This window comes from Pinus tabuliformis, chromosome 6 (assembly GCF_031772625.1).
Source record: "Pinus tabuliformis cultivar Carrire ecotype Pingquan chromosome 6, CPIR1, whole genome shotgun sequence".
NCBI classification, from domain to species: domain Eukaryota; kingdom Viridiplantae; phylum Streptophyta; class Pinopsida; order Pinales; family Pinaceae; genus Pinus; species Pinus tabuliformis.
In genome coordinates, this window is record NC_142292.1 from 107,808,913 (window position 1) to 107,953,091 (window position 144,179).

The 144,179-nt window shown below is 40.5% G+C and overlaps 1 protein-coding gene across 2 annotated transcripts; it reads right to left on the minus strand.

Moving 5' to 3' along the window:
• Positions 1-6,929: 6,929 nt before the first annotated feature.
• LOC149257534 (Eukaryotic translation initiation factor eIF2A family protein) lies at positions 6,930-121,327 on the minus strand. Of its 2 annotated transcripts, none has more exons than XM_089414407.1 (15): positions 121,138-121,327; positions 120,981-121,056; positions 120,587-120,862; positions 74,765-74,951; positions 74,097-74,331; positions 73,890-73,958; positions 73,656-73,757; positions 73,376-73,416; positions 17,620-17,753; positions 17,473-17,536; positions 8,099-8,207; positions 7,808-7,959; positions 7,661-7,686; positions 7,437-7,544; positions 6,930-7,220 (listed from the first exon to the last, which is right to left on the minus strand). In XM_089414407.1, exons 1-14 carry the CDS (start codon positions 121,169-121,171, stop codon positions 7,451-7,453), a joined length of 1,599 nt encoding a protein of 532 aa, XP_089270533.1. In that variant the 5' UTR covers positions 121,172-121,327; the 3' UTR covers positions 6,930-7,220; positions 7,437-7,450. The 2 variants fall into 2 exon arrangements, with proteins under 2 accessions (XP_089270533.1, XP_089270526.1); XM_089414400.1 differs by having other exon boundaries at positions 6,930-7,325; positions 121,138-121,326.
• Positions 121,328-144,179: the final 22,852 nt, after the last annotated feature.

A 144,179-nucleotide genomic window follows, 5' to 3' on the forward strand; every position in this document is an offset into this window, starting at 1 on the left:
TATTACAAACAAGGCATCTGCCTTTCCTTCCACCCTTAGACCTGGACTTCCCATTGAAGTGATCTTTAGGTAGGCCATCAAAAGCTTCCGCTGCGCCATTCTGATAATATTCTCTGCTTCGACTTCACTCTTGGTGAATTAGAAGAGGGATGAGGAACCCATTGATCCTTTTGTCCTTTCCCAACTGTCTTCGGTGATTGCTCTTTCACTCTTGCTTGGGCTTTGTCTTCACCTCAGCTCTGATACCATGTTAATTTTAGGTATGTTCTATGCTTAGAGCAATTTATTTCAATTTTCACAGTTAGCTCAATATCTTTTCCAGATTAGCAATCACATCAGCATTAAAGTAAATTGCAGATAGAACATAAACATAAATCGCAGAAGACAAGCCAAGACAAGAGGACACGAGATGTGGTGCTAGCCAGGGACAAACCCCAATGTGGGGAAACCCTTGATCAATTCTTCTTATATGTTCTTCAATAGTTCAGCAGAGAGAGAGAGAGATAGTACATTTACAACAGAAGTCAATACTTTGACTTGTCTAAATAAGAGCTTAGATCATCTCTAAGAAGATGATACATGAGATCAGTTGAAGACATGCTGCTTCAACTGATTCTCCAAGGTGACTCCTTCACCTATCATTGTGTTGCATCTCGTCATCATGCTGCACCATGCTGCTCCCATCATCACAATGTTGGACCTCATGACCATGCATCATACTGTTGCAACTTATGCTGCACCTTCCAATATTGTGACATCTTGCTAATGTTGTCACTGCTCATACTGTCGCACCATGGTTGCTTGTTGTCCCATTGTTTTGTTGTTGTCACTGTTGTACCATCACAACTTGTTATACCTTGTTGTCCCATGCATCTTAGCATTGCCATACCTTGCAATTGTCCCATGCATCTTAGCAGCACTATACCTTGCTAATGTCCCATGCATCTTAGTTGTTGTCCTATGCATCGTAGCAGCACTATACCTTCTTGTTGTCCCATGCATCTTAGCAGCACTATACCTTGTTGATGTCCCATGCATCTTAGTTGTTGTCCTATGCATCTTAGCAGCACTATACCTTGTTGTTGTCCCATGCATCTTAGCAGCACTACACCTTGTTGTTGTCCCATGCATCCTAGTTGTTGTCCCATCCATCTTAGCTATTGTCCCACCGTAATTACAACAGGGATTTGCGGCCTTCAATTTCAAGAAGAAGTTCACCCTAATCTGCACCAAATAGTCCAAATTCAATGCTGCTCTTTGGCCTTGTCACCTGCTCAAACTCGGACCCAAAACAGTGAAGAGAAACACCCTAAATCTTGCCCAGATTTGCCTCTAGGCCTGCGGCTTACCTCCTGTAGCAGCTCGGCCTTATTACAGATGTTTTCTTGCCCAAAATAGACCCTTCACATCAACGTCCTCCTTCTTCTTGAGCTGCCTTAGGATAGCTTTGTTAGGGTTGCCTTTAGGTCTTAGTGAGGGTTGCCTTTAGGTCTGCGTTAGGGCAGCCTTTAGGTCTGCGTTAGGGTAGGGACCAGCATATAGGTTTAGGGCTCCTTCTTGATAGCGTTTAGGGCTTTTCTTCATGACTGTGTCCTCTAGATTAGGGCAGCGTATTTCTTCTTCTTGATTGTGGCTAGGGCAACCTCTTTTCCTCCAACGTCTAGGGCTTCCACTCCTAGATTTCTCTTCCACTAAAACCCAAGACAAGTGGAGAGAAATCAAGATAGAAGTGTGTGTAGAAATGACTATCAAGTCACCTCTTTTTATACTAAATTGTGGAGCACATGAGGGGTTTATTTGGTTGTTGGCCGACCTTGACGAATTGTCTTATAACACAAATAAATTCATATCTCCATGAATACTTATCGGAATTGGATGATCTTTAGATCAATCCTACACCTCTCGATGAGAGGGATCCAAGAAAAATATCAGCTACCATTAATAAGATGACCCACATGGAGTTTGGCCATAGTTTCCAATTTTAACATGCTCTGATATCACTTGATGCAGATCCGCCTCTTTTAAGCTTTTGGATGACAAAACCATCGCAACCCTTCTATTCCCTATAGCGCTTCGTCAACTCTCAGGCGCCAAGGCAAACATATCTGTGAAACAATATATAGTTAAAGGAATGAAAGGTATTAATGTTAATTCCTCTACGAAACCATCCCCATGACTGTGGCTCAAATGCTTGCTCGTCTTGTTAATGGTGACTCCACTGTGTGCTTCACCTTGTCAACAAACACGTAATTCGCTATGCAAACCTGCTTCCATGTGCCCAGTGCAATACAAAGGTAAGTTAATAAAACCTCTAGGCTCAATAACCTTCAAGTTGGCCCACCTTCGTTTCTTGCCACGTGAGCCTCACTGCAATAGCCTGATGTAATATAAAGGTGAGAAAATAAACCCTTCGGGTTCACAAACTTCTGAGCTATCCCACCTTCGGCTCCTGCCACATAACACTGATCATCCAAACTCGGCTTGATGGAAAACATGTTTATAAAAGCCATCAGGGTGGAAGCCTCCAGGCAAGGCCCTCACTTAAAGTTTTAGCCACTCACAAACCAGCTACTGGGATAAAAAGCTTACCAAGAGTCGTCGAGGTAGAAACCTTCAGGTGAGCCCTCAATTAAAATTTTGGGCCGCTCACTTAAGGCCAACTCGCTGGGAATTTAAACTTAACAAATTGTCAAGGTATAAAGACTCGGGGTTGGTCCCACTGAACCGATTGTGTCTAATGACGACCTGTCAAGAGACGAATTTCCATTAGGGTGTTGTGCACTTGCTCTATTATGGTTTATATAGTTGAAGGCTCTTGGATCTTCTGTCTCCTCTACATGCTATGTCAACCTATGTTCGCCCCTCTAGCTTCATTTTCTCCTATCTTCCTTCAGTGCTTACGGATCTTCCATTAACTTGGCCTTCGTGCGCCTTGGCTCCTATAAGCCCTTCTTAATGCCTCCTTGTGGCCCTCCTGCAATTCTAATCTTATATATATTCTCTTGGCCCTGTCAATGCTTAAACCAAACATTACTCAATGTAGGATTGTGCATATGTTATAAAATATAATCAGAGAATAAGAGATTGCAAAAGCACTGGTTATCGGGCAAAAAAAAAACTCTCGCTCTTCACACCACACTGATGTAGGAGCAAAACCACCCCAAGTCAAAACTGAAATTCGTGAACCTTCCAAAACGTCAGCGTGGCATGAGAACCAGATCTGCTCATGAATTTGTTAATTGTTTATTAATGAAATTACTATTTTAAGAGATTGTGAATGATTTTAGGAATTTGTTTCGATATCCTAAGAGAAAAGAATGGATCTGAAATGATCCATTCGATGTATTGTATTCGTTATAAAATATAGTCTTCATGCATTTGTACGGGGGGCCAGACACCATGTAACATCAAGAGCAAGAGAGCGATCTGGCTCATGGAAGCGTGTTGTAATTTGAGCTTGAAACATTAATGAAATCTGTGTATTTTATGTACTCTGGATCATGCGTTGTTTGTGTGTGTTTTTAATAAGATTAAGGTTTAAATTCGTCTGAAATCTTGTGGTTGTGATCCTCTGAATTCTTCAATGCTAGTAATCTGTTAATGGCGTGGAGATGGTTTGAGATCTTGTTACAGAAAGTACAGCAGAAATTAAAACAAATTTCGTAGGCCCATAACCCACAGGCCGTGCGTGTGGAAGAAAGTTGCAGCTTTGCTGCGCATTAGAGAAGAAGGTGGTTTTTCCGTCATCAAGTGGTATCAGAGCAGAAGAAGATTCTGCGGAAGGAGGTGCAAATTTAAAGAGGTATGGTCTTTATATTTTTGTGCAGGTAGCAGCAGAGGAAGGTGAGAAGATTGCAATAGCCTAAGAGCAAGGAGTGCTCAAGAGAAGCTGAGAACAACTTCCAACTGCGGTTGGGTAGAAGTTGTTGAGGCAGCTCCACAGTTGCGATTGTGGGTAGAGTTGTCTTAGAGATAACAATTCCAGCAAAAGAAGTGTTGGGTAGAATTGTTAGTCAGCAAGAGGTTTGAGGAGAGAACCATAGAGCTTGCCAAAAGACCAAGTCCAGAGGAGAGTTTGGTGAGGTAAGTGGCAGCAGGGAGGACTTCTTGTTGCAAACGCTGATTGTAGCTCATAAGTTAAGCTGTTACAAAGGCCAGAAGCATATGACCAGGAGGTCATAAGATAATAAATAAAAAATAAAAAAATAAAAAATAAAAAATAAATAAAAATAAAAACCTCGAGAGTCTAATGCAGGAGCAAAACCACCCCAAGTCAAAACTGAAATTCGTGAACCTTCCAGAACGTCAGCGTGGCATGAGAACCAGATTTGCTCATGAATTTGTTAATTGTTTATTAATGAAATTACTATTTTAAGAGATTGTGAGTGATTTTAGGAATTTGTTACGAGATCCTAAGAGAAAAGAATGGATCTGAAATGATCCATTCGATGTATTGTATTCGTTATAAAATATAGTCTTCGTGCATTTGTAGGGGGGGCCAGACACCATGTAACATCAAGAGCGAGAGCAATCTGGCTCATGGAAGCGTGTTGTAATTCGAGCTCGAAACATTAATGAAATCTGTGTATTTTATGTACTCTGGATCATGTGTTGTTTGTGTGTGTTTTTAATAAGATTAAGGTTTAAATTCGTCTGAAATCCTGTGGTTGTGATCCTATGAATTCTTCAATGCTAGTAATTTGTTAATGGTGTGGAGATGGTTTGAGATCTTGTTACAGAAAGCGCAACAGAAATTAAAACATATTTCGTAGGCCCATAACCCGCAGGCCATGTGTGTGGAAGAAAATTGCAGCTTTGCTACGCATAAGAGAAGGCAGTTTTTCAGTCATCACACAGATTTTTTGTTAAAAAGAGGAATATAAAGATTACATTGCTAATCCGGTCCAGATCCATAATCATAGGACATGAAAGACCATTTTAGGGAAAATAATTAAAATCACAACAAACCATAACAATTTGCCTAATTTAATGAATTACATAACAAATCTAAAACAAATCTTAACTAGCAAACCACTAATTAAGAAACCAACTCCTTTAATAAAAGTTTTTGACCTCTCAGTGAATCAGACTTTTTACAAATGCCCTTGCATCAAAATGGTAATTTGAATTTTTTAATTTGCCTCCAAATTTATTAGGTCGGTTAGGCCCCTAAGAAGCACCCATTCGACCCCCACTTGAAGGTTATATAAAGGAGATCATTTCTCTTCATTTGGGCACATCAACTTGGTCTTATACATCTTTGATCTAGCTAAATTATGAGAGGGCCGAAATTTTAGGATGTTGGAATTTCAGGGACTTGGATTTTGCCATGGCACTTGACCATGATTTTGGTTACTAGTTTGGCTATTATTCTACTATTTGTTATTTATGATGTATTGCTGAATCTGGGAACTCTCTCTTTCTCATAAGAAAGAATTTTTTGAACTTTTTTTGGGTTTTCCCCTTGTGGGTTTTGCCCTCGCTGTGTGCCTAATTTTCTGTCTCTTGTCTCTTTGTTTCATGGTTACTTTACTGCTCTTTCATGTTTATTAGTTGATTTTTTTTCTTCTGTGTTACTTCCTAAATGATATTGAATTCAATGTCTTGTGAAACTAATGTTCAATTGATCATTGAAGTAGTTATCAACAAAAAGAAACCTTTGACAATAAACCCAACCATGAAAGCTTACACTGTTATATATTCTCTTCCAACAGCCAAGCTAAAGCACTAATGGAAAGGAAATGGCTAAGCTTGAGATATGAGTTCCACATTAAAAATGGAAAGGGATTCTACGTTGACTATTTATTTCTCAAATAGTAAAATCAAAGAAGAATCTTGACTCTTGGGACACATTAAATTAAATCAGATGAGGCACTAGGAAATTTGGGAAAAGTTTATTTTTATCATGTCCAAATGACCCTAACCAGATCATAGTATAGTTAGCTAACAGTATTGTTGCAAAGATGTCTTCTTAAACCACCAATCTATAGAGATGCATGATGAAAAAATCCACTTGTAGACACAATCTCCAGGTATGAATCCTAATCTCTGGCCACCTCTAATCTCAATGGTGTTGCCACAAATTGAGATCCAAGTTCCAAGCAACAAAGGGGGAGGTGTAATAAGCCTAGTAAGTCTAAACCAATGACATGAGGAGAAGGTGCAAGCTTTGAGTGACGTTGATCCAAGGCTTGAAGAGGGCAGGTTCCACAACAGAGTAGTGGCTAGGAAAAAGCCACATAAGCTCATTTCTTTTCCAACCTTTAAAGTTTAATTTCAAGTTTAAAGCAATAGAAGCTCATTTCTTTTTCAATCATCGAAGTTTAATTTCAAGTTTTGCAGTTAATAAGATAGATGGAGAATTTCTCCACATAGAACTCTCGATTTTGCTATGCAGTCATGTTATAAATGTTATTATCCTGCATATGTTCAATTTCAATCCCAAAAAAAAGCTAGATGGCATATGCAAAGTCTTAGAGGGAGCAGCTAACAGATTCAACATTGAAAATGTCACTTAAAAGTTGGTAAGGGGCCCTTTGTGCTCGGAGCTTCACCCTTAGGGTGAATATATATAAATAAATAAATAAATTCTTTTAAAAACAATTAAATCCCAATTCCAATTATAATCTCAAAATCAAGCAATTTGTATTGAGATGCTTAAAATCATATGCTAATTCAAAAACATTGATACTTTGTTCAAATTGGATGCCCAATTTTTTAATATCAAATATATATATATATGAGGGTTGCATGTCTCTCCATAAGATGTTCCAACGGTTGTGGGGAGCGGGTGTTGCTGTCATTATAAAGAACAGAAATAATGTTGCTATAATAGGACTACAACTCCAACCGAAACTTCTACATTAACACCCTTAGTTCTCCATATCAAGAACCCATTGCCTTGGATGTTTATCACGCCTGGCACTCTCTTAAGAGGAAAAATTGATTATTTTCATCAAATTTGGGTGAAACTCTTGCTGATAAGTATCACGTCCTCTACTCAAAACAGTAACAAAAACCCTTCAGCATCGATAAAAAAATCTTATAGAAAGGCTAGTATATCGATCTGCGTTTATAGCATGCCAATTCACGTTGCATTGATTTAATTGCCCTTTTAACTCCTCAATCATGCATTCAACACAATTCTGCAGTGACAGACCATCCACGCAAGTAACTTAAAAACGGCAACAAAATTTGACAACCCCAACGGTCTGAATAATCTGAAATACCAAACCAAAAAATACTTCAAATTTTAAAAACGCCCAGGAGATACTGCAGCATACAGATGAACCCATGGGTGCTGTTATGTCATTTGAGCTCCAACTCTGCAAAAATCGTGAAAATTATATTTTCCATTTCTAAGCACTTTTAATTGCATAAGCATATTAAGTAAGAAATAGCCACTGAATACAAGAGAGATAGAGAGCAATGCATACCAAAACAGAAAAAATCAACTAGTAGTCACTGAAGCTGCTTCTTGTGCCTTTTTCTCCCTCTGTTTCTCCCTTTTCTTCTTGTTTTTAAGTGCATTCTTACTTGTCTCTCTGCAAGATTACCACAACAAATTATATTAAACCCTTCAGAGAGAGAATATCATTAAAATTCATTTAAAGATAAAGAAAAGTTAAAAGGATTGCAGTTATGAGGTGAAAATACACACTGGGAAGAATTTGTCTCGCCAAAAATCTGCCATGCAAAAACATTGCAAGTGACTGTCAGCAACTAGATATAATTCTTAGATCAAAATTGTTTACCATATCATCAAAAACGTTATTGTTTTCAAGTCTATAAACACAACACAGTATACCTGAGCATTAACAGCCATAGCGCTTTTAGCATGTGGTGGCTGATATGATGCAGGTTTTGGTGCAGAGGCAGTTTTAGCATGGGGTGGTTGATATGCTGCAGGTTTTGGTGCAGCGACAGCAATCTTTGGAACTTGATTTGAGGTTTTGGAGGCTGAAAGCAAATCAAAAAACAGTCCGTGAATCTACCAAAATTTATAAAATAATTACCACTTTCCAAGTTTCCAAAGACTTTTCCTGTACGACTTTATTGCAAAATGATGTGACATTGTAATGTATTATGCATACAATACCTGCATTAGTTGTCCCATTAGTTGTCTCAATCCGCAGATTTTCCTTTACTTGCTCTACTAACTCTGGAAGATCTCCATATATAGTGGACTCTGCTGGGCGCCACTCTGCCTATACAGAACAAAAGTGTTGAAAATATTAGCGAGAAAATGGTTCCTTGATTTACGCCTTGATCATAGGAGCCAGAACAAGTTCCTTCTTGTGCATGACTCAAGTTCCTAAAAATTAGGATGAGTTCCTGTAGTTTAGGAATCAGTCCCTAAAAATTAGGACGAGTTAAGATGAAGTTAACTGATGTGTTAAAATTGAAAGTCGAGTTCTTGATTTTCTAGTGTGAGTTGATTGAGGAAAAACAGAAGTGATTGAGTTTCAAGTGGTTGACTTGAAATAGGACGAGTTGCATGAGCAGTTAACTCATGCTAACTCAATCAATCACAAAATCATTCCTTCATTAGAAAACTCACTAATTTTAACCATTTGAATTGCCTTTAAAAGGAAGAACAAAGGCACAAGTTTGATCATTGTTTTGGTGAGCACGAGTTGGTGAGACCAAGCAATAGGAAGCACAAGTTTGTGTGTGAAGCTTGTGAGAGGAAGAGTGTGCAAGAGAAACTTGTGCACAGGTTGGTAGAGGGCAGTAGAGATCAGCAGTCTTGCAAAGGTTTCAAGCTTAGATCAAGCAGGGAAGACAAGTGTATCTTTCAAATTGAAACAGTTGTATTTTATAAGAGATCAATTGCTCACTTTTTGCTATCAATAAAATTCTCATCAAGCAGAGGGGTTTTCCGGTTGGGTTCCCTAGACAATTCTATGTTTTTCAATTGTGTGATTGTGCTTCTTGTTCCTATTCCGCTGCATCTAGTAGATAAATTGTGTGTTTATGTGAGAAAAAGTTTTATTTCAGATTGTTCATATTAGCAGATCAGAATTTAGTGGAATTTCTACATGGTATCAGAGAATGGAACAAATTTAAGATCATCACAAGTGCCCTAGGAGCAACATTCTGGAGCAGCCAAAATCTTGACAAGTGGGCAGTCCTTGAAGTCCTCATGTACAGTGATCACTGAAGAATTAATGAGCTGTTAGGAGGCAGAGTTGTGGAACCCTAGTTCAGTGGGTTGCAGAAGGCCAAGCCATTGATAAGAGGGCAGATCCAGAAGACCCAATCAGCAGACTTCTTAATGGAGCTAGAGGCCTGCTAGTGGGGCAGATTAGTGAGCCAAAGTTTAGTGACACAAAAGGAGTTGTGATCATTGATAGTGGCAGATTGTGGCGCTGGAGATGGCAGATGCATGCTTTCTGAGGGAGCAAAAGTTGCAATGATCAACAGAAGAGGAGGCAAAGTACCTGCCAGATGTGTTTAAAGAACATTCTTCCACATGACCAGGAACAAGAAGAGTTTCAGCTCCCCTGAAGGAGAAGGACATGCAGTTTCAAATCGAGCTAAGAGATGATGGTCAGTATGCAACTAGAGGAGTTGGTACTGTTAGTTTTCAGAGGGAGCCAAGTAATCCTCTTCATCTCAAAGATGTTCTCTATGTTCTAGGATTGAGGCAGAATCTTTGTTTCGGTAGCTAACCTTGAGGACAAAGGATATGATGGCATCTTCAGCAGAGGTAACGGAGACATCCAGCACTTAGCTTTTGGATGTAAGAAGCAAATAGGTGTGAGTGTGAAGAATCTCTACAAGTTACAGGTAGAGACAGGTGCAGCTTTGAGCAGCAACGCAGGGAGTTCATAGAATAGAGATGTGGTGGTTGAGCAAGAGCAGGATAGAGCTCTCAAGATGTAGACTCAGCCAGTGTCTCAGTTTCAGTCTAAGCTAGCTAACAATTGAGTTGACCAGCAGGTTGATGATAATGAGGAAAATAGCCCAGGGCGAGAGGAGGCATCCACTTAGTCTGAGACTTCTAGTATAGGGACAGTTCGAGCCAAGTGGGCAGAGGATTTGGTTAAGGGAGATCATAAGAGAGTTGTTAAAATTGGCAACTAGGTCCAAACTCCATGTGGGTCATCTTATTAATGGCAGATGATATTTTTCTTGGATACCTCTCATCGAGAGGTGTAGGATTGATCTAAAGATCATCCGATTCCGATAAGTATTCATGGAGATATGAATTTATTTGTGTTTTGGGACAATTCGTCAAGGTCGGCCAGCAACCAAATAACCCCCTCTTGTGCTCAACTTAGTATAAAAGGAGGTGGCATGATAACCATTTAGACACACTCTTGAGATCTCTCCTCTCCACTCGCCTAGGTTTTGGTGGAAGGAGACATCACCAAGAATCTCCGCTGCTCTAATGCAAAGATGCTCTACGCTAAGGCTGTCATGGTAAAGAAGGCCTAAAACGCAAACATGAAGACGATGAGGATGCCCTAGCTAATACGCTGTCGAAAGAAGCCTAGCTGCAGTCATAAAGGAGATCTGACAGCAGGAAAGAGGCTCAAATACGCTACTCAAACCTGCCCTAATATGCTGCCTAAAGGATGCCCTAAACCGCAGTCAAATGAGGCTCCTTAGCCGCAGCAAAGAAGGGAGATCTACCCACTGTTTAGGGGAACTTCTACACGCAACAAGGCAGCCCTAATCCGCAGATCTAAGGAGCCCTATACGCAGCCAAGTGGAGGCCCTAATCCGCAGCAAAGAGGGAGCCCTATATGCAGCCAAGTGGAGGCCCTAATCTGCAGTTAGGAAAGGTCCTAATACGCTGTCCAAGAGAAAATCATACACAGTCCAGAAGGAGCCTTAATATGCTGTTAACGTAGGCCCTAATACGCTGCTGAAATAGCCCTTATCCACAGTCCTAAGGGAGCACTCATTCACTGTCAATAAAGTCCTAATTCAACAACAATCGCAACAATGTTTGCTGTAGGTGACTGAGTGTTAAAGGAAGCTGATATAGACATTAAGCCACAGTTATACAGTGAAGGAAAGTGTTGAAGTCTGCTCCTTTGTGTTGCTGCATTAATTTACTTCAGAGTTGCTATGTGCTAGGCCATAGGCCATAACATCATAGCAAGGGTTTCTTAATGTCTACATGGAGGGTTGTTAAATGCTACAGCTAGGCCGAGTTTGAAGAAAGGACGCAGGTCTGTGTGAGCAGTTTTAAGGTAAGGAAAAAAAGCTGATTTGGTTGGCTGTAGGTGACAGCTAGTGCAGCAGCATGATGATATAGTGCAGCAGCATGATGATATGGTGCAGCAGCATGATGTGTGCAGCATGATGATCTAGATGCAGCAGTTGGATGCAGCATGGAGTGAGAAGCAGCAGGATGATGAGGTATTGCAGCATGCATTTGGATACAGCTTAGTGCAATGAAGAGCTCAGCATGGTGCAGCATGAGGAGATGCAGTACAGTGATGGGTACAGCCATGATTAGCGAAGCATGATGAAATGCAGCATAGTGATGATGAGTGCAGCATGGTACAACACAGTGAAGTGCAGCATGATCACAAGATGCAGCACAATGATAGGTGGAGTCACCTTACATGTCTTCAACTGATCTCATGTATCATCATCCTAGGAGATGATCTATGCTTTGATCTAGATAAGTCAAAGTGATGACTTCTATTGTAAATGTACTATCTCTCTCTCTCTCTCTCTACTGAACTATTGAAGAACATATAAGAAGAATTGATCAAGGGTTTCCCCACATTGGGGTTTGTCCCTGGCTAGCGCCACATCTTGTGTCCTCTTGTCTTGGCTTGTCTTCTGCAATTTATGTTTATGTTCTATCTGTAGTTTACTTTAATGCTGATGTGATTGCTAATTTGGAAAAGGTATTGAGCTAACTATGAAAATTGAAATAAATTGCTCTAAGCATAGAACATACCTAAAATTAACATGGTATCGGAGCTGAGGTGAAGACAATGCCCAAGCAAGAGTGAAAGAGCAATCACCGAAGACAGTTGGGAAAGGACAAAAGGATCAATGGATTCCTCATCCCTCTTCAAATTCACCAAGGGTGAAATCGAAGCAGAGAATATTATCAGAATGGCACAGCGGAAGCTTCTGATAGCCTACCTAAAGATCACTTCAATGAGAAGTCTGGATCTAAGGGTGGAAGGAAAGGCAGATGCCTTGGTTATAATAAGTTCGGCCATTATGCGAAGGAGTGTCCAAATGGCAGGGACACATCACTTGATGATGATGACAATCATTCCAAGGACATCTTCAATGATCAGAGGAATGACAGTGCAGGTCATCAAGGTAATGGCTGACTCTTCAAGAAAGCAAGGAACCCCAGGTATGAAGAATCAAATGTTGTTTCTGATAAGATAAAGAAGTGATTGGCCCTCTCCTTCAGATTCTTTGGGAATCTGGCTTATTGATTGTAGTGCTTCAAGGCACTCCATCGAATAGAAGGGTGCTCTCTCTAATTTGGTAGAGATAGAAACAATCGTGGGATTATACTTGGAGCCGATGCCACCTATTCCGGAAAGGGTGTAGGGAATGTTACCCCTCAATTGAATGAGAGTAACTCGATTCACTTACAGAATCTCTTTTATGTACCTGATCGCAAGAAGAACCTGGTGTCCATTTTGGCAATGGAAGTCAAAGGTTTCAAGGTGGCATTCATCGATGGAAAGGTACGTGTTTTAAAAATAAAATTTTCTAAGATGATTTTGAGTTTAGGGTTGGCAATTTGTATCAAGTTGCAGGATGGTCCATTGGGGACCATATCAGCTGACACATTTGATCTATAGCACCGGAGGTCTACTTATGGGGCCCTACCCGATGTGAGTCAGATGATGACTGGGATGCCTGAATTCAAAAGGAGCATGAAGGTACATGTCTGAGATGTACCAAAGGAAAATCTCACAAGGGGGCCATTCCCTTCATGTAGTAGGTCCACAGGTTTGGAACAACCCGAGGAGGTTTGAGATTCATGATTGGGAATCTCATGTATACAGGTGGAAGAAAGCCCTTTATGACTTGAAGTAAAACACCCCAGGCCTAATATGAGAGGATTGATAGCTGTCTGATGAAGCTGAGATTCACTAAAAGTGAAGTCGATCCAAACCATTATTTGAAGGTTGTGGATGATAGACCTCTCATACCAGCACCTTCTGAGAAATGACCTATTTCTGACAGGTGCAAACCCTCTCACTTGCAGAAGTAAGAGGGAGTTGGATTCCAGATATGGAATGGTAAACTGCAAGCCCGTGACTACCTCAAGGATCTTAACATTCTAAAGTTATATGGTGGTGATGCCGAACCAAATTTGGGAAATGCCTCTGAGTTTCATAAAGTCATCGGCATTGATGTTCTTAGTGAACTTCCGTCCGTATATATGCTTTGCAGTTAGCATGGTGAGCTCATATTTGGTTGAGCTTCACTAGATTGGTGCCAAGAATCTTTTGAGATATCTTCAGGGCATAATCTCTCATGGATTGATATACAATGCCAGAAATATGAAGCTGCATGATTATTAGAATGTTGATTGGGCAGGTAGTGTGGAGGATCGCTAGAGCACTTCTTAGTGCTGGTTCTCTCTGATTCTGGTTCGATACCATGGATGAGCAAGAAGCAGAAGTCGGTTGCTATAAGCACTGCCGAGACCAAATACATAGCTACGAGTATGATTCGTGTGAAGCTGCGTGGTTGTGAAAGCTCTTCAGTGCGCTGTTTGTACACATGATGAATACCACTATGATTCTTTGTGACAACCAGGAATCCCATGTTTGATGATTGCTCCAACAGATAGACATTAGATACTACCTTATCTGGGGTATGATAAGTCGATGAGCGAGGAGGCTCCATCGCATTGAGACTGATGTACAGCTCGCAAACACTTTGTCAAAGCCCCGGGGAAAGGTCAAATCTGTGATTTTCCCGAACGACTTGGAGTCGTTGAGAGACCTTCGTATAAGGGTCCTGCTTGTGCATGCAATCAGCTTTGGGAGCTCTGGGGGGCTTGGGGTGCTTACTTGAGCAACATACGACCACAGGGCAACTCACCCTCCCCTGGTGGTGCGCTATGGAACAGGATGATTAGTTCTCCTGTGGGCCAGGATGATTAGTTCTCCTGTAGCAACTATGGAACAGGATGATTAGTTCTCCTGTGGGCTGGGATGATTAGTTCTCCCATGGCGACTGTGGGACAAGATGATTCGTTCTCCTGTGGATAGGATGATTAGTTCTCCTGTCGAGGCATCCTACCCATGTAGTCTGGGACTCATGGGAAGTACCTCTTATCTGATCAATGAGCAAGGAAATGGAGTTAGGGACCATAATAGTACTATCGATGGACGCATCGTTGTATCTACCGCACTCCCTATGCTAGGATGACCTCCATTGATCTGGGATCAGTATGAGTGGTTTGAGACACTCTCTTGTGACATTGATCTGGGATCGGTATGATTGGTTTGAGACACTCTCTTGTGATATTGATCTGGGATCAATAAAACTAACTTCAGGTCAGTAGAGAATGGTATGAGACATTCTTGATCAATTCTTCTTCTTCATGGTTCAGCAGAGCAGTGTAGGGCACTGATGGCAAAGATAGTACAGTCAGACATATGGATCAAGCTCAGCAGTGCAAGGCACTGATGGCAAAGCTAGTACAGTCAGACATATGGATCAGCGGATGGAGTTCTCCCTAGTTGAGAGGGAGTGTTAAAATTGGCAACTAGGGCCAAACTCCATGTGGGTCATCTTATTAATGGCAGCTGATATTTTTCTTGGATTCCTCTCATCGAGAGGTGTAGGATTGATTTAAAGATCATCCAATTCCGATAAGTATTCATGGAGATATGAATTTATTTGTGTTATGGGACAATTCGTCAAGGTCGGCCAGCAACCAAATAACCCCCTCTTGTGCTCAACGTTTTAGTATAAAAGGAGGTGGCATGATAGCCATTTAGACACACTCTTGAGATCTCTCCTCTCCACTCGTCTAGGTTTTGGTGGAAGGAGACATCACCAAGAATCTATGCTGCCCTAATGCAAAGATGCTCTATGCTAAGGCTGTCATGGTAAAGAAGGCCTAAAACGCAAACATGAAGACGATGAGGATGCCCTAGCTAATACGCTGTCCAGAGAAGCCTAGCTGCAGTGATGAAGGAGATCTGGCCGCAGGAAAGAGGCTCAAATACGCTACTCAAACCTGCCCTAATATGCTGCCTAAAGGATGCCCTAAACCGCAGTCAAATGAGGCTTCTTAGCCGCAGCAAAGAAGGGAGATCTACCCACTGTTTAGGGGAACTTCTACACGCAGCAAGGCAGCCCTAATCCGCAGATCTAAGGAGCCCTATATGCAGCCAAGTGGAGGCCCTAATCCGCAGCAAAGAGGGAGCCCTATATGCAGCCAAGTAGAGGCCCTAATCTGCAGTTAGTAACGGTCCCAATACGCTGTCCAAGAGAAAATCATACGTAAGCCAGAAGGAGCCTTAATATGCTGTTAATGTAGGCCCTAATACGTTGCCTGAAATAGCCCTTATCCGCAGTCCTAAGGGAGCACTCATTCACTGTCAATAAAGTCCTAATTCAACAACAATCGCAACAATGTTTGCTGTAGGTGACTAAGTGTTAAAGGAAGCTGATATAGACATTAAGCCACAGTTATACAGTGAAGGAAAGTGTTGAAGTCTGCTCCTTTGTGTTGCTGCGTTAATTTACTTCAGAGTTGCTATGTGCTAGGCCATAGGCCATAACATCATAGCAAGGGTTTCTTAATGACTGCGTGGAGGGTTGTTAAATGCTACAGCTAGGCCTAGTTTGAAGAAAGAAGGACGCAGGTCTGTGTGGGCAGTTTTAAGGTAAGGAAAAAAAGCTGATTTGGTTGGTTGTAGGTGACAGCTAGTGCAGCAGCATGATGTGTGCAGCATGATGATCTAGATGCAGCAGTTGGATGCAGCATGGAGTGAGAAGCAGCAGGATGATGAGGTATTGCAGCATGCATTTGGATGCAGCTTAGTGCAATGAAGAGCTCAGCATGGTGCAGCATGAGGAGATGCAGTACAGTGATGGGTACAGTCATGATTAGAGAAGCATGATGAAATGCAGCATAGTGATGATGAGTGCAGCATGGTACAACACGGTGAAGTGCAGCATGATAATGAGATGCAACACAATGATAGGTGGAGTCACCTTGGAGAATCAGTTGAAGCAACATGTCTTCAATTGATCTCATGTATCATCATCCTAGGAGATGATCTATGCTCTGATCTAGATAAGTCAAAGTGATGACTTCTATTGTAAATGTACTATCTCTCTCTCTCTCTACTGAACTATTGAAGAACATATAAGAAGAATTGATCAAGGGTTTCCCCACATTGGGGTTTGTCCCTGGCTAGCGCCACATCTTGTGTCCTCTTGTCTTGGCTTGTCTTCTGCAATTTATGTTTATGTTCTATCTGCAGTTTACTTTAATGTTGATGTGATTGCTAATCTGGAAAAGGTATTGAGCTAACTATGAAAATTGAAATAAATTCCTCTAAGCATAGAACATACCTAAAATTAATAGAGCAGGCCTTGCGTTTGCTCTAGTAACAATATGCGATTATACAAAATAGAGTTGGATGAGGTGCTAGAAGAGGTAAAAGGGGACAAAGTCATGTAGCCAACATTGAAGTTTTGAGGGTGATGCAACTATTGGAGGAGTGAATGACAACGATGGACACAGTTTTGTAGAGATAACCAAAAGCGGGAGATATAAGTGCGGATGAGGAAGAAAGTCGAATTCTTGATTTTCTAGTGAGTTGACTGAGGAAAAAAAGTGATTGAGTTTCAAGTGGTTGACTTGAAATAGGACGAGTTGCATGAGCAGTTAACTCATGCTAACTCAATCAATCACAAAATCATTCCCTTATTAGAAAACTCACTAATTTTAACAATTCGAATGACACAAGTTTGATCATTGTTTTGGTGAGCACGAGTTGGTGAGACCAAGCAATAGGAAGCACGAGTTTGTGCATGGAGCTTGTGAGAGGAAGAGTGTTCAAGAGAAGCTTGTGCACAGGTTGGTAGAGGGCAGCAGAGATCAGCAGTCTTGCAAAGGTTTCAACCTTAGATGAAGCAGGAAAGACAAGCGTGTCTTTCAGATTGAAACAGTGGTATTTTGTAAGAGATCAATTGCTCAGTTTTTGCTATCAATAAAATTCTCATCGAGCAGAGGGCTTTCCCAGTTGGGTTCACTAGACAATTCTGTGTTTTTGAATTGTGTGATTGTGCTTTTATTTATGTTCCTATTCCACTGCATCTAGTAGAGAAATTGTGTGTTTATGTGAGAAATTTTTTTATTTCAGATTGCTCATATCGGCAGATTAGAATTTAGTGGATTTTCTACAATAGACACCATTCTAAATCTGCATGCATATATATACATATTAGACTGAAAACTCTCTTGCAAACAATCTACAGTACCAAACAAACCTGATATAGTTTGTCAAACATCTTCTTGAAGTATAGTGATCCATTATAAGAAAATATCTTGATCCTGCAGTATGCAAATATTAGTACGCTTAATCATCAATATCTTCAGTTAAACTTTATAGGAAATTATAGAATGGGAAAGCATACCCATTGTCCACTTGCAACCGGGGAGCCGTTGTTGCTGTCATAAAATATCGTCCATCAGGCGACCATTCACTTGTGACTGACCATTCAGCCTTTGAACTTCCAAGCAACTTTTTAGCAGAACAATCCCAAAATGCCTGCAAAAATTCTCTAGCATACTCACTACAATATCACAAGATCAGGCATGTATTCCTAATACCTATAACAATTTAAAAGGAATCTTTGCAAGCTTCAATTCAAGAATCTTAGAGGCCCAGATAACATCTCCCACAATTTAATCTATGGGCAAGCAAATGTCAGCACCTGCGGCTAATTAAAGGAATATAAAGGATGGCACAAAGTGCAATACATATTTCAATCAAAATATATAATCCATAAGGCTCTAAATCACCTCTAGTGTACAAAAATAACTACATATTATTAAAATGAACCAAGTCTGATCTCAGCGTCATCTCTTCTAGGACAATCAATAAGACCAATGATAGTTTTGAGGAAAATTCTCAAGGAGCAAATTCTATGATCAAATCTAAGACTCTGGTCCATTAATTTGCCAGTTCTAAATGTACTAACAAAACAACAAATGTTTGATTACATGTACAACGAGGAAAAGCTATATCACAACAGCTAGTGGGTATGCTCCTAGTGAACCAAATAGTTTTATGACAATGACAATGACCTAAGCAAAAGGAAACCAGAGAATGTTTTGATTGTAGCGAACCCCATTGAAGCCTAAGCAAAAAAAGGACAAGAAGATAATCCAACTAATAAATAAAAATCCCTAAAGATTTGGTTTTACGTTTTAAAACAAAAACAAAAAAAAATGAAATTTCCTCAAACCATGCATCAAGAAAATTTTGAAGGATGGTACTTTATCTTTAAGTGGAGAAGCTTTGGCCTACCTTACTAGTCCTTGATTTGCAAACTATAAAATATTTGGCAATATTTTTGTAAAAATATTCAAATTTCTATGGATTTTATATAGTTTCTATAAATTACCCCCGATCGGGGTGTGCAGAGACCTTGGATCCAGACAGATTATGGTCAGGACAACCGGAAGGATTAAGGTTATGACAGACGGCATAATGAAGAAGGTAAGTGGGCGGCTCATTCGAGGACCCCACACAAAGGAAGGGGAAGAAGACAGGAAAAGGAGGCAAGTGGAGGATGCCTCGGGATTGAAAACGGGTAGGTGGGTGAACAGCCGGGAAAGAAAGGTGGCGAGAGAGCTGGGGGAATGCATGCAAAGTGCAAGAGGAGAACGAGAGACAGGCGCAGTGGGTGAAAGTCGAGAGGAGAGCAGGAGAAGGGGTGACTGTCGGCATCTGGACTCCGCCTGCAGCAACCTAGAACAAAACCGATATGTAAACCAAGCTCCCCTCAGTGTAGATTTGGCACCAATGACGCAAAATTGGAGGAGAGTCTGGCAAACAAGGAGAGTGGTGTCGAAAGTAATAGGAAAATGTTGGTCCTGTCTCAAGAAGATAATGTCTAGTTTCTTAATTGCTGAAAGAAATGAAAAAATACGTGAATTTGAGTTCAATTGTCTGTTGATAATGTCTGGACATGAATTGACTGTATTTTATGAAAGGCGAGGGGGAAAAAAAGGGATTTGTGAAGGGTTTGGAGGGCCGCTCGAACCTGGGGGAAAGAAACTGATATCTGTCATAGGGAAATTCTACAGCCCGGGATTGAGAGAAGGCTATGACTCCTCTGTCAGCCTTCGGGGGTCCAGTCGCCTCCAGAAACAGTGGGGGGTGAGGGGTGAATGGGAAATGGAAGACAGGCCTTGTTAGGCTAGTCTGGCTTCTAGGGGGATGCCTAAACCAACGGGGAAGAAAAGAGGTCTAGGGGAATAGGAAGGGGGAAATCCAGACCAGTGGGGCTTTGCATGGCCGAGGGGGAATCTATTCTCTATAACCCTGTGTAGTGATGGACTGCAAAGGAAGGCTAAGTCTAGAAAAGCCAAGAGGGGGCGGGTTGTGCATAGCAAGTCGAGAGGGTCCGCCCTGGTGGCGGATTTGGAGCCAAAACCCTGCTTTCCTGAAGTCAGAATTCCAATTCCTTGCCAACCAACTCACAAGAGCGGAGAGGGAACTTTGCGGGGACCCCAGGTGATGGGTATTGGGGGGGATTAGAGCTAAGGAGAGAAGCGATTACCTTGATGTTGCTGAGAATTGGGGGCAACTGGGTTGCCGAGAAGCAAACTGGAAGTTTCAATGCTATAAAGCAGAATAATAAGGAATGGCAGAATGTTATGAAAAAAATTAGGACTAGTTTTAATGAACGTACTTATGTTAACATTACAGGTAGTATTAACTCCTATACTCTTTAGTCTTTGGCGCTCCGTCATCAGGAACAGGTAAGAACGCGAGGGGTGGGGACTGAAGAAATTGTTGAAGGAAAAGATGGTGAAAGCAGAAGGGAAACAGGGAAGAAAAGGAGGTCAACAAGCAGGTAAGCAGGCAGAGAAGAAAATGAAGGGCCCGGAGGCGTCAGCGAGCAAAACACAGAGAAAAAGGGGAAGAAAAACAGGCGAGGAAAGCATGCAGAACTTAATGCATGCTTACCATGCAGGCACCCCAGCACAGGTAAAAGCCGTAATAGCAACGTGGGAAGCAGAGTTAAATGCCAACGTGGCAAACGAAGAACTCCCAATGGAAGACTGGGAGCCATTACTTAACGACCCAGGCCATACTAGAGGTCGTCAAACTCTGTTCAGGCAGACCATACAACAATACTAGGTCATGAAAAATCTATTGGCCAGGGCAATGATAACATACAGGGACAGAGAAGAACCAGAGAGAGACAGGCAGGAGGAACCAAGTTTAAAGGACATCCAGAAGGAAATCTAGGTGGTGCAGGTTCAGAAATATCACTAGAACCTTCGTTTTGGGAGAATGGAGAAGCAGATCCAAACCTTGCTGCAGAACAAAGTGCCTGGGTCAAGTGCCAAGGACCCAGCTCCTATTGAGTCATATGATGACTAAAGCAAAGAAACAAAAAGTTAATTTTTGTTATTATGTTGGATAGCATTTATTTTATAAGTCAAAGCATTAAGTATATAGTAGATACAGTTGCAAACTTAGCATGGATGATAAGGATCAAACTGTTTAAATTTTGGACAGCTTTTGATGTTGATCGGTGGCCAACAAACCTGGTTTCCTTCGGGCAGGTTGAGGCTACCAGACATATTTTGTTACCTGCCTATAGATAATTAATAGAAAAGGGAAGTACTACCAAGCTTACACAAAAGAAAATATAGTTTCTATGAATTGACAATTTCTAAGGTAAAATAATTTTATCCTATAAAATTTGGGCAAATCATTATTAGAAAAAATGGAAATTAGTGAATCATTTTTTGAGAAAAAACATCGAAAATTAGCCCATGGGTGAAATTTAGCCCCTAAAATTTTCCATGCTATGCATTGCAGTGCCAATGGGGATTGACTTGGCTAAACAGCTATGGACTTGGCTGAGTTGGAGCAGTTTGGTACTAAACTGGTTGAGTTGTACATTGAATCAGCCAGTGTGGTACCAACCCAGTCCCCAAACCAATTAGAAGGTTAGGTCAGGACTCAGTACAATTTGGGGTTGACTTGGTCAACTCAACTAAGTCAAACAATTTTGAAAACACTTCCTCAGACTAGACAGCTGAGAGGTCTCTTCCACATGCTGTATGTTGATGACAAGCTGAGTTGTGTGCTCAAGAAGGCTTGAAATACATTGAAGAACTAGTTGTTGAGAAATACGTTGAAGAACTAGTTGTTGAGATACCGGACAAATGGGGAATTTCAAAAAGGGATCATGCAATTATTAAGGCATTGAAGAAGAAAATGAGGCTTAAATAGCCTATGGGACTGACATTTTATGGCAGTTAGTAGGGCCCTGCTTATCTACAGTTCACTTACAGCAAATTGGATTTAATTTTTAGTGAGTCTCAATCCTGGACCCTAGGTTAATCTCATTTTCAAGTCATAGCTTTGCCACCAGAATATTGTATCAATATGTAGACTGTGGACTGTTCCAATATTAAAACATTTTTATAAGTTTGTATCGAGGATAAACTGTGATGAAAGTGCTTCTGGCAAGGATTCTTCACCTAGACTAGAGGTGGAAGGTGTATTAGCACCACCAACAGCAGTGATCGTCTTGTTTTAGCTTGCCAGCTCATGCTTGCACCAAATTTAGTAACTAATAAATACCACGTAGCAGACACATTGCAATCTTAATCGAATAGTTGCCTATGAGACCAGCTACATTCATGTCAGCCGAATTTTATTTTTGAAGTTTGGAAGAGATCTGGGAATTCCCTTTGGCATAGGATCTTATCTCACATATAGGCTGATACATGATGAAAATGTGAAAATGCTTACCCGGAAGACATTGTAGAAGAGTCTGCAGCCAAACAGAATAAATACAAATCTGCCAATTCAATGCCTGTAGATCAGGATATAAAGAAATAATTTCAACACTTCAAAAATCTAAATAAGCGTTGGTTTTCTGTGGAGATTTGGACAATTGAGAGCAAGAGTGAGGACCCAATCAGAATGCATGAAGAATCTGCAAGGAGACTTGAGATCAGCACCATCATGCCTTGAGGAGAGTATGTTGTGCAGGCCAGAAGTAATTTCTGCATAAGTTGTCTTCTGGGCGTAATATAGTATATGACCATGTTGACAAGGAGGATGCAGAGGTTCTGGACATGGTTCTGGTTTGAGTGAGCCAATCTGCACACATTCAATCAGCAGAAGGCATTGTACTGAAGGGTGAAACAGCAGACCAGAGGATATAATGGTGAGAGTTAGATGCAGTGCAATAGCATGCAGTGTTCCACAGGAAGACGTCCCCCAGGGTGGAGGGCGTGGTCCCCATTTTTCCCACACTTCAGCAATAGGAGAGCACCCCTGTTTGGGTGAACGCTGGGGAAACATTTCCCCAGCATGCAGGACATGTTTCCCCAAAAGGGGGGGCGTCTGCCAGTTTTCATGAAGCCAAAACCTAACAGGTACTCATCAATCCTAGAGTACCAAGCACATTATGACGTAGTTTTGGTGAAGCCTAAACCTAACGTGTACTCATCAATCCTAGAGTACCAAGCACAGGATGATTGCCTCAACCCATAAAGGATTTTCTTCAATCTCCACACATGGATCACATACCCATGCACCTCAAACCCTCTCAGTTAATTTATGTTAACTCGTTCCTCGATCAGGCCATTAAAGAATGCTTTCTTAACATCCATATGGTATAAATACCAACCAAAAAGATGCTAACGACATAATGGTCCTGATATAAGTATACCTAGTAACTAGAGCAAAGTTATCCTCACAGTCGGTTCCTGTTTTTGGGAGAGTACTCTAGCTATGAATTGATCCTTGTAGTTCTGATCCTACAGTCAGCTACATGCTTCACCTTGTGCAACCACCTCGAATCAACCACTAATTCCCCTTTAGTCCCAACACAATCTCCCAGACATCATTCTTCATGATGGAGTTGTAATCCTCCACCATGGCATCATGCCATACCTCCTCAGCTACTACCTCTTCATAATTGGAAGGATCTGCATCAATGATGGAAAACATCAAGGCAACATGATTGTGTAACTTTATGAAGATGGCTTACCCAAAAAAGAAGTCGTTGGAACACCAACTTGCTCTACTGCCTCCTGCAATGTCCATAGGTGCTGATTTTTGTGTAGCATCGGGAGGTATTCCGCATGCCAAGAGGCCTCCTAAGTCGACCTAGAAAAATAATGGAAATTAAAATAAAATAATTTATTTTTTTTGGGTTTCATGTAGGCACAAAAGGGACAAGTCAGCCCCACCATCAAAGGGTATGCCCATTGGGGTAAATGCACCCAATCAATTTGTATATATACAAATGATGTGACACTTCAATTGTCTCACTCACTCATCATCTCTCTAGTAGAAAAAGGATGAAATGTCTAAAGTTTAGACTTGGTTTTTCACACAGATTTCTAACATTTTATTGTAAACCTTGCTGAAGAAGAATTTCTCCTAGAAGAAGAGTTGTTGGGTCTTCTCCCAAGTTTGAGTTTCCCCGGGAAAATTTGTTGTCTCTATTGTGCATGGCTGTCTCTTTATGATCTTATTGTTTCTACTGTTTTCACTGCATTACTGTTGAGATTTTGTGTGTATATTTGTTTAATAATATATGTGGCACAAGATAAATTAATTGAAATTTGAAGATCATTAGAAGTAATTATCAGATCAGAAAATTGGTTTCCACTGTGTTTATTGTAGAAAAAATCAACATGGTATCAGAACCAAGTTTTGTTCAAGGAAGCCGAGGATCTATCCAGCAAGGAGAATCGAGTTTCTTCGGACTCTAAGCTGTGGCTGCATGGCCGCAGGACTGGCCGCAGCTGATGTAGAAGGACCGCAGGACTCAGCAGAGAGAATAAGGACTGGACCAAGCCCTGGTTCTGTGGCTGAAGAGATATTTCAACAGCAAGGGTTAAATGGAAGTCTGATAAGGCTGTTGTGAAGGAATGTAGTAGTGCACTAAGGAGAAAAGGGCTGTTCTAATTAATATCTGATCCAAGGTACTCATTTGCACACCATTAGCACCAGGAGCTATGTCCAGAATTCTGAGTTTTTTATCTCTGAAGTTTGAAGACCTATCCTGATGTGACCTTGTGAACCCTCCAGACTGTGGCCAAGTAACTCTGTGGGTGTTACCTTATTTGTTGTGTTATACCTTGGCCTTCTGCCCATAGACCAAGTCTCCTATGCAAAGTTTGACATGTGTATAAATTGTGGCCTGTGCAATTGCTATCTTCATCTCTTGTAGACTGAAACCCAGAGCATGCCTGAGATAAGTGAGAAGTGATAAGTTTCAGTGACAAGTTCAAGGGAATGTGGCAGGATAAGAATACTGACGGTTTGGACAGAGTTTTCATGTACCACAATAACATTGCATAAAATTTGCCAATAAGTGAGGGTGTATGATCTACAGTCCAGTAATTCAATGCATATAAATCTGGGCATAAAGGCCTGTGTATTTGCATAAATCAAGCAAGGTGGCGTATTCTCCGAGCTCTGGATCAGGTTCTGATGAGATTTTGTTAATGAGAGTATGATGATATGATCTACTTCCCATTCTGATACGTTGATAGGGATAGCATAGTATAAGGCTGTTTGGCGTCGTCTTTTCTGTGCTAACTCAATGGTAAAGTACACCTTGTGTGTGAGTTAAAAGGTGTTGTAGAGTGTCTATTCTTGTTGCAGAGCTGATTATAGGAAAAATTGTTGCCAGACCTATCACCGACCATTGAGTGACAGAGTATGCACAAGCCAGCATTTGAATTTCAACTATATTGATCTAATGTCTTTAATAGCTGGAGCCTTATATTATTTGCTACGGATATGTCAGGGATACAATTGTTGAATTGAGGCTTATGTGATCCATATCAAGTTTAAGAGAACTTCTTCGGCGTAAATCACAAGATAAATCATTTGTCGATGCGTTTCGAACCAACAAGTGTGGTTCATCGTCAGGACAAGTTGAAGAAACAGATCCAGCTTAATCTACAAATGACTGGATAGTGGGCAGAATCGCTGGCAAAGGTTGACTGGCATATACAGGGTCATGGAAGTTATCATGATTACATTCTGTTGGTTATGTGCGCTGTTATATCCAGTTACAATTCGAAAGCAGAACTATGACCATTTGTTGGATTGAGTGCCATTCTCCCTGTCAAAATATTAGATCAACATTGTGTAGCAGAACTGGTAATGCACGCTGGTTACAAGGCAAAAGACAGCCTGATACAATAATTGGAAGACATAGGGTTTAAATGCGAGTGAAAGATCCAAAGGATGAAGAAACCCTAGCCCTTACAAGTCATGCAAGAAGAAAGCTGCATGCATTAACAATTGATGTTGATGACAAGGATGAGCAATGCAGATGGATTTCAGTGTTTCTGCAAGGAGGCAAGAATCAAGAGGGAGTTGACAATTCCCTACAACACTCAGTAGTTTCCCTCTTAATCAAGAGATAAGTACTTCATATTTTTCTCCCTTGATTATTATTATTTTTATTCCTCAGTCAGCTTCTTATCTTTTGTATTTGCTTAGTTATAATTGTTTCTTCTCCTGAATGAGGTTTGCAAGTACATCGCAAAGGCTGCCGAGACTCTGGCAGCAAATGGCAGCGTCAAGAAAAACAAAGCAAGACTTGTGACAAGAGGGTTCTTCCAGTAAGAGGGAGCAGCAGTGGCAGGACTTGCTTACATGACAGAGGGAGCAGCCGTGGCAAGAGACTTTGCTTCCGTGACAGAGGGAGCAACCAAGACTACCACAGGAAGACCTACTTCAGAAGCCAGAAGGACATGGCTGGGCCACTTCATCTGAGACATGATACAGAGAGGAGCAAGAGAGCTCCAGTACATATCCACAAATGCACAGATTGTGGACATACTTCAGAGACAAGCTTAGTATGATAATGAATGTCTCCCTCACTAGAAGGTAATGATGAGGTCTTTGCAAGATTAGGCTAACAATCTCCTTAAGCCGTAAACAACTTTGGTTGGGTCATAAAGGACTTTGATCAAACAAGTGAACGGCCCAAGGCAATTACTGGGGCAATTTATAGGATACATTCACCTTTGAAGCTAGATGGACTTGGCTAGGCCGACCAGAAGTGAATGTCCCAGGGAAATTATAGGATTGGACAGATCTTCTCCTTAGAAGCCAGAAGGACTTGGCTAGGTCATAAAGGACTTTGACCAAAATGGTGAAATGTCCAAAAGCAATTTCTCTCCCAAGAAGCTAGAAAAACTTGGATGCCTAGGCTAGCTCATGACCAGAGGAGATTGATACAATTGCCTAAGGAGCCACCAAGAACATTGGCCAACCTAGGATGGAGTTTTCTATAGACATGCATCAACATGGCAACCTCATAAACTCTTCTTAAGGAAGGAGAAATTTCAGCTAAAGGAGAATCTGTTGCATCCAAAGAGAATACCTCCCTCGTTAAGAGGGAGTGTTGATTTTTATGTAGCATAGGTAGGTATTCACGCATGCCAAGTGACCTCCTAAGTCTGCCTAGAAAATTTATGGAAATTAAAATAAAATAAAATTTTTTTTTGGGGTTTCATGTAGGTTCAAAAGGGGCAAGTCAGCCCCACCATGAAAGGGTGTGTCCCTTGGGGTAAATGCACCCATTCGACTTGTATATGCACATGATGTGACACTTCATTTATCTCACTCATCATCTCTCTTATATAGAAGACACTTGTGGGAGAAGAAAAACGATCAAATGGCTAAAGCTTGGACTTGGTTTTTGGCACAGATTTTAGACATTTTATTGTAAACCATGCTAAAGAAAAACTTATCCTAGAAGAAGAATTGTTGGATTTTCTCCCAAGTTTGGGTTCTATTAAAATTGGCAACTAGGGCCAACTCCATGTGGATCATCTTATTTATGGTAGCTGATATTTTTCTTGGATACCTCTCATCGAGAGGTGTAGGATTGATCTAAAAATCATCTAATTCCGATAAGTATTCATGGAGTTATGAATTTATTTGTGTTATAAGACAATTCGTCAAGGTCGGCCAGCAACCAAATAAACCCCACATGTGCTCAACATTTTAGTATAAAAGGATATGACTTGAGAGTCATTTCTCACACACACTTCTATCTTGATTTCTCTCCACTTGTCTTGGGTTTTAGTGGAAGAGAAATCTAGGAGTGGAAGCCCTAGACATTGGAGGAAAAGAAGGCAGTCCTAACTATCAAAGAAGGCATCCCTAACGCTATCAAAGAAGGAGCCCTAACCTATATGTTGATCTCTACACAATCAAGAAATAGCCCTATACGCTGGTCCCTACAAAGACGCAGTCAAGGAGGACAATAGCATGCCCTAGCCACAACATTAGAAGGCTGCCCTAGACAGCGTGGAAGGGTTGTATGGACAGTGTATCTCTAAGGTAAGTTTAAGGGCTAAACGCAGTTAGTTTAAGGCCTGTTTCAAGGTGAAGGAGGGCCAAGTTCTCTTGCTGGAATAGCCGCAGTAATAGGATTGATTTGAGGGCAGTTTTAGTGACACGTTTATAGGGCCGTAGTGAGGGACTACTACAGCAGCAATTGGGAGATGAAGTATGGAAGGCCGAGAGACCTAGAAAGGACCTCCTAACCAGACCGCAGTCATCTCTAAGGACAGCAAGGCAAAACAGGGGTATTCTACCTATACGTTAGGCTTGTTAGTGTGCCCTAACCAGACTAGTACATGCACAAAACCCTAGGCAAAAATCAGCAGTAGCATGCAGCAAAATTGAGGGTTGTTTGTGGACTGATAGATAGATGCATGAGACAGCAAGGCGACTAGTACAGCAGTGCTAATAAATAGGACAGTTGGGCTACATGGTGCTGCTAACTAGTGCAGCAAAGTAAATAGGACAACTGGGCTACATGGTGCTGCCAAGATGCATGGGACAGCAAGGTACATAGTGTTGTATAGATACATGGCAGCAAAGGCACATGGGATAGCAACAAGCATGGTGCAGCATGGCAAGCATGGACAGCATGGATAGCAGTGGCAAGCATGGTGTTGTAAGCACGAGACATGATGTATGACAACATGGTTATGACACATGGGACAGCAATGCAGCATAAGGTGCAGCAATATGATGTGTACAGCATGGTCATGAGGTCCAGCATTGTGATGATGGGTGCAGCATGGTGCAACACGATGAGGTGCAGCATGATGACGACATGCAGCACAATGATAGGTGGAGTCACCTTGGAGAATCAGTTGAAGCAGCATGTCTTCAATTGATCTCATGTATCATCTTCTTAGAGATGATCTATGCTCTTATCTAGATAAGTCAAAGTGTTGACTTCTGTTGTAAATGTACTATCTCTCTCTCTCTCTCTGCTAAACTATTGAAGAAAATATAGAAGAATTGATCAAGGGTTTCCCCACATTGGGGTTTGTCCCTGGCTAGCGCCACATCTTGTGTCCTCTTGTCTTGGCTTGTCTTCTGCAATTTATGTTTATGTTCTATCTGCAATTTACTTTAATGCTGATGTGATTGCTAATCTAGAAAAGATATTGAGCTAACTGTGAAAATTGAAATAAATTGCTCTAAGCAAGGAACATACCTAAAATTATCATGGTATTGGAGCGGAGGTGAAGACAAAGCCCAAGCAAGAGTGAAAGAGCAATCACTGAAGACAGTTGGGTTAAGGACAAAAGGATCAATGGATTCCTCATCCCTCTTCAAATTCGCCAAGGGTGAAGTCGTAGCAGAGAACATTATCAGAATGGCACAGCAGAAGCTTTTGATGGCCCACCTAAACATCAATTCAATGGGAAGTCTGGATCTAAGGTTGGAAGGAAAGACAGATGCCTTGTTTGTAATAAGTTCGACCATTATGCGAAGGAGTGTCCGAATGGCAGGGACACATCTCTTGATGAAGATAACAATCATTCCAGGGACATCTTCAATGATCGAAGGAATGACAAGTAATGCAGGTCATCAAAGAAATGGCCGACTCTTCAAGAAATCAAGGAACCCTAGGTATGAAGAATCAAGCTAAGATAAAGAAGTGTTATCTTGTATTGGCCCTCTCCTTCAGATCCTTTGGGAATTTGGCTTATTGATTGTAGTGCTTTAAGGCACTCCATCGGATAGAAGGGTGCTCTCTCTAATTTGGTAGAGATGGAAACAATCGTGGGATTATACTTGGAGCCGATGCCACCTATCCCAGAAAGGGTGTAGGGAATGTTACCCCTCAATTGAATGAGGGTAACTCGATTCATTTACAGAATCTCTTTTATGTACCTGATCACAAGAAGAACCTAGTGTCCATTTCGGCAATGGAAGTCAAAGGTTACAGGGTGGCATTCATCGATGGAAAGGTACGTGTTTAAAAAATAAAAATTTTCTAAGATGCTTTTGAGTCAGGGTTGGCAATTTGTATCAAGTTGCAGGATGGTCCATTGAGGACCATGTCAGTTGACACATCTCATCTATAGCACCAGAGGTCTACTTATGGGGCCCTACCCGATGTGAGTCAGATGGTGACTCGGATGCCTGAATTCAAGAAGAGCATGAAGGTACATGTCTAAGATGTACCGAAGGAAAATCTTACAAGGGGACCATTCCCCTCATGTAGCAGGTCCACAGGTTCAACTCGAGGGGTTTGAGATTCATGATCGAGAATCGCATGTGTGCAGGTGGAAGAAAGCCCTCTATGGCTTGAAGCAAGACACCCCCGGCTTAGTATGAGAGGATTGATAGCTGTCTGATGAAGTTGAGATTCACTAGGAGTGAAGTCGATCCAAATCATTGCTCGAAGGTTATGGATGACAGACCTCTCATACCGGCACCTTCTGAGGACGACCTATTTCTGACAGGTGCAGACCCTCTCATTTGCAGAAGTAAGAGGGAGTTGGATTCCGGATTTGAAATGGTGAACAGCAAGCCCACGACTACCAAGATGGAGCTTAACTTTCAGAAGTTATGTGGTAGGGATACCCGACCTGATTTGGGAAATGCCTCGAGTTTCACAAACTCATACTAGCATTGATGTTCTTGGTGAACTTCCGTCCGGATATATGTTTTTGCATTTAGCATGGTGAGCTCATATATGGTTGAGCCTCACTAGATTGGTGCCAAGGATCTTCTGAGATATCTTCGGGGCACAATCTCTCATAGATTGAGATACACTGTAGGAAATATGAAGCTACATGATTATTCGAATACTGACTAGGCAGGCAGTGTGGAGGATCACAAGAGCACTTCTGAGTGCTGGTTCTCTTTGGGTTTTGTTCGATATCCTGGATGAGAAGTAAGCAGAAGTCGGTTGCCATAGGCACCGCTGAGACCGAATACAAAGCTACGAGTATGATCTCGTGTGAAGCTGCCTTGTTGTGGAAGCTCTTCAGCGAGCTGTTTGTACACATGATGGATACCACCGTGATCCTCTGTGTCAACCAAGGGAGGAATTGAATTGTTGAGGAATCCTGTATTCTATGATTGCTCCAGCATATAGACAGCAGATACTACCTTATCTGAGATATGGTACGTCGATGAGCGAGGAGGCTCTATCACATTGAGACTGATGTACAGGTCGCAGACATTCTGTCAAAGCCCCGAGAAAGGTCAAATTTGTGACTTTCCCGAACGACTTGGAGTCGTTGAGAGACCTTCTTATGAGGGTCCTGCATGATGCATGCATTGAGCTCTAGGAGCTCCGGGGGGCTTGGGGTACTTATTGGAGCAACAAGCGACCATAGGGCGACTCACCCTCCCCTAATAGTGCGCTATGTACAGGGTGAATGGCTCAACCTTCCTCTGCGATACCCTGTGGCGACTTAGGGACAGGATGAATGGTTCCCCTGTTGAGGCATCCTACCTCTGCGATACCCTGTGGCGACTTAGGGACAGGATGAATGGTTCCCCTGTCGAGGCATCCTACCCATGCAGTCTAGGACTCACGGGAAGTACCTCTCATCTGGCCAATGAGCATGGAAATGGGGTTAGGGACCATAGTAGTACTATCAATGGACGCATCGTTGTATCTACCATACTCCCTATGATAGGATGACCTCCATTGATCTGGGATCAATGAAACTAATCTAGGATCAGTATGAGTGGTTTGAGACACTCTCTTGTGATATTGATCTGGGATCAATAAAACTGACTTTAGGTCAATAGAAAATGGTATGAGACATTCTCGATCAATTATTTTTCTTCATGGTTCAACAAAACAAAGCAGAGCAGGGCAGTGCTAAGCAAAGCAGAGCAGATCACTGATGGCAGAGATAGTACAGTCGAACACATGGATCAGCGGATAGAATTCTCCCTAGTTGAGAGGGAGTGTTAAAATCAACTAGAGCCAAACTCCATGTGGGTCATCTTATTTATGGCAACTAATATTTTTCTTGGATCCCTCTCATCGAGAGGTGTAGGAATTGATCTAAAGATCATCTGATTCCGATAAGTATTCATGGAGTTATGAATTTATTTGTGTTATAAGACAATTCGTTAAGTTCGGCCAGCAACCAAATAAACCCCACATGTACTTAACATTTTAGTATAAAAGGAGATGACTTGAGAGTCATTTCTCACACGCACTTCTATCTTGATTTCTCTCCAATTTTCTTGGGTTTTAGTGGAAGAGAAATCTAGGAGTGGAAGCCCTAAACGTTGGAGGAAAACAGGCAGCCCTAACGCTATCAAATAAGGCAGCCCTAACGCTATCAAAGAAGGAGCCCTAACCTATACGTTGCTCTATGCGGTCAAGAAATAGCCCTATACGCTGGTCCCTACAAAGACGCAGTCAAGGAGGACAATAGCATGCCCTAGCCGCAGCATTAGAAGGCTGCCCTAAACAGCGTGGGAGGGTTGTATGGACAGCATATCTCTAAGGTAAGTTTAAAGGCTAAACACAGTTGGTTTAAGGCTTGTTTCAAGGTGAAGGAGGGCCGAGTTCTCTTGATGGAAGAGCCGTAGTCATAGGATTGATTTGAGGGCAGTTTTAGTGACACGTTGATAGGGCCGCAGTGAGGGACTACTACAGCAGCAATTGGGAGATGAAGTTTGGATGGTCGAGAGACCTAGAAAGGACCTCCTAACCAGGCCGCAGTCATCTCTAAGGACAGCGAGGCAAAACAGGGGTATTCTCCCTATACGTTAGGCTTGTTGGTGTGCCCTAACCAGACCGGTACATGCACAGAACCCTAGGCAGAAATCAGCAGTAGCATGCAACAGAATTGAGGGCTATTTGTGGACTGATAGATAGATGCATGGGACAGCAAGGTGACTAGTACAGCAGTGCTAATAAATAGGACAGCTGGGCTACATGGTGCTGCTAACTAGTGCAGCAAAGTAAATAGGACAGCTAGGCTACATGGTGCTGCTAACTAATGCAACAAAGTAAATAGGACAGTTGGGCTACATGGTGTTGCCAAGATGCATGGGACAACAAGGTACATAGTGTTGTATGGATACATGGGACAGTTGTGACATGACAGCAAAGGCACATGGGACAGCAGCAAGCATGGACAGCAGCAAGCATGGTGCAGCATGGCAAGCATGGACAGCATGGTGCAGCATGGCAAGCATGGACAGCATGGATAGCAGTGGAAAGCATGGTGTTATAAGCACATGAGACATGCTATATGACAACATGGTTGACACATGGGACAGCAGTGCAGCATAAGGTGCAGCAGTATGATGTGTACAGCATGGTCATGAGGTCCAGCATTGTGATGATGGGTGCAGCACGGTGAGGTGCAGCATGATGACGAGATGCAGCACAATGATAGGTGAAGGAGTCACCTTGGAGAATCAGTTGAAGCAGTATGTCTTCAACTGATCTCATGTATCATCTTCTTAGAGATGATCTATGCTGTTATCTAGATAAGTCAAAGTGTTGACTTTTGTTGTAAATGTACTATCTCTCTCTCTCTCTCTGCTGAACTATTGAAGAACATATAAGAAGAATTGATCAAGGGCTTCCCCACATTGCGGTTTGTCCCTAGCTAGCGCCACATCTTGTGTCCTCTTGTCTTGGCTTGTCTTCTGCGATTTATGTTTATGTTCTATCTGCAGTTTACTTTAATGCTGATGTGATTGCTAATCTGGAGAAGATATTGAGCTAACTGTGAAAATTGAAATAAATTGCTCTAAGCATAGAACATAACCTAAAATTAACAATTTCCCAAGGAAAATTTGTTGTCTCTATTGTACATGGTTGTCTCTTTATGATCTGATCTGTTTCTACTGTTTTTGCTGTATTATGTTGAGATTTTTTGTATAATTGCTTAATGATATATGTGGCACAAGATAAATTAATTGAATATCATTGGAAGTAATTATCAGATCAAAAAATTGATTTCTACTGTGTTTATTGTTGAAAAAATCAACAGTAGGCCACCTCAGCCTCGTGGTTGTGCTGGTTGGTAGAGCTATTCTCTATACTTGTACTATAACCTGTTGTTGAAGATGTAACTAGTGTTGGTCTTCATAATTGTAATGATGTCATGTAATCTTTGTACTTGTAAAAAGAAAGAAACGAAAATATTTAAATTTTATTTGTAAAAAGAAGAAAAATTATTTTTTTTATGAAATGGGTTTCTTGCCCATTGTAGGTCAAGCACCCATTGTGTGCTTTAGGATTTGTTGAGTCATGTCCAAGAGTCGAAGTCATAATGTAAAGTCCCTTGAAGGGTTTTTGTATCAAGAAAAGAAAAATATTTTTGTAAAAGATGAGTCTCAAAGCCACAAAAGGACAAGTCGCCCTAGAAGAGGCCTAATGTACCCCTCAAGACGCCTATAAAAGAAGGAGCTTGTCCTCATCAAAGACATACAATCACAATAAAGTTTCTGATATGATCTAAAGGGAAATGAGGAGAAAAATAGCCAGGAGGGCAGCAAAAAGAAGGACAAAGAATTCTGTTTTGGCATCCCTACAAGGTCTCACATGCAAGTTTGTTGGAGGAAACTAGGGTTTTCTCAAATCTGAAATTGCAAGAGAATTCATTGGGGCTTGGCTGGCTTGTCTTTTGGTGGTTGGTCTTGGGTCAAGGTCTTGGAAGTCTTCATTGAATTGATTCTATATGGAGTTTTTGGGTTTTCCCCTTGTGGGTTTTCCCCTGGCTTGGAGCCTATTTATGGTGTCTTCTTGTTTGCATTGTGATCTTATTGGCATTTGTCTTGATGATGAACAGAACATAATAATAATAATGCACTAATCTAATATCACAAGCAAGTGTCAAGGATAAAGAGAAATCAAGTTTATAAAACCCTAATCTATTTTGCCCTAGATTTCTCAACATTGTATCAAAGCTAGGGCTTCGATCTAAGAGCAGAAAGGAGATCATTTTGGCTTCACATCAAGATAAGAAGGACATCTACCCAGGAACAAACCTCTAAGAGCAAGGAAGACAAATTTCTGGGCACTTTCATTAGCCCTAGTCACTGATAAAACCGCATACCTACAAGAAAGAGTGAGGTCTATTCAAGAGCACAGAGGCTCTGTCCTAGAGGGTCAAAGGGCTAATCTTGTAGCCCAAGGAAGGCCGAGCTATCTGGAGAAGAGAGCGAAGGTGTAAGGCTTCTCTATAAGGTCTGAAATCATCATTTAAGAGTCATTTCTGTGCTACAACAGTAATCCAAATTTGTGAATATACCATCATATATATCAGTCCTCAAAGGAGCAAGTTGGTTGAAGATCTTACAAGTTCATTTTGCATCCACAATCACTTTGGAAAGGAGTTGATATCCTTCAAAAGTTCTGAGCATAAATATAAATTGGAAGCCCTAAAGCTGACCACTGTCACCTTCAGAAAGGAGCTGAAATTTTGAGCAAGGTTGAGTCCTCAAATTGATCTATCACACTCCTTCACATCGAGCAAGCAATTCGTTGATCTTACAATGGTATGTCAAGTCAAGTTTGGTGGTAAAGACCAACTGTTTTGAGCATATATATACACAGTCGGATCCTAAACAAAGAGACAGTAAGCCAACCTATGGAGCCTCCTCTCTTAACATTAAAAGGTACATATATATCTATGACATTTACAGTGGTATTTTGTGTTAAGAACTCATGAGCTTATACAAAAAGGATCCATTCATCTATTGACATTGAAAGTGAGCTTGGATAAAAGATCTAGGCCTAGGGTCTAGCTTGCAATAATCACCAATATCCTATCCTAAAGATCGTAATCAAAGCCAGTGAAGGATAAGTTTGCTTGATCACTTTTGTTGTCTCCTAAGAGACCCTAACCAAAGGGTCTATATCTCAGAACAAGTCTTACAGTCTATCTTATGAAGACAATTCATCATCCTCAAGAAGAGAATTTACAGGCATTTGAGATCATGTAAAGAAAGACATCAAGTATTTATCTCCGAAAAAGAACAGTCTCCTTGAAATCTTATATATATAATGGTAGGAAATTTCAAGATCTATCTTAAAGCCCTGTAGCATATCCTGAAGCAGCATCATTGAAAGAAGCAGTTTGAAGAAAGAGAGTCATCTCAAGAAAGGCAGAATTGTCATCTTTTGAAATGAAAAAGCTACAGGGATCTAGCAGTAAAAGTTATTGTGAAAGGAAAAGGAACTAGTTTACGTTGATAAGCTACAAGTCTCTAAAAGAAGCAGTAGTACCTACAGTAAAAGAAATTGCAGCATCTTTGACTTCGGCATCATGGACAAGGGTTGCAGTACCTTTTCAAGTCTTCATTCTTGAAGAACAGTTAGAAAAAGCAAGGCATCCAGTTGCAGACGTTGGAGCACTCTCTATGATCATGAAGGATAGAGGTATGTGATTGAGAGGTATGTATAGCATATTTATTTGTTAAGGGTCAATCATGAAATTTTTAAGGGTTAGTTGGTTGTATGGTTCTAAGATTTGTAGTTTTCATTGTTTTGAAAGTTGCTGATGTCTAGGATTGTAAATCCTAGATGATATATGGAAAGCTCTAAAACGTTAACCCTGGTTTGCTTGTTCCCTCATAGGAACCCTAACTTGGTCACTAGGGTTTATGAGCAGTCTAGGGCATATAATAAACCCTAGTATGGAGGGATGTGACGATTTCGTAAGCTAAGATTTAAAAAACCTAGCATTCCATCCTCTAGAATTCCATGAAAAACCCTAGCCTTAACTAATGGACATCATGATTTTATTATTACATATATTTTGTTTGGTTGTGTTTGTCAATAAGTATCGTCGGAGCATCATGAAGAAAGCAAAGGAAAATGACTTAGGAAAACCTATAGTTTGGTGAGCATGATAGAAGGAAGGAAATACAAGGACCCTAAGAATGGTAACTTGGTAATCAAGTTGGATCCTTGGGCACTCCGATATAAAGATTCATCTAAAGATTGGCCATGAGAATATGGATGCTTGGTAAAGAAAATTGTCTAGAAGAATCCATTATAAGAAAGCATGATGCATTGATAGCAGTCGTCTAGCACATGATAGTAAAGAAGTTCATGCAGCGAATAATTGGAGAGGGTCATTCAAGGATCCTCCATTAGATGAATTCATGGGAATATTTCTTCGCCTGATAGAAGGACAATGATGATATTACATACATTTTTCTACTCTCTTAGATTTGGGGCAAGCTTCCTAGAAGTTTGTTGATACAAGTTGCAGCACGATGAAGTCCCATCCTCAGGACATGGAGCAGTTTGAACAAAGCTAGTGACCGGTTGAAGTAAGAGGTATGAGTGTTTTTTTAATTCTTCTTTGATTTAGTTAACTTATGTTTTCCAGTATGCAGGAGGAGCAGGATATAGAAATATGCTTGTTTGCATTAGCATGTTTAAATTTGTTTGGGTTGAAGACATCAACATCAAGATGATATGAAAGACCTTCGACTTGAGAGGAAGCTACAAAATCCCTGACAAGATGACTTGATGTGAGGATGACCCTTCCTGATGATAAAATAAATATATTGATCAAGACAAGGGATGACATGTTGAAAAGAAGCTATTATAAATCTGATGACTCTAATGGTTCGAAAGAAGATGCTCTGCAGGAAGATTTAGCAACAGACAGATATGATATAAATTGAGTAAATGACTTTGGGAGTCGAAGTCCAAAGCATATATATATCACTGAAGAGGAAGGTAGCAGGTTGCAGATTGTTCAATGATCATGTCTTGGTAGATCACTTTCTCGATGCTTAGAGGGAGCCATGTTCAAGCTCCATAGTGACTGGTTTGTGAATATGCAACAGGTAAAATTTGATGACATGGAAAGTGATGGCTTGTCCCTATGAGAAATTGTGAAAGAAGATGGCTCCATATGTGCATAGAAGTTGATGATAAAGAAAAATGAGGCCTACAAGCAGTTGATAGTACCATGATCTGCACAGAAGAATAGACAATTGATATTGGAAGAAAGTCCTTGGTTGAGAGGGAGCTTGGATATATTCCTTTCATGTGTAAAGGAATGAGTAGATCCTCCCTGGTTAAGAGGGAGAGATAGACACATCATTCTTGTCTTCACATCATGAAGAAAGAATGGAGGATTGGGTAAGCATCTGAGACCAATATCGATACTCTTTGAGGATGAGGTAGGGCATCCAATAGGCAAGAGTAGTCGAAGAGGAGATTCCTTGAGGATGTGTAAATCCAAGAGGGGAATGGTCCTAAAAGGACATACCTTGTGAACATTCAGATGGGGTATGTGCCTTGAGAGACAATGATGAGGGTGTCTATAAATCATTGTCTTCTCAACATTGTGCTCCAATCTAGTGGAGAGATAGAGTTCTTAGCCAAGGCCTTGCTATATGACAATGTTGGTCGATTTGATGAGACGCACTAACATAAGTTGAAAAGATAGCTTATGAGATGGCTTACCAACCTGACTCTTCTTATGAGAATTATTCAATGGAAGTAGTGTCCTAGTACATTTGGTCAATTATGAATACCTCCTTAGTTAAGAGGGAATGTTGAAGATGTAACTAGTGTCGGTCTTCATAATTGTAATGATGTCATGTAACCTTTGTACTTGTAAAAAGAAATAAAAGAAAATATTTATTTGTAAAAAGAAGAAAAAAATTATGAAATGGGTTTCTTGCCCATTGTAGGTCAAACACCCATTGTGTGCTTTAGGATTTGTTGAGTCATGTCAAAGAGTCAAAGTCATATTGTAAAGTCCCTTGAAGGGCTCTTGTATCAAGAAAAGAAAAATATTTTCATAAAAGATGAGTATAGAAGCCACCAAAAGGACAAGTCGACCTAGAAGAGGCCTAATGTACCCCTCAAGACGCCTATAAAAGGAGCTCAACCTCATCAAAGACATGCAATCACAATAAAGTTTATGATCTAATCTAAACCAAGAAAGAGAAGCAAAATATCCAGGAGGGCAGCAAAAAGAAGGAAGGACAAAGAATTTTTTTTGGCATCTCTACAAGGTCTCACATGCGACATTATTGGAGGAAACTAGGGTTTCCTCAAATCTGAAATTGCAAGAGAATTAGTTGGGGTTTGGATGGCTTGTCTTTTGGTGGTTGTTCTTGGGTCAAGGTCTTGGAAGTCTTCATTGAATTGATTCTATAATGAGTTTATGGGTTTTCCCCTTGTGGGTTTTTCCCTGCTTGGAGCCTATTTCTGGTGTCTTCTTGTTTGCATTGTGATCTTCTTATTGGCATTTGTCTTGATGATAAACAAAACAACATAATAATAATAATGCACTAATCTAATATCACAATCAAGTGTCAAGGACAATGAGAAATCAAGTTTATAAAACCCTAATCTATTTTGCCCTAGATTTCTCAACACATGTTTGACCTAAATTTGAACTCCTTGAAACCTGTGAATCAACACTTGGTGCAACAAGTGTTGTCTCTTCAATAAATACTGGGGCTCCTGGGACCAGGAAGACTTTGCATCTTCATCTACCTTCAGATCTCAGCTAAGTACTATCTTCCTCTAAGAAAGAAAATAGATCTTGTAAACCTTATAGGATTCACTATAGCCAACTAGAATACCCTTCAAGCTGGAGGATTCAAGCTTTGTCCTCTTCTCCTCTAGATTATGAATGTAAGTCAGACTCTCAAACTCCCAAAAATGAGAAACATCTATTTTCGGCCCTTATTTCAACACCATGTGAGGACATCAATATGTGGACTGCAGTACAACATGCTTTTGCCCAAAGGAAAATGGGAAAATTTGAAAATATAAGTCATAAACCGTAGACTTGGTAGTCTCTGCTATAGGCTTGTTCTTTCTCCCAACAACCACTTGATCTTCCTACCTATCTAGTTCTCGACAAGAACTTTAAACTCTTGGAACATGTTAAAGGCCTTATTCTTGATCTACATAAGATATATATAGGTCTTTCTAAAAGAACAGTCAATGAAAATAACATAATAAAGATTACCCATCAACAAAGTTGATGGCATGGGTCCACAAACAACTAAATGAATCAAATTAAGAATTTGTCTTGATGTGTGCTCAATGCTTGGGAAAGTAGCCTTGGCATGCTTGCCATGTGCACATCTCTTAGACACTCCTCTCTTCTCCACCTTGAAGTTAGGGAATCCAACCATCATGTCCTTCAAAGGAGGTATGGAACAATAGTTCAAGTGACCAAATATTCTACATGAAAGCTTACATAGATTGTCACTACTAGTCAACATAGCTCTATACTCCACTAGATTTGCTAGCAATCTATAAAGGCCGCCTTCATTGACTCCTTTGGCCAACACTTGACCTAGATCAAGGTTCCAAATTTTTATTACCACTTCTTGATCATCAAACTCAAACCTAGAATTCAAATTTGTTAGACCAGAAAACGAAAGGAGATTTTTAGTCATACAATTCCTCATGTAGATCCAAAACTTCTTTGGCTAACACATAGAATGATATAGACCCCAAAATAACCATTGGATCCTTACCATCATCACCAAGCTTTGCCTATATGTCAATATTATGTTCTTCCAACTGGAAGAAGGCTGATCTATTTGGAGTCATGTCTCTTGCCATTGTCAGCATACTATCCAACACCTAAAACTATGTTTGTGAAAAGACATGACGGCATGGTAAAGGCCATATCAGGTCTAGCAATTAGTTCATCCACTCCAAAAGCTTCAACAATTCTTACAAATTGTTTTCGTTGATGCTTACCCTTCTCCTTCTTCTCAAGACACTGAGAAGAAAAACAAATATGCTTTGCTATAGTTGAATAATTTGATATGGCTCAATCCTATTTTTATTGGTTAAACTAACCTAAGTCCATTTTCTTCTTCTGCCATTTATTGGATCCTTTCTTTCCACCAAAACTGAAATATCCTCATAGCTAGTTAAGACATGTTGTAGTCTCATCTCATCTCTAACAAAAGCATCCCACAACTACTTGAAGTCAAGTAAATTCTCTTAACCATATATACTTTGGACAAAGTTGTGCCATAGTGGACAAAACTCATTCAATGAAATCAAGATTCAAAACTAGCTCATTATCCTCAACTATGTCTCCAACTAATACAATCCCATCTCTCAACTCTATTATTTTCATGAGATAGTTAGAAACTATACTTGTCTTGCTCATGTGGCTAGTGTTGAGCTTGTTCTTTATGATCATCTTCCTAGATACATTCACACTCTAGCACAAGGTTCTCAAGGCACAAATATATCATTAATGATCTTTTTCCTAGTGATATGAGGATTCAAGTGATCTTTCATTGAATCCAATACAATTCACTTCACTGCAATCATCTTATTTTTAGGATCTCTAGGCAGTACAACTAGCTTCTCCACAAGGTACCATAGATCTATCATTTCCAAGAAGTTTTGCAACCTCAATTTCTACAACACAAAGTTGGAGGCTTCCTCCAATATGTGTCTCTCTAGCATATTGGGAGTTGCCATTGTTGCAACTATTTCAAACACACTACACTTGGAAATCATTGGATCAGCAAGGACTTCTCACTACACAACCCTTCTTAGGTCCATATGCCAATCACTAGCAACAATTTTGCTTTGACTATTGAAGCCTAGACATAGTACACACTAAAACCCTCCAACATCTTCCTACTCTATATAGCTTGTCTCTCCATACATGATGTTAGAAACATGATCCCTGAGGGTTATGTAAATTTGGCACATTCACTTGAGGGGAAAACGAAAAGCCACAAGTGAACATGAAGAGTTATGAGAAGTCCAAGAGACCTCTTGGAATATGAAATAAAAGGTCAAAGAAATGTATTTATATGTATATTTTTTTAATGAATGTATCACATGCTTCATCTATCGCTGTCCAATTTTTGTGTCTTCTAACAATGACATTAAAGCCTTATAGTTCTTAGGGCCTAAATGTGCTCGATGCTCCAAAAACCTACATGGCCTCTCTAGTGTTATTCATGACTTTAATTTTTCTTAGGGCTATATTGTTCTTTGCTTTAGATAATTGCATTTCTTCATTTACATATTAAATTCACCCCACAACATCATAACATTATTCAGTTTTACCACATTATTCAACAACATATGCAATTATATAGAAAGAACAATATCATCATCAATGCAGCGGAACATAAAGGAACAATATAAGAAAAGCATTCACACATAGAGACACCAGGATTGGTCAGAGACTAGGGAAAAACCCACTACGGGGAAAACCCTTTCAAATTCTTCTTCTTATTAGATTGTCATTGAATGTTTCAACAAAGAGAGAGTACAATGATCCATATCTTCAACCACAAAACTATCGAACAAAATCAACTAAACAACATCCATGAGATGAACCCAACAATGCTAATAATCAAAACCCTGATTCAGAAGTTTGTTGTCAATTATCACTATCTACGGTCGACTACCAAATTCTACGGTCAACTGAAAAATCAAACCCTAGTTTCCAACCGCACGCAAAGAGGTTACGTGCATGTGGTTGAAACCCTCCAACTGCACTCATGAGCCTGCGTGCATGTGGTTGTGATCGAAAAAATCCTGTGTCATCCCTGCGGCTAGAAACCAAAACCCTAGATCTCACATGCGAGCTTCAGACCTTGCAATTTCGGACCTGTATGAACCAATCTCTGCAAACTACCTCAAACCTGTGCAAGCCAAACCAAAGAAAGAAGAATGATCATGATGATGTCCAAATAAGGGTTACTTTACTTGTATATATAGCCATCCGAGGGTGTCCAATTTCTCTTTTGGGCCAACTTGTCCTTTTGTGCACGTGGGGTTTTCTTCAAAAATACACTTTGTCCAAATTGAGTGCTTCAATAGTCAAAATTGGTCCTCTCGAAAAAAGAAAGCTAGTCCCATGGTTGGAATTTGTCACTGCGCTGCCAAAAATTAACACTCCCTCTCAAGTAGGGAGAAATTCCAATCCTGTCATCATATGATGTCCCATCTCAAGTATCTCGTCATCAAATGTTGTCACTGCTCATCTCTCAGTACCTTTTGATTGTCTATGCTCATATGTTGAAGTTTGAACACTCCCAAATCTAAAAGAAGAATTTGACATCAGAGGGGAGCTCAATCTACCACCCTCTATCCATCGGGGAGCCAGTTCTACAACCCAGAATCACTGCCAGCGAGAAGCCAATTATGCTACCCGAGAATCTCTGCGAGCAGGGAGCCAATGCTACGACCTAGGAAACTTTGCGAGCAGGTAGCCAACTCTACGACCCGGGAAACTTTGCCAACGGGGAGACAATGCTACGACCCGGGAAACTCTACCAGTGGGGAGCCAATGCTACGACCCAGGAAACTCTGCCAGCAAGGAAACAATGCTATGACCTAGGAAACTCTGCCAGTCGGGAACCAATGCTATGACCCGAGAAACTCTGCCAGCGAGGAGGCAATGCTACAACCCAGGTAACCACAAACAATAGGAGGGATGCCACTTACCTTATGAGGTAAGGATCGTTCCTATCCTACTGCCTGGCGATAATAGGAGGGATACCACTTACCATAAATGGTAAGGATCGCGCCTATCCTATTATCTGTTGATCTTCCCAACATGACCCTGAAGAGTCAAGTGGTAGAACACCTGCATCTCTAGCTTGAGCGAGATGCCACTTACCATAAATAGTAAGGATCGCACCTAACTCAAGCAACCAGCACCCATTGGCCAGATGGGTGGGAAAGACAGATGCCAACTAGGGTATACTCTACATAGACCAAGTAGTAAGGATTGTGCCTAACTTAAGTAGCCAGCACCCATTGGCCAGATGGGTGGGAAAGACAAATGCCAACTAGGGTATACTCTGCATAGACCAAGATAGGGGAGCAACATCTTCCACCCTATGGGTAACAGATAGGGGTGATACCCTATTGTCCAGAGATCCCTCAACCCTAGGAGCCCTACATCTCAATTCCTCACCCTGGGAGCTCAGACAAGGGGGAAGAGTCAGCTCAGTGTCCTCGATCAACCCAGACCCTTACTTCGGAGGGTCACATCCATCAATCCATGTTGCTCTTTGTAGATCAAAAACATATCAACATGCTCACATCCAGTACCAACTTAACCAACTCACTGAAGAGTTGCCTCAAACATCACCACGAGCAACAGTCCTCTGTTTTCCTATTCATGTAGGACATCAAAATCAAATATTATGTTAGATAAAATATATATCACAAAGGATACCTTATTCATTCACCCTCTCACAGAGGCAGCAACCACAAGACTAGTCTTGTCTCATACAGCAACATCATCTCGATATATGAAGATATTTTTGTCCCAGCTACATACGGGATTCTCTACCAATCAAATTCCACTCTTGTTATTGCAATATATCACTATCATATCCAAAACCTACTCAAACAACTCTCCAAAGAGCTTCCTTAACCAAACTGCCCCTCAACTAGCCATGCTAGCAACAATGTACTCAACCTCGGTCGCGATTAAAGCTATGGACTTCTATTTCCTGTTCATCCATGATATCATTGTAGATCCCAAGCAACACTTAGATGAGCTCTTTCTGTCAATTATGCTTTCCAGCCCAGTCATCGTCTTAATATCCATTTAGACTCACATCTCCGAAAGTATATCTTACAATCTTTCATCTCAAACTCAGAGGCCAACTCCCTCTTACAATCAATCATCAAAGTCCCACTACCTGTCAAGAATAGATCATCAATATATAAAATCAAAATCAAAGGCATACCTTGGACCAACTTAGAGGTTCAAATCGAAACTGCTTCCAGGTTTCACCATGTGACTGTCAATGCAAACATGCCAGGCTCGGGGAGCTTGCTTCAAACCATACAATGCTTTCTACTCATAGAACTCTCCATCATCTGCTCCATGTCTTGTACGTTTGTCATACTCCTAGTGCACTCATTTAGCATTTTGTGTCCTACAGGCTCAATCGCACCCATAAGCCTTCTTCCATGCGGTTGGGAGGCTTATAACCGCACCCTTAAACCTTTCTCCTAGCAGTTGGGGCTTGGACTAAGAGAAACCTTCTCTATCAAATCAAAACTTGCTAAAACTTCTTCAACGACATCTGATGGTTATTCATGACCAAAATTCTTCCTTCAACAGCCAAGTGTTTGCAAATAATTGGTGTTAAAATCTTATGAAGAGTTTCTCCCTCTACATGAGAAGCTTCTTCAATCATCATCATTCACGACATCAACCTATCTATCATAATATTTTCATGCTACAACAAAACTATTAGATCACAAACTATATCAAGTTCTTAGACATATATCATAACAAGTCATCATCATGTCATCAAAAATTCATCAAGGGTTAGTGTCATATAAGAATATCTTCATACTTCAAGGATCATAATCATAACATCAAGTCAGGGCATCTAATTCTACCACTTGTCAGATTTACTAAGCTTAACAAAACCTTACCAAGATCAACAAGAGTATCAATCTTATTGTCACACTTTCATCATGCTTATCACAAGCATTAACAAAAGTATCATGTTACCATATATCAAAATCAATGTATCTAGCTTTCTTTATGAGATCAAGAAATTCACCATGTCTAAAATGTAAGAGGCTTGCCAAATATCAAGTGTACCAATATATCACATGTACCAAAAATCAAACGTACTTTCATATGCATGCATGAGGTTGATATTCTTGTCATACTTCAGGGCTTACCTTGCCATCCAATATTGCAACGTACATGCCTTGTAGTATTTATATACCTTTGCAACTTGTAGCACTTATTTGTCATTGGCAGTTGTAGCACTTTGTCAACTTTCCACTAGCTCTTCTCTTCCTGCACTAGCTTTCTTTTCCTGCACCTAAGATGATCCTCAAGAAGGATCTTCTTTTCACATCTCATCTAGAGGTTAGAAGTATACATATACTCAAATATTCATGCAGGAAGTATGAGCAAAACAATAAATCTAATCAAGAATAGTATCACAAAGAATTAACATAAATTTGAAAGGTACTTATCTTTAACGAGAAGTGATCATCTCCCTCTTGAACTAGACTTCAAGAGTTAGTATTGTCCATAACAATGTTTCCTTCCATATTTCCATCGACTTCATCAACAACCAAGGCCATCAAACTTGACACAAGGCTAGAACATCTTCACACTAATCATGTTTCAAAACTGCAAAACTCAAGCCATCATCTTATCCCTGGGTTTCTTCCAAACCCTAACCTTATGTCATCCATCAAACCCTAATAACTAGATTTCCTAGGGTTTCCTTCATACCCGAGCATTATTTTAGGTCTCCTCCATCTTCTCTTGCTAACATCAGTGGTGTCTTCATAGGGGTGATCTCAATGACTTTTCTTCAGCCCAACTTTGGTACCATGTTAATTTTTGTTATGGCTATATTGTTCTTTGCTTTAGATAATTGCATTTCTTCATTTACATATGAAATTCACTCCACATCATCATAACATTATTCAGTTTTACCACATTATTTAACAACATATGCAATTATATAGAAAGAACAATATCATCATCAATGCAACATAACATAAAGGAACAATAGAAGAAAAGAATTCACACATAGAGACACCAAGATTGGTCGGAGACCAAGGCAAAACCCACTACAAAAAAAACCCTTTCAAATTCTTCTTCTTATTAGATTGTCATTGAATGTTTTAGCAAAGAGAGAGTACAATGATCCATATCTTCAACCACAAAACTATCCAGCAAAATCAACTAAACAACATCCATGAGATGAACCCAACAATGTTAATAATCAAAACCTTGATTCAAAAGCTTGTTGTCAATTATCACTGTCTGCGGTCAATTGTTGAATTCTGCAGTCAACTACGGTCAACTGAAAAATCAAACCCTAATTTCCAACTGCACGCAGAGTGTACATGTGTGCAGCCAAAACCATCCAACTGCACTCATGAGCTTGCGTGCCTGCGGTTGCGACCAAAAAATGCCTGTGTCATCCCTACGGCTGGAAACCAAAACCCTAGATCTCACATGCGAGCTTCAGACCTTGCAATTTTAGACCTGCATGAACCAATCTCTGCGAACTACCTCAGACCTGTGCAAGCCAAACCAAAGAAAGAAGAATGACCATGATGATGTCCAAATGAGGGTCACTTGACTTGTATGTATAGCCATTCGCGCGTGTCCAATTTCTCTTTTGTGTTGACCTGTCCTTTTTTGCACGTGGGATTTTCTTCAAAAATACACTTTATCCAAATTGATTGCTTCAATAGTCAAAATTGGTCCCTCTCGAAAAGAGGAAGCTAGTCACATGGTTGGAATTTGTCACTACGCTGCCAAAAATTAAGAATGACCTCTCTGCACTTGTTTATATGTCCATAGTTTCCCTTTCTCCAGCCAACTTCCTCCCTTAGGTTCACTGGCTCTTTTATGATGGAATATGGAAAAGCACCAATTTTAATTTTTTGTGCTAGCTCATTTCCTCTTCAATCGAAGTAGTCATTATCCCTTTATTCGAAGCCCTTTGAAAAATTCACAAAGGCTACTCCTCGATCTTGCTATGTCTTGAAGCAAATCTCTCGAGGGCTTTTTCTGTGTGGAGCGCACCCAAATTGCCTTTACTAATATGTTCTCTTCCCCCTCCTCATTTATTTAGGAAGAAGAATCGTTTCTAATACCAATTGTTAATTGAGATTCAATTTGTTGGATTTTATTCTACAAATGCTCAATGCGATTGACCATCTTGAAGGAGCACAATCTAAGTGTTAGATCAAGCTTGGAGATCCATGTAATACATCACCATAGTCCTTGGATATGCTTGTGAGTGAATCAATGTGACAATAATTCATTCTAGGAGGAATAAGCACTCACAATTGTTGTATTGTTGAAGAATAAGAGATATGTTGTTTCCTTATAACACCTGCAGTTTAAATATGGGAAAAAGAGAAATGACATACACGAAGCACTTCATCTGTAGAGAAGCAACACACTTTACAAAATCTTGAATCTTATGATCAATGAGGTCTCGTTGAATCACCTAAGTAGTGACTGTAATCAATGTTATTGGAACCGAACCAGTTCCAGCAAAACCGTCCAATCTAACCGGTTTGGAGGCAAACCGGTCCGAACTAGCCCTCCAAACCGGAAATGACCGGTTCGGTACGGAACCGGCCGATTTCAGTACCGAACCGGCAGGTTCAGGACCAATTTTGTGCAAAAAAAAAATTGCCTTTTTTTTTATTTTCTTATTTTTTTGTTAGTTGGCACACTTCTTACTCTCTCCTAGGCTAGCCTAATATTCAAGACTATGGCCCTCAGCCTAATAATCAAAATTATGGCCTTAGTTATGCTATGCAATTCATGGTAATGTTAAATTATTAAAGTAAAAGATGAAAATGAAAATTTAAAGAAAATGTCTTTTACTTAAATTTTTAACATTACCATGAAATGACTCAGGATGTTTGAGAGTGGTTCCAACCTCATTGGATTTCATATGGAGAAAGTAGAATTTTAGATTTCACTCAAAATCCAGCAAACTTGATAGTTTTTCAGGATTTCAAGATTCAGGGGATTGCAACGTTTCCATTGGATTTTGTCATGTACGAGGGTATGGAGCTAGTATTTAATAAAAAGCACCAACCCCTCCATGTACTTTGATGATAGTGGCATTGATTGTTGAACTCCTCTACCATGACTCTACAAAAAATGTACCCATCAATCAAACAAAATCTTGACATGACATGCTACGTTTTTTCTATCTTATTTTAATGCCTAAATGATTATATTGATGGCAAAGACCCCAATATATGCAATGATTTTGACGATATGTAGGCATTTGTTGTAGCACGATTTGTTGATGTATTTTCGGTTCAGAGATGGATTGCACTCGATGCTATTTTGGTTATGTGCACCCTTAAATGCTATGTAAATGAAAACTTTTGCATATTTGTATATAAATGGTTTGGATTCATATGGTGCACATGAATACATATGTTTTTCTTTAAAATATGAATATTTTATGTGTTTTTTGTAAACTGTTTTTTTTCCAGTTTTTTACCAGTTCCCGGTTCACAAGATGTTTCGGTTCGATCACCGGTTCAGTTCTGATAACATTGACTGTAATGCATGACTTGAGGTAGATGTTGCATTCGTACCTTCCATACCTTGGGAAGACAAGAAGATGGAAGATGAGATGAACCAAAGATACAATCACGATTCACGACAGCTAGGTTGCAAACAATTTGGAGGCTCAAAGGCATTTTCTTGTGAGTGAATGACAATTTGAAAGATTTTACAAATATAACTACAAAGCCAAGAACATCAACCTGTCCAAAAGGAAAATTCTACTGCATAAATAGGGGCATACAATTCTTCTAATATTCTTGTGAATTAATGTCTTGAGTGATTTAATGACATGTATTTGGACCCTGTAGATGAAATACACTATTGTGAGTGCTAAAAGTGTTATTGTTGGTAAGCGCTCAAGGATTCCTCCAACATCTTTTTCATTGGCGCAACATTCTTGACATACTTCTCTCCAACTAGAGACAAAGTGCAAGGCAAATGAAGATTTGGACTATTAATTCGTTGTGGGGAACTTCAATCAACACATCATTATGGTAGTGATGACATTGAATTTTACTTCGAAACTATATAACACAAACATGACTAATTACTGTGAAAATTTCTGAATCTTTACATATAGAAATCCTACTGCAATTATTGGTTTAACATCTCCTACTTGTTATTTCATTCAACGAGTTATTTAATTTATAAACAGTGATGAAAAACACTATTGTAGACTACACTGACATACAAATCCTAAACTGAAACAATAGATGAGACAAACACACAAGGGACACCGTTATTTTTGGACAACACGTCCCCGGAAAAACCCAATGCGGGAAAACCGGTGCAGCAGATAGAGGGTTTGTATTATTAAGCAAGCAGAATCTGAGTACAACAGGTTGCCTCTCACACCGGCTAACCTTACAAAGAAATCACGACAGCAAGAAATACATATGAGGGTTTACCTCGCTCCCCAAGTCACAGTTGATCCAATGAGTGATTTGACACCCTCCCGGCAAACACTGCGAAGTCCCTGCGCAATCACTACGTGGGCTAGCGTCTAGCCTCTGGAAGACTATGTCACCCCTTCTGCTGGATCGCTTTGCTGGAGGAAGATTGTTGTTCAACTCTCCTGGCTCAGAACCTCGCTTCTCCAGCAAAATCTCGGACTTCTGACAAATACTTTGCACTGGCACTGCAAGAGCCCCTCCTGGACTGCATGAGCCCCTCCTGGGTTGGGTAGGCCTTTGCGCTGCCTCTCTGATGCCACTGTTGCCTCTCTGCCACATACTCTTTGGCTCGGAAATCCTTTCCAATCCAAATCTTTGCTTCTGCCCTTCTCACTGCAACTCAGATCACTGGTTTGATTTTCTCAAAAAAACCACGCCCCAGAAAAATTGAACTGATTGATCAACTTGGTGTATCTCCATCTGACCCTCAAGCCTCCTCTTATACTTTTCCTGTTGATGAATCAACGACCGAGATTAAGTCCCTAATCAATGGCTAAAGATTAAATTAGACTTGATCTTCGTCACTTAGAAGCTTCTCACTAATATTTTTATTAATACCCATTAATATTTTTATTTTCCTAAGTTTAGACTTAGAAATCCCATTAAAAATATTAATTATTTTAATAAAATACAATCGAGGTGGAATTTCACCAAACGATTTCTCGGTCTTGGAGATCTCATTTGTTCTAGCCCCTCCACAAAATTTCGGAGCTAGAGCACATCCATTGCTACCCAAAATCAACAATTACTAGTGTTCAGTGAGGAAGGGGTTGTATGCAATAAAGCTCTTTATTATGGGTAATAAAAGATGGTTCTTGCCACCGAAAGCAATTCAACGAGTACAAGTTGAGAGCCCCGAGGGGATGCATAAATTACTATATACCGAGCTCCAACCAAGTTTACAATTGCTAGTGTTACAAAAGTTGTGCCTACTCTAGGTACTCAAACATTTTCCTTATTTCACTCAACAATTTGAGATGCAAGTTAGTATTTTAATGGCTCAAATTGATGAGTTATTAGAGTTACTAAACACTCTAATAGTTTTCACTGTTAACAACAGTCATAGTTGACAAAGCAATTATCATCGATGCTCGAACCTATTTACAAAATGCATAAAATAAGACCGAGTTTCTTCAACTCGAAACACGGCTCTAATGAGATGAATTAAAACAAAGGAATCAACATTTTGAAATAGTTCTTGTTCAAAACAATTCTCTACTTGAGATTGATTCCCATTAGCATCCAACACATGCTCAGATTGATGGTGCCACTTCAGGGTCATATTTAAATGAAGAATAACAAGTTCCTCTTGCACTTTTGAAGCCCATCACTGGACCTTGGAAAGAATTCATCAATAACAAGCACAAAACCAGTCTTGACTAAAAAGGAAGTGACCTTTCACATCCCAGACTACTCCAAACCAATCAAGTTTTAGAGTGTTATGTTTCTCTAGGAAAGTTCATCTTCACCTACTACACATCCACTTCATATTATCAAATGCCAACAATGCCACTGAGTTGGCCACATGAAAGATCAGTTTTTTGATCTTCACCCTTGTGAGCATTATGGGAAACACTCATCATTTAAACACATGTTCTACACAAGACTTCTACAATAGCAAAGATTCACCATGGATGGATCACTTCTTGGCAATTGTGTTCAACAAGCAAGAAGATATATCATACACACTACAGAGTTCATTCTCGAGTATTTACACATCTTAGAGGGGAGATATTTTCATCTTCTCAACTTGTATCTAACAAGGGGAATTGATAGTTAGTTAACAGTTTCGAAGTCATATCAAGCAAGCCAGAGCCACAACTAGAACCAGAGCCTATAGCCAGAGTCTAAAGCAAGAGTCATCCAGAGCCACAGTCAAAGCCCTAGCTAGAGACAAGCTCATGTTCCATGAGCGTGATTTGGTTTGTGATCCTCCCTAAACCACCATTCGATAGAAGACTTACTAATTTTGCTAGACAATAGTGTGTGGTCATCTTTAAACCATCATCAGAGAGGACTTCCATTTAGCAAAAGGCATCAACTTCTAACCAAATTCAAAATTGTTCTAGGAACTACTTTGAGCCAAGTTCTAGAGTTAGTGGTTAGCTTTAAACAACCATTGATAGAAGACTACCCTCTTGAGTTGGTGATCAGCCTTAAACCACCAACAATAGAAGGCTTTGGATTCTGCTACCCCATTTTGGTTTGTGGTCTTCCTTAAACCACCATATTTTTGTGTCGTCTAACACATGAAATATGGAAGATTTCAAAAACTGTGCTCTAAAGACCATATTAAGTTTTCTAAACCATGTTAAACAAATTTTGCACTAGAAAAATTCCTACAAAAAACTAAACAATGTAAAATTGAAAGCCACTCAAAACTCATTATGTGATTAATGCTAGAATCTATAAAAACAAACTATAAAAAATAGATAACAAAAACTCAATGGATGACTGTCAAAACCTATTACTACTTTTCATTACTTCTGGAAAATGAAAATCTACTTCAAGGGAAAGAAGAAACTTCTTGCTACTAAACTAAAAACTTCATAATTATATAAAACCATTCCATATGGACACATGCAAAACAATGCCTCATCCAGAGATGATTCAAAACATGTAATCATGCATCCTCCTAGAGCTCTAGCTTGAATGTTATTTATTAAACTAAGATAGGTTGCATGCACCTTACTTAATTGATGCATTCAAACCTAAATTAGATCAGCTAATGCATGCAAACTGTGTGCACCTTCACATGCAACCTATCTAAAATACACATGCACAAGCTAATTGTCTAATACATGCCCATGTAAACTGACTAACGCATACACATACAGATTGACTAACACATGCACATGCAAATAGATAACCACTCAATTATTAATGTACCTTGTTGCACCTCATACACTATAAGGTTCCAAGTTGTGATTTTCATCACATTGATGGATATTTGCAACTGGTATCTTGAAGCATTGGACCAATTTGGGGTGATACATGTTTGTGGAGCTCATTCTCTTCATGGCATCGGGTTTATTTGATGGAGGTCTTTGGGGGAGAGTCTCACTTCTCCTTGGTTGGATGATTGTGTTTGTTGGTTTCATGGTCTTGCCTTTGATCACTCCTTGGTTGCACATTTGATGGTTATGGAGCATGTTATCTCATTTGTTTATCTTGGATGTGCTACATCTTGTTCATGTATGAATGTTTTTGCCTTATTTATCTGTTAAGATTTTCTCCAAGAAAACCTAGGAGATAATTGCGAGTGATAAGCCTAAGGTTAGTATGAGTGATCAATACACAAAATTGTTGTCCTTGAAATGTACAAGCAACCAAGAACACAAGAAAGTTTTAAAATCAAATATTATGAGAAATTACATGTAACACTCCCTCTGACCCCCTTGGCTTTTCTTGGGTTGTGGGAGGTGTTACCTACTCCCCTGAACCCAACTTCCAAGATCTGTTATGAAGATGGGATTACCAAAAGCCTCACTTTTCAAACTCGATGAGTGGATTGACGCTAATCCCAACCACGGCCCCTTGTTCGTGTTGATTTGTGGTAGCATCGGATGTGCTCTAGCCACGAAAATTAGTGGAGAGGCTAAGGCACATAAGATCTCCAAGACCCATAAATAGTTTGGGGAAATTCCACCCGGTTGGAGAGATATTAAAATAATTAATATTTTTAATGGGGTTCCCAAGTCTAAAATTAAGAAAATTAAAATATTAATGGGTATTAACATAAAACAGGGTAAGAATGTTCTAAATGACATGGATCAAGCCAAATCTAATCTTAGCATTGATTAGGGACATAACTCGGTCGTTGAAGATTTAACAGGAAAATTATAAGAGGAGGCTTGAGGGTCAGTTGGAGACACACCAAATTGATCAGTCAGTTCGATTTTCTGGAGCGTGGTTTTGCTGAGAGAATCGAACTAGTGATCTGTTGCAGCGAGGGGCAATTTGGCACGAGGCCGAGAATACATAGCAGAGAGGCAAAGATAGTGCCAGAGAGACAACGCAGAGCCTGGAGAGGTTGACAAAAAGGCAGTTGGGTGCTACGCAGAGGCAGCTGGGAGCTGCACAGAGGCTGAAGAGGCCAACGTCGGTAACGCGGAGGGTCTGAGCGCTGACGCAAAGGCTTCAGTAGCTACACAGAGGCTAGCAGAGCTTACGCAAGGCCAAGAGGCACCGCCAAAAGAATTTTCGTGGACTGAGTGTTGGTGAGCCAGGAAGGGTGACGCAGTCCCTGCAGAGTGACGCAAAGCAGTGGAAGCTGCCATAGTTGTTGTGGGATCGTTCATCTGGTGATTGATCAGCCAGAATATCTATCTCCAAGGAGAGGTACTACTGCCAAGGGCATTCTCTGTTGGGTGAGCCATTTCTGGCACCCTAGTTGTATTCAGAAACTGCATAATAATAAAACCCTCATATCTGCTGCACCGGTTTTCTCGCATTGGGTTTTTCCAGGGACAATTGTCCAAAAATAACGTTGTCCCTTGTGTGTTTGTCTCAGTTATTTCAGTTGTTGATCTATAAATGAATTAAGGCTGCATTTGTGTTTATTTCAGTATTTTATATTTATAAATAACTTGTGAATGGAATAAACAAGTAGGAGAAATTAAACCAGATAATGCAGTAGGGATTTCTAACGTGTCAAACTTAGAAATTTCAACAGTTCGTTAAACATCAACCACGAGGAGGCCCCTCAATCGATCTCAACTGTCGATCTCGATTGTGTAGAGACTTTGCCCAATTAACTTGCATGGAGTTTAACACAAACTCCACACGCAAAAAGTTGATCCACTCTCCATGTACATGGGCCAATCAGAGTGATTTCGCCCCGTTTGGAGAGATTTCTAACTTGCCTTAAGAGTGGGCCAAAACCATCAAGATTTGTTGGAGAGTAGGGTCCACCCCAAGCCATGTCACCTCGACCACATCATCGCAAGCCACATCATCTTGCCATTGAGTTTCCTCTTTGTCCCAATATCAATTGCCAGGCCACAGTCTGAGCTTTAAGACCCAACGGCCAATGGCGACTTTTTGGTACTTAGGGTTCCACGTACCTCCCCTTCGCAAGTTTGGCCATTGGCCACCGAAGTTAGAAAAGGCTTGGCACAGACGAGACGAGACGTTAAATTTCTATGTCAACAAAAGGATCGTTTATCGGCCATCGACCTAACACAAGTTGCAAAACACCAACAGTCCTGTGTGAGGGCGGTCCTATCAACTAACAAAGAACCAGGACAAGGTTTCTCGTTCACTGCCATCCATCTATCGAACATTGCCTATCAGGTTCGCTTCACGAAGTTTAATTGCTTTCGATATCTCACATCCGATTCGACATCCCATTTGTCAGGATCTATGCTCTGCATGTGACAAAAAAGGGGAGTGTCAAATGTTGTAAAAAACTTTCGACCATATCGGATCAAGATTGTTTGTGTACAATTGGAATAAAAGGAAAAGTGTCGACAGTTGCGGGGGCCTAGTAGGCCCTTAGTGCCTTTTGGTTTAAGTCCCAGGTTATGGCCCGTAGTCATATGTCCTAATATCGCTAAGTCCTTGGCTAAGGGCTTGATGAATTTGGGGAGTACACATAGTTCATTGGTGATTGTGGTTGCATTAGAGAGTTGGGAAAGCGCTAATTTCGTTGTATAAAATTGAACACCAATCCATATTCTTGATTTAATATAGGAATTGTGGGATCCCCCCACCAGGAAACATAAAGGTATATTGAATATAGGATAATAGCAAGGAATTTGGACACCGTGCACGAGGAAAGTGGGATGCATCAACATCACTCTTGAACAGGATGAGCTATTATTCATGAATCAAGATTGTCAAATAAAGAAAAAGAGAGCATGAACACATAGTTTATTACTTCCATCATTAACATAGCATTAACCAATACATCCTAGGGCTTTATTTCCACTATAAATAGACAAGATAGCTACAATTCACAAGTATGGAAGAAATCTTCATAATTCAAGCATTCAACACAACTATAAACCTGTAAGGTAGCTTGTCAATCCCAAGTTTGATAGTGAAATTTAGGCAATCAATTATAAACATTTAAGGTATCCTGTAATCATGCATCTAATAGTGAACTACTTAGTTCAAGCATACACTCTATATCCATAAGCACACAGATAGCTAGTCATTTGTTAACATAACAATGAGTTTCAAGCATTCACTCATGAACATACAAGATTAAATATTAATCATAAGCACAACAAGGAATATAGTCTATAGTCTAACATGCATAAACAAGTATATTTATTTGTGTGTTAAGGTGGTTGGCAACTAAAGGAGGGACTTCCACTGTTCACCCAACCATGGCCAACTACACTACAAACCTTTCTTATAGTTTGATCACACTCGAGTTGGATCCAAAGTTTGAGGGGATGCTTGCTCGAGGGAAACTTCACACCAATTGCTTGGTAAATACTCAGAGATGGAGTCCACTGTCCAGGTGGTTTATCAACTACCCTCTGGTAGTAAGCACCACAATGACCCACTTACTCTCCCAAGTTCAAATACAGGGCTTCAGTCGGGGTCCAAATGGGGTATTTCTCAACCCAGGAGATTTCATCCATTGTCCAGGTGGTTTATCAGTTGTCTTTTCATTGCAAGCACCACAAGGGTCTGCAATCCATTGTCCAAGTGTCAACTCTCTAACAAGCACCACAGTGACTCAAATTACTTTTTCCAAATGGTTTATTACCTATACAACAAGCACCACAGTGATTTGATCATCCATAAGCCCCCACTGACCACTTCAGGCATACACACACAATCCAGCGGACTCAAACACAATATACAGGGAATAACACCCAAATTCACAGAGCATAGGGCTTAGCAATTATCTCCATAATTGTCCCAGCTTCCTTCTGTCTTGCTCCACAACTCCACACTACATCCATCTTGAATTCTCCAAAGAATAGTAGCCAACAAACCAAGAAGAAGTAGAAGGAGAACCCAATCAAGAAGAACCCCACTCACTTCTCTGTTGTGCGTACATATACTTTCCATTGTGTCCCTTCGTTTTCTGAAGGAGCGCAGTTTCTCTTGGCTTCTCTGCTCATTAGGGAAACGGGCATCGCCTTATGTTTCCACCACCCCAGTCCAATCACATATCTGACTGACAACAAGGCAACTCTTCCCTAATCGCATCATATACAAAATTTGTCAAGTTGTGGCTTCGATTGGCCTGCAACTAAATTCCAAATTTAATTCTGCCGACTTTAGTATCTAATTATGTTTGGTTCATGGCCTTTCAAGGCACTCAAGCTCACCACCCCCTCAAATCGTGGATTTGTGCATCCCTTCCTTCAACCCAATATCAAAATTTTATATTTTAAAAACATTTTCAAGTGTTCATAGAAATTTGTTAAGTTTAGGTATGTTCTATGCTTAGAGCAATTTAATTCAATTTTCATAGTTAGCTCAATATCTTTTCCAGATTAGCAATCACATCAGCATTAAAGTAAACTGCAGATAGAACATAAACATAAATCGCAGAAGACAAGCCAAGACAAGGGGACACAAGATGTGGCGCTAGCCAGGGACAGACCCCAATGTGGGGAAACCCTTGATCAATTCTTCTTATATGTTCTTCAATAGTTCAGCAGAGAGATAGAGAGAGAGATAGTACATTTACAACAGAAGTCAACACTTTGACAGATATGGGCATAGATCATCTCTAAGAAGATGATACATGAGATCAATTGAAGACAAGTTGCTTCCACTGATTCTCCAAGGTGACTCCTTCACCTATCATAGTGTTGCATCTCGTCATCATGCTGCACCTCACCGTGTTGCACCATGCTGCACTACTGTCCCAGTGTTTGGCACTGTTGTACCTTGTGCCACTACTGCACTATCATGTCACCCATGTGCTTGCTGCACCATTGCTGCTTTGTGTACTTGTTGCACCAAGTACTATACTGTTGTCCCAATGTACTTGCAGCACTATGCTTGCTGTTGTCCATGCTTCACCATGCTTGTTGTTGTCCATGCTTCACCATGCTTGCTATTGTCCATGCTTCACCATGCCTGCAGCTGTCCCATGTGTCATCATGCTTGCAGTTGTCCTATTTAGACATGTTGTACCTTGTTGTCCATGTATCGATCCCTGTTTTAAGAAACGGCCGTTTCGAAACCGAAACGGCCGGCTTGATCCGATTCACATGCAAGGATTGTGACCCGGCCTAGGAAACGGTCCGGTTGGCCGAGTCATGGGTGACTCGGCCAACCCGGCCGTTTCCGATATGACTCGGCCGAGTCACAAAGGAACGGCCCAGGCGCGTAAACAGCAAACAAATGTACCTTTTTTAATGTATTTTTTAAATGTTTTTTGTTTGGTTTGGACCCCAAACAGCTATATGAATATGCTAAATGATTTTTGGGGTCCATTTCCCCCTCCCAAACCCTATTTAACACACCCAAGTGCTCTCATTCACTCACAGCAGTCTTATGCATTTGAGTGAGAGTCTTCCTTGAGAGTTAGTGAGCAGTTCTTGAGCTTGTTTTGGAGCAGCAGTGAGGAGTCTTGGAGGAGCAATGTAGCTGGAGTGAGGAGCTTCTTGGGCAGCCATTTGGAGCAGCATTGAGGAGCTGATTCTTGGAGCAAGCTTGAGGAGGCAGTTTGTGCCTGGAGGTATTTTTTTCCACCTCTATAAATCTGTTTTTGCTTAGTAAATTTTAGGTGCATATCTAGAAAGCTTAGACAGTGTTTTTTGTCAAATAAATGAACATTGAATCAATGTTTTTGTTTTTTTTGTCATTTTCAGATTGTTTGCTTTCATTTCCTAGTCAAAAAATGGCACCTACAGCAAGAGGTCCTGCTTGGGCATATGTTGAAATGGTTGATAGTCAAATGCAATGCAAATTTTGCCATAGGAAAATTAAGGAAGGTCCTGGGGGCATTAATAGGCTGAAACAACACTTGGCAAGGATTAGAGGCCAAATTACCCCATGTACCTCACCAGAAATTGGGGAGATTAGAAAGAATTTGTTGGCCAGCGTTGAGAAATTTAAAGAAGATAAGGCTAGGCAAAAAGACATACAGGCTGAAATTGGGAGGAAGAGGGAGATACAAAAAATGATGGCTACCAACCCCCACTATGATTTTGAGGGTTCTTCCTCTATCCCTCAAACTGAGGCATCCAACCCTTTCCGATATGTTCCTCCCTCTTTTGGTTCTGTTCAAAATAAGGGAAAGGGTAGAATGAATTCGAAAAAGGGTGATGTGACTATCAAAAGTTATTTCACTCCCTCCTCTCCATCAGATGCACATGGTCCTGAAGTTAGTAAAACTCAAATGCAGCCCACTTTAGATGACCATTGGAAGAAAGAATTGAGGGACACTGCTTGTGATTACATAGCTAGATGGTGGTATGATGCTGATATCCCCTTTAATGCTGCTCGTTCACCATATTATGAGCCTATGTTTGATGCCATACATGCTGCTGGAAAAGGCTTCAAAGGCCCTACTATGCATGAGCTAAGGGGGTTTCGTTTGCAGAAAGAAATTCAATCCATTAATGAGTATTTGCAAGAGTTCAGGGACTCATGGGCAAGAACAGGGTGTACCATCATGTCAAATGGATGGATTGATCAAAGAAACCGTACCATCATAAACTTTCTTGTCTTCTGCCCACAGGGAACCATGTTTTTAAAATCAGTTGATGCATCTAATAAGATAAAAGATGGCCACTTGTTGTTTCAGCTATTGGATCAGGTTGTTGAGGAGGTGGGGGTGGCTAATGTTGTTCAAATCATCACAGATAATGCCTCTAACTATGTTCTTGCTGGTAAACTGTTAGAGGAAAAACACAAGACCATATTTTGGACCCCATGCGCTGCACATTGCATAGACCTCATGCTTGAGGATATTGGAAAATTAGATTGGGTCAAAAACACTATAGATCATGCCAAAAGCATAACAAAATTTATCTACAATCATACATTGGTTTTGAGCCTCATGAGGAAACACACTGGGGGCAAGGATATTATTAGGCCTGCCATCACTAGATTTGCTACACATTTTTTGACATTGCAAACTATGCTTTCCCAACATAGAAACTTGCAAAAGATGTTTTCCAATGATGAATGGAATCAAAGCAATTGGTCTAACAAACCAAAAGGCAAAGAATTGAAAAGGAAAGTCCATGAAGAAACTTTTTGGAGAAAGGCAGCAGAGATTGTGAAGCTTGCTGAGCCACTAGTTAAGGTGTTGCGGTTGGTGGATGGGGAAAGGTTGGCTATGGGCTTCATTTATGAGGCTATGGGTCAAGCAAAGGAGCAAATAAAGACGGTATACAAGGATAGAGTGGCAAAGTATGGGCCCATTTGGGCAATCATTGATGAAAGATGGAACAATCAACTCCATCGCCCTATACATGCAGCTGGGTATTTTTTGAACCCACGGTATCATTATAAAGCTAAGGAGTCAGGAGCTTTGAGGGGGGAGGTCAGAGATGGACTGGTTGATAGCATTGAACGCATGATCCCATTGGAGTCTGATCAGCTGGAGATACACCGACAGGCCAATATCTTCAGCAATGCAGCAGGTACCTTTGGGAAGAACCTAGCAAAGATTGCAAGAGAAGCAGATGAGCCAGGTAAACAAAAATTTCAATTTTCAAATTCTTAATAGTTTTACTTTTTTTTTAAAGTTTGTTAAATCGTTTATAATTTGAAAGTTAGATATAATTTGTAATTTTGTTGAGCTAACTCATTACACTCCTATGTTTTTTGCAGCACAATGGTGGGAGGCCTTTGGTGGCCATTGTCCTGAATTGCAAAGGTTTGCAATTCGTATTTTGAGTCAAACTTGCAGTGCATCTGGGTGTGAGTGCAATTGGGCTGTCTTTGAGAGGATTCACACAAAGAAGAGAAACCGTTTTGATCAAAAACGGTTAAATGATCTAGTTTTTGTCCAATACAACCTCCGGCTCAGACGAAACCATTTGCTGAACAAAAGACCTGATTCAGATCCCATTGTGTTGGAAGACATTGATCCAACATCAGATTGGATAGTGGAGAGTTGTCCAGCAGAGTTTGATCCTGATGAGGATCTTGATTTAGATTTAGATCTGGAGACATCAGTTGAACTTGAACATGTTGTTCAACTTCAGCCTATTCAGTTGAATGCAGATCCCAATCCACCAACCTCAGTCTCACATCCAGCAGGGACTCCAGTTCTAGGTGCTTCCTCTGCTCAGCCACGACAGAAGCGCAGCCGCATATCTACTCTATCTCAGCTTGCATCTGCTGCAGTTGCACAGCCTGCTAATGGTACCACTTCTACAGTTGCAGTTGGGGATGATGATGATGAGGAGGAGCCATGGGGCCCCCTGTCTGACTCTGATGATGATGATCCAGAGATTGATCGACGTGATCTTGGCTCCTCTGACAGTAGCTACTAGCCAGTGGCCCAGTAGTACTGTAGTACTAGTACTGGAGTCTGGTCACCGTCACAGTTTACTTTTGTTGTAGAGGCCATTTCTAGCCTCCTTGGTTATGTGTTTTTTGTTTTGAGTCTTCGATCATGTATGACAGTTGACTATGTATTGCCATTGGGTACCATTTTGATATAATGGATTGGTTCATGAGCCTACTTTGATCATATGTTGTCTTCCATCTATATTATAATGCTGTGTGTTTGGAAACATGAATGAAAATCTTTAAAATTATGTTTAAAATCTTTAAAATTATGTTTTTTTTATAAAAAAATAAATATTTAATGTATTTTTTACAACGACCGAGTCATTGAAATCGAGTCGGCCGAGTCATTACCGTTTCGGAGTCGGAGTTGGAGTCGATCCTCGGCGGAGTCGGAGTCGATCCTCGGCGGAGTCGGAGTCGGAGTCGGAGTCTTAAAACATTGGTATCGATCATGTACAGCTATATTGCTGTCCCACTGTAACACCTACAGCACACATTTCCATGTTGTCACCTACAACACACTTAGATTTCAGCTGCAGATCTTGGCTATGCTTGACGGCAGATTAGGACTTCCCTTTGATAACGTATAGGAGCTCCTCTTGACTGTAGATTAGGCCTCCTCTCCTAGTTGTGTATAGGTCTCCTCATTTGTTGTGGATCTAGCCTCTTTACTACGGATTTAGGCCTCCTTTCTGCGGCCAAACCTCTCCCTTAATGGCCACTAGAGCTCTCCTTCATCTGCAGCTAAGTCTCCATTTAGATCTGCAGCTAGGGCACATTTAACTCAATTGTAACCCTACCTTAGATTTGCGGCTAGGGCATACTTAAGGCCTCCTTATGACAACGGATTAGGGCAGCGTATACGGGCTCCTTTGGACAGTGTATGAGGGTAGGTTAGGGCAGCGAATGGGAGCCTCCTTACTGCTATTAGGGTATCCCTTTTGTTGTGTCTAAGGGTTGTCTCAACCCCTTCCAGAACAGCAAATAGATTAGGGCGTGATAGGACTACGTTAGGGTCTGTTGTTAGGCCTCCTTCATCGCTTGCTAGATCTCCCTTTCCTCCTGCGTCTAGGGCTTCTTCATTAGGGCAACGTAGAGCCTAGGGCACTCCCTCTAGATCTCCATTAGAGCAGCGTTATCCCTTAGGATCTCTCCTCCCACGAAAACCCAAAGACAAGTAGAGAGGAAGAGATCCCAAGTGAGTGTATCCAAATGACTTTCAAGGCACCTCTATTTATACTAAAATGTTGAGCACACGTGGGGTTTATTTGGTTACTGGACGACCTTGACAAATTGTCCCATAACAACTAGGGAGAACTCCATCTGCTAATCCATATGTCTGACTGTACTATCTCTACCATCAGTGCCCTGCACTGCTCTGCTCTGCTGAACCATGAAGAAGAAGAATTGATCGAGAATGTCTCATACCATTCTCTACTAACCCGAAGTTAGTCCCATATGAAAAGAGTGTGTCATATCACTCTTACTGACCCGAAGTCAGTTTTATTGATCCCAGATCAATATCACAAGAGAGTGTCTCAAACCACTCATACTAATCCCAGATCAGTTTCATTGATCCCAAATCAATGGAAGTCATCCTAGCATAGGGAGTACGGTAGATACAACGATGCGTCCATCAATAGTACTACTATGGTCCTTAACCCAATTTCCCTGCTCATTGATCAGATGAGAGGTACTTCCCATGAGTCCCAAACTGCATGGGTAGGATGCCTCAACAAGAGAACTAATCATCCTGTCCTTAAGTCGCCTCGGGGTATCACAGCGGAACGCTGAGCCATTCACCCTGAACACAACGCACCATTAGGGGAGGGTGAGTCACCCTATGGTCGTGTGTTGCTCCAGTAAGTACCCCAAGCCCCCCAGATCTCCCAGAGCTCAATGCATGCAACATGCAGGACCCTTATAAGAAGGTCTCTCAACAACTCCAAGTCATTCGGGAAAGTCACAAATTTGACCTTTTCCCGGGGCATTGACAAAATGTTTGTGACCCGTACATCAGTCTCAATGCGATGGAGCCTCCTCGCTCATCGACATACCATATCCCAGATAAGGTAGTATCTGATGTCTATCTGCTGGAGAAATCATCAAATACGGGATTCCTCAACAATCGAATCCCCCCTTGGTTGTCATAGAGGATCACGGTGGTATTCATCATGTGTACAAACAGCTCACTGAAGAGCTTCCACAACCAGGCAGCGTTATACGAGATCATACTTGTAGCTATGTATTCAGTCTCGGTGATGCTTATAGCAACCAACTTCTGCTTCCTACACATCCATGATATAGAAGCAAAACCCAAAGAGAACCAGCACTCAGAAGTGTCATAATGGTCCTCCACACTGCCTGCCCAGTGGGCATTTGAATAATCATGCAACTTCATATTTCCGACAATGTATTTCAATCCATGAGAGACTGTGCCCCGAAGATATCTCAGAAGATTCTTAGCACCAATCCAGTGAGGCTCAACCAAATATGGGCTCACCATGCTAACTACAAGACGTATATCCGGACGGAAGTTCACCAAGAACATCAATGCAAATGATTTTATGAAACTCAGAGGCATTTCCCAAATCTGGTCTGTCATCACCACCATATAACGTTTGAAAGTTAAGATCCTTGAGGTAGTCACTGGCTTGCAGTTTACCATTCCACATTCGTAATCCAACTCCCTCTTACTTCTGCAAGTGAGAGGGTCTGCACCTGTCAGAAATAGGTCGTCCTCAGAAGGTGTCGATATGAGAGGTCTATCATCCACAACCTTTAAAGAATGGTTTGGATCGGCTTCACTCTTAGTGAATCTCAGCGTCATCTGACAGCTATCAATCCTCTCATATGAAACCCAGGGTGTTTTGTTTCATGCCATAGAGGGCTTTCTTCCACCTGCACACATGAGATTCCCGATCATGAATCTCAAACCCCTCGAGTTGTTCCAAACCTATGGACCTGCTACATGAGGGGAATGGTCCGCTTGTAAGATTTTCCCTTCGGTACATCTCAGACATGTACCTTCATGCTCCTTTTGAATTTAGACATCCCTGTCATCATCTAACTCACAGACCTTCGGTGCTCTGTGTCAACTGACATGGTCCCCAATGAACTTCCTGAAACTTGATACAAATTGCCAACCCTGAACCCATGAGTAAAAGCATCTTTGAAAATTCTATTTTCAAACACGTACCTTTCCATCGATGAATGCCACCCTGAAACCTTTGACTTCCATTACCGAAATGGACACCAGGTTCTTCTTGCAATCAGGTACATAAAAGAGATTTTGTAAATGAATCGAGTTACCCACATTCAATTGAGGGGTAACATTCCCTACACCCTTTCCGAGATAGGTGGCATCGACTCCAAGTATAATCCCACGGTTGTTTCCATCTCTACCAAATTCGAGAGAGCACCCTTCTATCCAATGAGGTGCCTTGAAGCACTACAATCAATAAGCCAGATTCCCAAAGAATCTGAAGGAGAGGGCCAATACAAGATAATGCTTCTTTATCTTATCAAAAACAACATTTGATTCTTCATACCTGGGGTTCCTTGCTTTCTCTGAAGAGTCGGTCGTTTCCTTGATGACCTGCATTACCTGTCATTCCTCTGATCATTGAAGATGTCCCTGGAATGATTGTTATCATCATCAAGTGATGTGTCCCTGCCATTCGGACACTCCTTCGCATAATGGCCGAACAAGTCATCTGCCTTTCCTTCCACCCTTAGATCCGGACTTCCCAATGAAGTGATCTTTAGGTAGGCCATCATAAGCTTCCGTTGCGCCATTCTGATAATGTTCTCTGCTTCGATTTCACCCTTGGTGAATTTGAAGAGGGATGAGGAATCCATTGATCCTTTTGTCCTTTCCCAACTATCTTTGGTGATTGCTCTTTCACTCTTGCTTGGGCATTGTCTTCACCTCAGCTCCGATACCATGTTAAGTTTAGGTATGTTCTATGCTTAGAGCAATTTAATTCAATTTTCACAGTTAGCTCAATATCTTTTCTAGATTAGCAATCACATCAGCATTAAAGTAAACTGCAGATAGAACATAAACATAAATTGCAGAAGACAAGCCAAGAAAAGAGGACACAAGATGTGGCGCTAGCCAGGGACAAACCCCAATGTGGGGAAACCCTTGATCAATTCTTCTTATATGTTCTTCAATAGTTCAGCAGAGAGATAGAGAGAGAGAGATAGTACATTTATAACAGCAGTCAACACTTTGACTTGTCTAGATAAGAGCATAGATCATCTCTAAGAAGATAATACATGAGATCAGTTGAAGACGAGTTGCTTCAACTGATTCTCCAAGGTGACTCCTTCACCTATCATAGTGCTGCATCTCGTCATCATGTTGCACCTCTCTGTGTTGCACCATGTTGCACTATTGTCCCCGTGTTTGGCATTGTTGTACCTTGTGCCACTGCTGCACTATGTTGTCACCCATGTGCTTGCTGCACCATTGCTGCTTTGTGTACTTGTTGCACCAAGTACTATACTGTTGTCCCAATGTACTTGCAGCACTATGCTTGTTGTTGTCCATGCTTTACCATGTTGTTGTTGTCCATGCTTCACCATGCTTGTTGCTATCCATGCTTCACCATGCTTGCAGTTGTCCCATGTGTCATCATGCTTGCAGCTGTCCTATTTAGACATGTTGTACCTTGCTGTCCATGTATTGATCATGTACAGCTATATTGTTGTCCCACTGTAACACCTACAGCACACATTTCCATGTTGTCACCTACAGCACACTTAGATTTCAGCTACAGATCTTGGCTATGCTTGACGACAGATTAGGACTTCCCTTTGATAACGTATAGGAGCTCCTCTTGACTGTAGATTAGGCCTCCTCTCCTAGCTGTGTATAGGTCTCCTCATTTGTTGTGGATCTGGCCTCTCTTTACTGCGGATTTAGGCCTCCTTGTGTGGCCAGACCTCTCCCTTAATGGCTGCTAGAGCTCTCCTTCATCTACAGCTAAGTCTCCATTTAGATCTGCGGCTAGGGCATACTTAAGGCCTCCTTATGACAGTGGATTAGGGCAGTGTATACGGGCTACTTTGGACAACATATGAGGGTAGGTTAGGGCAGCGAATGGGAGCCTCCTTATTGTTGTTAGGGTATCCCTTTTGTTGCGTCTAAGCGTTGTCTCAAACCCTTCCAGAATAGCGTATAGATTAGGGCATGATAGGACTCTGTTAGGGTCTGTTGTTAGGCCTCCTTCACCGCTTGCTAGATCTCCCTTTCCTTCTTCATTAGGGCAACGTAGAGCCTAAGGCACTCCCCCTAGATTCTCCATTAAGGCAGCGTTATCCCTTAGGATCTCCCCTCCCACCAAAACCCAAAGACAAGTAGAGAGGAAGAGATCCCTAGTGAGTGTGTCCAAATGACTTTCAAGGCACCTCTATTTATACTAAAACGTTGACCACATGAGGGGTTTATTTGGTTGTTGGCCGACCTTAACGAATTGTTCCATAACACAAATAAATTCATATCTCCATGAATACTTATCGGAACCGAATGATCCTTAGAACAATCCTACACCTCTCAATGAGAGGGATCCAAGGAAAATATCAGCTGCCATTAATGAGATGATCCACATGTAGTTTGGCCCTAGTTGCCAGTTTTAACAAAATTCAACTCAAGTAGTCATGGCTTTCATGCTGGCATAAACAACATAAATAGTCATAATTAATTTTACAAAAATAGGGAGAGGTGGGGATGTTACATTTGACTTCACAACAACTAAACGATGAAAGAAGAAAGGAATATGGACATACCCTTTAAGTCATCACAATCAAAGTAAAGGCACTTAAGCAACCCACACCATTGAAACAAAAAAGCTAAACAACTTAGAACTTATCAACATCATTTCAAAGCCAGGAAATAACACATGGAAACATACCAACTAAAAAAATACCATAGAGTCATCTACTAACACATATGAGGTGATGTTGATCCATAAGAAGAGTTTTAGTTCCAAGTACATATGTTCATATATAGAGATCATGAAGTTTGTGTATATGGGGCAAGAGAAAATATACCACTACAAGATGAATCTGAAAGCACGGGTGTATGATGGAATGTAAGAAAGAACCAAGACTGGATATGACAAGTTGGAACAAAGACTTCATACATGCAACTTGTTACCCACAATTTTGTGGGTGATATCCCTAGGAGAAAAAATTTCTCCAAGATGATCCTCAGCCGGCAGCCACCAGCTAGCTCATTGTGCCATTTCTCCGCCACCTGAGCCAGCCATGTGGTCCCTCGTCCATCTGCCATGATCGTATGTTTGAAGGTGGGCCTCCCGAACCTAAAGGTATGCCTTGCCATTTGGTAATTGAGTATTGTAGTTTGCTTATCATGGACACTTCGGGGAATGGATTAATGGGGGAATTCGGCAGAAATAATGGGTTAGGTATGTGCCCTTCTCCCCTAGCCCCTTTTGGATATTAACCTTGCATTCTAGTCTCATGGGATCTCTTTTACTGACCATTTGGCTTTAGGGATGGTATTTCATGGGAAACCCCGATTTTGGTTGCGTGGTCCCGCTCCCTTATCCGCTTATATTACCCCCTTTCCACTCATTATTACCCCATTCATCATCTCTCCCACCCGGTCCACATTCCTCCACTGGATCCACATAGGGTTAGCTCGCCCCTTCCCCTTGCCCACACCTTGGGTCATGGCTTGGAATGACGCCCAAAGGTTGATGTAGCTAAAAAAGAAAGATAAAAGCATATTTGGCCACATTCAACAAGAAAATGTACCACAAAATGCAAAAGATGGTTAGGACAAACACATTTAGCACGTGGAAAAAAGCCAATACATGAGCTCTACCCCATCATCATGGCCATCACCCTAGTTCCTACAGGTTCTATGAACCTCCTTCATCATAAAGGAACCCATGATTGTCCCAACCCCTGGTGGGCAATGAACCGCCCTACCTTAAAAGGGGGTATTCACTGCTATATCTTATGCATCATGCTCTTACCCCTTGAGCCCCAAGCAGTTAATCAAAGAAAATCATAAAAAGACAAAAGGCATATAAAGAAGGGTGGAAAAATCAAGGTCGGGGCACCTCATGTACCACAATTACTCCCTCCTATACATTATAAACCCAAGGGTGGGCTTCCCTTTTATTAGCTACCCTTGTACCCCAGCATGTGGCCCAAGGTTGCCCCTTCTCATCCCCTGCTTCATTCACCTATATGTCACATGCCACCACCTTTTGAAGGATGTACCTTGAATATATTATCCCCTTTAGAAGTAGAAACCACCTAATAGGATTCTTGGTTAACACATTGAAGTTTAGGAGACATTGGCACATCCCGAAGCCCATTATGGAAGGGCATGCCATTATGAAGTCCCCACCTATGGTCCATGATTGGTAAGCTCATTTACTCGATTTCTCTAATGACTTGTTGTACTGGAAGGCTAGGGAATGCATTGGATCTTATGCAGGATTGCAGATGGTCTCCATCTTGGGTTTGGTCTCCCTATACGTGGTCCTAATCCTCCAGAGGGCTACATTGGCACATGTAGGGTGTGCGTTGAGAGCTATGGGCTTCCACAACGGTAAACAACACTCCATGGATCCCCGAGGATGGTCACAGATGCTCAAGATACTCCCATTGGACGAGGATGATGCACCTAGTTCACCTTTGCCCAGTGAGCCCCAGAGATGTACCATGCATTTAGCAGTTGACCCGGGACTTGTAGGATGATGTGGCATCCCCTACACAATCATCAGAGCCCTTGCAGACAATCTACAGGCATCCTCGACTCATTTGGAGACCCATGAGGTTATTATTGTGCCCCCACACCCATTGGGAGCACCACAGGTTTATTGTTTGGAGAACAAGGGGCCAACCCCTTGTCCATCACCTTTTGAGGGTCCTACTCTTCATTATGGCACCCATGGACCTCATTAGGCCTCTTAGAGGGCCCTACGACATGCATAGATTATTATTTGACCTCTTGAGAGGCTTATTCTTTCATTTATGAGCTAGTTTGGTGGGCTTGTCACCAAAAGTTAGATTATTAGAACATTATTTTACTTTTGGGGCTTATGTAGGCCAAGGCGGTTAATTCGAGCTCCAGATTAGTGTATATATACTAGTGAGATGAGTTCATTTGCTCATTATCACTTTGGATTGGATCTCTTCTCTCTCTTGAGAATTTCGCACTTTTTCTTGGAGCATGAATTGGAACTTTATGGATGAATTTTGATGTGCGGATTTGCTTTATCTTGTCTTGGAGCTTCTTTCTTGTCAAATTGTGGATGGTTGGGTATATTCTATTAAATGTAAGTACATGATTTTAATGTTATTCTTATTTTACTGTCATATACATTGGACTGGGATTTTCGCTATTTTCTAGGGCTAATTGTTGCATGCATTTATTGCTTTAAATTGTGGAATTTTGTCTCTATTATAGCATCTCTCAATGTATGGGCCATGTAATGTGAACGAAATCTCCTAGGGGTAATTCTATTAACGAATTGACCTTGATAAGCCATCACCTTTTGCACATCGAAGTATAAAAGCTGCAAGATTGCTTCTCTTTGACCTAGAAGGCTAGCGAAGTAGTCTTGAGGCCTCCTTGACCAAGAACCAAAGGTCCTCCCTCATATTCATCATATACTCCATTCTCCCAAGACTAAGGCACTGATTTACCAAGAGGTGTTCGCCTAAAATCATACCTTTTTCACCTTTTTCCTAGGTCTAGCCAAATTGGGTCACCTAGGGCATCATTTTCTCAGCAAACTATCCCTCCAAAAAGTTCGATCTCCTAGCCTCTCCTGCGTTGGTGTCTCCTCAAGACCTCCTCCAAATTTGAGGCCATTCCAACGATGGAGTTGTGAGAAAAGCCAAGCCCTAGCTCCGAGATCAAACTTTGCCCTAGCATCCCCAAGGCTAGTGCCTCATAGGATCAATTCAACACCTTTAAGTGAAAATTCTTTCTTTGATCCTTTCCCCACCTTGTTTAGGGTAAGAACATCATTGGTTGTCATACTCTTTCCTCCTACCCTAGACTGGGTCCACTTGGTCCCATGTGGTCCCATTCCTTTGAAAAGACAATTCTTCAAGAACCATCCGAGATACCAATTTCAATAAGGATTTTAGGGATTAGGAAACTCCTTCACAAGTCATATCCCATAAACCTAACCCTAAAATCCTCCCTTCCTTTCCCTATAAGACATTGTACCTTGCTTAGAAAGCAAGCAAGCTCTATCTTTCTAACTCTTCTGGAAAGGGGATTATTTGGATCACTCCACATCCTTTCATTAATTTATCCTTCATCAGTGACTCCATAATATATTGGGTCTCCTCCCATCGATGAAAGTCTATAAATAGAAGGGAGCCTTGGCTGAGGTGACAGTGGACTAAGTCTCCATCTGTTTCCCTTGGTCTAGCATTTTCCCTTTAGGGATCCCCTTTAGATCCCCTGCTAGTTTGAGCGGTAACACAACTAAGGTAGTTACCCTAAAGGGACAACCTCCATAATGCAAGTGATCAAAGCACTTATGCCAATCAACTTGCCACTATGATGCTCTAAAGTGTCATGCTTTGTACGATAAACAAGGAGTTTGTATAGGCCTTCTTCTCCCATAAATCTAGCCAAAAACTTCAAACAATCCTAGCTGCAATCTTTGATGGTGCATTGTTGATCATTGAACTCAACTACATGTTTCCTATCTATGATGGATAAACAAAAAGAAGGTTTTTCCTCAAACTAGGAACAAATAAAACTTTAGTCAAATCAAAAACGTCACCTATAGGCATTCAAAAAGAGATGGTTGCATCATCACCCAACTTTGCTTGCATGCCTCCCTCTTGCTCTTAAAACTTGTAGAATATCTTCTAGTTAAAGGTCATGTACCTAGACGCACCATTGTCCACATACTAGCGAACACCAAAGGTGTTATTGGTGGACAAACAACAAACCATAGCTCATATAATGTCCCTTATGTAACATCTTAAACACGTCACATGACACAAGTCCTTGGTGCCATGACTGAAAGAAAATGTCTCTTCTTCTTACCCCTCTCAAGTCGTCCTTTCTTTCCACCTTACTTCATCCTACCTATGCTTGCTACATCTTGCACTTAATCAACTTAGCTCCCATGGTTTCTCACATTGTTTCTTCCTAGACAAAATCATTCAAAGCTTTTGTAATGTGGGGGTGCATTCACATCCACACATACCTTGCACAAAGGTTTCTCATGCTAGTGAGAACCCATTAATGCAACATGCACTAGCTCTTCATCTTCGACCTTCATACCAGTAGCGAAGAGTTGGTCTCTCAGCTTGGTGATCTCCATCAAATAGCTAGATATAGTGCATGTATTGCTCATATGCATATGAGTGAGTTTGCTCTTCAGAAGCATCATCTAGGACATGTTGAAATTTTGACGAAAGGAGGTCAACACCTCATACATCTTTGTTGACTCCCCCACAATGTGAGGGATCAAATATTCCTTCACAACATCCACAGAAGGATTCTTTCCACCTTGGCTACTTTCTTCTCATGTTGTATCAGCTCCCTAGAGATCAGTGGGTACTTTGGCTTTCCCTTTGATTATGCTCCATAGTTTCATCTCCTCCACCATTTGCAATCTGAAATTATATGGACTAAAACTTTAAGCTGCCTATAGCTGATTACACTCTCTAAGCCCTGACACGGAAGCCATTACAGCTGCTCCTTAAGGCTTATAAACACAATTCATACAAAAGAAATTTCCCAGAAAACAAACAACCCTTCATAGGCACTAACAATGGCAGCAGCATCTCCCATACATGAGGCAGCTCCAATCACCAGAACTCAACTTTTCATAGGTCCTATTGCCTCTCTGAAGCACAAATCACTCCACTCTATAGAAATTTCTGGGCATCAGACCTGATGAAATCCTCCGATAGCAGCTCCCCCTCACAGGGAGCAGCCTTCTCCATATGCTGGTTGGAAGACTTCAACTGTACAGTTTTGATACCGTGTCAATATTTCATCTCATACGATCAGATCTGCACTCATCCTTCTACAAGTTAGATCAGACCAGCAAATGAAAGGACATAGTTTTACATAAAACAGAGATCAGGAAGGAAAATTAGATAGTCCCCCAGGTGTAGCTCAGTTGGCAATCGCCGTGAAAATGAAGTCTTGTGAGCAAGAGATCAAAGGTTCAATTCCCCTGGACATAACCCAGTCTACAGAGAGGACAGGTCGTATGCCCCAAAGGTTATAGTGGTAGTGGCCAGAATCGACCCCATGTTATGCCAATTCCTCTGGATATCAAAACAAAAAAGAAAGGAAAATTAGATAAACTACAGTGCTTCTCTTGAGAGCATAATGCAAAACACTAGCTACCACACTCAGGCAATCACACCAACACACTTGCTGATGTGCCCAGCCATCTCTTTTATAGAAGAGAAGAGGCAATTACGAAACTAGCCTAAACATAACCTGAAGTGGTGTACCCTCCTTGCAGATATAACTCCTATATTTAATGCTCCACTTATACAAATTATCTCTCTTCAATTAGTGTGCCCTCCTAACTGTCATAACCCAAAAGGAGGAACTCTACATGCTGTCCATAACCACCCAGGATTCATCAGATATAATACCCAAAGAAGATGCGCTGTTTGCTGTCATAAATGTTGAAAAAAGGCCTGACATGACAGCCTTTGAGACTGTAGCATGTTTGCTGTCATAACTACTAGTCACAGGCAAGAACTAACAGTCAAGGGAGCCCCCAGAATAGAGGAGTAACTCCTTAAGTGCACCACGCTTAAGTGTACAACTCTCAGATTAAATGTGCCTCACCTCCATGAATGATGTCATCATAAGCAACTTACCATGTTTGAGAATCTCTCAGAGTGCAAGTGCAGACTAACTTCAGACAAGCAATCCAGGACTCAACTTTATGAAGGTAAATGGGGAATCATCTTGGAGCAACCAGATAAACTAACATCAGGTTGGCTTTCACTCCATTTAAACAGCTACAAGGTTGCAACAGCAGCTTATAGTTCAAGCACAACAAGAAGCACATAACGTTGTTTCTAGAGTCTTATCTTGACTACCAGATCATATTTGGAGAATTTACTATAACGAGCAAGTAGCAAAGCATTGTAAAGGGGTTGTCAAGACCAACAAATAGTGGACTGTAGATATTGCACAATGCTGACAGTTGTATAAATTTTCAATATGTATCCCCAATTAAGCAATGTCGTTTTGCACACCCACTTACAAACAATGTAACAACAAACTCAGTCTAAACTGCAGAATCACAGATTACAAAATTAACTCTGCTAAAAGCATACTCTTACCTTATATATAAATCTAGAAAAATAATGGAATTAATAAATTATATGAACTTACCATTTCGCCAGGTAAATTACCAAAACCTGCTATGCATAAAACTATCAAAATAGAGTTAAGGCAACAGAAGCTAACATTCCATTTGGGAAATAAACAAAATCTTAACTGAACTAAAGAGTTGTTTTTTTTATTATTGCTACTGCCTGAATGAATCAGACAGCTACTCTAAAAAACCAGAAAGGTTACTAGATGCTGTTTGACAATATTTTAAAAAACTTTACACATTATACTATGACCTTAACAACCTGCGTGGGTTATTTGATAGCATTCTCAAGGATACGTTTTCCATGAGGGTTCCATCTGAGTGTATTGTAAGGGCCTGTTCCAAAATCAAAGAGAGGATTGCACTTTTTGTCGAACAACGTTGCTCTTGCAGGCATGACTGAAACATGTCAAGGACTGCAACATTGAGCATCAAAAATATTATTAATATAAGTCAAAACCAGAACAAACAAGAGTATCCATGAATTCAATGCCTAGTAAACCAAGTAACATGAATAGAAGTTTAGGATACATCCGTAAACCACTGCAAATTCAGTTCCTGAAGGAGACCACTTAACATCATGGACAGGTCCCTCCTTACCTGAAATGTCATTACAGGGAAAATATATATACTCTGTCAGATTTTCTTGTATCCGAGAGTCATTTACTTTGAAAGTTAGAAATAATTAAGCCAAAAGTTTGAAAGAACAAAACACTGATTGATATTGATAATCCATACGGAGAGGCACAAGCCCTTCGTGACTCCCATCAGTCGTCAAGTAATGTAATCTGGACTCCCCATAGTAACTTTGATTGCTTTTGTCAACATCAGACTGTGCAATAACCAACAATCCAGTCGATCCATGGTTCCAAATTAACTGGACATTGGAACACTGAAAAAAACTTCGTCGAGCTACAGGCTGGGCTGGGCCAACATCCTCTCGCTTAAATATCTGAATGCTGGCTGGTATTCCCTGAAATCCATGAAATACAAATATTTCACAATGTATTCTTAAAATGAAACTACATGAATTCTTCAAGGTGATGACAGCAATGTCAACATTGTCAATGAATCTCCAATTTGAAAAGCAGAAATATGTAACACATTCGCATGAATCAGACCTGGAATGTGCAATGGTAGCACCATTATCTTGAAGCATGAGATGCTACAGACGGAGGTTACCAAAAGGATAGAGTCTAGACAGAGGCTACCCAAAGTATAATTATCCATATTCTTTCCAATACCAGGATTTTAATAAGCCATCAAAAGAAGGAAACCCTTGCACTTTAAGAAGTACAATCAGGCGTTAACAATTATTAAAACATTTACTATGGCCATTGTCTAGGTATAAAGAAAGTACAAATCAAATCAAAAGCAAGCACTTTAAATAAAGAACAAATGCAAACCTTTGATTCAGGAATATATGCCGCAAAATATGTTGGAGGAGCTGTAGCAAGTTGCAAACCAGCTATTCCAGGAAGGCGGATCTTATTTACAATTCCTTTAGCAAAGTTTTCCGGATCAAAAACATGAATCTCATTGGTTGCCATTCGACAAGCAACTGCCTCATCTTCACTGAATTGGAATGAAGGCCTGGAAAACGGATATATAGATGATGAGCATACAACAATCAAGAAAACTAAGTAAAACTTGACAATTATCTTTTTCAAGAGAGTCAGTCACTCCATTTAGACCATAAGTGGTCAAGACAAACTTCAGAGATAAAAATACATTTCAAAACAAATGAGTCAGCTTTTCATCAATGTATCACATGGTTGTGTTTATTACAGCAATACCTCATATAAATAATGCATTTTTATAAAAAAAACTTTGCACCACCAAATATCACTTTCATACACAAACAAGGTGAATCCAACAACTAAATTCACTGACCATTGGTCTCGAACCCAACATGGCTTTCTACCTTACGCACTTCATGCAGCCCAGAGATGGACTTATTGTTCAACCTATATAAAGTTTATACATGCAAGCACTGGATGCATGTCCTCAATATTCCCTTTGGTCAGCTTAAAGTGGGTTTTCATCAATTCCTGGTCGAAAGCAATCACCATATTCTCCATCCAGATAGGATCAACTAACTTCGACACCTATAGGAGACAAACTGACAAAGTTGGGGGATCAACATCTTTAGATACCCCATTTACAACAAGATCGAAGGGAGGTTCTACTGCTCTTACCAAGATTCAAATGGGTACCTCTCTACTTTCTTTCAGTTCTCAGATCAGTGGTGTTTAGCTCCTTTTATGAGGGCAGTTCTAGGATTCCGATCATGGACCCTACATGGTCCTCCCAATCCAAACTCTTCCAAGACGATCACTTATTTCTTCCTTGTTGTTTGCACTTTGGCCTGCTCAATGCAACAAACAACAACCAAAGGTTCAAATGTCTTCAGCTAGCAAATCAGTGAATGCCCAAATCACTTCCCAGCACCACAAGACCGAGAGACATGTAGTACTAAGAAGCAGGTTTCAAAGTCAAAAACGTACTCACTCAATCCAGGGTACCAACCTCTGTGCTTTGTTGAGTAGGCAATCATCGATATAGTATTTCTTTACCTTGGCCTTGAGTGTTAGGAGTGGTGGGGCTGCTCGATCTAGCTGTCACCTCAAAATCCCTGCCAAGGTTACATAGCAAGAGTTCCTTGGCCTAGGTACTCTCCAGATGACCTTATCAGACAGTGCATAAGCCCATTTGAGTTAGGACTAGGATGAGGAGACTTTCCTCCCTTCTCTTTCAGTCTCAACCCTTAGTACTAGCACCATTTGACATCTTCTCTTCTTGTGATGGAGTTTTCACTTGTGTATCTGTTTTCAATTTATGTCCATGCAATATTTACTTCTCAAACTAGCTACTTGGCTTTTTATTGCTTTGTTTTTAGATCTTTTTATCTTTCATTTACTCATTGTTGTTAGCTTAGATTAAGGAGAAGCCACAGCACTCCAGCACTCTTACTATATATGAGATTAATGGTACTCGTTTAATCCCATTAACCTATTTTCGTAATCATTTATTGGACATTGATAAATTTATCTTGTCTTATCTAAATAAACCATAACCCATATAACATATGCAAAAGACAATGAAACTAGGCAATAATTGTTTAATCCTAAGTACTTGTTACCCTCTTTGCAAGTAATATTATATAAAACAACATTCATATCAAACATTGAAAACTAAGACAACCCTGGGAAGTACAAAGACAATATGAGTAGTTTTAAATTTTATAAAAAAACTCATGTTGTTTGAATATTTCCAATAGATTAAAATCGGGAACCTTTCCTTTATCCTTGGGAGTAGCTCAAAGGAGAGAAAATTCATATTGGTTTTGATTTTGAGTTGGCAAAGCTTAAAGCTCAAACATTACTCCATGCTTATTAGGCACTCGTATTTTTGTGATGCCTTAAAACATCTACACCAAAGACCACACCAGTCACTTACAAAATTTTCAATCATCAGGGTTAAGTTGCCTAAAAATCTTTTTATAGCAATCCTAGTAACCCAACACAATCTCCAAGTCACCTCTAGTAACTTGATGCACTCCCCAAATCAGCTCCCCCTAACATGGTTAAAAGGGAAAAGACTTTTAAATTCATTGTCATTTTAAGTTCTTGAACTTGTATATGTTTCTTATTGCAAAGCGTGTGTCTCCTAGAGAGGATGGCAACAAGCTCCAGGGGTCTTGGGCCTCCGCATTGGTAATGCCTCGGGAAAATATATTGATTGAGCCAAGCCACAAGAGGGTTTATTTGCCTGTACACGGATCCAGGTGGAAGTGGATATGGATAAGGGACTTCTAGCAGCCATAAATCCAAACTTGGGTAGCTGGTCTCATATCCAAGAGGTGGATTATGACCAGCTTCCATTTAAATGCAAGGTGTGTCATAAATATGGCCACTTTGTAAGACGCTGCGGAAAAAAGCAAGAGCAACAAAAACAAGTCAAGGAGGGGGGACCAATGATACAACCCAAATGAAAAAGAGCCCTAGCAAGGCAAACCAACAACCAGCCTTAGGCCACCTCATCAGAATGGCAACAAAGGGAAAGGGCTAGCTTCCCTAAAAAAAGTTGGCCCAGTAAATGAGAAGAGACTAACAAAATAAATGGGAAGAAACAAAGCAGTAACAATTATGAGGGGCTGAATATGGAGAATGAAGAAGGGGAAATCCCACAGAATAATCCCCCATCCCCATAGGGAATCAACCTTGTTACCCACTACTTGTGGATAGTATGCATAGGAGAAAATTTTATCCTAGATGGTCCTCAACCAGCAGCCAGCAACCCCTTGTAGCCACCAGATAGCTCGATGTGCCATTATCTCTGCCATCTGAACCAACCATGTGGTCCCTTGCCCATCTGCTATGAACATAAGTTTGAAGGTGGGCCTCCAAACCCCGAAGGTATACTTTTCATTAGTATAGTTGAGTAATTTTCCTTACTTATCATGGACACTTTTATGAATGGATTGGTGGGGGGATCGGACCCAAAGAGTGGGCTAGGTTTGTGCTCTTGTCTCCTCTGCCCGATTTAATGGTTAGCCTTGTATCCTAGTCCCGTGGGATATCTTTACTGGCCATTAGCTTCAAGGTTGGCACTATATGGGACATCCCGATTTTGGTTGTGTGGTCCCACTTCCCGACACCATATGCATCACTCCCCTCTGCTCATTTTAGCCCCATTCATCATTTTTCCCATCTGGGTCCACATAGGGTTAGCCTCTCCCTCCCCTTGTCCACACTTTAGGTCAGGCCTGGAACAATGCCCCGAAGGTTGATGCAACTAATGAAAAAAAGAGAAAGCATAATTTGGCCACTCTCAATAGGAAATGTACCACAAAATGCAAAAATGGTCGGGACATACAAATTTATCACGTGGGCAAAACCGGAACATGAGCTCTGCCCCGTATCTATGGCCATCACCCTGGTTCATATGGGCCCTAGATGAGCCCCCACCATCATTAAGGAACACATGGTTGTCCCAACTTTTGGTGGGCTATCAACTACCCCACCTTAAGGGGGTGTCCACTACTATATCCTACACATCATGCTCTCATCCCCTGGAGCCCCGAGCAATTATGAAGAAAAATCAATCAAAGGCAAAAGGTATATGAATAAGGGTGGAAAAACAAAGGTCGTGGTAACTCATGTACCACGATTTGCTCCCTCTTACATTCATATACCCAAGTGAGGGCTTCCCCCATCATAGCTACACTTGTACCATGACATGTGGCCTGGAGCATTCCCCTGATCCCCACTCTGTTCCATCACTATATCACTTGTCACCTATCACCTAATCGATGTACCATGGGCATGTCACCACCTTTAAAGGCTAAAACCACCTAATAGGGTCCTTGGTTAACCACCTTATTAAGCTTGGAGACACTTGTAGATGCCAAAGCCCGCTATGGAAGGGCATGCCACCATGAAGTGCCCAATTGATTCCATGATTTGTAAGCTCTTTAACTTGATTATTCTAATGATTTGTTATATTGGAGGGCAAGGGGACGCATTGGATCTTATGCAGGATTACTTGTGGGTCTCCATTTGGGGATTGGTCTCCCTATACGCGGTCCAAGCCCTCCAAAGGGCCACAGGGGCACTTGTAGGGTGAGCATTGAGAACCATGGGCCTCCACCATCGTAGAGAAGTACTTCATGGATCCCCAACACCACTCAGTGATTGCTCGTGTTACACCTTTTGGATGAGGATGATGCACTTGTTTCACCTTGCCCAAACGACTCCACACTTGCAGCACACACTTGGCAGATGTTCCAAGGTCCAGGTGAGGATGTGTTTCACTGCAGGGAGACAAAGGGAGGGCTTATGTCATCATCCTAGCCCTTATAGATGGTTTACAGGCATTATTGATCCACTTGGAGACCCATGAGGATGTCCTTGTGCCCCCACACCCACTTGGGAGCACCTCAGTCATTTGCTTGGAAAACAAGGGGCCAACCCCTTGTCCCCTATGATTCAAGTCCATTCCCTCACTATGACACACTTTGAACTTCATTAGGCCTTCTCAATGACCCAATGACTCGTTATATTGATTATTCTACCCTCTTGAGAGGCTTATTTTATGTTATTGAGCTATCTTGGTGGGCTTGTCACCAAGGCATGTTATTATTGCACATTATTTTATTATTTGGGGTTTAATTAGGCCTAATTAAGCAAATCGAACTCCTTAGAGATGATATAAATATATGAGAGGTGATTCATTTATCTCATCATCACTTGTTTGGGTTTAGTAGCTACTTGGAGAATTTTGCATTCCCTTTTGGAGGACGAGTTTGGTTTCATGGATGAATTTTGATGTTTGGATACTATTCTCTTGGTCTTGGAGCTTCATTCTTGTCATGATTTGATGATTGGATATACTCATTGTACATGTAAGTGATCTCTTTTTCATGTTTATTCTTGTATTTATCATATCACATGAATGTTGTTGGGATTTTCGCTATCTAGGTCTGAAATTTACTGCTATTTTATGCGAAATTGTGGAAATTTTGATCTTTTGAAGCATTGCATCATTGCATGTGTCATGTATGAATGGGTGAATGTTCCTAAAGGTTATTTTTGTTGAATATACCTTGATAAGTCATCAAACATTGCACATCGAAGTATAAAATCTTCTGGCATCTACTCTCATGCCTTAATTGCCATGTGAAGTTGTCTAGAGGTCTCCTTGATTGGGTTAATTTTCTCTAAATCATAAATTCACCTTGACTCCATCTCTCCCAAAGGCAAGGCACTGATCCAACCACTGGTGGTCACTTAAACGATTATTTTTCTCGCCTTCTCCTTCTCTTTCTAGGCCTAGCCCTAATAGGTCTCCTAGGGCATCAATCAAATTCCATTCTAGCCATCCAATCACCTCGATTTTTGGTCCACTACTGCATTGGGGTTTTGTCTAGAGGTCCTCCAAATTTGAAGCAAATCCGATGATGGAATCCCGAGATATAGCAAGCCCTAACTGCAAGACCAATTCTTGCCCTAGATTGACTTGGGTTAGTGTCCTCATTGCATCCAAATCTCAAAATAAAATTAGTCCTTTGATCATATTCCCTACCCTAATTAGGTCAAGCCCCTCCTTGGTTGATCAACTCCATACCCTTGACCTATTTTTGGATCCACTTGGTTCTGTGTGGTCCCGCATCTTTATAACTCCAATTTCACAAGGATTACATAGAAGCCTTTCATCAACAATGATCTTTTGGTCTAGGAAGCCCTTTGTTAAGACATATCCTCCAAACCTAGACCCAAGAATCCTCTTAGCCCTTCCTAGAGAGCCTATCACCTTGCTTTCAAAGCAAGCAAGTTATCTAATTGAGCCTCTCTTGTGAATAGGCCTTGGGAATCACTTCTTATCCTTTCATAGATTCATCCTTCCTTGTGATTCCTCTTATACCGGGTCTCCTCCTATCGATGAAAGTTCGTAAAGAGCAAGGAGCCCTAGCTGAGGTTACAGTGGGCTATCACTCCATTGTTTCCCTTGACCTAGTAGTTGCTCTATAGGAAACCCTCCTAGGGACCCTGCTAGTTTGAGCGATAACATTTTGGCATCGTTGTTGGGGACAGAGACATGTGTCTTGTTCCCCACATGACATTATCGACATATTATTCCTGGCAACTCCATTGGAAGAACGAAGCCCTAGTTCTTCATTGAACTTCAAAGTTAATGCTTGTAGGGTGAAGCAAGCATCTATCAAGGCATTAAAATTCACCTTGGCGACTCTACATTTATTGGTATGCAAAAATATGAAAAATGGACTTCTATCAAAAGCATGGTATCCCTCCATCTCCCTATGATCACCTTGATCCTAAAGAAGTTCTAGAGCTTCCAGAAATAAAGGGATGGATTAGGGGTTGGATGCCTAGGTTCAAAGGGAGTCTCGATCAAGATGCCCATGTCCACATTGATAACTTCTTTTGGGTACTAGCCCCATTAAGGATTGAGAATGATGACACAATCATGAGGTTATTTGCTTTATCACTTGAAGGTCAAGTTAAAGATTGGTATGCTAGCCTCCCTCCTGAAAGTATCACTGATTATGATAGTTTTGAAGATATCTTTTTAAGAAGATGGGGTGGCATCCCAAGTGATGAATGTACTCTTCATGACCCAAAGGAAGCTCCTTTGCTAGAACAAAAAGAAGAACCCCTTGTGCATCATCAACATGAGCCAGGTAATGGGGCAAGTGATCTTGAAAGGGATCTTGGTGAAAATGTCAATGAGGATTATGCCTTCAAGGGTGAGGATACGAGCGTCCCTCTAATTCCTGGGGAGAATCCTCCTCTCATTACATATGACAAAGCCCCAGAGGAAGAGTCTCACTTGTCTGGCAATCAGGATAACCAAGCAAGTGAAGAAGTTCTGGAAGGTTCTGATTTGGGAATTGATATGAATGAAGGCCCCTTTGAAGACCACAAGAATGAGCATAATGAAGAAGGGACTCTCATTCAAGGGAGGGCTCTTGAAGATAGGAATATTGTAGCTCCCTTAAAAAATGATATTTCTAGCTTCTTATGCATTAAAAAGGGAAAATGGGATGTCAAATATCATTTCGGCACTAGCCCTATTTATGATACTGACACAGAAAATGAGGTTGAAATTGATCCTCCTTTTCTCTCGGACATCACTCGTGATGATATGTCTACCCTCACCATCGAAAGAGGAGATCATTGTTTTCCCACACATGAAGAAGCTTTGTTGGAAAGAGTAGGCTCTATTTATGACTCTGATGATGACCACGACGAAGGCCCTACTTTCCCCTGCCTTCTCTAGGATCTGAATAACATAGCTACATTATCCACAAGCTCTTGCCTTGCCCACTCTCACATCATCACCACCACTAACCATCCCTTTCCCCCTCCTGGATATGATGTTGGAGGAAGAACCACCCACTAGATGCATCCCTCCTTCCCCCTCATACCCTCAAGGTTATGAATACAATCACTCTATTCAGCGACCAATCTATTGTCCCATTTTGTGTTCCGAGCCCCCTTTTCCTCCCCGTCACAACTTTGTGGCATCCATGAAGAATAACACTATGAAAAATGGTTGTGATAGGGAGTTTTTGAGTATGATCATCCATTCTTCCATCCTGTGCTTAGAAGAGAAGCTTCGCACTTCTAGATTGACTTATTTTTCTTCTAGGACTCCTTTTTACATTGAATGGGTATCATATTTTCCCACTCCCCACCCGCATCATCCTCCATGTGATTGTATCCACATTGGTTTTGGGATCTGCCCCATGAGTAATCATATAGGCAAGCATATTTATATTCATCTGATGATATGTTAGTTGCACTAGCTTTATGATTACACTTAGTATTTGTTTGAGATAATATGCATGTTAGGGTAGGATGCATTGCATATTGTTTTCCGCATTAGAACTAAAATCATATGATATTATCATGATAGATTAGCTGCATTTAGACTAAAATTGCATGGAAAAATATTTTACTTTCTTGTTGATTTTATGGCCTAATACTAAGCATGGGTGATCATAAGACACCACAAAAACATGTTGCCCCATGTGCTTGGTCTTTGATATGTGCAGGTAACAGGTCTATGGTACCAAGAGATTGTTGGTGTTCTCATGACCTCCCGGTCAAGTAGCTTTGCGCACCTTTCTGAGAGCTCATGTCCTAGTTGGAGCTAGATGTTACCCACTACCTATGGGTAGTATTCATAGGAGAAGATTTTCTCCTAGATGGTCCTCAGCCAGCAACCCCTTGCAGTCACCTGATAGCTCGATGTGCCATTATCTCCGCCACCTGAGCCAGCCATGTGGTCCCTCGCCCATCTGCTATGATCGTATCTTTGAAGGTGGCCCTCCCAACCCTGAAGGTATGACTTTTCATTGGTATAGTTGAGTAATTTTCCTTACTTATCATGGACACTTTTGGGCATGGATTGGTGCGGGGATTCAACAGAAAGAGTGGGCTAGGTCTGTGCTCTTATCTCCTCTGCTGGATTTGATGGTTAACCTTGTATCCTAGTCCCATGGGATCTCTTTTACTAGCCATTAGCTTCAGGGTTGGCACTACATGGGAAATCCCGATTTTGGTTGCATGGTTCCCCTCCCTGACACCATATGCATCACCCCCCTCCGCTCATTTTAGCCCCATTCATCATTTTCCAAAATTTGGGTCCACATAGGGTTAGCCTCCCCCTCCTCTTGTCCACACTTTGGGTTGGGCCTGGAATGATGCCCCAAAGGTTGATGCAGTTAAAGAAAAAAAGAAAAAGCATAATTTGGCCTCTCAACAAGGAAATGTACCACAAAATGCAAAAGATGGCTAGGACATACAAATTTAGCACATGGTCAAAAGTCGAACATGAGCTTTGCCCCTTATCTATGGCCTGTGTCACGAGGTTCGTCGAATTCGAACTTTGGGGTTCAAATTTGGCGAACCTCGGCGAAAAAATAAAAAATATAAAATAAATAAATAAATAAACTATTTCGGTTTGTCCAGGTTCGCTTTTGCTTAATCGCAATATGGCATTGTACATCAAGGTTATGGCCGACCATATATCCGTTTAGTCTATAGACATCACATTTTGGTCGTCTTTTTCTTGGCCTCCATTTGCATATGGTGTATACACATTGGCAAATAAAATTCCCTTCATTAGCGTATGTGTGTTATGTCGGTAAAATAGACTTTGTTTGCTTGTCGAGTTACCAAACGATCCACTGACATGATCCACTAACATTATGGTATGTGTGTTGCCACTTCAGTGGTTGAATGATTCGGCGGTCAAATTTGTCATTTTCATCTACAAATAAATCCGCCCAAATCAGCAGTATTATTCTAATTTTATTTATTTAAAGTAACTTTCAATCTCTACTGGACTAAAGTCACGATATAATATTATTACATTTTAATCAATATAAAGGTTATAGATTATTACATTTTAATTAATATAAAAGCAAGTACGTAGAGTTCCTTTGGGTTGGAAATTACTCCTTGAACCAGTTTCGTCCACTCTTAAATATATCAATGTATTTTGTTTATTTTCGCTCCAGTCTAATCCGTTCCATCAACATTATCAAATTCACTTAACTTTAGCATTCACATTCACTACTTGTAGATAAGATATGTGGGTATTTATTCCCTTGTTGTATGGATTTGTATTTATGCAAATAAAAAATTCTGATTTACGTTGTTAATTGACTTAAGTGGGTTGAAAAAAACAACTCAAAAGTTGTTTCCTTCATCTCCTATAGTGAATTTTGTGAAGTGAGTATAGGTATAATATTTATTATCTAACTTATTTATATTATAATATAAATTTAAGAAATTATTTAATAAGTAAATATGCATTTTAACATATATAAATTTGTGATATAATTAAAGTTAAATTATATATATATATATATATATATATGTCAATTGACTATAGTCGAATTTAGTGTCGAACCTCATTCCAACTTCATCGAAAAATTTGAATTCGAATCAAATTTAATCGTTGTCGAACTCGAACTCGAATCCGAGCCATGTGACATTGTATATGGCCATCACCCTGGTACATATGGGCCTAGATGAGCCCCCTCCATCATTAAGGACCCCATGGTTGTCCCAACCCTTGGTGGGCAATGCTCTGCCCCACCTTAAGGGGGTGTCCATTGTTATATCCTACATGTCATGCTCTCATCTTCTGGAGCCTCAAGCAGTTATGAAGAAAAATCAATCGAAGGAAAAAGCAATACGATTTTCTCCCTCCTACACTCATATACCCAAGTGTGGGCATCCCCCATCATAGCTACCCTTGTACCATGACATGTGGCCTAGAGCATTCCCCTGATCCCCACTCTGTTCCATCACTATATCACTCGCCACCTATCACCTTATCAATGTACCATGGACATGTCACCCCTTTAAAGGCTGAAACCACCTAATAGGGTCTTTGGTTAACCCCCTTATTAAGCTTGGAGACACTTGTAGATGCCAAAGCCCGTTATGGAAGGGCATGCCACCATGAAGTGCCCCATTGATTCCATGAATTGTAAGCTTTTTTACTTAATTATTCTAATGATTGGTTGTATTGGAGGGCAAGGGGACGCATTAGATCTTATGCAAGATTACTTGTGGGTCTCCATTTGGGAATTGGTCTCCCTGTACGGGGCCCAAGCCCTCCAGAGGGCCACAGGGGCACTTGTACGATGAGCATTGAGAGCCATGGGCCTCCACTATAGCAGAGAAGTACTTCATGGATCCCCAACACCACTCAGTGATTGCTCGTGTTCCACCTTTTGCATGAGGATGATGCACTTGGTTCACCTTGCCCAGTGGGCTCCACACTTGCACCACACACTTGGCAGATATTCCAGGGTCCATATGAGGATGCTTCTCACTACAGGGAGATGAAGGGAGCGCTTATGTCATCATCTCAGCCCTTACAGATGATTTACCGGCATTATCGATCCACTCGGAGACCCATGAGGATGTCCTTCTGCCCCCACCCCCACTTGGGAGCACCTCAATGATTTGCTTAGAAAACAAGGGGTCAATCCCTTGTCCACTATGATTGGAGTCCATTCTCTCACCATGGTACACTTTGGACTTCTTTAGGCCTTCTCAATGGCCCAACGACTCATTATATTGATTATTCTGCCTTTATTTTATGTTATTTAGCTATCTTGGTGGGCTTGTCACCACGGGATGTTATCATTGCACATTATTTTATTATTTGGGGTTTAATTAGGCATAGTTAGGCAAATCGAACTCCTTAGAGATGATATAAATATATGAGGGGTGATTCATTTCTCTCATCATCACTTGTTTGGGTTTAGTAGCTACCTAGAGAATTTCGCATTCACTTTTGGAGGACGAGTTTGGTTTCATGGATGAATTTTGATGTTTGGGTACTATTCTCTTGGTCTTGGAGCTTCATTCTTGTCATTATTTGATGATTGGATATACTCATTGTACATGTAAGTGACCTCTTTGTCATATTTATTCATGTATTTATCATATCACATGAATGTTGTTGGGATTTTTGCTATCTAGGTCTGAATACACTGTTATTCTATGCGAAATTGTGGAAATTTTGATCTTTTGATGCGTTGCAAACATTGCATGTGTCATGTATGAATGGGTGAATGTTCCTAAAGGTTATTTTTGTTGAATATACCTTGATAAGTCATCAAACATTGCACATCGAAGTATAAAATCTTATGGCAGTTGTTCTCATGCCCTAATTGCCATTCGAAGTTGTCTAGAGATCTCCTTGATTGGGTTAATTTTCTCTGAATCATAAATTCACCTTGACTCCATCTCTCCCAAAGGTAAGGCACTGATCCAACCACTGGTGATCACTCAAACGATTATTTTTCTCGCCTTCTCCTTCCCTCTCTAGGCCTAGCCCTAATAGGTCTCCCAGGGCATCAATTGAATTCCATTCTAGCCATCCAATCACCTTGATTTTTGGTCCCCTACTGCGCTGGGGTTTTGTCTAGAGGTCCTCCAAGTTTGAAGCAAATCCGACAGTGGAAACCCGAGATATAGCAAGCCCTAACTGCAAGACCAATTCTTGCCCTAGATTGACTTGGGTTAGTGTCCTCATTAGGATCATTGCATCCAAATCTCAAAAGAAAATTAGTCCTTTGATCCTATTCCCTACCCTAATTAGGTCAAGCCCCTCATTGGTTGATTAACTCCATACCCTTGACCTAGTTTCAGGTCCACTTGGCTCTGTGTGGTCCCGCATCTTTATAACTCCAATTTCACAAGGATTACATAAAAGCCTTTCATCCACAAGGATCCTTTGGTTTAGGAAGCCCTTTGTTAAGGCATATCCTCCAAACCTAGACTCAAGAATCTTCTTAGCCTTTGCTAGAGAGCCTATCACCTTGCTTTTGAAGCAAGCAAGCTATCTAATTGAGCCTCTCTTGTGAATAGGCCTTGGGAATCACTTCCTATCCTTTCATAGATTCATCCTTCCTTGTGATTCCTCTTATACCAGGTCTCCTCCCATCAGTGAAAGTCCGTAAAGGGCAAGAAGCTTTAGCTGAGGTGACAGTGGGCTATCGCTCCATTGTTGCCTTGACCTAGTAGTTGCTCTATAGGATCCCCTCCTAGGACCCCTGCTAGTTTCAGCGGTAACAAACCCTAAATTGGCAACAAAGCCATTCGCGGAGTAGATTGATGAGAACATGTTGCCCCTGGAGGATGACCCAATCCCTGAGCAACCTGAGAAAGAGTCTTCCTCAGGTGATGAAGAGTTCCTCTCTCCCAGAAATATTTAGATGGGGCCAGCATTTGCTAGCTCTATGTTACAAAGTAATTTGTCACTCCCTGTTCCTAATCCCGGAGAACCCTAGTAGTGACTACTGTGTTATACTTTCACCATGAAACCTATGCTCTTGCATCCCTTGAAGTTTGAAGAAAGTAGTCCCCAGTATGGTCGCCAATTTGTGGTATAGGTAAATTCTCGATGCGGACAAAGACAATCCCTCTAGCCCGAGAGAGCGGGTCTAGCCACAAACAAACAATCTAATGTAAACTTCCTTAGATTAGAATCGAATAAGAGGGCCTACCTCTTAGAACGCTAATCCGCTTGATGGTGATCTCGCTTCTTTGCTCCAGCTTCCTTTCGTTTCTTTCCTTCAAATACCTGAAACAAACACACAAGAGACAACAACAAACGTGATAGCATACAATCGCATTCAATCTACTTAAAAAGTCAAGGAGTCTTAAGCCATCAAATGTAATATGACACTCAATGTAGGAAATAAACCATTAGTTGTATTAATATAAACTTCAGAAGGAAATACAACCAAAGCCTTGACGTTGCAGGTCTCCTCCGACGTATCCGAGTTCCAACACCACTACTAGCATCTCATGGTTAGCCTCAACAATGGAAGTTTAAGGCTTCTTCCCTTTAGTTCCAAACCAAACACACTACACACCTATTCTCCCTTCACAAACATAAACTAGAAGGCTAAAGCTATTGATATCTTGCTGGTTATTCAAGCTCGAAAAAAGACTAGTTCAGCTTGGAAAAGGAGGAGTTTATATAGCTTTGATAGAGGTGAGATGGATCCTCTTATGATGGGAGAGGGATTATCTCTTTGGTTTGTTCCATCTTAATAGGGGAAAGGAGCCCAAACAGACTCTCTCGGCTCTATCTAGCCCAACCATTTACCAGACTTCTGTTCACGAAGCTTCTAGACCTAGAAGCTTCGACTCCATTTTTAAAAACTTGCCAAAAGAGGGTCGGCGCGAGTGATGAAGGGCTCACTTGCGTCGTTCGGCACTAGGCCTGGTTTCAAACTCTGCAAATCGGCGCAGGGAAGGAACTGAGCACTAGCGCCAGTCTTGAAAACTGGGATTGAAGGAATATTCTTGGGAAATGATGCAAGAGGGAAATGTTTTGCACATGAAGAGGGATGTAAAGGCATGCTCTTCATGATGGGAAAGCATATAGGGTTCACTGTAGAGGTCCTCCAGGATCGAGGAACGGGGAGTACAGGGACAATGACAAAATGTTGTGTAACAGATGCCCCCTAAAGCGTAAAGGCCGAACTAGAGTGGGGTGAAATGCTTTACAAGTAGATGCATGGAACCGGAGACTGTCGTCGGAAAACTTGCAAGCAAGCATAGATACATATACATCATTGAAATCTCTAATAAATGATACATGAATCGTGGTATGGATGCAGCCATCCAAAGAAAGATCATGTAAATGGATCCAAGGTATGGGCGCAACCATCCAGTAAGGAGGATCATATCAAACCCAAGGTATGGTCGCAACCATCCAATAATGAGAAGGATCACATATAACAACTCATGGTATGGTCACAACCATCCATCTAAAAGAGACATGTATATCAGCATGATCATGTCACATCGCCTTGCAACCTGGACTTTAGTAATCTGAGCCCAGGGTCTTGCGCTCCAACACGACCCGATCAAAGTACAAATTATAACATGTGAATAGATGTGTCGAAGTCGAACATGCTAGAAAGTTGCTTGATTACCGATCAATGATGTGAACCGTTAACAAGTGCGAGAGAAACCACCAATAATGACAATGGCTCTCAAGGTACCAGCAGCACAATCCACAGAATGTGAATAAAGAACTGAAGTCGAACACCCGTGAAATCACCCAATCGAAAGCCAATGATGTGAACTTGTCGTCGAGTGCGAAGAACTTGCCATTAGGGCATGCAAGCTCTAAGGTACTGGAAGGGAGTCTCTCGGCCAACTTCCCGGATAATGAGCTGAAGTCGACAAGAAGTGACCTTGTCGAAGGAGGGCCATGATGTATCCCACATCATCGACGCGAGACAAAGGGATGTAATGATTATGGATGATACAGAGAATCAGGAATGAGTGTAACTGCAGAAGGATAACTCTTGAACATATTGGCGACACGACTCCAAAGTTTGGCAGCTTTTGGATCCATAAGATCGGAGGTCATGATGACGTGGCAGATATCAAATGGAAAGGCAAAATGAGCGGCCCAACCCAGGAAGGTCAACGATGAAGTGAGGATATCCCAACCCGACACAAAGCAGAAAGTGTCATGTTTCAAGAGTGAGCTGCCGACACAACTAATAGAATTTTCCATTTTTCCCCCACCATTTCTGATAGGTACCCCAATTATTTTTTATCGCAAGCTTGAAAGGGATAGCATGTGCTTGCACTGTAAGTCCATCCTTCGGATGAATCCGACCTAGTAAGATTAATGAGCCCTAAGAATGAGAAGCTCATGCCCATCATGGTGACGAATCCGATGTCGTTTAATGTTTTAACGAATCCGACAAAGGTGTAACTCGGTATCTTTTTCATGTTTAGAGAGTTTGAAAAAAGATACAGAAAAGAAAACTCCAAAAGGTCTATTTTCGTACATTTGTGTCTTTTGAGCCCGAAAAAGGTAGAAAACAATACTTGAGAGAAGCGATTGACCATGTCAGTCAAGGAGTACCTTTTTCGTAAATAGTTTATCCCAGCCCGAAAAAGGGGTAAACGTATACTGGGTAAACGACGTTTCGCAGCCTTTAACGAGTTCAAAACGACAAGAGCTCGGCAATCTTTTCGTGTTTTAAGAGTCGGAAAAGAGCTAAAAGCAGACCCCTCATTTTTATTCTCTTTAACGAGTCAAAAGGGAAAAATAATTGGCGATCTTTTATTTTAAGTTTTTTACGAGTCTGGAAAAGAGCTTAAATACGACTCCAGCACCATCATCAGCAATCCATCACCTGTTGCTACACAAGAAGCAAACGCATTATCCGATTTCTAAGGCAAAAAATAGGTGAAAATGCTTTTAAAACCCTAAAATATCACGAAAAGTTAATAAAAAGGGAAAAAGTAAATCATTTTTTACCATTTACCTTTCTACCTCATTTGGAACAATTTTTATCCATTTGTGCCCTAGATCTTCAAGAGTGGATTGTGGCAGATCCAGGAGGCCGATCGACGAACCATCAGTTGCAGATAAGAGCTGAGACCCTAAGCTTTGTTTTCATACCTGTTTTTCCTATTTTTAACCATTTTCCATATTTTTTAAGGGACTTTTAGCAAAAAAAAATCGCCTTTGATCGACGCGAGATCCAGGCTTGGGATCACGCCGATCAAGGGTTAATAACACAACACTTGCGCCATCGGCGCTACTGTTTTTAAAACAGTCGTGCCAGCGCAGAGAGTGTAAAAATTCTGATTTTTGCCCAATTTTTTTGCTTTAAATCCACAATTTCTTGGTCAAGGATTGATGTTGACTTGAATGCATGGTGTTTGCAGGCAAAATACAGTGAAAAATGGTTGATTGGAAAGAACGCAAGCACGAAGCAATTGATTCATTGGCATTGGCAGATCCAAACTGTCTAGATGCTCTGAGGAACTGCGAGCTCCTCAAATTCTTCCTTACCAGGCCTTTGGGCTCAACCTGAGCTGTTACAATACTTGATCAGTCTATGGGACGTTGGACGAGAAGTCTTTGTGATCTGTGACCAAGAGTTGGAGCTAGAGACATCAGACATATACTTCATCACTGGACTGTCTCGAAGAGGGGAACCAGTCAATTTGGATGGGGCAAGTGTGAACATGTTGCTTGCAGAGCACTGCCCAGAAGCGCTGAAATCAAAGAGCGGCAAGGTTGATATCATGACTGTTAACGACCTTGTACTGAAAGTGCTGCTCTTGACCATAAACAGAGTTGTTGGGGCTCAAGCATTGCATGATTCCAACAAGTCTAAGTTCCAGTATGCCATAGACTGCACAGCACCCACTGTCTTCAACTGGGCGGAAGCCATGAAAGTGAACATGAAGCGCCAGTTATCCAAAGCCAAGGCAGGAAACCTGAGGCAGTTCGGATATGGTTCTGTTCTGGTGACCTTCTTTTTGGAACGGATCCCACTATTTCACTATCAGCTGGCAGAGGTAAACCCCCCATTGCCACGAGATCCACGGATGGTCCGATGGAGTGAACTGATGCCCAGAACCGGCGAGGGTCAGCATATGTCATACAAACCCGCCTTCTTTGCGTGGTTGAGACGTCAACTCATTGTGGTAGAGAATTGGCCATATAGCGGTACTGACTTCCGCGGCGATCCTAACATGCCACTCCCAGAGGGAGAAGATTTTGATGATGGAGGTAAGCAAAACAATTTTGATTTTTTGATTTTTTTATTGTTTTTGAAATATATGTATTCGTGACATTTCGATTCTGTAATTGCAGATGTGGGACACGAGCAACCAACCGAGATGTCCCCGATCGCTAAACGTGTTGCTCGACGATTTGATATCACTCATCGGGAAGGAGTCGATAATGAGGAGGAGATTGCGCGGAATCTCGATAACCTGACCAGAGGCATCCCAGAGTATGCCTGGATGGATGACATCCCACGCCAGTATCAGCGGCACACAATGGGAGTGTCAGATCGGATCCGCCAATTACTGACTCGCGTAGTACGAGCAGTGACGTGCTATCATGAGCACCATGTCGAGTAGTCCATAGTTTTAGCATTTACAATTTTGAGGCCTACGAGCCACGGATGTACTTGGAACACATATATTATTTTTTGGGTTTTGATGTATGACACTCAAACATTTATCGACATATATATATATATATATATATGTTATATTTTCTGCTTACTATGATACAATGTTTTGTTTTTCACATATTTCGCAAATGTCTATCTAACACATAATTAGCTAATGCATCTGTTAATGTATTCATATGCCTAGGAATATGATGATATGTGATATAATCAAAATTTCTTTCCAAGAGACGAATACGCAAATACATTCTCAATATCTGAGGGTTTCTGACAGAATATTGCCCATTGAGTTGAAGAACAACAAGTTGTGAATCAAGGTTAACAACCATTTCTCAAATATCAAAAGCAATGGCCTCTGACAAAAGTTCGATAACTGTGCTATACTCGGCAATGTTATTAGTTGTTTGACCCAAACAAATACCTTGAAGATCAATCAACTCACCATGAGGGTCATAAATGGCCCATGTCGCGAATGATAGATTCTGAGTACTACAGCAAGCACCATCAGCGAAACCGATATGAGGATTCACAGACATCTGCAAAGCAGGTGAAGACATGATAAGCAGGAAAGTTGCTTGAAAAACACACCAAACCACACTGCACAGAAATGAATAACACGCTTATGTAATCAAGTGATTTTCTAGCATGTTCAACTTCAGCACGTCTATTCACATGTTAGAATTTGTACTTTGATCGGGTCGTGTTGGAGTGCAAGACCCTGGGCTTAGATCACAAAAGTCCAGGTTGCGAGGAGTGATGAGTCATTCATGATTATATACATGATTCTTTAGACGAATGGCTGCGACCATGCCGTGGGTATCATTTTGATCCTGCTCAGTCGAATGGCTGCGACCATACTGTGGGTCTTTTCATTTTGATCCTCTCTATGTGGATGGTTGCGCCCATGCCGTGGATCTATTTCATATGATCCCTTCAGTCGGATGGTTGCGTCCATGCCGAGGATCCATGCACATGATCCTTTTCTTGATGGATAGCTGCACCTATACCATGGATTCATGTATTGTTATATGCCTCTCATGTTTATCAAGCATGACTATCAGATTTCAGATATGTACATGTATGTTTGAGTTGCAGGTCTTCCAATGCTGGTATTCCAAGTCCTCGCTCCGTCTTAAAGCATTTCAGCCATCGCTCTCAGCTCTGACTTCATGCTTTAGGGGGCATTTGTTACACAGTAATTTGTCACTCCCCGTTCCTGATCCTGGAGAACCCTAGTAGTGACTATTGTGTTATACTTTCACCATGAAACCTATGCTCTTGCATCCCTTGAAGTTTGAAGAAAGTAGTCCCCACTCCCTTCAGAACATTTCCAGAGAATCCTTCTTAAAACCCAGTTTTTAAGATCAGCGCTCTTTCCCAGTGTCTCACCTGCGCCGATTTGCAGAGTTTAACATTGTGACCTGTGTCGATTGACGCTACCGTTAGCCCAATATCCGCGTTGGTCTACTTCTGGAAAGTTTTTATAAAAGGAAACGGAGTTTCATGTCTAGAAACTTCTAGTGGCGATGTGTTGGATGTTCATTTGGTTGGATAAGGGCCGAGAACTCCATATAAGGTTCTTTCCCCCTTAAAAGTGGACCTTCCCAAGGAGATAAGACCTTCTTCCCCCTTCAATGGATCTCATTCTTATCCTCCTCTCCCTATATAAACCACTTCCTCTTACCCTTTTTGGTTACAATATACAAAACCAGCTGCAAAATTCTGAAATCTTTAGCTTTTGATAGAAGAAGATTAATCTTAGATGACAAAAGACTAGTCTTTGGTAGCTAAAGCATGAGGAGAGAGAGTTAGAGCTTGGAAGCCATTTCATGTCAAGCTAGAGGAAAAGAGTGTTGAAAAGGCGTGTAGCAGGACTTGGATACCGCAAAGGAGATCTCCAACGTCAAGGCTTCGGTTGTATTTCTCTTTGAATTTTATTTTAATACAACTAATGGTTTATTTCCTATATCGGGTGTAATATTACATTTGATAGCTTAGAACTCCTTGACCTTTTAAGTAGATTGAATTCGATTTTATGCTATCACATTTGTTTTCGTTTCTTGCATGTTTGTTTCAAGTATTCGAACGAAAGGAGCGAAAAGAAGCTGGAGCAAGGAAGTAAGATCACCATCAAGCGGATTAGCGTTATAAGAGGTAGGCCCTCTTATTCAATTCTAATTTAAGGAAATTTACATTAGATTGTCTTGTTTGTGGCTAGAACCACTCTCTTGGGCTAGAAGGATTGTCTTTGTCCACAGAGAGAATGTACCTACACCACACTCTGCTAATGACAAATTAGAGGCAGAAAATAAAAAAGAGCAAAATCAACTTCACAGGAAGGCTAGAAGGAAGACTAACCGAGATATCCGAATAAAGAAGGAAGAAAAAGACAAAGAAATGGGCACCCAATCGATTTTGGACCCAAAACTCAAAGGGTATAGGAACACCAAGAAAGGAGGAAACACAACCCATTCACAAGGGGCTACTCACACCAGTAGTAAATAATGAAGGTTATCTCCTAGAATTGCAAGGGATTAGGGTCGGAAAAAAGAATGGTAGAAGTGAAATCATTATTAAAGAAGGAAAATCCCTTAGTCCTTCTGCTTCAGATGATTAAAATGGGGGATCAAGAGATCCTTCAACAACAACATAAAATATGGCATGGTAGCGAGATCCTCTTGATGAGCTCTCGTGGGGCCTTTGGTGGATTTTGCACATTATGGGCTCAATCTTCACTCAAATTGTTGAACCAATGATCATCCACTCATTAACTGGCAACAAAATTCCTACATATCCCTTCAAATCAGGTATGTTCTATTGTTAATCTATACATGTCGGTCCATTTCTGAGAAAAATCAAAGTGTTGGGCTTATTTATTGGATCTTGGAGACTCCCCTTTTAGTTCAAAGTGTATTTTTGGAGGGGATTTTAACACTACTCTGCATCAATGGGAGAAGAAAGGTGGATCTTTAGTAAGAGATCAATTTCAAGAAACTATGGAAGACTTCATGCAAAGCCTAAACTTGTTGGATGTTAAACCAACCTCCAACAAGTTTACTTGGAATAACAAGAGGTCTAGCCCAGGCCATATAGCCGCCAAACTGGAATGATTTCTAATTGTTGATTCCTTTCTGACAAAAAATATCATGGTATCCTTACGCATTCTCCCCTTGGAATAGTTCCAACCACCGCCCCATTGAACTGGAAATTTCAAAAGATGAGGATTATGGCCCTATTCAATTTCGCTATAATCCACTTTGACATCGAAAAGGTTTTAGCAACCTAGTAAAACAAGTTTGGAAAGTATGGGTCCTAGGCAATCTAATTTCAATCTAGGAGAAGATGATAAAGCGTCTCAAGGAAGCCTTGAAGCAGTGGTCCCACAAGCAGAGGATGGACATGCAATCTGCTATACAAGCACATCAAATGAGAATGGAGTCCCTTCAGTCCAAAATAGAGGAAGGTCCTATCACTTATGAGATGCTAACTAAGGAAAATGAAGAATTTGGAGCCTTTCATAAGGCTTTGAAAGAAGAGGAAGAAGAATGGAGATTAAAATCCAAGAGTCTATGGCTCCAGGCAGGAGATATGAATTCAAAGTTTTTTCATAATCAAGCAAGGAACAGGATATGGAAAAATAACATCAAGGAATTAGTGATCAAAGGTAATAAAGTTTCGGGGTTTCAGCAAATCAAAGAGGAAGCAGTATGTCACTATGTTGAGTTGTACAGCATTACTAGTCCCACCAACCTTGAGGCAGAACAATATATGCTAGAACATGTCCCTGAAATTCTTTCTCATGCAGACAATTTAATGCTTGTGAAGGAAATTTTAGAGGAAGAAATCCAAAAGGTGGTGTTCTCATTTAATCTAGATAAAGCTCCTGGATTGGACGAGTTTTCCACTCACTTTTATCATCAATTTTGGGAGGTAATAAAATATGATTTTTGTAGAATGATTGACTACTCATTTAAACACAATTGCATGAGTGGAGGAATCAATACTTCTTTCCTAGCATTGGTCCCAAAGGAAGCAAATCCATCTTATTTTGCTAGGTTTAGACCAATCTCATTGTGTAATGTTTCTTATAAAGTCATTTCAAAGATTTTGGCCTCAAGATTGAAATTTCTTCTCCCAAAATTAATCTCTGAGAACCAGGGTGGATTTGTGCATAAAAGACAAATATTTGATAATATTATCCTAGTCTAGGAAGCAATTCATTCTAGTCAAGAAAGAGGAGACCAAGGCATGATCATCAAGCTTGATATGGCTAATGCCTTTGACAAGGTTAAACATGATTATTTATTCAAGGTTATGTCAAAATTTGGCTTTGATGAAAGGTTTATACATTGGGTTTCCCTTTGCATTAAATCGCCTTGGATATTACCATTAGTAAATGGAAGGGCAGCAGGGATTCTTTTGTGCTTCTCATGGCCTCCATCAAGGTTTCCCTTTGTCCCCCTTTTTATATATCATAATGGCTAACTCTCTTAGTAAAAGGTTGGAGTTTGAAAGAAGTTGTGAGCGTCTACCTAGTCTTAGGTTTGTTCGTGGAATAAAGAATATAAATCACTCTCAATTTGTTGATGATACCCTCCTTTTAGGAGGGGCTTCTACAATAATTGCACGAAGATTTAAATTGGTCCTTGATAATTTTTTGGATGCCTCTGGAGGTCTAACAAACTCAGGCAAATCGCAGATTTACTTCTGGAATGCCTCCTCTCGCAAGCAAAGACAAATAGGAAGTATTACAGGCTTCCACCCTGTGGAATATTGGAAAGAATTTATATATTTAAGGATTCCTGTTTATTTGAAATCACCTTCCTTGCAAGCATGGGACAAAGTCATCACTTAAATAAAAATGAAATTTTCTGCCTGAGGAGCCCACTGGCTCAATTTAGTTGGACACATTATGTTGATGAAAGCAGTTTTTTCTGCTCTCCCTTTGTAGCAATTCACTGCCCTCTTTGCCTCACAAAGAGTTCTCTCTGTGACATGTAAGGAAATTTGCAAGTTTCTTTAGGACGGAGGGCGTTCTAGCACAAAAAAAAAATCATTTGATAAAATGGGCAACAATCAAGTATCCAAAAACCCGTGGGGGCCTTGGCATTAGAGACCCTATGCTTATGAACAAAGAAATAGGAGCAAAGTTAGTAAGGAGGTTTATCACTCAGGAAGATGATTGGTGGAAGGCAGTGTTTAAGGAAGAACAGAACGAGTTCGGTGCTTACAGTTAATTCAAGCCCCCAAAGAAGGCTCTACGGTTTAGAAACTACTCACTTTCGCCACCCATCTTATCAGCTCAGATGTCTTTTGGAAACTTGGTAATGGAAGAGATATTAATTTATGGAGTGACAAAATAATGGATAAGCAACCCTTGAACGTAATTATGAGTTGCTACCTCTAAGAGAATTCTTTTATGCTCAAGGCAAATCCACACTAGCAGACAGTATAGGCTAGAACCTCAGAGGAGTCCCTGCAAACTTGCAGCATTTGGCTTGACAGTCTGGTTGGTTGTGCTCCTTGGTGTCTAGAGGAGGCAGATCAGCTCAGATGGAAGCATTCTTCATACTTGGTGAAGGAAGGTTATGCATCCTTGCTCTTCCTTCAACAAGCTTGTTAAAATTGGCAACTAGGGCCAAATTCCACTATTGGACAGCTCATTTGATGGAGATAATTATTGCATTGAATTCCTCTTTTCGAGAGGACCAAAATTGCCCTGAAGATCATCAAATTTAGACAAGCAAAAATGTGTGTTTGAATCTATGCCCACACATGTGCAAATTGTCAAGGTCAGCCATATCATCATGTAGGCTCAGGAAGCCCAATGGACGTGTCACTTCACCCTCAACGACTCGTATAAATATAAGTGACCTCTCACCTCATTTGGCATCATCATCACTCACACATTCTTCTCTCTCCTTCTCTCATTGGTTTGGACAGCTATTGGGCATACCATTTTCTCTCACACGTGTGGCAAGGAGGACGAATTTCAAACAGAATTACAAGGCCAAAAATTTCAGATTTTCCTGCAGTTTGACCAGCGTTGACTTTGACTTTCCAGGCAGATTTTGACTTTGATCTTTTGGGAGGATCTCTGTCTCAGCAGGCCACATTTATTGGCACAAAAACCGAGGTTTTTTGTTGACTTTGACTGTGTTGACTTCAGACCTGCAACTAGGGTTTCTGCAACAGATTTGACTTTGACTTTGACCGAGTTTAAGGAGGAATTTTGGGACTGTTTTCAAGGCATCTTGACCAGCTGATTAGGCCGCATTTGACCAAGGTTGACCGAGCTCTTTTGTGGATTGTTTGCTGCTGCACCATTGATTGGTTAGGGTTGATTTGACTACTGTTGACTGAGAACAGCATTGCAGATTTTGACAGGGTTGTTTTGGACATCTATTGCAAGTCAATTTTGACTTTTGTACTCTCGCTTTCTCTGTTGAACATTTGATCTAAGGATTTTCCCCATCTTGGGGTTTTTCTTGGCTTGTCTTCTGCATTTTCATTGTCCATGTTCTAACTTCTATCTACAGTTACTGTCAATATAATTAATGGTTAATGTGATTGCTATTGGAATCTGAACTAGAAATTGTCATTGGGCTACTAAAAGGACATTGAAGTAATTGTGACAAGCATAGAACATACCATTGTTAACTAAAATTAACATGGTATCAGAACCCAGGGGAAGACAAAGCACAAGCAAAAGTAAGAAAAGCAATCACAAAGAGGTTGGACAAAGACAAGCCTCAATAGCTTCTACATCTTACTTCAAGTTTGAGGATAAGCTCATTGACAAATCTTACTGGCATGCATGGAAGATGACTTTGGACTTGACTTTGAAAGAACATGATGCAATGGACTATGTGCAGGGAAAAGTGGTGGAGCCTTCTTCAAATGCATTAGTTGCTGCAAAGACGAAGTATAAGAAAGGTCAGGTCAAAGCTAAGAAAATTATCAAAGACTCCATTCAAAAGCATTTGGTTGCTTATATTTATGATTTAGGAACATCTAAGGAGATGTATGATAAGTTGGTTGGGATGTTCAAAGTAAACAATGCAAATCAAATCCTCTTTCTCAAGGACAAGTTGATGGACATAAAGATGAATAGAGGGGAGTCTATCCAATCCTACTTCATAAGAATAACACAAATCAAGAATGACCTACTATCCATTGGAGAAGTTATTGCTGATAGGGAGCTCACTCCCATTACACTTGGACGTCTTTCAAGAGCATGGGATGTGTTTAACACCACCATTTTCAACAATGACAGGATTCCTAGTTTCGATGAATTATTGGCTAGATGCACTCAAGAGGAGACGAGGATGATGGAGAGAAACAAGCCTTCCAATGGAAATGAACCCATTGCCTTCTCCGCTCATGCAAAAAGGAAGAATAATGATGGTCCAAGGAGACAAGGTCAAGGATCAAACAAGGGATTCAAATAAGGGAGAAAAGGAAGGTGCTACAATTGCAACAAGTTCGGCCACTATGCTAGAGAGTCTCCTCACAAGGAGAATCATCCAAGGGATGATGACGACAGCAACAACAACAATAATCTCAAAGGTAATGGCAATCAAAGGAACAATAAGTTCAACAACAAAGGAAAGAGGAATGCTTCCGTTACTCGAAATGGAAATGGTCGACCTCCCAAAAGGACGAGAAATACCAGGATGATGAAAGTAATGTTGTAGAAAAACAAAATGAGTTTTATCTTAGTTCCGTTCTATCTACTGTCTCTCCTTCGGATACTTTGGATCATTGGTTGATTGATAGTGGAGCCTCAAGGCACTTCACTGGGTACAAAGAGGCCCTCTCAAATTTGGTTGAAAAGAATGCTAATTCGGAGATCGTATTTGGAGATAATGCCACCTACCCCATGAAAGGGATAGGCACTGTCATTCTTCACCTAAATCAAGGACAAACCATTCATCTACAAGAAGTATTATATGTACCTAATTTGAAGAAGAACCTGGTGTCCATTTCTACGATGGAAAATAAAGTCTTCAAGGTAGCATTCATTGATGGAAAGGTACGTATTTGGCATAGAACCCCTAAAGATACATTTACTCTCAGATTTAGGGTTGATGGTCTCTATCAAGTTGGTGGATGTCCTTTGGGAGCTTTGGCAAGTGATACTTCACTTCAATCTGAGCTATGGCACCAGAGATTTGCCCACTTACATTACAAAGCCTTATCTAGGGTAAGGAAGAATGTCACAGGTATGCCCGAGTTCAACATGAATCATGAAAGTGTTTGTCAGGGATGTGCAGTTGGAAAACTTACAAAGGGACCATTCCATTCTAGTGAAAGCTAAACATCAGATATTCTTCAGTTGGTCCATTCTGACCTATCTGGTATGTTGCCCGTAACATCGTTGGGAGGATACTTATATTATGCAATCTTCGTGGATGACTTATCATGCAAAACATGGATCTATTTCTTAAAGAAAAAGGATGAAGTGCTCAAATGATTTCGTTCTTTCAAAGCCTGAGGACTGACAATGGAACCGAATATGAATCAAATGAATTCAACGACTTTTGCAAAGACGTTGTCATTAAGAGGGTGACAACCGTTCCATACACTCCTGACCAAAATGGAGTTGCTGAAAGGAAGAATCGAACAATCATGGAAGCCACCCGCGCCATGCTCCATGATCAAGGTCTACCGAAGTTCTTATGGGGAGAAGCTGTCAACATTGCCATGTATGTTCAAAATAGGAGACCGTATCAAGTATTGGATTTCAAGACACCCGAGGAGATCTTCATTGGTAAGAAACCTGATGTTTCTCATTTTAGAATATTTGGTTGTCCCATGTATTCTCATGTGCCTAAAGACAAAAGGAACAAGTTGGAGGCATCCGAGAAGAAAGGTATATTTGTTGGCTACAGTGAAAATTCAAAGGCATATAGAATCTATGTGTCTAGTCAAAGAGATGTGGAAGTAAGCCAGAGATCTCCCTATCCAAAGGAAGGATGATGATGCTGCAAAAAAACAAGATGAACCTCCAAAGAATGAGCCTATGCCCGATGTTGAAGGCTCGATGGATCCCATTGATCCACCTCCTGGTGATCCCTCTACCTCAAGGAAAAGACCTTTGTGGCTCAAAGATACTCTCGAAGATGCTGGAAAACATACTGCTCCAAGAGAGACATTCCATGAAAGTAAGAAGTTGAACAGGTATCAAGGGTATTCTTGGCTACCATGAATACTATCGTTCAAGTTTAACCATGCAAGTTCAAAGGAGTTGTGAAACACAAAGTATGGAAGGATGCAATGAATGAGGAATATGAATCTATCATGAAGAATGATGTCTGGGACATGGTGCCTAGACCCACGGACAAGACTGTGGTCACTTCTAACCGGCTTTACGAAATTAAACATGGAGCTTATGGGAGTGTTGAAAAATATAAGGCCAAGTTCATTGCTCAAGGCTTCTCTCAAAAGGAAGGAGTGGACTATGATAAGATATTTGCATCGGTTTCCCGAAATATCACTATCCAATCTATTATCGTTCATGATGCCACTCAAGGATGGAGCCTACATCAAATGGACATTAAGACTACTTTCTTACATGGCTCACTTAAGGAGAAAGTCTACTTGGAGCAACCTCAAGGGTTAGAAGTTCAAGATCGAAGGACACATGTATCCAGGTTGAAGAAAGCCCTTTATGGGTTGAAGCAAGCCCCTAGGGCTTAGTATGAGAAGATTGTCAATTATCTTATGAAGCTGGGATTTACAAGGAGCTATGTTGATCCAACCCTATACTTCAAGGTTGAAAAGGACATGCCTCTCATTTTGGTCCTTTATGTTGATGAGCTCTTTCTGACTCATTTATCAATGCAAGAGGGAGTTGACTTCCGAGTTCGAGATGAAGGACCTAGGACTGATGCACTACTTCCTAGGCCAGGAGGTGTGGCAAATGCCAGCTTACAGGTGAGATTTTCCTTTCTCAAGGAAAAGACATTGTGAAGCTACTAGAGAGATGTGGGATGGTGGACTGCAAGTCTGTGTCTACTCCAATGGAACTCAACTTCAAGAAGTTATGTGGAAATGCTGATGGGCCCGAATTGGCAAACCCTTCTGAGTATCGACAACTTGTGGGGGCCCTGAAGTTCTTTGTAAACTCTCGTTCGAACATATGCTTCGTTGTGAATACGTTGAGCCAATTTATGGTTGAGCCTCATCACATACATTGGATTGCTGCTAAGAACCTCTTGAGATATCTCCGTGGCACAATCAAATATGGACTGAGATACACTGTCGGGAATTTGAGGCTACATGGATATATTGATGCTGACTAAGCTCGCAGTGTGGTGGATCGAAAGAGCACGTCAAGATGTTGCTTCTCATTGGGGTTTGCTTCGATTTCTTGGATGAGCAGGAAGCAAAAATTGGTTGCTCTAAGCACCACCGAGGCCGAATACATTGCAAGCTAGTATGGCCTGTTGTGAAGCTATTTGGTTGAGGAAGCTCTTTAATGAGCTATTTGAGCACGTGCTGGATACCACCGTGATCTTCTACAACAGAGTGGGATTCACCTTTCAGAGAATCCCTTATTCCACGACTACTGCAAGCACATTGATATCAGGTACCACTTTATTTGGGATATGGTACAATGGGAGCAATAAGGCTCTAACACATCGGGACTGATGAGCAAGTTGCAAACATCCTCACGAAGCCCTTGGGGAAGGTCAAATTCTTAGCCTTTTGAGAGAGACTTGGAGTCATGGAAGAACCCTCCCATGAGGGTCCCACTTGAGTTAGACACTGAGCTCTGGGAGCTCCTAGGGGCTTGGGGTACTTCTTGGAGCTACGAGTGACCATAGGGTGAGTGGTTCACCTTCCCCTATAAGGTGAGTGGTTCACCTTCCCCTTTCATACCCCATGATGGTTGACATGTGTGTAGGGTGAGTGGTTCACCTTCCCCTACGATTAATGAGACATGTGTGTAGGGTGAGTGGTTCACCTTCCCCTACAATTGATGATATGCATAAGATGAGTGGTTCACCTTCTCCTCTGGCATATGAACAGGATGAGTAATTCACCTTCTCCTGCGGATGCCCCAGCATACATCCTACCCATGTAGTCCGAGACTCATGGGAAGTACCTCTCATCTGGCCAATGAGTTGGGAAAAGTGGATAGGGACCATAGCACTACAGATGGACGCATCATGTACTGCCATACTCCCTATGTCTAGGATGCATGGTGTTCAACAACTTGATCATTCAAGATCAAATCTGATTGGGGTTCTACCCTTGGATTGACTTTTGTCAGTGGCGAGTGGCAAGGTCTTGTGACTCACTCTCGATCAATTCTTCTTCATTATTACATCATTGTTCAGCAAAGTTGAGATGAGATACAGTGATGGTACATGACAACGGGATGGAATGATGATTGATGATTACAGATGGATTGGCAGGTGGAATTCTCCCTAGTTGAGAGGGAGTGTTAAAATTGGCAACTAGAGCCAAATTCCACTATTAGACAACTCATTTGATGGAGATAATTATTGCATTGAATTCCTCTTTCTCTTTTCAAGAGGACCAAAATAGACTTAAAGATCATCAAATTTGGACAAGCAGAAATGTGTTTTTGAATTTATGCCCACACATTTGCAAATTGTCAAGGTCGGCCACATCGTCATGTAGGCTCAAGAAGCCCAATGGATGTGTCACTTCACCTTCAACGACTTGTATAAAATTGGCAACTAGGGCCAAATTCCACTATTAAACAACTCATTTGATGGAGATAATTATTGCATTGAATTCCTCTTTTCGAGAGGACCAAAATAGACCTAAAGATCATCAAATTTGGACAAGCAGAAATGTGTTTTTGAATTTATGCCCACACATTTGCAAATTGTCAAGGTCGGCCACATCATCACGTAGGCTCAAGAAGCCCAATGGATGTGTCACTTAACCCTCAACGACTTGTATAAATATAAGTGACCTCTCACCTCATTTGGCATCATCATCACTCACACATTCTTCTCTCTCCTTCTCTCATTGGTTTGTACAACTATTGGGCATACCTTTTTCTCTCACACGTGTGGCAAGGAGGATGAATTTCAAACATAATTACAAGGCCGAAAATTTCAGATTTTCCTGCAATTTGACTAGCATTGACTTTGACTTTCCAGGGAAATTTTGACTTCAATCTTTTGGCAGGATCTCTATCTCAGCAAAACGCATTTATTGGCACAAAAACCGAGGCTTTCTATTGACTTTCACTATGTTGACTTCATACCTGCAACTAGGGTTTCTGAACAGATTTAACTTTGACTTTCACTGAGTTTAAGGAGGAATTTTGGGACTATTTTCAAGGCATTGCTATCAGCGGATCAAGCCTCATTTGATCAAGGTTGACCGAGCTCTTTTGTGGATTGTTTGTTGTTGCACCATTGACTGGTTAGGGCTGATTTGACTGTTGTTGACTGAGAACAGCATTGCAAATTTTGACAGGGTTGTTTTGGACATCTATTGGCAAGTCAATTTTGACTTTTGTACTCTCTCTTTCTCTGTTGAACATTTGATATAATAATAATAAGAAGAATTGATCAAAGGATTTTCCCCATCTTGGGGTTTTTCCTTGGCATCTGCCAAATCTGGTGTTCTCTTGTCTTGGCTTGTCTTCTGCATTTTTATTGTTCATGTTCTATCTATAGTTACTTTCAATGTAATTAATGGTTAATGTGATTGCTATTGGAATCTGAACTGGAAATTGTCATTGGGCTGCTAAAAGGACATTGAAGTAATTGTGATAAGCATAGAACATACCATTGTTAACTAAAATTAACGAAGCTCCCCCAGATCGAGTACTTGGACTAAGATATGGAGAGCCAATGCCAATCTAAAGGTAAATTCCTTTTGTTGACTCCTTGTACATAAAAAAAATTGACTGTTAAGAATTTGAGAAAGAGGGGCATTCAATGTCCTTCGCAATGTCTGCTTTGCAAGCAGCAAGAGGAATCTATCCAACATATTTTTTTAGAGTGTTCATATACAAAAGCGATCCGATTAGATGTGTTTGCTCTTCTTTCAAACTATTTAAAATGGCCAACTTCCCTTTAGGTGTATTTTACATCATGATCAAAAAAAAATTGCCAAGAGTGTCTGTTGTGAATAATATATATATATATATCTATATATATATATATATATATATATATATATAATTCACCTGACACGAGGATTCAGGATTCGTAGGATACGGGGATTCGAGTGTCGGATTCGAACATGTTGACCCCCCGGAACAGGACACGTAGGATTCGTTATATATTATTTTATTAAAAAATATATATATATTTAAAAATATATATATATTTAAAAATATATATATAGATATAGATATATTAAAAAATAGATATTTCTTACACAAATTCTAATTAATGATACAAATTCATTGATTTCAAACATAGATCTTCATCTATAGCATGCATAGTACATACAAAATTCAAATACATGTCAGTGGTCACATAAATCATGATTCATAAATGAAAGACAACTTACAACTACAAGATAGTAAGATAAAGACACTAACAGTTGTAGTTTTCTCACTAAGTCATCATTAACGCTGATCTCATCATTTAATTCACTGTTATATACTTGGCAATAAACTGCAACAGTCTGATCTCTTGTTGACAGTGGACTAACATTGGTATATCTTAAAGTCTGGTGCATTCATTAGTCCTTCATTGGTTTTCTCATGCATTATTGTGACATGTTGAAAATATATTGGACAGCAGATTGCATTGATTCTTGAAGATAGCCTTGTTGGATTACTATTTGTCCCTCTCTCATTTCTTCACTAGTTGAATTGCACATTTCTTCTCTCTTGCATTTCATTACATGATTAGCTTATCCTATTGATTGTGCTTAAGAAATCTTGAAGACTTCTCTTGTTCTACTTGATAATCTGGTAAGTAAAAGAGAAATCCTAATAAAGCACACATAGGCAACAGGGAAGTATTGCTATCACCGTTTTATTATTTGAATCCTGATTGACAAATGGTATTTGGTTAAATTAGATACAAGCACTTTTCACATTTGCAGTTTCATTAAAGCAGATCCTAATTGTGATCTCCTCTTGCACTTCTCTCTTAATAGCTTGTTGTATCTCATCCATCCTTGTCATCTCTCATTGATTTGTGAGCTTTTATAATTCACTTGTAGGTTGCATTTGTCTTATACTTATCACTTATTCTTGTCTTATAATATCTGTTTAAAGTGATGATTCGTAACCAGATTCGTTATATAGGGGCCACGTGTCCGAATCTTGCGAATCAGACACGATTCGTTGGGCATTCGAATCCTAGAAGGGGACACGATGTCTCCCCTTCTGGGATTCGAACGAATCCCGTTAGGACACGACGTGTCCCCTTCTGGGATTCGAATGCCCAACGAAGCAGGATTCAGACACGTGGCCCCTATATAGTACGAATCCCGTTAGGACACAACGTGTCCCCTTCTGGGATTCGAATGCCCAACGAATCGTGTCCGATTCGCAGGATTCGGACACGTGGCCCCTATATAACGAATCTAGTTACTTAGTATATATATTAAATAATAAATAATTAATTAATTAAATTAAGTTGCCCATTAATTTTGAAAGGGCACTTATGTCAAAAGACATGTTCTTTAATCCTTGTGGCTAGTCAACTCTTATAAAGGAAAACCGCCGAAGGACTTGTAAACCATCATCTGAATATTGAATAATAATATATAATATTATATACATAAATGTATCTACAACTGCTAATTACCAATGAGCAAGGTTTATTTGCTCCAGTGGTATCAAAGCAAGCTTTCTTCGTGCATGTGCATCATCGTGTTACTGTTCACCCTCCGCTGTATCATTCATGGTTTCGTACTTCATCATCGTTCTCGCCCACCCGTTGTCATTGTTCCATTGTCCAGTCATACCATGTCTTCGTCCGATCGAACCCTATCCATCCAAACCACGTCTGTCGTGCTCCTTCCCTGTCGTTGGTTCCCAACAACATTGAGTTGATTCAACCACATTCTCATTCCACTATCACACGTACTCTGCCCACCCCCACTCCACGTTGTTGTCGGTCCGCTGCACCCTGCGTAAAGCACTCAGTCAACTGTTGCGTAAGTCCACGTCCGCTGCTCCCTGTCGCCGACCAAACCCTGACGCATCCGACTAGTTCCAATCACACTCCGCATCCATTCTAAGCATGTGTGTGTCGCGCTCCCTAGCCTCTGTTCCATCGCTCTCCAGGTCACATACCACTTAACTCTTCCAACAGTCGACATTCCACTTTGGTCCAACCATCTCAATCCGCGTTATTTCTGCACACCAAGAGTCAAACGTCACTCACCCATTCATTCGTTTCGTCGATCCATTATACTAACTGTATAATAATTATAAATTATAATTAATACAATTATAATTAATTTAATTATAATTGTTATATAATAACTATAATTATTCAATACATACAACATTTAGAATGGAGTTACTGGAAAAAGATGGCACTCCTCTTTGAAGCACCTCAGGGTTTAGGTTAGCAAACAGTGTTTTGCATTGTTGCGGTTGTCATTCCTCTCACCATCTACGTGTAGTGTGGAGCTCTCACCGTGACGGCTTACGAGTTGCTGCCTTCCCCCATCACCGGCTGTTACCCTCGTCCCCGATTTTGTATGCACATTGTCGGAATGGAGATCGATGTTGTCGATTATTCCGCCGACCCAAATCCCTACGATCCGATTTGGACGCTCCCTCATGTTGTGCCGAATGTGTCAGGTTCTGGACCACAATGCACGCCTTCCTCCGTGGACTGGACCGCCCTCTGTCAGTGCGACTCTCGGATCATCCGTGCCCTACCCGTCGGTCTCTTCTCTCTCCGCTACATCTCCAGTGCTAGACTGCCCTCCGCTCTCTCCTATTACGGTCAATCTCCTAGTTTCCTGCATCGCTCTCTCCCCATCTTTCGATTCCATTACACCTGAGGAAAACCTACATCCCTCATCGTCTGGCCTTCCCTCCTCATTAGGGGTTTCACAATCTGGGAATTCCTCCCTCCATCACACTATTCAGACAGCAACCCTAACCCTACTTACTTTCCGGGGAGGTTTCCTATTCCCTCTAGCAGCTTTCACATTCCAGCCATTAACCCTCGGAACTACTCTCTTTCTCCGCAAGCAGATTCACGAGGCAATCGGGACCCCTTCCTGGGACCATCCGACGACACCCGGGACAAGTAAGGCCAAGAAGACCAAGTGTGTCGAGGCTACGAGCAAAGACCTCTCTCTCAGTTTTGGGGAAGGTGTCACTATGGGTGAAGTGGTGGACACAGCGAACCGAGTATTGGTGGGTCATGTGAGGAGCATAACAGATTCAGCTGAGCGGCTTCGCTTCTGGGCCTTAGAGATATGGGGCAATTTACTCAAGGAACTACCAATGATCACCATATTGGCGCAAGGTTGGTTTGCCCTCAGTTTTCACCAGGAAGAATACACAGAATGGATACTCTCCCGCTATTGGCATATCGAAATGGCCCCTGTGCTTCTCAAGCGTTGGAGCCCCCTCTTCAATCCAAAACGGGAGCAAATGGGTGTTGACCGATTTGGGTCCGCCTACATGGGTTGCCTTTGCATTTTTGGTCGGAGGATATATTTATTCGTATTGGCAATGCACTGGGCACCTATTTGGATCAAGATAAGTCCTACTCATCATCTGGCAACAAATCATTGGCTCGCATTCTGGTTCACCTTGATACCAGGGAAGGCCTAGAAGAAAAGATTACTCTGCACTGGAAGCATTTCACCCGCAAACAAATCTTAGATTATGAAGGGGTCTCCTTCAGATGCAAAAGGTGTCACAAGGTCGAACACCTGTATAAGGAATGCCCCTTGGTTTCTTTGGTGACTTCATCATCTGCTAAAGGTACAGAGCATCCACATCCTGAGGCATCCCTGGTGGGTGAACAGCCTTCTCGCGCTACCAATTCGATGGCTATGGATGGGGACACTACTCTGCCTACTAGTACTACCTCTCCACGGCCTCCATCTCCACCCATGACGAGATCTCGGACTGCTGCGGTGGCTACTCTCTCCACGAGTACTATTCCTCCTCTTTGCTCCTCTGTTTCTTTATCATGCACGGCAAATACATGTTGCATATGCATCCATTGCTTGCATGACCACGATCCCCCTTACATGTCCTCTAGACCTACCTGACTCTATTTTCTCCACTACCCCTCCCTCAGTTACTAGTGTAGCCTCCATATCATCCCCAGAGCCCTCCACTTCATCTCGACTTTCTCATCCTTATAACCTCTGATCCCGGGTATCCATCCCTCCTGAGCCTTCTGGTATTGGTCTCTTCCCCCCACCGAAAGTGACCAAAATCCCTCGGGGGCGCCCATCCATAATTTCAAGAGCTATTCTTCTTACTGGGGCAGATGTGGCCCTGGGCAGACAAGCCACCATTGATAGGGTTCTTAGAGCAAAGAACACCCTTTCCCGAGATCATCCATGAAGTGGTTGTCCTTCAATTGCAGAGGGTTGGCTAGCCCTGCTAAAAAACTAGCCCTTAAGAGGCTCCTGCAGTCAGAGTCGTCCGATATTTTTTTTACAAGAAACCCTCGGGAAGGCCGAGCAGGTTGCCCAGACCGTACACTCAATGAAGCCTAGCTGGTGATTTCATGCCCTAGATGTCAATGGACGATCTGGGGGTATCGCTCTGGGCATTAATTCTCAATCCATCAAACCTATCTTTGTCTGGGGGGGAGTTGGTTTCTTGGGTATGGATATATACTCCTCGGAGATGGGCAGGAACTTTCGAATCATCAATGTCTACGCACCATATCACAACAGGGTTGATTTCTGGAACCACTTCATGCATCTATCCCTGATGAATTCCAATAATATTATCATGGGTGGAGACCTTAATTTCTCAATTGGCCATGAGGAATCGTGGGGACATTATGCACAAATGGATCCCCTATCTGATTATTTGGAAAATCTCCTGGAACAACATCATATGATTGATATTCCCATGAACAAAAAGCAACCAACATGGCATAATAGAAGAACTGGTGATGCTGCCCTGGGTCGGAGGTTGGATCGCTTTCTCATCAAGGAGGACTTGCTTGGCACCCTATCTAATTATCGCCAATGGGTAGGATCTGGGGGTATCTCTGATCACCCCCCCATCTATCTGCAATTAGTTGGACCTTTCCAAAAACCCAGAGCACCACTCAAATTCAACTCCACCTAGTTGCAGGACCCTGAATATCACAAACTGGTCATTGAATTTTGGAGAGATCACCCTCCTTCCCAGGGGCGGACTTTGGCAGAAGGTTTTTGTCGAAACCTCATTGAACTTAAAAGTCTCTCCATACGATGGGCAAAATCTAAATGTAACAGAGATAATCTGACACTCTATTCTATTGAGTACTAGCTTGCTGACCTTTTGGATGAACAGGGTCAAGGGTTCATCTCAATAGAAGCTAAAGCTACCCTCACCGAGCTGGAGGCCCAGTGGTCCAAGATTCTACAAGAACGAGAGGAGACATGGAGGCTTAGAAGCAGAGCCATCTGGCTGAAGGCAGGGGATGAAAATACTAAATTCTTCCACAATTATGCCAAAGGGAGGCGGGCTAGTAATACTATATGGAAGATGCCTACTGAACATGGACAGTATGCTCATACATTCCACCAGCTGGCTCATTTGGGAAGTTCACATTTTCAACAGCTCTTCAAGGCTCCACCTGGGACTTCATTTGCAGAAATCATTCATATTGTTGGACTCTTCCCTCGGTTTGTAGATCCAGACATATCTGAAGACCTTAACAAACCTATATCTATGGGGGAATTGGAATGTACACTTAAATGGTTCAAGAAGGATAAAAGTCCTGGTCCTGATGGTTGGACTGTAGAATTCTATCTCGCCCTTTTTAAGACATTAGGCATGGACCTCCTCAAGGTGGTTGAGGAATGCAGAATTACGGGGCGCATGTATGAGGCTATCAACTCCACCTTCATTGCCCTCATCCCAAAGGTGGACTCTCCCTAATCCTTCAATGATTTTCGGCCCATATCCCTTTGCAATTGTTTATATAAGATTATAGCCAAAATCATTGCCAACCATATCAAGCCTATTCTCTCGGCCAACATCTCATCTGAGCAGTTTGCATTCCTTCACAATCGACAAATCCATGAGGCCATTGGTACTGCTCAAGAAGCTCTCCACTCCATCAAATTGAAGCACCTCAAAGGAGCTATTCTCAAAATCGACCTTTCAAAGGCATTTGATCGAGTCAGCTGGCTCTATCTAAGAATGCTTCTTACTCATCTCGGATTCCCTATCTCATTCATTCAATGGATCATGTGTTACATTTCCTCTGTCTCTTTTAGTGTACTTATTAATGGATCTGCCTCCAACTTCTTCCATGCTGAGAGGGGCCTCAGACAAGGCTGCCCACTCTCCCCTTTACTTTTTCTGCTTGTCATGGAAGGCCTAAGCAGGATGATCTTGCATGAAAGAAGAGAAGGGGGACTACAGGGGCTTAAGATCACAGATCAGTGTACTATATCCCATCTTCCATTCGTTGATGATGTGTTTATCTTCCTCAGCGATGGCATCCAAGACTTCACTACTTTCTATGACATCATGCTACTGTTTAGTGTTGCCACTGGGATGGAAATCAACAGGCCAAAGTCAACCATCACTTTCTCGGCATGCACTCCACAGGAAACCAGATATGCTTATCAGAAGTTCCCCTTTCAAAGTCACCAATTGGATGATGGACTTAAATACCTGGGGTTCCACATAAAATCCCATGGGTACAAAATAGCTGACTGGATCTGGCTGGTGACTAAGGTGGAAAAAAGGTTGCTAAATTGGAATCACCGATTCTTATCCAGAGCAGGGAGGTTGGTGCTTATCAAATCGGTATTGGAAGCCACTTCGGTTTACTGGATGTCCTTAGCATGGATTCCACAAGGTATACTTTCGAGAATCCAAAAGATATGCTGCAAATTCCTATGGAATGGACACAAGGAGGGGAAGCCATTCGCATGGGTGAGATGGAGTCGTATTGCACTGCCCAAGAAATGGGGAGGATGGGGCCTCAAAGATCTTCCAACCTTTGCACATGCATTGGCTGCCAAATTAGGTTGGCTTCTCCTAAAATCCAGAAGTTTGTGGACTGAAGTGATAATCAATAAATACATATGGTTGCTAAACCTAATGGATTGGATCCGCCTTCCAGCTTGGAACAAACAGGGTATCTCAGTTATCTGGAGGGTTGTACTACAAACCCTCCCCACCATTAGGAATGGACTCACCTGGCGAATTAAAGTTGGAACATCAGTTCGCATTGGCTCAGATCCATGGACAGGTTGTGGCAATTTATATCGTCTCCCACTAGACCTTATTGATTTCCTAAATGACAGGGGCATAACTTCGATTGCACATATAGTGGATCAGGAAAGCACTACCATTTTCATGCAGGCTTGGAAATCAGCAGACACACTTGGTATTCCTGATCAGTGGATTCAAGATTGGGAGGGTTACATAAATGCTTTATTTGAATCACACGTCCACATATCTAATGACGAAGATGATCTCATCTGGGCACCTGCAGCACACAGTGTATACTCTCCCAAGGTAGGATACCCCATCATACATGCTGTGCACAAGCCACATGTTCTAGAGGGGTGGTGGAGAGTCTTTGGAAACTTAAGGTGCCCCCACGAACCCGTCTCTTTATGTGGAATGTCATCATGAATAAAACTCCTACAAGCATCAACTTGATGAAGAGATCTCACTTTGGTCCAACCTGGTGTGTCATCTGTCAACAGGACGAGGAATCGAATGATCATCTTTTCCTGTTCTGCACAACATTACGACACATTTGGGAGCAAGTCCTCTCCTCCCTGGCTATCACACAGCATTGGGATGGGCACAATATCAAGGAGGCATGGAACAATTGGTGGGCAGCTTCCTCCAACATGAAGATCCGTAACCTCCCACTGATTATATGCTGGCACACTTGGTTAAGTCGGAACAACATCATATTCAATAACTTGCAAATTCGGTGGCCATTAGTTATTACTCGAATCATCAATAATTTTAATGAGCTGCCTGATGATGATCAACCCCCACCTGCTCACTCTATAACTCCTGAAGCTATCAACCATAACCACCCCTGGGCTTACTTTGATGGATCTGCCCAAGACCAGGGATGTGGGGGGGGAGTATATTACTTCACCTATCAGACAGTCATTCTTTCCGAATTCGCATGGGGTTGGGTGCTGGCACAAACAACTTCGCAAAACTCATTTCGCTCCGACATTTATTATATTTTGCCTTGGCACAAGACTGTAGACAAATTCAGATCTTTGGGGACTCTAAAATCATCATTAATTGGTTCAATTGCACATCTGCATGTCATGTGCATTCTCTCATAAACATTTTGGATGATGCCTTGCAATTAAAATCTCATTTTGAACAGATTTCTTGTCTCCATATTTACAGGGAGTGCAACCAGATTGCAGATCAGCTTTCCAAGGAGGCAACGAACCAACCCAGAGGTCAATGGTTGATACAAGAACAGAGGGAGGCAGAGTTTTTTCAGTATTATCACAGGCCCTACATCGACTAGATACAACAAAGGGTCGATAGGCCCTAATTTTACAGTTTTTGGAGCAGAATTATATCAGTAAACTTTGCAATATAAATTTTTGTATTTTTGTATAAATATTTACAGAACCTGAAGGTATACCCTTAGTGGGTAATTATGTACAGAACTATATATTTTGATGGCTATGGCCACACATACAGCATATGCCACTGGCATTTACAACATGTAATTTTCCATTATTAATAGAAAATTATGATTTTTTCCCGAGGAAAAAACTATAATTATTCCAAAAAAAATATTATTATTATTATTATTATTATTATATATATAAATAAAATAAAATAAAAAATTGGGTCAACTAAGAAAAACAAAAACAAAATGAGGAGCAGCAATGACGATACAAATTCACGAAAATTTCAGGAGGAACTCAATAGAATGTGCCAGCACCTTGACAATGTCGAAAAGAAGCAAGATGAATTTGAAAAGGGCCAAGATAGGATAATTAGTACTTAAGATCAAATGGCAAATAATATCAAAAAAAAGAGAACATGATGAGTCAGTTAATGGGAGGAGTCAATCCATCTTTTAATCCCCTAATCACTCAAGAATCGCCACAAAGTCCCAAGACCCCAGAAGGCGAAGTTTTCACTAGTCATGAATTTTCGTCGATGCACGAAGTCCCACAAATACTGCATATACAGTTCCGAGGAAGTCAGTACTATACAAAGTTTCCCAAAAGAGACTACCAAAAAATTAAAAGGGAATTACCTAAGTACGATGGTAAGGACCATAGAAGCACCATTGTGTGGGTAAATAAAATGGATGCCATTTTCAGGGCAAACCCACCAATAGGAGAACAAGAGAAGGTCATGACCACATCCAACAACCTGGAAGTTGAAGCATATGATTGGTTCCTATGGTGTTCCAACAGATGTGAGGCTCGTTCGTTCAATTGGAAAAAATTGTGGAAGCCCTACTCAAAAGGTTCCATGACGAAGAAGAAGACGATGTTTATGAAAAATTCGTTCACCTCAAACAAAAAGGATTTGTAAGCGAATACACCCACAAGTGGGAAGTATTAGCTATAAGACAAAGGGGGTTCTCCGACGAAGAACTACTAAAAATGTATAGATGTGGGCTTAAAGAGTATATTCGAGAAGAATTAAAACTATATAAACCTAAATCCATTGAAGAAGCTAAACATGCAGCAATAATTATTGAACGAAAGTATAAATTCCATAAAACACCATATGTCAATAATGAAAAATCAAGCAACTACTCAAAAGGAAAGTCAAGTAAGTCTTCTTCAAAAAACACTGGTAAGTACATTCCACCACCGATGTGCAAAGGAGGAAAACAACAGTCAAATTTCGAAAGAAAAAAAGATGGCAAATGTTGGACATGTGGAGATAAATATTCTCCAGGACACAGATGCACTACGCAAAAACTTTAAATCTACGAAGCAAAGCAAGAAGAGGAATCTTCCGATAGTAAATCCGACAAAGAAACCAACGAATGAAACAAAACTCCTAATCTAGATCCTGAAGAAGAAAATATGCCAAGAATTTCTCTGGAAGTTATCACAGGGATAGCTCAACCACAAACATTAAAGCTTAAAGGACATATTAAGAAGCAGAACGTTATTGTGTTAATAAATTCAGGAAGTACACACAATTTTATAGATGTCAATGTCGCAAAAAGGCTAAACATTTTTGCCTATCCTATAGCAGATTTAAAAGTTATGGTGGCAGATGGGAAAATAATAGATGGAGTAGGAAAGTGTCAAAGTTGAAATGGAACTAAACGACTACGAAATGGAATCCATTTTTTATACAGTTCCCTTAGGAGGTGTAAATGCTGTGTTAGGAGTACGGTGGTTACAAATGCTAGGGACGTATTCTGCAAACCACCAAAAACAATTCATTAAGTTCAAAATGGATGGAAGAAAGTATAAGTTGTTCGGATTCCAAGCCCCTCCTACCCAGATCATTTCTACTTAGCAAATGAAAAAATTGATTCGCAAGGGAGCTTCGATATTCGTCACACAATGCCAACAATTAGAGTTATTATCGATGGAAGGGATTCACCAACAGTCTGAAGTTACATCCTTAATCCAAAAATATGACAAAGTATTTCAAGAATTGCCGATGAAATTACCTCCTGAAAGGAAAATTGAACATATCATTGAAGTCAAACCAGATTCGAAAATCGAACATATCATTGAAGTCAAACCAGATTCGACACCGGTAAATGTAAAACCATATCGCTACCTCCATCATCATAAAACAGAAATAGAAAGGCTGACCTATTAAAGTGTGGAGTCATTACAAAAAGCAAAAGTCCATATGCTGCACCAGTAGTTTTAGTCAGGAAGACGAATGGATCCTTCCGGTTATGTATAGATTATCGAGGATTAAACAAAATTGTTATTAAACACAAATTTCCCATTCCATTTATTGATGAGTTGCTAGACGAACTCCATGGTGCAACATATTTTTCAAAATTAGATTTGAGGTCAGGCTACTATCAAATTCGAGTAAGATTAGAAGACATCGAGAAGACTGCGTTCAGAACTCATGAAGGGCACTACGAGTTTAAGGTAATGCCATTTGGTTTAACAAATGCACCAGCCACCTTCTAGGCAACCATGAATGAACTCTTCCACCCATACTTGCGAAAATTCGTATTGGTCTTCTTTGACGATATCCTCATCTACAGCAAAACGTGGAAGGAGCACCTCAAGCATCTAGAAGAAGTACTTTTCGTATTGGAGAAGAATCAATTTTATGCAAAGTTATCAAAATGTACCTTTGGGCAAAAGGAAGTTGAATACCTGGGACACATCATATCCAAAGAAGGAGTCAAAGTGGATCCCAGCAAAATTAAAGCGATTAAAGAATGGCCAAAACCCAAGAACATATCAAAACTGAGAGGATTTCTAGGTTTAACTGGATATTACAGAAGGTTCATAAAGAACTATGCACATTTGATTGTGCCACTGACAAACTTGTTAAAAAAGAACACCTTCCAATGGAATAACCAGGCAGACGAATGCTTCAAGAATCTAAAAAAAGTAATGTCAACCACACTAGTACTGGCAACACCAGATTTCTCAAAACCATTCGTAGTTGAATGTGATGCTTCAGGATTTGGAATTGGCAGTATTAATGCAAGACAACCATCCTATAGCCTTCGAAAGTAGGAAGCTTAACAAACAGGAAAGCTTGAAGTTGACTTACCAAAAGGAGATGCTTGCCATCATACATGCATTAACTAAATGGCAACAATACCTGCTCGGAAGTAAGTTTTCAATTCGAACCGATCACAATAGTCTTCAATTCCTACTTCAACAAAAAGCGTTATCAACAAAACAACAAAAATGGATGGAGAAACTTTCGGCATTCGACCTGGAAATACTGCACAAAAGGGGAAAGGAAAATGGTGTAGCTGATGCACTCTCACGAAAAAATGATGACAAGACAACATGTGCCGCCTTGGTAGTTATTCATGACTGGTTAAACGAAATACGCGCTGAGTATGCCAAGGATTTGGATTGTGGTTCTATGATTGAAAATATCAGTCAATATGCCAACTTTGAATAGAAAAATGACATATTATGGTACAAAAGTAGAATTTATCTAACTCCATCATCCAAATTTAGAATGAAAATTCTAAAAGAATATCACAATTCTCCTGCAAATGGGCATGTTGGATTCTTCAAAACCTACTACAACGTTCAGCAATCGTTCTACTAGAAAGGTATGAGTAAGGAAATCCAAAAGTATGTTGTTGAATGTGATGTTTGTTAGAGAAATAAGAGTGAAAATATTCCAACTCCTGGTTTACTACACCCATTACATATTCCATATCAAAAATGGGAGGAAATCTCGATGGATTTCATTGAAGGACTACCTATGTCTGATGGTAAGGGCAAGATATTTGTCGTAGTAGATAGACTCACCAAATATGCCCACTTCACGGCAATCAGAAAAACTGACAACTAAGCAAATTGCGGAAGTGTTTTGTAAAAACATTTACAAACTACATGGTTTTCCCAAGGTTATTGTCAGTGATAGAGACGCAAAATTTAAAGGCAATTTTTGGAAAGATTTATGCCACCAAGCAAGAATATCTCTCAACATGAGTTCGGCTTATCACCCCTAGACAGATGGTCAAACTGAAGTTGTAAATAAATGTTTGGAAACATATCTCCGTTGTTTCGTCACCGACAAACAAAACAAATGGTCTCAGTGGCTACACCTAGCAGAATGGTGGTACAATACCACCTATCATACTTCAACTAAAATGACTCCCTTCCAAGCCCTATATGGCTATGAACCACCCAAGTGGAAGGATTTTGCGCTACACAATTCTAAGGTTCAAGCAGTAAAGAACCACTTAGAAGAAAACCAAAGAATTATTAACTTATTAAAAGAAATTTTAACAATGGCATGCAATATAATGAAGCAACAAGCCGACCAACACCGCACAGAAAGAGAATTCGAAGAAGGAGATTGGGTTTTCGTCAGAATTCAACCCTATAAGCAGTTATCATTAAAACAACAAGGGAAAAATAAGTTATCTCCTAAGTATTATGGACCATACCAAATAATCAAAAAAATAAGTAGCGTGGCTTATGGATTGAAGTTACTAGACAATTGTCGAATCCATAACACATTTCATGTATCAAGTCTCAAAAAAGTACTGGGTCAAAATCAAACAGCTCAAACAGAGATACCTGAGACTGTCGAAGGAAGGATCATATTAGAACCTGAAGGCATACTCGCTACCAGAGAGAAAGTACTATGATCCAAGACTATTAAAGAATACCTTATCAAATGGAAGAGACTACCAGAAGAAAATTCATCATGGGAGACAAAACTTTTTCACCAACACCCAAAATTGCCTATGCTTTGAGGACAAAGCATTTTAAGGGAGAGGCAATGTTATGAATAAAATATTCATAATTATATATATATATATATATATATATATATATATATTAAATAAATATTAATAATTGTTAAATTAATTAAATTAAGTTGCCCATTAATTATGAAAGGGCACTTATGTCAAAAGACATGTTCTTTAATCCTTGTGGCTAGTCAACTCCTATAAATGAGAACTACCCAAGGACTTGTAAACCATCATTTGAATATTGAATAATAATATATAATGTTATATACATAAATGTATCTACAACTGCAAATTACTAATGAGCAAGGTTTATTTGCTCCAGTGTCTCTCAAAAATCCTTTATTTTAAATTATTGGGATGCACTTCTAAAATTCATTTGTTGGAAGGTATGGATAGCCAAAAACAATTCAATTTTCGATTAATTTAGAGAATTTTCCACACTCTACAACCATGAAAGTTGTTGTTATGTGCTATGAGATTAGGGTTTTTAATTTTTCTAATGACTCCTCTCAGTAGGGATTAGACACACTTGAAAGGTGATGGTGTTTGAAATTTGCTAATTTAGACAGATCGCCTCTAGCTGTGGAATGGACTAAAAGAAGTTCTCAGGCATTTTGGAAGCTAATATTAATAGAGGCAGAATTGCGATCTTTGGAAGTAGCAGCGAGAAGGACTAATCCTCAATTTTGATGGGGCTTCAAAAAGGAATCCAAGGGTGGCAGGAGGGGGAGGGGTGCTTTATGGCCCTAAGGAAGTTAAAGTTGCAGAGTATTCATGGGGCTTAGGATGCATGACAAACAACCAAGCTTAAGCTTATGCCCTCTACTAGGGGATTTAGTTAGCCAAAGAAAATTAGGTAGCTTCTCTCACTATTTTGGGAGACTCCCTCCTTATTTAGCATTTGGTGAAGGGCTCCTCTCCAAGGGACAAAACATTAGAAAGTCTTATGAAAAGAATTAAAAAAGCAGTGGAAGGGTTCTCTTCAATAGCATATTTCCATGTTCTCCATGATCTCAATAAAGATGTGGACTTATGTGCTAATGAAGGGTGTAAATTAAGATTGAGAGATTTAAAAATCAATGGCCAAATTAGGCCCTCTCCTATTCCTTAGAACTAAATGGATTGGCATTGCACAATTATGAAGGATTGCATTATCAATCAGTAATAGTATGGCATGTAAATTTTGTTTTTTGGTGGGTCAGTTTTGTAAGGTTTATACCTACAAACCCCCATTTTTTGTTGTCTAATTTGGAGTTCCTCTGGACAAATTTGTAGTTTTGGCAGATAGGATGTCTCATAAAGAAATTTTGAAGATATAGCTATGTACTACAGTACTACCTGATGTATTTGTTGCAAACCAGGCACAAACTTGCATATAAATACAAAATTCTCATTCTGGTTTAAAACAAAAGAGGGAAAAGGATCTTAATTCATTCATGTATGCCGTGTGCCGTGAAGAAAGGGCATGCCCAAACTATATCTTTAAGTTTGAACAGTGCACCCTACTCGGTAATGAACTCAAAAACTAAAACTTGCAGTAAATATAGAAAAAAAGAAAAGCACTTAAATACTGTAACAGCAAAAGGAAATCAATGCATATATAGATAAATATTTGACAAGTACACAAATTGGTCATCGAACACAATTTAGTAGCATACCAATTGGTTTTAGATATATTTTTCTGCGATAATTGATGGACAGCAACTCCAGATTGAACATCCCATAGTACTAAATTCTTGTCTTGGCCACCAGATGACCGCCGATAGGTCTGCAAAAATCGACCTCGTGGAGAAAAAACTGCAGCGATGACACCAGGAACATCAACGGTTTGAATTTTAGTAGCTCCGTCACAGTCATAAATGTCCACATTATTCTCTGTGATCATCAAAAGGTTCCGTCCATCATCGCTGAACTTTGCAGACGCACATGACGCCCTAAAATTATAATATGATTCAAATTCAAATAATCAGTAAACGCACACACATAATCAACAATTCAATGAATCTGAAAGTAAATTTCTTTAACATTTTTTACATAATAATGGAATCATACTTATCAAGTTTTACGACTGGGTTCTCATCTTGAAAAGGCGGACCGACCAATAATGACAACCCTTCCGGGCCTCGAACTGCAAATCAAAAAACTCTGGAAATTACTAAAACTTGAGCAAAAATTTAATGACATAGGAGAACGAAATTTTAAAGCGTACCTATATAGTTCAGCGGAGGCGAGGAAGGATCCATTTGTGGGGCACTCTAAACGAAATCAAACCCTAGGCTTGTCTTGTCTGTAAATTGATTCACTGTTGATCGATCATTCGTCTCCAGTGGAATTCGCTTCCGTTAAAACACAGCGAAGAAAGTGGATAAAATAGCATAGAGCCCTTTTAATCTCTTTAGTGGAATTCGCTTCCCTTTAAAAAAAAAAAAACTCTTTCGTGGCCTTTGGTAGATACCATGAACATGCTTTAGGCATCTTAGCGATATTTTATACTTGTACTGTTTTTGAATTTTTCTCAATAAACTTGAGTTTTTCAAGTATGTTTTGGCATTTGAGGTTGGGGTCATTATTTTGTTTCGGTTGTAAGATTTGGTGAGGCTGTACATATTACAACCAAATTATAAGTTCATATATAATTTTACATTAAGTACCTATTTAATTATGTATATGCGTTGGGTGGAGGTATTTGTTTGAGATTTTTTTTAACTAGATTGAGGGATTAGTTTGTGTATTGGAGGGAAGAATGATTTATCTACAGTGGGATGTTATCACTAGGATTGTGCAAAGCTTAGTCGAGCTTGGACGCCCCTTGGAATAGTTTAATCCTCCAAAAGTGACTTTCATCATCAATTCCTCCCTATGAGGTTTGAAACCTGGTGGATACTAAACCCCACTCAAACCAACTGGTCTACACCTCATGGGTGAAGTACTCACTCAAGTTTTTTGAACCTTTTGGGTTGTTCACCTTGGAGGGGATGTACTTCCACATTTATTATTGGGCATCTTTTTAGCATCTCATTTATAATTTTAGGAGTGTAAGATGAGAGCAAGTTCAAGATATAGTCACTGTAGCACCAACATTGATGATCCTTGCAGTAGCCTTCCTCAGTCTCAATTTTCCTATGTCTTAATCATATTAAGTCTCTAATTTTGCATGGCCACCAAAGATTCATTAGTAAGTGTCAAAGCATTCTCATAAATTTACTCTTAACAAGCATTATTCACTTAGGCAAAGTAACTATAAGTGAGGGGTCAAATACGCACCTTAGCTCAATAATTTCCTCTAGGGACCCTACCATCTACCTCATTTCATCAACTACACTAGTGTTACTGTGTTCATCTGCTAATTAACATAAATTACTTATTATTTGTTATTTGTCTATTCTAAATGAACCCAAAAGCCAATCTTTAATTATAAACAACATTGTATAACCCCCCATAATACACCTTTTTTTCAAACAATATATATAACTTTATTAAAAAATTAAAGAATTTCCCAATGACCTCTTGCGTGCAGGCTTAGCGCTTTTCTCTCTTCAAACAATGTGATGATTGATGGTAAATCAGCTTGGAGGGCATGGTCGTGGCTTGGTCTTGGATTTGTTTACTAGGTTTGAGAGGGGCGCGGCCTACCCATGGTTGCTCATAGCATGTGCACTGGCGAAAGGTAGAAAATCCCTAAAAGGAGGGAGATCTCTTATTGTTGCTATAGTGTTTGAAAAGTCCACAACGTTTTGTTCAAGAGAGTGGTTTGTAGTGGTGGTGGATTTAGTTATGGTGGATTTTGTGGTGGTAATAGACTTGGTCATGGTGGAGCTTGTGGTGGTAGCTAACTTGATCATAGTGTAGAGCTTTACAACCATGGATGCCCCCTTTGGTTATGTACCATGGTCGCCATTTCATTTTTTGGGGATAGGGAACTCACTCTCACTCCAAAGAGTTGAACTATGACTCGTATGATGAGAAAGTTGGTGTTTTTTACAAGCAAGAGCTTAATAAACAATTTCATTTTTGTATAATGGCTTGTTTTCTTTTTTTCAAGGGTGTTTACTCTGTGTGTGTGTGTGTGTGTACTCCAAAGAGTTGAACTATGACTCGTATGATAAGAAAGTTGGTGTTTTACAAGCAAGAGCTTAATAAACAATTTCATTTTTGTATAATGGCTTGTTTTCTTTTTTTCAAGGGTATTTATTGTGTGTGTGTGTGTGAAATTTTTCAGTTATTTACATATACATAGAAAGCCCCTTTTTTGTGTTAAAGGAACGAAAGACCGTTTTGTTCTTCTCTCATTGATTTTAAAGTGTATAATAGTGTATAATAACACACACACACAAACCCATAGGCAAAGGTTATGTTCCTTTCAAAGTAGTTTTGAGGCTAGTCCAAGAGTTTAGTGTATCACAAATTTAAGTATTTGTTGATTCGCTCTCGGCTGTTCTATGATGCACAAGGAAAGAACATTGAGGAATTTCCTTTTACTAAGAAGGAGATCCCCATGCAACACTCGAGCCTTTTTCTTCAATCTTATCTAGTATAATTCATTCTTCTCCCTCTCTATCTCCTTTAAAGGAACAAGTTTGGGATTCATCAATTTAGGCTCCTTTTCGAGATTCAAAGTTTACCTCCTTTTTCAGCAACAACAAGATTGACTTGTCTCCTCTTGTTATAACTAATCTAATCTCCTTAAGCACTGATGATCCTACCTCTCCTTCTTCGATGATTCTGGTGAACCCTTCTTCTTCCTTCGAATGAAGGTTTCCCTCCCTCTAAATCTTGGAAGGAACATAACCTTCTCGCATTCTCTTTCACGGGAAATAAAATAATCTCTAGATACTTATTACAAAACCTCTATCATATAAATCTAAGTCAAAGGAGGACATTTTTATTGAAGGTGGTCTCAGGCTAGATAAACAACCCAGAGGTGGCGAGGGGTGCTTAAGGAGGAAATATTTTCTTTCCATAGCCCAATAACAAGGCGAGAAAGATATTAACTTTGAAAGATAGGCCACAATAGATAGGGCCCTTAGAAAGGGAAATCTCTTGAGAGGGTGACGCCATGATCATCTTGTCATTTAATGCTCATGTGGTTGGGGTGCCCCTAAATTGTTGGTCTTCAAAAGGCTTGTTAGAGTCTATTTTCCCAATATCATTCTCCTCTAAGAAATAATGTGCGTATGTTCCAAGGAAATTGAAATTTTATGCTCATGGCTTAAGGATTGATCATTTTAGTACCTTGTACACAAAGGGCTAGTCATGGGGTCTCCTCACAGTGCAAAGATCAAGACTAGAGGAAATCTCATTATTCACTCTGAGTTTCGATATTCAAGTTGACACTTCGATCAAGGAATTAGATATTGTACTTGGAGTCTATGGACCTTATTCTAAACAAAGGAAATTTGGGATACTTTGCCCCCATCTGAGGCTTTTGTGGGCACTTACATCCTAATTAGAGGAAATCTTAGTTTTATGCTCTCTCTTAGACAGGTATAAGGAAATCACCCTTGTTGTGTCCCTCTGGGAGATTTCTTCTCCCATTTGATTGAATACCACCACTTGGTTTACCTAGAACCAACAAATTTCATCCCAACCTAGTGTGATGGTCGAAGAGGAGAAGATGGAATTTTGAAAAGACTCAATAGATTTTTGGCCTTAGATTCCTTCTTGGAAGGAAGATGGTTGATAAAATCCTAGGTGGGCTCTGGAGGTATATCAGATTACATATCAACTCTTTGTAAGATCAATAAAGAAGATAAAAAACTAACATTCCCTCTAAAATTCAACCATGTGTGGTTGTTAGAGGAGGATTACAATAAGTTGATCATCTCGAAATGGCATCATTTGTAGAATGATGCACAATCTTCCTACATGTAGCAGCTTGTTAATAATATTGCTCTGGTAAAAAAAGACCAAAATTTGAGCTAAGGCTTACAAAATAAAGTTCCTAGAAGATCTCCTAAAAACCAAGGCTAAAATTAAGTGAATATATGAATGAAATTCCTTTAAACTATTCTCATGTGAGGAGATATGAGGCCTTACATCCCTTGAATATCATCAATAAGATTTATTAAAAAAAGATGAAATTGCCTTGAGACTCAAGAGTCAAGCCATTTAGGTCAAAGAAGGAGATAAAATTACAAAATGTTTCCATAATTTTGTCATTCCTCACGAGAACCTCAATAGAATTTGGGAACTCACAAATTCTTTAAAGTGAATTGGTAAATTCTGTCTATGGCGAGTAGACATTGGGGTTCCCTTTTTCTATGATCTCTTCAAAGCACCAACAAGTTTCCTAATGATGAAATCATATAAGTTCTAAGTTTGGTGCCTAGCGTGATCTCATAAGAAATAAGTACTTCTTTGGAGGAATCTTTTTTAAAGAGGAGTTCTTTTAAACTCTTTCTTCTCTTGAGAAAGGGAAGAACCCAATTCTCCACATATTAACAATTAAATTTTATTTGGGTTTCTACAATCACATCAACAAAAACATTATAAAAGTTGTGTAGGATTCTAAACATTTAGGTAAAATGTCGGGGGCTTTGAACACCACTTCTTGGTCTTGATTCAAAAAAAGCATAACGTAGTCTCCCTATATGAGTTTTTCCCTTTCTCATGTTGTAATGTTATCGATAAGTTAGTTACTAAGATCTTGGATAATAGGTTGAAGCCTATTCTAAGTAAAGTTATTTCTGAAGAGCAGTTCAGGTTCCTTAATAATCGATAGATGCATGATGTCATTTCCATTGTGGAAGAGGCCCTTCACTCCTTAATGATGCTCAATTCCCCAACATTAGTCTTAAAGTTGGGCCTATCTAAAGCCTACGATATACTTAACTGTTTTTTTCCTCTTATTGCTCCTTATACAAATGAGAAAGCATTTGATGATGATAAACTAAATTATGGGATGTGTTCAATCAATATCCTTTATTGATGCTCCTTCCAAGATCTTTTAGGCATCTAAAGGTCTCGGGGAAGGATGTCCATTGTACCCTTTTATTTTTCGTTTGGTTAATATTGAAGGTCTTAGTGTTCTTTTGAATGATTCAAGTGTAACCACCCCCTACCACATTTACCCAAATTCACAAGCTTGTTAGGGTAAACATGAGACGAGTGTCACTATGACTAGAACAAACCTCCTAGTCCCAGTTAAGGAAGTGAGGTCAACAAACTGACATCCTACGGGGACTACAGATCACCCAAGAGTTGAAGAAACAGCCAGGTGGTCAATCCCTAAGTTAGAACCCTATTTCACTAACCTAGACCTATAAATTCACCCTTGACACTGCCTGCATGCAGTTGCGAGCCTCCAACTGCACGCACAAGCCTTGCTCCATGTGGTTATGACCCTAGATCTCCAGTTATGTGCTTGTGGTCTCGGGATCTGAGCCACTTTTCTAGGCTAGTCTCTAGACCACTGCCCAGAAATTCCTATAACTTTCTAGAATCATATTTCTCATAATGACAATGTTAATCATTCAGACTTGAAGCCAAAACTCGACCTATACTGCCTATGACACACTACAAATTTCGACAAACACATGGAAAACATGTAAGCTACAAGTCATAAAAGCATATCTAATCTTAAGAGTCCGAGATTCATCTGAAAATCACCAAGAAGGCTCTATGCACTTTCCACATAGTTGCAACAACACTTATTACTCCATGCATCCATCAAACATTCATATATTCATCAAAACATGTCAAGAGTCATAGATAATATACATCATATAACCAACATAGAAATCATGGCAACTCAACAATAAAATCACCAACATAATCACTACAAGTATACATGAATCATAGTAGAAGAATAACTCTTATTAATATATGAAAATTGTAGGAATTTACAGGGTAAGTTCCTCAGACAGAACACCAAAGGACACCGCTCACAAACAGAGCGCAGATCAATACACCAGTACTTTTGACGTGGTTAAAACCCTCAAAGAGGGAAACAGTCCACGGCCTGAGCCAACGCGGCCACTTCAGGCAATTTATTAATAAAAAAATGAAAATTTACATAAGCTTCTCTCATGAACGGTTAACCTACAAATGATCATCCATGCTCTTTAAATAGAGATCATGGACCAATCGGGTGTTAAGCCACGGATCAAGTGTCGGTAATACCGAGGAGAGAATGAATCGTCAGATCACTACATATCGTGACCATCGGATTGTAAGTTACAAAATGTACATAGTAAAGAAACACACTTTACCTAACTCTATACTAGACCAAGTTATACTTAACTATTTCCTATGTGTCAAAATATCCTAACATCCCCCCTTAAGAACAACTTGGGATAGGATTGAAGGATTTACAAATATGACACAATAGGAGAAGGAAGGAGGCACTAGAGCCTATCCCCCCTTAGTGACAACTTCATGAACTCCAACCATAAATCGAAGTTTAGTGAACTTCACCTCTGTGAGAGCCTTTGTGAAGATGTCTGCAACTTGATCATCTGTTGAACAATATTGCACTTCAAGAACATGGTCGTGAATGAGCTTTCTGATGAAGTGCATGTGCAGTTCAATGTGTTTGCTGCGCTGATGTTGGACTGGATCTTTGCATAGCTGAATGGCACTTTGATTATCACACCAAAGTGTAGTCGGATGCTGTTGTTGAAAGCCAAACTCTCACAAGATCTTACGAAGCCACAAGGCTTCCTTACTAGCTTCTACGGCACCACGATACTCTGCTTCTGCTGAAGAAAGAGAAATGGCACCTTGTTTCTTGCAAGCCCATGTAATAGGTCCTGAACCAAGAGTGAACACATAACCTGCAGTAGACTTCCGATCATCAGGGTCACCAGCCCAATCGGAATCAATGAAACCAACCAATAGAGGAGCTGCTTCGGCATTGTAAAGAATCCCAAACTGAACTGTACCTCGAACATAACGAAGTATTCTTTTAGTTGCTTTCCAATGACTTTCACGTGGGTTTTGCATAAACCGAGCAACAAGGCCAATAGCAAAGGAAAGGTCAGGACGAGTATGGGTTAGATACAAAAGTTTTCCTACAAGTTGACGGTATAAGGTAGCATCAACTTCAGGAGAAGTACAAGTGACTGAAAGCTTGACTCCAGACTGAAAGGGAGAAGGGGCTGGCTTATATTCTTCCATGTGAAAATGGCGTAGAATATCACAGGCATACTTGGACTGGGAAAGGGAAATACCTTCCTTGGATTGCAAGACTTGAAGACCAAGAAAATAAGTCTGTCATTTCAAACTTCCTTTTAAGGCTAACCTTCACATGGTTTATAAGGTTGGGATCACTACCAGTCAAGATAAGATCATCAACATAACGAACAAGAATGATAAGAGACTTGCCCACTTTCTTGGTGTAGACAGTATTGTCAGAATGACACCTAGAAAAGCCATTTTCTAAAAGAAAGTTATCCATTTTGGCATACCAAGCTCGAGGAGCTTGCTTGAGACCATAAAGGGATTTCTTAAGCCGACATACAAGGCTGGAGTCTGTTTGTATAAAGCCAATAGGTTGTTCCATATAGATTTCTTCATGCAAGTCCCCATGCAAGAAGGCGGATTTAAAATCCATCTGATGGACTTCCCATTTGAAAGAGGCGGCAAGGGAAAGAACAAGGCGGATAGAGTTCATTTTGGCAACAGGGGAGAAGGTTTCAGTATAGTCAATGCCTTCAACTTGTGAAAAACCCTTAGCAACAAGACGAGCTTTATGTTTATCAACTTTCCCATCTGGTCCATACTTGGTTCTATAAACCCATTTGCATCTAACAAGTTTTCGTCCCTTTGGTAGAGGAACAAGATCCCATGTATCATTTGCCAATAATGAATGATATTCTTCATTCATAGCTGCTTCCCAATCTGGATGGCCTGAAGCTTCTGCAAAGGTGTCAGGATCATAATTCACTGAAGCTTGAGCCAGTAAAGAAGAGGCTCTATCAAACTGAGAACATGTACGTCGCTGGTCTGTAGGATCACCGGCAAGATCACCTGCTGCATCCCGAGTAGCACAGACCCATTTTGGAAGCTGAGGAGCTGAAGGAGGATCCTGAGAAGGTGGGGGAGGATTGTCATCCTCGCTTTCATCATCTGAAGAAGAAATATTTTCAAAAGTAGAAGAGATAGGAAGAGGTGGCACATCCACCGAACTAGGCTCGTAGGTCGATATATTTTCAGCAAACTTTACATCTCTTCTAATGATAACATTCTTGGACTTAAGTGGAATAAGTCTATATCCTTTGACATCTTCAAAATATCCAACAAAAATGCATTTTTCACTCTTAGGTTCTAAAGCTTTATTTTTCTCATCTAGAATATGGGCCCATGCTTCACTTCCAAAAACACGAAAGTGACTTACATCTCGTTTAATTGAGCTCCATGCTTCTTCTAGAGTGATATTCTTAAAACCTTAGTAGGAGTGCGATTTATTATGTAATTTGCATAGTTAATTGCTTCTGCCCAATAATTAAGACTAAGTCCTTTAGATTGAAGCATACAATTAGCCATTTCCTTTAAGTTGTGATTCTTCCTTTCAACTACACCATTTTGTTGTGGAGTATATCGAACAGTATGTTGCACTTGAATTCCATGCTCAGTGCAAAAGTTGATGAAGTTGTTTTTAACATATTCTCCGCCATTATCAGATCTTAGCTTAAGAATTTGATGTCCAGATTGTTTTTCAACAAAGGCCTTAAAGGCCAAGAACATGTTAAATACTTCACTCTTGAGTTTTAAGAAGTATACCCAAGTGCGTCTGGAGAAATCATCAATGAAAGTTAAGAAATACTTGTAGCCAGAGAAGGAAACAACTGGAAGTGGACCACATAAATCACTATGCACAAGCTGTAAAGGGGCTGAGGCGTGCCAAGAGGCACATTTTTCAAAACTATCCCGATGATGTTTTCCGAGTACACATCCGGAACAAACACCATCTCTGCAAGATACCATTGGAACACCTGTCACCATATTTCCTTTACATAGATTCTGAAGAGAGCGATAGTTTAAGTGACCAAATCGCTCATGCCAAAGTTTGATCACTTCATCATTATGAGCAACAAATACTGAGGGAAGATTCGATGACCCAAAGTTGTGAAACTTATACAACCTTGTAGAATCATCAGCAATGCCAGTAGCTAAAATCTGTCTAGGATCTCTTAGGTCCTTAATTACAACATCGTGAGGTGAAAATTCAATGATTTTACCTTCACCTGAATGGGTTATCTGATATACAAATAGAATATTGCAGGATAAGGTTGGAACACATAATACATCATTAAACTGACCATTGTCTATATGAACAGTTCCAGTCCCTACAACACTAAGAGATCTATCATCACCGACATATATATTTTTGGTGTTACAATCATTTAAAGAAGAAAACATGGCTTTGTTTTTGGCCATGTGATAAGAAGCTCCAGAATCAATGAGCCACTCATGAGAATGAGAAGAAGAAGATACATTTAGTGCATAGCCAGACCGAGATGCTTGACAACCACATGCAGAAAGTGTCATTCCTGAAGATGAAGTTGAAGTTGAAGAGTGCTCCAAATGGATGTTATGCTTCTTCATTGCTGCTTCCAAGGCTTCCATCTTCTTAAAGCATTTGGTTTCTAAGTGGCCATCTCGATTACAAAAGTTGCAATGTCTATCAGTCTTCTTCCCTTTGTTTTTATTTGTCTTATCATTTTGTTGAAATGATTTTTCATTTTGAGGCTGAAATTGCTTAGGACCCTTGTTTGGTTTAGGACCATTCTTTTTAGGATACAACTTCTTAGGATTCTTTGGATTTGGTTGTTGCTAGGCGGCTAACGCTTTCTTGGAAGAGTTTCCAAGATTAAGAAGACCAAGGTGTAAGAGTTTTTCTTGTTCTCTTATTAAAGAATCACAAAGGGAATCAAAGGAAGGGGACTTGTAGTCTTGTCCTTGAGAAATGAAGGCTTCTCTTGTAGAATGGAAGGTGGAAACAAACACAGAGTAGGCTGGTCCCAACTTAGTAAGAATGGAATATATAAGGTTACTATCTTCTTTCTTAACCTTAACACCTTCCAAGAGAAGTCTAAGGGTCTTGAACTTGGACAAAAAATCTTCAGTGCAAGAAAAATTATTGGGGTCCAATGTAAGCAACTCATTTTCAAGTTGATGGGCTCTAAGTTCATTTTTAATTCCAAAGACTTTAGTAATCTGTTTCATTGCTTCATCAGGAGCATCAAGTTATGCAATATGGAATCTAAGATCTGGATAAATAGACATCCCTATCAACCCCGTGCTTGATCTTGCCTATTTTCCCATTTAGCTGCCTTATCTTCATCTTTCGGTTTGGTTTCTTGGCCTGTGGCTATTCTGTAGAGACCTTTACTTCTAAGTAAATCCACAATGTAGGACCACCATTGGAAGTAGTTGGTGCTGTCAAGAATAACTTGGCATGGACTTTCCATTTTAACAGAAACTGAAGCTATAGATGCTGAAACTAAGTATTCCAATGGAAAGATCTCGAAAAATTAGGCCATTTAAAAAAAAACGGTTCTGAAAACGGCTTCCGGATGAAGAAGTTATGGCTTTTTGAAAAAAAATTATCTTTAGCCGGAAACTAAATATTTTCCTCAATGTTTCTGATTTTCCGAGATTACACTAAGGCGTAGCGAAAAAGAGCATACGCATGAGAAAAATCCTTCCTTTCTGTTTCTGATTTGCCCAGATCGCATAGAGTCGCGGGGCAAAGAGCATACGCAGAAATGAAAGGTATAGATCCGGTAATAAAAAAAGCTAAATAAACCGAAACCGAAATAAACAGAGAGAAAACAACTATAAACTGCAAATAAACATTGTATACCTCCAGATCTTAAAAATGACGCAGCTAGGGCTACCATAAACCTTTTCGCGTGAAACGAAAGGGGTTCCTCACTGGAACAGATGCTCTCAACACAACAGAGCAGTCCTCTCGGCCCGAAAGCAGTCAGAAACAGTAGATCTAGGAAACGGTAGTCTGATGCAGTTCTACTGGCTTCAGATTTGGATCACCAACGGACGTGACCCTCAAATAGCTCTAATACCATGTAGGAATTTACAGGGTAAGTTCATCAGACAGAACACCAAAGGACACCGCTCACAAACAGATCGTAGATCAATACACCAGTACTTTTGACGTGGTTAAAACCCTCAAAGAGGGAAACAGTCCACGGCCTGAGCCAACGCGGCCACTTTAGGCAATTTATTAATAAAAGAATGAAAATTTACATAAGCTTCTCTCATGAATGGTTAACCTACAAATGAACCTCCATGCTATTTAAATAGAGATCATGGACCAATCGGGTGTTAAGCCACGGATCAAGTGTCGGTAATACCGAGGAGAGAATGAACCGTCGGATCACTACATATCGTGACCGTCGGATTGTAAGTTACAAAATGTACATAGTAAAGAAACACACTTTACCTAACTCTATACTAGACCAAGTTATACTTAACTATTTCCTATGTGTCAGAATATCCTAACAAAAATAACAACCAAGTCAGGGACTTCCACGTACCACCCAACCATAGATTGGGTTGAACCAAATCTCTTTTTCAGTCAATCACCCTTGCGCCATATTCCAAGCATGAATGCGGGATCTCATGGAATAAACGAAGACAAAACCAACCAGGGTTTTGAGAGGAAAAACCAGCTCAACCCTCAACCACGGTGATTCGACCTCTATTGTCGGACATCATTAACACCAACCAAATCAGTCTCTACCCAAGTTGAAGGGTTCTAGGAACTAGTAATTAAACCCATATCCTTCTAAGTCTCTAGAGCGTTTGTCCAACCCAGCTACAGGTACTAGTAACTCAACCCACCAAGGGCTCCAAAGCGTTTGTCCAACCTACCTACAGGAGTTATTAACTCAACCCACCAAGGGCTCCAGAGTATTTGTCCCAACCTAGGCTCTAGGACTACTAACTTAACCCAAGTTGTTACAGGGCTTCCAGAGCATTTGTTCCAACCCACAACCATAGGGAACATGAGCACCAATTGGAAAAGCAATCAAGTGGAAAAACCCACAACACCATGGCTATCCAGGAAATGGAAAGGCAAGGCTAAAACCATGCATCCAAAAATCAGCAAGGAAATCACACATGCAACCTATTACCTGCAAAGCAATCCAACTAGGATGTTTTTCCTAACACTCAACTGGGAATATGTGTCCCACGACCCTCGTCTTATTTTTATTTACATGGAAAATTAACTTGGGGTTGTTACAATCTTAGGTCCCTATTCTACTAGTGTAACCCCTTATTGTTATTAGTGAAACCCCCTTATTGTATTATTGTGCCCATATAGTCCCCATGTTGTTATTATTATGCCCCATAGAAGCCCACTATTGTTATTGTTGTGCCCCTACAATATTATTGTTATGTAGGCTCTGGTTGTATTGGGACCCCTTAGACTCCTATATATAGAAATGAGGTCTTGTCATTTGTATCATCCAAGAATTATTCATTTGTGTAATTTAAAGAAGGTTTCCCCCTCGAAGAGGCTGATTTATAAGGCGTTGATCTTTCTTTTCTACCTTTTTGTGAGTTGGTTTCATAAATTTGGTATCAGAGCATTGGATTCTAGGGTTTCGCTGCTCCAAATAGGCCATTGTGGCATTTTCGCTATAGCTTTTTCTCTACGACGTTTCAAAAGCTAAAAAAAAACCATTTGAGCTGAAATCCTTATGAACCTCGGGCCTGAATTTCAAATCGTGTCTCACTACATTTTCGGAGATATGATCTAAGGAAGTTAGGGTTTTTACAAGCTCTAGAATTCCATCTCAAACACGTCATCGTGACATTTTCGCTAAAAAATAAAAATAAAATAATTTCTACAAAATTTTAGACTCTGAAATTAAAACCCATTTGAGTCGAAATATTGATGAAGCTCGGGCTTGAATTTCAGATCTTGTTTCGCTATATTTTCGCAGATATTGTCCAAGACATTTAGCGTTTTTGTAGGCTCTCGAATTACATCCGAAACAGGTGACCTTGGGAAAATCGTCATAACTTTCTCTCTGAGCATCAGATTGAAATTTCGTAAGAAGTTATAGAAATAGAACAAACAATACTTTTCTGTGTATTGTTTTCAGTTCCGAAGGTCGAAATAGTGACACGTGGCACTTCGTACAAGTTCTCTCTACTGAAAAGTATATAATCAAGCCATCTTGGGAGATTGGGCATAACTCTTTCTTGGAGAATCCAATTTCGATCAGACTGGTGGCATTGGAAAGAGGACGCAGAGGGCTACTACAGGTCGCAATTTCAGAACTTGGAGATCTGGAATTAAAGAGTTACAGGCATTTCAAAATCAAGCTCCTAAAATCAAGAAAAGGCTATATGAGGACGTTTGATGTCAAGGGTCCAGTAAATTGGATACTACAAATGGAGCAATATTTTGATCTACATGATGTACAACTGTTACAAAAGGTATATATTACATCTTTATATTTAGAACCAAGTCAGTTTGTATGGTATAGAGGGTTTTGTTCTCGTAAACCACTTGTTACCTGGTCAATTCTCACAGAGGAAATGATAGCACATTACGAGGATACAAAGAAAAATATCTTCTTTAGCCAATTGATAAATCTCAAACAAAAGGGTTCAATGGTAGGGCACATTGAGGACTTCAAAAAATTGAATAGAAGCATAAATGATATTCCAAAGAAGCAAAGGATTGATGTCTTCATAGGGACTTTAAAGGATAACATTCAACATGAGGTTCGTCTTTGGGAACCTGATTCATTGGAGAAGGCATTCAGGTTGGAAAGAAAAATTGAAAGCGGAATTATGGAAACAAGGAATCCTACCACTCACAACTATAAATATGGAAGTATTTTTTCTCCTATCCTCCACAACCTACAAGGTTTACACCACAACAATTGGAAGAAAAAAGAGAAAAAGGGCTTTGTTACATTTGTGATAGCAAATACACTAAAGGTCATAAGTGTGCTGAGAATAAATTATTTTACATAGATTTTGAAGAGGAGGAAGAAAAGGATCAAGAAACATCAAAAGAAGAGGATATACACCAAGAACCAACCCCAAAGAAAGAAGAAATGAATCCGACCATATCTTGTAAAGCATTGGCAAGAATTACCACTCCTCAAACTCTCAAGGCAGAAGGACATATCAAGAAGAAAAATGTTCAAGAAGTGAAAGATCACATCGAGCATTAAGAAATGAATCCGGCCATATCTTGTAATGCATTGGAAGGAATTATCACTCCTCAAACTCTCAAGGCAGAAGGACATATCAAGAAGAAAAAGGTTCAAGCAGTGAAATATCACATCGAGCATCAACAACAAGTTCTCCAACTTTTAAAGGATAACCCCACTTTGGCGAAGAATACAATGAAACAAAAAGCAGATCAACATCGCAACGAAATAAGTTTTGATGTAGGTGACTGGGTATTTCTACGACTACAACCATACAAACAAATGTCCCTCAAACAAGCTAAGAAGGATAATAAATTATCACCAAAGTATTATGGTTCGTACAAGGTGTTACAAAAGATTGGTACTATGGCATACAAATTGGAGCTTCCTGCATCTTCCCAAGTGCACCCAGTTTTCCATGTTTCATGCTTAAAGAAGGTTATAGGTGAGAAGATCCCAGTTCAAACAATATTTCCAGAACTTGACGAGGAAGGAAAAATCATATTGGAACCGGAAGCAGTCACAAAAACAAGAAATCGACCACTACAGAATCGATCAATTTTAGAGTATCTCATCAAGTGGAAGAACTTACCCGCTGAAGATTCCACATGGGAGGATGAGAATTTTATACATAAGCATCTATAACTACTCAAGCGTTAAGGACAACACTTTTTCAATGAGAGGGCATGTTCGGTCCCTATACTACTAGTGTAACCCCTTATTGTTATTAGTGAAACCCCCTTATTGTATTATTGTGCCCATATAGTCCCCATGTTGTTATTATTATGCCCCATAGAAGCCCACTATTGTTATTGTTGTGCCCCTACAATACTATTGTTATGTAGGCTCTGATTGTATTGGGATCCCTTAGACTCCTATATATAGAAAGGAGGTCTTGTCATTTGTATCATCCAAGAATTGTTCATTTATGTAATGTAAATGAGGTTGCCCTCTCGAAGACGCTGATTTCTAAGGTGTTGATCTTTCTTTTCTATAATTTTGTGAGTTGATTTCATAACATACAAACCCCTCCCCCCTGGTGGAACATTGTCCTCGGTGTTCTATGTAACCTATGACCAGTAAATTGTTGAAAAAAACATACTACCTATGGAGCTTTATAACCATCTCATTGCAATATTTACAATGATTATTGTTGAAAATGTGACAATCATATTGTTTACTGGAGCTTTATAACACAACTCATTACGATATTTACAATAACAACCACATACATACTCATACACATTTGCTTCAAGTAGCAAATAATCATACTTGACCCGACTTATGCAGGAATGCAACAAAATACAGATATAAACAAAAACGTAGAGATGAAGTAGAAATAAATCTTCATTTCGATAATATCAAAGAACTAAAAAATCCTTACATACAGAAGGGAAATAAACTAGCTCGATGGTAGCTTATCTCTGAGAAAAGATGTGGTGGAAACATGCCTCTGAACTGTGTTGGAATGAGTCTCAAGAGCCTTTTTTATTATTGAACAATAAAGGGAAACCCTAAACAACCAAAACCATAACCATAGGAGATGGAACACCAAGAGTTTATGGGCCTTGTTAGGGTTAGCTGGGCAGCCAATTTCCTAGGGTTGTAACTTGGTCATATACCTTGTTAGAAAGGTCTCTCTGAGTAATACAAGATTTTTGGTTATGGCTATTAGCTTGCTGCGAACTTATAAAAAACACCATTTAGGGGGTCAAAACAACTTTGGAAGTTTAGGACCCGAAAAACTGCTAAAAATAGTAAATGTTTCTGTAATCAAGGAAAATGATGAGACCGAATAGAGGTGTAGGTGGAATAGGCAGGTGGCCACCAATACCCACCTAGATTAGTTCTCCCCCCTTAGGAAGAAATTTTCCCCATTGCATGCAAAGCCTCCATGAGGTGAAGAAATTTTTGTTGAACGTGGTCCCTCGTGAGCCACTTGCCCTAGTGAAGGAGTTGGTCTGCTTTGACAACTTGATATAGTTGGATCCTTTGCTGGTGAGTGTTCTTGATCTGTGTGTCCATGATCTCATTAGTTGTGGCATATTCGATACAACTTTAGTTGAGCTCTGTTGGTGTTAGCCGCTGAGCAACGTCAGATGTGTCCAACAATGGGGGAAAGTATGGTTGCAGCCGATCCACATTGAATATGGGTGCAGGCAAAGGAATGGTGGAATGTTGACCTTGAAAGCATTATCCTATGCAGCCTTAGTGATGGTGTAAGGCCCATATCAGAGCGAGCGAAGCTTGCGGTGGGCCCTAGCGAGGCACTCCTTCTGTAAATGCAACCAAACTTTGTCGCCCACTTGGAACTTGTGTGGCACTCTGGGTTGATCATGACGTTGTTTGTATTTGCATTTTCTTTGTCCAATATGTCATGGACCTGTTGGTAGATGTGATGAATGTGCTCAGTGAAGTTGTTATCCCTATCAGCTTTGGACTAGACATGAGCCGAATCTACCTGAGTAGTTACAAATGGTATGACAAAATCAATGGAACATAGTGGTTGGAATCCCATTCCCACCTGAAATGGGTTGTGTCTAGTTGAGTTGTGGAGAGCTTTGTTGTAGTTGTGTTGGACATAGGGAAGGCTCTCATCCCATATGCGTGGGTGCTTTGAGTTGTACATGCACATGATGTGCATGATCATCCTGTTGACGACCTTTGTTTGGCCATCAGTTTGGGGGTGGAAGGTTGTGGACTTAGTGAGCTTGGTATCCAAAAAAGGCTAGAGGCTTGACCAGAATGCACTTAAGAAATGATTGTCCCGATCTGAGATAATGGACTGTGGGATCCCAAAGTGTACCCATACTCATTCAAAGAAGATTTTAGAAGTGGCTTCTGCTGTGATACTCCTCTTGTAGACCGCCAGAATGACCATCTTAGAGAATCTGTCGACGACCATGAAAACACAATCGTTGTCATGCTTGGTAGAAGGAAGGCTCGACATGTAATCCATGGAGATGGATTCGCCGGCTAGGAGTAGGCAGGGAATCATATAGACCTTGCTTCTTGATTGTAGGTTTGGTAATGGTGTAGGAAGTTTAAGATTTAATGTACTTCCTGACACTCTATCGAAGGTTCGGCCAATAAAAATACTTCTACAACACTGCCACTTTCATCTCTACCCCAAAATGTCTAGTGACCTGACTATAGTGTGCCTCCCAAATCATCTTGGCACACTCACTTGAAGGAACACAAAGGTGCCCAAGTGGCATAACAATGTGTCCTGGAGGTGAAAGTTGGGAACTTTCTTACCCTCCAGGAGCATTTGGTATTTGGTGTCGAATTTTGATCACTCTTGTAAAGATGTGGCCATACCAAAGTTTTGTGTCCACGGGAGTTGAGCACAATGGTCAACACCATAACCGATGGTTGGTTGAGGCAGTATGCAACATTATTGGTGTTGCCCTTCTTCTACTTAATGTTTAAATGGAATTATTGCAGATATGTGGACCATTTCTGATGGTGATCGTTCTGCAACTTTCCTTGTGTTTGTATGAACTACAAGGGTTGGTGGTCTGTGTGGATGATCGTTTTCTTTCCCAGCATGTAATGCTTCCATTGTTGGCAGGCCTACACAATGGAAAACATCACCTTGTCATAGGTGGGATAGTTTCAGATTGTATCTGGAAGTGTCTCACTATGATATGCCATTGGATGCCCCTATTGGGTAAAGACTGCACCAATAGCATAGTTGGAGGCATCTGTCTTAATTTCAAATGGTTGTTGCAGGTTTGGTAATGTAAGCATTGGTGCCCAGTAGAGGTGATGCTTCAACTTGGCAAATGCTTGTTGTTGGGATTCAAACCAAAAGAACCTTTCTTTCGCTACGCCCTTGGTGACTTGACCGAAAGGCCAAGTGATATGAGATAATCCCAACACGAACTTGCAATATAAATTGGCAAGACCCAGAAATTTGTGGAGCTTTGTTAGAGTGGTTAGGGTTGACCAATCCCGAATAACTTGTACCTTGGTTGGGTCCACATGCACGCCACACTCATCAATGATGTATCCCATATATTGAACCTGGGTCATACCAAAAGTGCATTTCTCCAAATTGGCACATAATTTGTTTTGTCGCAGGGTCTGGAGGACCTGTCAAATATGGTGTATGTGCTCTTCCCAACTCTGGTTGAATATCAGGATGTTATCCAAGTACACTAGCATGAACAAGTTGGTGAAGGGTCACAAGATGTCATTCATTATCCGCATGAAGGTTGCAGGGGCATTCGTTAATCCGAAAGGCATGACCAACCATTCGGAAAGGCCCTCCTTGGATTTGAAGGTAGTCTTCCACACATCGGAGGGTTCAATCAGTACCCGGTGATAACCGAACTTCAAATCAATCTTGCTTAACTATTTGGCCCCCTTAAGTTGGTCCATAAGGTCATCAATCCATGGGATTGGATACCTATTCCAGATAGTGATCTTATTCAGAGCCCGATAATCAATAAAAATCCTCCAGGTTCCATATTTCTTTTGTAGTAACACGATCGGGCTCCCACAGGATGATGAACTTGGTCTGATGTGCCCTTTCTACAACAACTTATGAATATGCTTCTTGATTTCATCATTCTCTAAAACAAAGTGTTGATAGATCGGTCCGTTGGGTAGTGGCATGCCCGGGGTCAAATAGATGGAGTGCTCGACCTGACAATGTAAGGGTACCCCTACGGGTGAGGTGAGGATGTCCCTGTACTCCTCCACGACCTTGTCCATTTGTTGTTGTCGTGCGGAGGGGCCCTGTCTAGAGGTTGTGGAGGTGGCCACAAATTTCTTCTTACCCTAAGGGCGAATCATAAGGAAGACAAATTTCTCGATCTAGGAAATGATCTTACTGCATTTCTTAGCAGAGATCAAAGAGATGACGGTAGGTGGTGCTACCTTCGGTATCCTATATAATTTATTTCCCAAGTTAATAGTAGTGTGAGGCCTAAACTCATACATAGAATGATGCTTCCACAAGTATGGTTGGCTTAATAATACATCACAAACTTCGAGGAGCAACATCACACAATATCTCATCCGTGAAGGGATTGATGTTGTAGGGAAGGCGACATTGCTGGCGGACGTGGAGATCTCGTCCTTGGTGAAGCCACCCGAACCGCTTCACGACCTCTGCTGAAATGAATTTCTTTTGGCTCTCGTTTTCGACAATGGACTACAGTGGAGAACCCTTCACCCACATCTGTGAATGGAAGAGACACTCCCCCTCCTTCGGATCTTCGGGCTCAATCTTCTGGATCTTGGTGGTGCCCATAGTGGTGTTGGATTTCGCATCAATAATATGCTTCCCTTTATCATTCCACTTGTCGGGTTCTTACTCAGAGTTTGAACATGCATTTGACTCGGAAGCCTTCAGTTTGGCCACCAACGACTGCTTGGTTTGACGCTCACTTGTGTTGTGAGTGGGGCTCTTATGGAACTCACACCATTTTCCTATGTCCTTCTTTGTATTTGTAGTGTTTTTTTTTGCTTGTGGCTTCAACATGTTGTCCTGGGTCACCCCACCTTGGCTTTGTCCTTTGTTATGTGGTTTGGGGGCGCCTTTCTCTTGCTTTGGATTTGTTTAAATTTCTTCTCAATCTTGGCAGCATATGGTATGTTGCACCAAGCGAGGAGATGTCCAGGAACTCCATTTCCTCTTGAATGTATTTATGTAAACAACTACGGTACTTGAGTACCATATGTTTCTCAGAATCTTTGATACCCAACTTTGTGCACAAGGTATGGAAAGATTCGTTAGCTCATGCACATATTGATCCCTTTGTCGTCACAACACGGTCCATTGTATGTATTGGTCCTCATAGCTCCCCATGGGATAATATTATTCCTTGATGGTGTCTTAGAAAGAATTCCAATTGGGTTGACTAAAAATAGTGAGGGTTCTCTTTCGTGCCTCTATTCGCAGTAGGTTTCCCACCAATCCTTGACATGGGGGCGACTTTGAGGAGTGAAAAAAATAATATTTTCCCTATTGGAAAAAACATGAACCAAAAATATCTTTCTAACTTATTTAACCATATATATATAGCGCCTTCATCTATCTAGTCTTCAAATATGGGAATGTCAAAGTTGACTTGTACCTTGAGGGGAGTGGCGACTCCAGAGTGGTTTTCGGATGAAGATGTGTCACCTGTGGGCATCCACCAAAGGATCTAGGCAAAGTTATCCATCATCGCGTTCCTCTATTGCTTGAGGGATTATTCGAGCAATATTTTAAAAGGATCTCTTTCTCCTTCATCTTTCTTTTCTTCCGCCATGTGAGGCCGTCGGGTTTTGCGAGGCTGGTCTTGCAAAGGTTCAACTAGTTCGAGCCCTAACTCCTTATATCCTGACCTCGTTAGGGACATGCAAAGAAAAAACGAGAAAGAGCAGACTGCTCTGATACCACTGATCCAAACTTATGTAGGAAGACAACATAATACATATATAAACATAAACACAGAGATGCAGGAGAAATAAATCTTCATTTCATTAATATCAAAGAATTGAAAAATGCTTACATACAAAAGGGAAATAAACTAGCTCGAGAAATGGTAGCCTATCTTTGGGAAGGGATGTGGTGGCTACATGCCTCTGAATTATGTTACAATGAGGCTCAAGGGTCTTTTTATTATTGAACAACAAAGGGAAACCCTAAGCATCCAAAACCCTAACCCTAGGAGATGGAACACCAAGAGTTTGTGGGCCCTGTTAGGGTTAGTTGGCCAGCCAACCTCCGGGGTTGTAACTTGGTCATATGATCTTCGTTTGGTGCGTATGATACCTCATTAGAAAGGTATCTCCGAGTACTACAGGGTTTGCGGTAGATCCATTGTTGTACCAACCTATGACTAGGGGCTTGCTGCAGACCTCAAAAAAACATTGTTTAGGGGGTCAAAACAACTTCGGAACTTTAGGACCAGAAAAACTGCTAAAAATAGTAAATGTTTCTATAATCAAGGAAATTGATGAAATCGACTGGAGCTATAGGTGGAATAGGTGGGTGGCCAACAATATCCACCTGGATCAATATTGTTTATAGAGATTTATAACCACAACTCGATACAATATATACATATACATATGAACATTTGCTCTAACTAGCAAATAAAAGGATACAGTGCCCACATCAGTCCCACATCAGTCAACAAAGTGTTGTGGCCAGCAACAACCCCCCTTCTTATTTAGTTTTATTACTGATACTAAATAAGTGGGGACCCTTATTCAAAAAACTTTAAAAATCGATTAATGCTTGTATTTCCTTTTTCAATAAAACTTACTATCATAAACTTAGGAGAATACCTTTAAAAAATCTAAAAAACCTTAAGTTCTATGATAAGTTAGAATAAATCACTCCTTAAAGCACATCGCATCGCAAAAAGGGTAATGGATACCTTCCTACAAGCGGAATTCTAAGATTGCGACATTGCGATGCAAAATCACACATCAAAGAAACCTCATCGCATCGCATGCCTTAAACATCACCTACGCTAAAGTGCCTTAAAACGCCGATATGCGATGGCACGTCTCGTGAATCGCATTTTGCAGAAAACACATTGACGGATGATTACCACACGCAACGGATATTGCGATATAGCGACATTACAACATTGCGATACTGCGATCTGCGATATTGCGAAGCAAATCGCAAAATCACCTTATCACAGATCTTCACAGCCCGTTGTTCGAGAAAGCTTTTTCCATAAACCGAGGTCTAGTTATGCGCGTTAAATGTTAATTAATGAGTTAGTTGGAAATCATTATTGAAATATGGTTTTGATATTATCAAGGAGCCAGTTCACGTAAGGTGATATATTTTATATATTTTCTGCATTTAAAGCTTTCCTGTCACCTTTTCTTATCATCGTCTCACCTCATTTGTAAGCTGCAGGAGCGAAGAACTGAGAAGTATACAGAGCAAAGAACAAGATTTTTACGGGAAAGAAGGGAAAAGCTCCTAGTGATGAAGATAAAGAGATGACTCCCTTGTACACAGACACCACCTGTAACAAGGATGTCGGTATTACTACCTGGGAAGGCATGTATAGTTTACTTGAGGAAGAAGATCCCAAGGTAATGGAGGTTACGGCTACTGCAGACTCACACGGGTCTTCTGAAGCATCTATCACAGATCTAGCATGTTCGTTCTTGCACAGGATAGCGGCGAGGCCCAAAATTCTTCCACACATGGACATGGTTAAGTGGATACTAGATAATGTTGATATTACGTATAGATAATTTAAAGCTCAGAATTCTGAATTCACAGAGCCGTTATTTTCACAAAATTTAAAACCTTATATCCTCTAAAGAAAAGCGCGCTAGAGGCAAAAATCGCATCAGGGAATCCCAATTCAAGAAAAGAAGGCTTAAGAAAGGGCAGATTCAATCCAAAGGTTAACCAAGTTGAATTGGGATTCTTACTGGGCATACTTGGTAAAACCACACAGCCAGTGCATGACTCTCAAATGTATCATCAACTCTGCTGAGAAGACGGCGCCAACTCTCACCGATTCTGTTTTCGCAGGACAACTAAAATCGAAAGTCGGCCAGCCTACTCTCCTCAAGAAAATGCAGAACGCTTGCGACTTTAAGAAACAGATACATAAATAGTTAGTTAGTAATTTTAGTTTTAGATTCAGTTTTAATTTTAATTTTGCTTTATTTTTGCCTAAAATGAGGATGGTCATTTAAACTGCATCCTACATTTTTGTAATTAATTATTTTTAGATTTAGTTAGTAGTATTTAAACCCTTCTCATGCATTTAGAGAAGGGTCCTGAAATTTATCAAAAACTTGTCCTCATAACATGCACTTTTGCACCCTCTGAGGAGGTTTTGATGAATAAATGGAACATGATTTATTGGCATCTGCATTTAATATCTACTACTGATGTTGCACTTTTGTACTCTTAGTGGATGTTGGATTAAGAAGATATAGATCATTATTGTTGGAGCTCATGAGTAGAACTAGTTATAAATGGTACTTTTATCTCCTAAATGTTTCTGCTTATGTGTTATGGTGATATTCATGTTCACTTATTTATATATGAATGCTTAAATGCCTGAGTTATCATTTTGCACTTTTGTACGGTGATAAATATTTATTTATGCTCAATATA

Bases quoted from the DNA above. Each gene is read 5' to 3' on its own strand.
- LOC149257534 (XM_089414407.1), bottom strand. From the start codon at position 121,171: ATGGATCCTTCCTCGCCTCCGCTGAACTATATAG. The intron at 73,758-73,889 runs GTATCCTAAACT...GACATGTTTCAG, and splicing joins ATTTGCAGTGGTTTACGGAT to TCATGCCTGCAAGAGCAACG. The intron at 73,417-73,655 runs GTATCCTTGAGA...CTATTTTGATAG, and splicing joins ATGGAACCCTCATGGAAAAC to TTTTATGCATAGCAGGTTTT.